General features: G+C 38.6%; 1 protein-coding gene across 1 annotated transcript; it reads left to right on the top strand.

The window, feature by feature from the left end:
- Positions 1-35,468: 35,468 nt before the first annotated feature.
- Positions 35,469-112,767, top strand: C3 (complement C3). The gene is made up of 41 exons (XM_039337256.1): positions 35,469-35,539; positions 44,818-45,010; positions 47,131-47,293; positions 49,523-49,593; positions 50,227-50,312; positions 51,011-51,093; positions 51,609-51,699; positions 53,425-53,527; positions 53,900-54,020; positions 55,079-55,194; positions 55,694-55,840; positions 57,271-57,480; positions 57,603-57,797; positions 58,014-58,098; positions 58,158-58,234; positions 58,334-58,463; positions 59,686-59,760; positions 60,971-61,171; positions 66,154-66,265; positions 68,134-68,219; positions 68,328-68,467; positions 69,994-70,206; positions 73,744-73,807; positions 74,139-74,225; positions 75,380-75,583; positions 76,215-76,290; positions 77,991-78,153; positions 79,399-79,494; positions 80,362-80,512; positions 82,231-82,394; positions 83,439-83,597; positions 88,409-88,559; positions 96,554-96,608; positions 97,392-97,479; positions 98,082-98,171; positions 100,122-100,227; positions 103,444-103,533; positions 106,175-106,258; positions 107,700-107,783; positions 111,054-111,189; positions 112,467-112,767. The coding sequence occupies exons 1-41, from the start codon at positions 35,469-35,471 to the stop codon at positions 112,606-112,608; spliced, it is 4,959 nt and encodes a 1,652-aa protein (XP_039193190.1). The 3' UTR covers positions 112,609-112,767.
- The last annotated feature ends 31,412 nt before the right edge of the window (positions 112,768-144,179 follow it).

The raw sequence follows: 144,179 nt of genomic DNA, 5'->3' as shown, positions 1-144,179 counted from the left end.
AGACCAAACACAATAAAATAGCAATATATGATGGTACAGGAAAACAGTAACTATTAAAAATATTGTCCATCTAATTGGAGTATTAACACATTTCCTAAAGAATACCAGTATTTATTTTAATTTATTTAATTCATTTATTTGAATAATTTAGTTTCTACAGATGCATAAAATATTAGACCCTCTACCTTGCACCAGGGTTAAGTCTAGGAAACCAATTTGGGATAACATACCACAGTTTTATGATCTAGATCAGTGATGGCGAATCTTTTAGAGACTGAGTGTGCAAACTGCAACCCAAAACCCACTTATGTATCATTGGGTGCCAGGTGGGTGTGGCCCATTGAGTGGGTGTGGCCCATTGAGTGGGTGTGGCTGCTGTGGTAATGGCAGACTGGGTGGGGCTAAAAAGTTCAATCAATCAATTCCAACTTTGCGAGATCTTTTTTTCCCACGAGAAGTTGAAATTGATTGATTGATTGAACCTTTTTTTTTTTTTTGCATACGGTGGCAGAGGCCTAAAGCGAAAAGGTTTTATAAAACCCAGCTGAAAGCCTAAGACTGGGGCGATGGTGCGTGTGCCCAGAGAGAGGGCTCTGTGTGCTACCTGTGGCACATGTGCCATAGGTTCGCCACCATGGACCTAGATGAAGACTGGTGATTACAATGGACAACTTGTAATAACTGTAACCAAACAGGTTACACAGATCCAACAAAACCACTTTCAGGAATGTAATAGCCCAGAAAAATATGGAACCACCTGAATGGAATCAGGAAGGGTCATGCCAGAACTAAGGCAAAACGTTTTAAGTGGGGACAGGCTGAGAGCCTGCGATGTAACACTAGTGCATCAGAACAAATGATAATACACATAATTCAAAAATGGCTCCTCGGGAAATTTCAAGATACTTGTGATGATCTTATCGCAACCACACCAGAAGAAGTTAGATGGTTAGCTTCCTTAGACATTGAGTTATAACATCTATACCATTATGACTCTATGGTGCCATATTATGGTGATTTTATTATGGTTATATCTTAATTCAATATTTTACCTTGTATATTGTATTGCTTGCATAATATACATACACACACATACACACACACACGCTTTATTTAAACTTGTATTTGTATATAGGTGATTGCAAGACTTCTGTAGATACCTTACACTAAATAAATAAATAAATTTAGTTCTCTAGACCTGTAAAGTGATAGAGTTTTAAGGCATGTTTGCAGGCATGTTTAAGTTACAGACAGTATGACAGTATCATCAGCATAATGAACACAGAGCAGAGACAGTAGGCAAGGGAGGGAGGAAAAGCATAAATAAAAACATTTTGCTACAGTGGAATGCATCACTTTTCCAAGAAGCCAGATTGCAGATCTTTGATTATAAGTGAGAGGATGCTCAAAGTAAGGAACTCTTTTGAATGCCAGACAATATAATTAGAAATTCTAACTTCCAATGGAGTACTCACTCGTTTTTGAGGTTCCATATGTGCCTGTCTACTTCATGGATTACTGCCTTGTGGCAAAGGGGCTTGTGTAACTCAATGAAGCTATGAGCTATGCCATGCAGGGCCACCCAAAATGGACATGTCATAGCAGAGAGTTCTGACAAAATCTGATCCACTGGAGAAGGAAATGGCAACCCACTCCAGTATCTTTGCCATGAAAACCCCATGGACAGTACCAAAAGGCAAAAAGATATGACACTGGAAGATGAGCCCCTCAGGTCAGAAGATGTCCAATATGCTACTAGAGAAGAGCAGAGGGCTAGTACTAGTAGCACCAGAAAGATTGAAGCGACTAGGTCAAAGCCACAGGAATGCTCAGCTGTGGATGCATCTGGTGGTGAAAGGAAAGTCCGATGCTGTAAAGATCTTTTCTCCATAAGAACCTGGAACGTAAGATCCATGAATCAAGGCAAACTGGACATGGTCAAACAAGAGATGACAAGACTGAACATCGACATCATAGGGATCAGCGAACTAAAATGGACAGGAATGGGTGAATTTAATTCAGAGGACCATCAGGTATACAACTGCGGGCAAGAATCCCTCAGAAGAAATGGAGTAACCTTCATAGTCAATAAAAGAGTAGGAAAAGCAATACTGGGATACAATCCCCAAAATGATAGAATGATCTCAGTGCGAATCCAAGGCAAACCATTCAATATCACAGTAGTCCAAGTCTATGCCCCAACCACTGGTGCTGAAGAGGATGAAACTGACCTTATAAAGCCCTACAGCACCTTATAGAATCAACACCAAAAAATGATGTCCTTATCATCATTGGGGATTGGAACGCTAAAGTAGGAAGCCAAAAGATAACTGGAATAACAGGGAAGTTTGGCCTTGGAGTACAAAATGAAGTAGGGCACAGGCTGATAGAATTTTGTCAAGAGAATGCAGCAATCATAGCAAACACTCTTTTCCATCAACCCAGGAGACAGCTCTACACATGGACATCACCAGACGGTCAACATAGAAATCAGATTGACCATGTGCTCTGCAACCAAAAATGGAGAAGCTCTATACCAGCGGTTCTCAACCTGTGGGTCGCGACCCCATTTGGGGTCGAACGACCATTTCACGGGGGTCGCCAAACAAGGCTGTCCACCATTTTTTCCCCTTTTCTTTAGCTGTGCTACTCCCTCTTATTCTATTGGCTTTTGAAAGCCAATAGAATAGACTCTATTCAAGAGACTCTATTCTATTGGCGTTCAAAAGCCAATAGATTCTAAATTAGACTCTGAATAGAGTCTAATTCTATTGGCTTTCAAAAGCTAGTGTAAGGACCCACCCCACTTTGCATCTTAAGAAGACAGAACTCTTGGAATAATTCTTCCAACAGGCATCCTTTATTAAGAGAAAATGGTGCAGGCGTTCTAGACAGGACTTGGGGTCCAAGCTCTCCCATTCAAGGTTTTAAGGGGTTCCCCAGTAGTCCCAATCACCCCCTTCTTCCAGCGACAGTCTCAGGCATTACACTCCCACCCCCTTTTCCTTACTCCCGGCTGGATGGAGACTTCAGAGAGAACTACATGAAAGGTAATAGCCCCATTCTTATGGTTAGTCCTTTTGGTGATATCCACATTCGGTCCCTTTGAAGTGTACTGAAGGAAGTGAGGGCCATAAAGCCCCTTTGTTCACCCCCTTCCCTTCATCATATGACAGAATCCAGGGAAGGTAGAAATGGGGTTTTCTACAGTTGATAACTAGAGATGAAATATAATTGGATTCTGACAGCTAGGCTCCAGCAGTATGTGGATTGAGAACTTCCAGAAGTACAGGCAGGATTTCAAAGAGGCATAGGAACTAGAGATCAATTTGCCAACATACGCTGGATCATGGAGAAAGCTAGGGAGTTCCAGAAAAACATCTGCTTCATTGACTATGCTAAAGCCTTTAATTGTATGGATCACAACAAATTGTGGCAAGTTCTTAAAGAGATGGGAGTACCAGACCATCTTATTTGTCTCTTGAGAAACCTATATGCGGGTCAAGAAGCAACAGTGAGAACTTGACACGGAACCACTGTTTGGTTCAAAATTGGGAAAGGAGTCCGGCAAGGCTGTATTCTGTCGCTCTGCCTATTTAAATGATATGCAGAGCACATCATGAGAAAGGTAGGCCTAGATGAATCAAAAGTTGGAATTAAGATTGCCGGGAGAAATATCAACAACGTAAGATGTGCAGATGATACCACTCTAATGGCAGAAAGTGAAGAGGAATTAAAGAGCCTCTTGATGCGGGTGAAGAAGGAGAGTGCAAAAGTTAGCTTGAAACTCAATATTAAAAAAACCAAGATCATGGCATCTGGCCCTCTCAATTCCTGGCAAATCGATGGGGAAGAAATGGAGGTAGTGACAGATTTTATCTTCCTGGGTTCCAAGATCACCACAGATGGGGACTGCAGCCAAGAAATTAAAAGACGCTAGCTCCTGGGGAGGAAAGCTATGGCAAATCTAGACAGCATACTAAAAAGCAGAGACATCACCCTGCCAACAAAAGTACGTATAGTCCAGGCCATGGTTTTCCCAGTTGCAATGTATGGCTGTGAAAGTTGGACCATAAGAAAGGCTGCGCGTAAAAGAATTGAGGCCTTTGAACTATGGTGCTGGAGAAGACTCCTGCGAGTCCCCTGGACTGCAAGGTGATTAAACCGGTCAGTCCTAGAGGAGATCAACCCTGACTGCTCTTTAGAAGGCCAGATCCTGAAGTTGAAACTCAAGTACTTTGGCCACCTAATGAGAAGGAAGGACTCACTGGAGAAGAGCCTAGTGCTGGGAAAGATTGAGGGCAATAGAAGAATGGGACGACAGAGAATGGGGTGGCTGGATGGAATAATTGAAGCAGTAGGCGTGAGCTTAAATGGACTCCAGAAGATAGTAGAGGACAGGAAGGCCTGGAGGAACCTTGTCCATGGGGTTGCGATGGATCGGACACGACTTCGCAACTAACAACAACAATATGTGCCTCTGGTGGTTCCAGAGCAAATAACCTTGCCCACTTGCTTACCCAGAGGCCTGGCAGAGTAAAGGACTAATGAATTGCTGGATATTCCCTTGTAACAGCTGGTTCTGTTCCTGCAAGAAAATCAGTGGAATGTGGAAAGGAAACAATGGCAGTAAAACAAATTCCCAGTTCTGGGATCATGGCAAACTGATGCTGAGCAGGTTCACAGAACCTGAGGAGTTATCATAGAAGATGTCACATATTTGGTCCCTGGATAATGTTTTTAACTTCTTTGACTAGGTGTAATATTCTTTTATCTATATTCTTTTGTTCTATCTCTTCCATCCTTTATTGTTCTATCTCTATATTCTTTTCTTCACCTCATAATTTCCTCCTCTCACCCCATGTTCTTGCAGAAAGGAAAAGGAGGGGTGTCATTGATGAGCTCCATTTAGTTTGGGCGCAATTCAGTTGTGATGTGCTTTATATGTGTTGCCCTCTCCTCCCCCTCTAGGATTCCTTTTTTAAAAATATAATTTTATTAAGGATTTTTATTACAATGGTAAAATCTATTAAAAACTAAAAAAGAATAAAAAGAAAGTGCGAAAGGTGAAAAGGAGAAGAAAATTAAGTAGAAAATATAAAAAAGAAAAGTAAGTATACAGTAAAGAAAGAGAAAAGAAATCTGTAAAGAAGTGAGTTCCAACCTTCATTGTAACAAGTGCAGGTAGTCCTTGACTTACGACCACAATGGAGGGCAAAATTCCCTTTGCTAAACAAGACATTTATTAAGTGAATTTTGCCATATTTTATGACCTTTTTTGCCACAGTTGTTAAGCAAATCACTGCAGTTGTTAAGTGAATCATGCAGTCGTTGGGTGAATCTGGCATACAAATGGTGATCACATGACCCCAGGATAGTGCAACTGTTATAAATACATAACAGTTGTCAAGTACCCAAACTCTGATCAAGTGATCATGGGGATGCTACAACAGTTGATAAGTGTGAAAATTGGATATAAGTCACTTTTTTAGTGCTCTTGTAACTTCAAACGGTCACTAAACAAATGGTCGTAAGTTGAAGATTACCTGTATAAAAATTCACTTTCTCATAATTTACAACCAATAATCTTCTCATCCAATACTCTATCTCTTATCTATAGGCAAATCCACTATCTTTTTAGTCCTAGTGTCAGCAGAAAGCCCAGTAAGGATTACCAAGAATAGTAACATATCTTAACCTTGATCAAATAAAACAACTTTATATTCCTCCTGTTTACTTCTTATTCCTCCCCATTACTTCTAACACATGCTTTCTGACTCCAAGGGACTACCATGCTCTTGTGCCTCTCCTGTTTACTTCAGGCACTCACTCCTGATCTGTTATTTAAACCAACAGGGGGAATGATGTCATCTTTGTTTTGGTTTCAATTATGAGATAAGGGCATTGCCAGGAATATAGTGTTCATAAGTCAGCTTTGGACCATATTCTTGAATCCCTAGACATGGGCTGTATTATAAAAAGTTGTTAGAATGCCTACAAATCAGTCTAATGGACAGATTGGGGTCAGTGAAAGAAGTTCCTTCCTCTGAAGGTTTTTCATTACTATCTAATCAAACAGGGAGGTAAGAACTTCCCAAGTAAATATGAGGATGATGCAAAGACTGCAAACAAGTTCCTGACCTGGGGAATTTCTGTCTCAGGAGAAAACACCTGCTTCGCCAGATTAACACTTTACCTTCCATGCAATGGCAGGTATTTTTCTAACACAGTGTATTTAGGAGCCCATCCTCCTTGCTTGGACAGTAAAATTTTGTGCAACGATTCTCTAACAGATCAGAGAAAAATTAAGAACAATTTAGTGTTACACATATACCCCATTTTTACAAGCTATTTTCCAGAGTGATTTTTACACATTATAATAAAACACCATGCCTAATATATATCAGTTTAAAGACACGGTATCTGAAAAGTAGCATAACATCCATTTGAGAGAGGACAAAACTCCTAAAGAATTGAAAATATTAAAAAAGAAGAGGAAAATGGCAGGATGTTTAGGCCCAGAAAACTTCCAAAAGGGACGATCCACATGTAGAATGCACCCAATTTGCTTCAGGTGTTGGGGTGCAGCCCATGATAGACAAGTGAAGGATGTGTTCCTTCTCTTTGCTGCCCTCCCTCTTTAGCACATCACCAGCTGGCAGGAAAGACACAGCCAGTTATGGCATTACACTGGGAAAGGGTACACCTGACTGCAAGGCTCTGTCCATCATTTCTAGGCTCCTTCCTGGATGCTGCCCATGCTGTCATTATTAGCTGAGCTGAATAAACTTGAAAACAAATTCTGTGGACCAGAATCAGAAGGAATTGACTCACAAGCAGAATTTTATTTAGGAATCGTCTTCCCTTTCTTTCTTTACTTTATTTAGGCCACAAATTCTGGGTTCTATTTGGGAAGCAAGTAGGAGTGGGGAAATGGTCCTGTCATTCCACTCCATTTTTACGACCCTGTAATCATCTCTTAATTTCAGGTAGAGTCGGGGCGGCTGAATGGAGCTGAGCGTTTACTGGCTGAATGCCCTTCCTGACACCTACATGGAGTTTCCAGTAGATATTTTTTTCTTTGCACCCTAGGAGAGAAACATTTGCTGTTACCTAGGATTGAACTCTCAACCTTCCAAGTGGGAGGCGAGTGTCTTAATCACTAGGCCACCACACTACTTGGTCCTGTCACTGTATCTGCCTTGTATTAAACTATGAGGTTCAAGCATTTATAATATCATAGCCAAGCAATTTGGGTCTATGAATAATAATGTTAAATTTAAATATATCAGCTGCCACCTTGGTTCCACCTCTCTTGTCCTGTAGAGAGCTTGTGGCAAGGCACTGCTGGCATGCAAGTAGACAGTTGTTGCCAGAAGTATGCCAAGAGAACCCCGGTGTTAAGCTCTACTGCTCTTGCATTGATCTGTAGACTAACTCTGGATGAGATAGCATGATTTACTTGGCAGAGATGTGCCTTTTGATCTTTCTTCTCTGTCTTTATGGACTGCTGCTTGAAGGAAAGAATGGCTTATGAAAGCCCCTTAGATATCATGGGAAAGGGAAAACTTCAGACCTGTCATAGTCCCAGCTGTCATTACTTGCTCCATTTGGGTTAACATTGGGTTAACATTGCATTTTCATGGTGGATCCATCAGTGGGTTGAATCACTGTGGGTTGGCAGCATAATTGTAATAGCTAATAAGTCGTCATTGTGCTTGCTGTTTAATGCAGACATCTGGTACTGAGCTAGTGCCTGCAAAACCATAATTTTTGCCTGCAAGGGAAAGAGGTCAATTCATGAAAAGTAAGGAAAAGTCTTTCCTGTATTGGAGTCATAATATAGTACATGTTACATATGCAAAGTACATCAGTGCATTTATACTTCTCAAGATCAGTATTTCTTCTTTAAAGTAACTAAAACATTTATGATGGAAGCAAAATTTGAACTATGGTTTCTGACTGACTGCTCAGTCTTACCCCAGAGCTTGTTATTTTCTCCAGCAGTTGAAAGTCATAATGCCAACATTAATCTTTTTTGCCATCTCTTTTCTCAGACATTGATATAAATAGTCCTGTGAACATTATGGAGAAGGTGTCCCACAGACCTGGAAATAATTCTCTACAAAATATATTCCTGATGGTGCAAGCTGGACTGGCAGCATTGCCTTTGATTTGACTCTGTTTATTTGGTATCTCCTTCCACTCAAAGTAATACAATATCTTCATCTCTTGGCAGTTAATGAAATAACTGCGTGAAATCTTTGTCAGTTCCTGTTCCTCCTTGTATAAAAACAATTTGAAGGATCCTGTTGAGAATCTATGTTATTGAAGAAAATTGGACAATAACAAGTAGTTGCTAAGAGCATCTTAATAAAGGGGGAAAACTCAAATAAGATTCTTCAGTCTAATAAAATGGTTATTTATTTCTATACAAAAATGGTTACTTATTTCTATTCTGACACAAACTTAAGTGATCTCTTTTAAATCCTGTCAGATAGTTAACTCAAAAGAAACGATCTTATAATAAACAAAATATATTTTAATGAGAAAGATTACTTGCGTTCACGTTGTGATTGTTGTTGCTGGAAATACATCTTTGTTCATCTTTTAGATCCTTCCTTTAGGTAAGAAAGTGTTATTGCTCTTCACACCATCTTTATGCTTATTATTGTGTGACCTTCCATGGCCCATGCTTCTTACAGACAAAGAGATTCCCATGTGGCTTGTGTCCAGGAAGTCTCCCAAAGACCTTTGGAACTCCTCCCACTGACCCATCCACATACCTAGCATTTAACCCAATAACTGCCAGACATTCCAACATAGAGCTGGTCCATAGAGCTATATGGGCCAGAACAATTTCTATACAAAAATCCATCAATCTTTATGGATAACACCTCTGCTGCCATTTCTGCTCCCTCCTTGCTTGAGCATAAGAGGAACATTTTGCAGCAGCCCCAAAGCAACACACGAAAGTTTTACAAGATGATCTGACTGGGTGGAGCCATAGACATTTTTGTAGAACCTCTGCTCTGTCAGTGAGCATGATGGGGCTGGCCGGATCGAATCTGTTCAACTGGAAGAGACACAGCAGATCATAAGATGTAGCTTCAAGGGAGTGGAGTTTGGAGCTGGATTCAGGTCAGTGGCTCCCTGTGCGGAAAAAACAAGAGAGTTGGAAGGAACAGTCATTGTGCACATCATTCTCTGACTGGTATGTTTTAGTACAGGATGTATTGTTTATAATGTTTGAAATAAAACCACAATGTATTTCCATATGTAATTCCAGATCATGCCAATAAAAATATTATAATTTATTAAAATACATGCTTATACCGGTAGCTGCAAGAATATATTTTGCATCACACTGGAAAAAAAGATAGAGTACCAACAAGATATACTACGTGAAGAATATGCAGTAATAATGGAACATTATTAATTTTTAATTAAAGCAAGAATGGCTTCCACGCATATTATAGATTATATAGCAAGGTAGAAACAAATATTTAAAGTATGGTTTTTAAAGCTTATGCCAACCGGTATTGTAAATCAGTAGGAGGATAAAGAAGGGGAAAGTCAGAATTAAATATTTATCTGTATTAGTTTTTAAGATTTTTTCCCCACCTTTTTCGTTTTTTTGTTTTGTTCTTTGTCTAACATTTATAAACAATAATATACAGGTAGTCCTTAATTTATGACCACAATTGAGCCCAACATTTATCTTGCTAAGTGAGAAATTTGTTGTGAGTTTGGCCCCATTTTACAACAGTTGTTAAGTGAATCAGTACAGTTGTTAAATTAGTAACACAGTTAAATTAGTGGCAAAGTGAATCTGGCTTCCCCATTGACTTTGCTTGTCAGAATGTCACAAAAGGTGATCATATGGCCCTGGGGACACTGTGACCATCATAAATATGAGTCAGTTGCCAAGCGTCTGAATTTTGATCACATGACCACGGGGATGCTGCAACGGTCATAAGTGTGAAAAATGGTCATAAGTCACTTTTTTCAGTGCTATTATAACTTCGAATGGTCATTAAGCGAACTGTTGTAAGTCAAGGGCTACCTGTAGTGGAGATTTTGGCATTGTTAGAAATGTATACTTTTTATAACATAAAACAATTTAATATACTCTGGTATATTTTACTAATGTTATAATTGTATAACCTTATAATTATGTTTATTCATAGATTTTTCTTCAAAAATACATCTTTGCTTTAAATAAAATAAAAGGATAATAATAAGACTAAAAAAAAAATAAAACAGAATTATTGATATAGCTTTTAAAAGGGGAAAATGAAATATTTTTCTCTATCAATATATATTATTATTCAATAAAGTTTTAACTGTTACAAAATATGGATAAATAGATGTAAGAGTACATATGCACATTTGCGAATGTACACTTCCGAGTTTCTTTAAAGGTTGCATTTTTAAAAAAAAGTTTTTGTGTTGCAAAAATAAAAGTTAAACTCTTTTAAAGTTTTCTCCAAAACTTTATATTATATTCCCAACACATCTAGTTTTAATTTATTTTTTTTAAATAATGACTGCTTCCTGAAGACCAAGAGCATGGACATTTGGGGTTTCATCTCAAATGCCGTTGCTTGTGCAGCAGTGGAATCTATTTTTGTTAGATCCATTTTGCCCTCTGATGCTTTTGGAAGGCTTCCATATCTCAGTAGCTGTCTCAGAAGTCACCCATGGAAAGACCAGTCAGTTTCTTGGTGTCCTTATTCCTCCTCAGCAAAGACAGCATCTAAGAGTAATGATAAGGGAGTAAGTCTTCTGCAAGCTCTCCAGTCTCCCAGCTAACTAGTCCTTTGTTTGATTTATTATCTTGTCCAAACTCTACAAGGGGACAAGTCCAAGAAGTCTGGGCAGCTCTATGGGCTGTTCAAAAGCGGCTCCAGTCAAGGGTGATCCTGTGACACTGACATGCTTGAGAGCTGAAATAATTTATTTCAGGATTAAATCAGTACACTGTACACGGGCTACTCTATTTGGGCTGCAAAACCCAGATGACCACTAGAGGTCAGCAGACTAACTCTTTACTCTCATTTACAGTACCTAGTAGTTTCTGCATTATGCAGCCCATTGGTGACACACTACTGGTTTCTCATTCAGAGAATCCTCCCTAAAGTAGGCTGCCGTAATTTTCTCCAGCATAGATTGGAACATCACTGGATTTCCCCCCTGTTGGATGAATCTGTCCAATCTGTCTCCAATCTTCCTTGTTTGGGGAAAGTGGTTGAGAAGGTGGTTGTGCAGTAGCTCCAGAGGTTTTTGGATGAAATGGATTATCTAGACTGCTACCAGTAAGGATTCAGGCCTGGATATGGGACAAAACTTCATTGGCTGCACTTTTTGATGATCTTTGGCAGGAGCGGGATGGGGATAGTGTACCACTCGGCAGTTTTCAATACCATCGACCATGGTATCCTTCTGGAGTGACTTTGGGGGTTGAGAGGGGGGGATTTGTGCTATCCTGTTTTACTTCCTTCCTCTGTGGCCATTCTCAGCTGGTGTTAATAGGAGGCGAGAGATCCAGCCCTTGCCCACTGCTTTGCAGGGTCCCCCAGGACTTGGGACTATCCCCACTGCTATTCAACATCTACATGAAGCCATTGGGTGAGATCATCCATCCACCATGGACTGAGATATCCTCAATATGCTGATGATATTCAGCTGCATATCTCAGCCCATGGTGAGTTAAGCAATGCTGTGACCTCCCTGTCACAGTGCCTGGAGACTGTTAGGGGCCTGGACGCTGTTAAGGAAAGGAAAAGTGTTATTTGCTTTTTTGGCTTACCATCAATCTTGAGGGTTGATTACTTGACTGAGTAATCTATGGCTATGATGTCATTTTCCAAAGACCACAACTTTTGAATTTAATTCATTAATAATCATACAATCATTATGACAGTAGAATCTAAGTCTTCTTAATAATCTACACAACCCACATTGTGAGTATGAGAAAAATATATTGTCAGTTTACAGGAAGGCATCACAATAGGTACTTAGGTCTCTAGGCACAAGTACTTCAGGTTCATTCATTAGTGCAGGTAAATTGTTAATATCTAGACAGAATAACCATTGCTCAAGTATGCTGTTGATAAGCATAGATTCTCATCGCTTCATTGAACCCAAAGCACTCTCTCAAATAAGTGCTTGTGGAAAGGGCCAGTTCCATTTTAAGGGCAATCAATTTCCTCCATAATATTTCTCTGTTTAGTGTGTTGAATTCTATAAAGACCGTAATTGTTTCCCTGGCTGACATATTTTGTAATTGGATGATTGAAGAAAAAATAACTAGTGAATCAGCTAATAGAATCACAGGGACAGAAAAGACCTTGAAGGGCTTCCAGTTCTAAACCTGCTTGAGCAGGAATCCTTATACCTCAAGACCTGGTTCTGCCAGTTGGTTTGGTGCCCCAAAGGGTTAATAATGGGTAATAATGATCTACCAATTTTGTCAACCCCCAGAACAGTATGAGATTTTTAATTACACTAGGATCCATGCAGCTCAGATATTCAGTGTTCTTTCTGGCATTCTGATGTTAGTCAGTTGGAGGAAACAAAACTTATGTTGTTTGCTGTTCTCAATGTTCTGTTCTTAACCAAAGATTATGCTGACTTCAAAACTGCTTTTGAAGAAGCACAGTGCAGAAATGGGGATGGCCTCAGTGTGCTATATTTACGAGAAAAGGGAGAGAAGGGGAAACAGAGATATAGCAGCAAAGCCAAGAAGTCGAAAGGTTAATGGCTCGACCTTCATATAAAATTATTTTGCAAGGAAGATATTCTGGCTCTGATGCAACCAATGACCTGTCAATTGATTCTACTTACTGGTACATGAATCTAGCAAATGATTCTAGACTCTGCATAGCAATTACTACAAAGGCTGTCAGGGATACTTGGGGTTCAAAATCTCAGTATCCGCCCTGAAGAGATACAAGAGCAGAAACCCAATTAACTGACTTAGAAGTTGTTAATGACCCTCTAACACCCATAATGCTTCTAGATAGAAGCATCCCAAGGCTGTGTATGGAAGTAGACTCACTCTTTATGGCATAGTGATCACAGTTATGTTCTGCTGCTTATGAATTCCCTGAGGAACCTATCTGGCTGTTGTTGGAAGCAGAATGCTGTCCTAAAATAAAAAGATCGGAAAGCCAAATGTGGCCCATGTATCAGAGGTTCTTTATTCGTCTTCTATTCTAACTTGTAGGAATGCTTTAGAGTTTCAAATAAAAGTGCTTAGGACTGAAACAAAACATTTACAGCTATGTGATATGTGTTAAAAAATGGGCTTCATCTGCAGTATTTTATCCACTTGTAATTCAGTTGCATAACGAGTCAACCTGGAAAGAAAAGACTATTCTCTATCCACTGAAAAAAGGTAATGGTGGGAAAAAAGGGCATTAATACAGTATCATTGCTACAAAGAAACTATAAACCAGGAAGACTCTAGGACTGTAGGTAGCCTTAAACCATAAAGTGCTGATCATTGCCACACATAGAAAAGAATAAATTACTCAGCAATTATTTTTGTTGGGTATTATTGTAGATTTTGATGTTAAAGAAATTAATTTGATGTTGAACCTTATAACAGCTGCAAGATTATTGGTGGGGCAATATTGGAAGAAAAACTCACTGCCTACTTTGAAAGAATGGCTACTTAAGGTGTCTAACTTAGCAGAAATGGCGAAAATCTCCGCCTACTTGAAGGGTCACTCATAAGAAAGATACATTATGGTTTGGAGAAGATGGATTGATTATATTCAAAAGAAATATGAAACTGAAAAGTATTATCTTGCTTTTGAGTAGATTTTAGATAATTATTAATAGTTTTAATTATATTATTACTTTTGTTTTAATTTGTTAATATTTGTTTTGAGAAGGAGTTAAAGTGTGTTATGGTTTTGATTGATAGTATAGTTGGTTTATGTTAGTTAGATTATGTTTGTTTATTTGTTACCCTGTAATCAGCTCTGGGAAGTGGGGGAGGGGGGAAGGGGGGAGGGGGGGAAGGGGGAGGGGGGGTTATATTGTAATAAATTTGAAAAACTTTTAATAAAAAAAGAATAAAGTTACTATTGTTTTATTAATGATTTTTATTCTGTTGTTATGTTCTTACACAATAAACCCTGACTTCTGCTGACTACAGAAACAAATCCCTGCAGTTTTCTTGGCAACATTTTCAAAAATGGTTTACCCTTAACATCTTCCTTGAACTGAGAAAGAACAACTGGCCCAAAGTCAGTCATTTAGCTTTCATGTCTAAGCAGGGGCAGAATTCATGGTCTCCCAGTTTCTAATCTATGTGTCTGACTATTATGCAACCATATCCCTTTTCTCACAGTATTGTATTATATCCGTTAATGCCACAGAGATGTGTTGGACTCCCATAATTCCCAGTCATCAATGGTGTCAACTCAGGGATTATATTCTCTGAAGTAATGGAAGATTGTCCTAGATGTTTTTCCTGCTTACCACCATCTCCCCATGAATCACAGGAGCATTTTCCTTGAAATATTTGCTGCTGCTTAATAAGCCATTTCACAGCCCCACAACAGAAATGAGTGGATTCACCATTGCAAAGATTTCTACCAAATATGCTGTCAGTTTCCAGGGACCAGGAGGAAAACAAAAGGGAACATAAGAAGAATCCCCTGGTACACCTGTCATATATTTTGTGTATACAGTACATTGTATCTTTTATGGCATTTACTATTTCATATGTAGAACTGTCACTGTCAGGTACAAGCAATCAGCATCACTTGTGAATAGCCTCAACTTTATTGTTTATCACTTGTGTTACAAGAATCTCACCAGATTGCTTGCCTTCCTTTCGGAATGACCGAAGGAATGGATCTTGGAGGTTATGCTTATGCTGTTTGTGGCTATGCAACAATTCCAACCTAGGCCCTTGCTTGGCCTCTTCTTCCAGCCTGGCTGGCGATTCCCCAGCAGTTGCTTCCTACCCCATTCCAAAGAAAAGATATGATCTTGAATATAGAATCCACTTCATCTTTGCAAATAGCAATCCTTGAAAAAAATGGGTCTGATAAAATTGAGGTTTATACTACAATGATGCATAAAATATGATCTGCAGGAATTTTAAAAAGGCATTATTTTTTGAGGAATTGATTTATTAGTGCCTATGAGAAATGATATATAAAGATGCCACCATATTTGGAAACAGTGAATTCATTAGCACCATTTACAGTTACAGTTATATCTTACAGCAGCTGTCCCCAAACTTTGCGGCTTGGTGGCCTGGCTGCAGGGTGGGGGTGGGGGGGAAGAGGGGAACTGAGCCATGCGAGTGGCGGGCTGGCACATGCACACAGATCGACTTGCACTAGTGGTGGGCCGGCATGTGTGCACAAGAGTGCCCACCGGCCCACCACTCATGACCCAATTCTGAATAGACCACGGCCCAGGAGTGAGCTGCAGTCCAGGGGCTGGAGAGCCCTGTCTTACAGTTCCATTTAGTCCTGTTACATTATATCTAATGAGTTCAAGTAGTATGAAGGATCCCCCTCTACCCTCCCTTCATTTTATTCATAAGTCATTTTAAGATGATTTAACCTGGCCTTCTATGTCCTGGCCCAACCTGTGAACTATTGTACCTCATTGACTTAATATGAAGTGCTTCACAGTAGTTTTCAAACCATCCAGAAAGGTTTCTAATTTTTTTTTGACTCACCAGGAGAATATTGTTCTTTAACAAATTTTTCCCATGCCTTTTCAATTTCCCCTTGCAAATCTATAGTATTTTATCAAGTACTTGATGGGTGATGTATGAATGCTGCATAGGAACCATCCTTTTTTCTGTAGGCCAGCTTCTGGATGTATCCTGAGAACAAAAAAAAAAAGAAAAAAAGATAGCAATGTAGAGTTATGGCTAACAAAGGTTTTTTTTTGCAGCATTCTTCCTCCCTTTATTTGAGATGTTTGGCCATAAATTATGAATATAATCTGGGCAGGGAAAACAATTTAGGACTTCTATTCTCCGTTTTTTCCCCTCCAGCACACAGGGACACTACTAGGGGAATGTGCATGCTATTTCCAGAAGTAGAGAAAATCAAATTAGGTAGTTGTCAAAGGAATTGTGACACTGCCTGGCAGGGATAGTAAAACCAATTACCGTACGTTAAATTGTTAAAACTGACTTGAAAATGGGTTTGTTGTCAAGTGGAGGATAGGAAATATAGTGTGTTCCCTGGAAATTGTGGACAAGATTGATTTCTCTTAAAAAAAATCCTCAAAGGTTTATTTGTTTAATTGATTTATATGGCTTCCCATCTTACATTTGAGACTCTGGGAGGTGGACAGGATTAATACTTTGTTAAAGTATGAGGAATAATGATATGAACCTAAAAACACAGAAAGAACATTGGAGCAAGATAATATGGCAGCAGCCGCTGCCTGCAGATACAATGTTGTTGGTTACCAAGAACATGTCATCTTTTCAACACCTCCTAATTCTCCTGCAAATAGGAGAATTGTGTCCAGTATGTGCAATGTGCTGTTTGTGATATCCTACTGATAAGCCAACTTATATTGCAACATCTCACATGCAAAAAAATCCTAAGTAAACCCTACCATAGCAACCCCTTGCATCTACTTTAAATAGTAAACCAGTTAAACTTTAGAATTAATATATTTCTTCCTAACAGAAAAGAATAAATATGTACACAGCTAAGGCCCTACAAATGACCTTTAGCTAAATACATAACTGCAATGGGCACTTTTATCATGGTAAGCTTCTAGAGAATCCAGTTAGATCAGAATACAGGCACAATTGATTTGGAAACTATAGTTCAACAACCCTCACTGGGGCCAGAATTTCCATTCCTAAGTGAAATGGTTGTTAGGCGAAACATCACATGACCACACTGCTCAGTGACAGTATTCTGATAGTCTTGATTTTGATGATTGGCATGGGTCTGTGCCATCAATAGATGAGGGCTCCACACTTCTCTTGCCCTGCTGTGCTTTCCTCCATTTCAACTCCCCACTACCTATATCTCCTCATCTGTGCTCTTTTGGCTGCCATTCATTCTCATCAGCAACAGCTGGCTGTATGGAAGAAAAGGAAGGAATTTAAGTTTACCCCAAATTGTGGGCAAAATCTTCTAGAATCTAAACTAAACTTGTAAACTAGGTTTCTAATGCAGAAAGCAGAATCACATTAAGATAGTGTTTCTCAACCTTACCAACTTTAAGATGTATGAACTTCAACTCCCAGAATTTCTCACCCAGCAAACTAGCTGGGAATTCTGAGAACCCATGCATCTTAAAATTGCTAAGGCTGAGAAACACTGCATTAAAACTTATTTTATTTTGCATGTGCTCAAGACAGATTATCCAGGTTTCTTCCACAGCTAGTTTTTCTTTGAGTCTTAACCCAGTGATGGGATTCAAATATGCCAGATATGTAAACTTGCGACATCACAAGACATTGTACAATGTATCGGGACTGTTTTGCCGGCAATGGGGTGGGTGCGGTTTCCGTGCGACGCATCCGGCCCATGGGCCAGCAGTTTATCAGCCCTGAAATATGTGAACAACTGGTTGTCTGTGTGGATGCCACTTCCGGAAGTCCATTCTGGTCCTGGGCAACAAAATTAGCTACCGGTTCTGCTGAACTGGTGTGAACTGGCTGAATCCCACCACTGTCTTAACCTCATTTTTGGATTGCTTAATAATTGCCTCTTTTCTTATACTTCCTCACTGAAATCCAGTCTTTTTCTTTAAGCCTTATCATTCATCTATTACATTTCCTTATTGTTGCACATTAATAAACTTTAAATACTAATTCAAGCATATATTTTGGTGTCAGTTTGTATCTTGAGGGATTCTGAAAACATGCTTCTAAAGGCTAAGGCTTCTCTAGAATGTTAGCCAAGATATTGGTGTCCCTATGTTTCTCAATTAGCAGAAAGGAAAAGCCATTTGCTCACAAAACCTTGCTTGAGGGGGAAAAAAGGGTTATGGAAGCCAATAAGTGCTGCATCATTCTTTGTTGTCCTAGTTGGGGTGGATCAATTCAATGCAGAGAAAAAGAAAATCCTCTATAGCAAGTGATTATTTAGCTACCCTTCTTTGTTGCTATTTGGGTTTTCCTCACCTTTCTTTATGCTGATCTATCTCACTTTCCCTTGGCGTTCTTCCTTTTTCCTTCATTCTCTTATCTCTGCTATTTAATTTTACCATGATTTCTATTTCATTGCCAAATGCTTCCTTCAGATATTCTCTTCTATAACACTAGGCTTGCCCAGTACATTCCCTGGTTACCTCTTGAACACAATAGATTGCTATTAAATATCTATGTTTCACTGATGTTTAAATATGAAAGTTTTCAGCTGCTTGAGCCTTTAGGTCAGAGGTTTTCAACCTATGGGTTGTGACCCCATTTGGGGTCGATCAACCATTTCACGGGGGTCGCCAAGCAAGGCTGTCCGCCATTTTTTCCCCTTTTCCAGCGGGTGCCTTACCACCCTTGGGCTGGGCCAGCTGGTCGCCCAGCCGGTAGTCGGCCTGCTCCGTCTCTGCCGCTTGCCAGCTACGCCTCGGCCGGTGCAGGGGGCGGCACCACGCATGCGCAGCGCTCCCAGGCAGGGAAAGTCCTCGACTTACGACTGGTTGGGTAGTCCTTGCCTTACGACCGGTTTAGTCCTTGACTTATGACCGGTTTAGTCCTCGACTTACGACCGGTTGGGGGTCGCGGCATTAAAAAGGTTGAGAACCACTGCTTTAGGTGCCCAAAAACTTTGGGACCAGGAAAGAAATACGATTAAATAGAGCAAAGCTCTTACCAGAGTGTTGCTGAGTGATTCTGTGATACTCTTCTTATTGCATCCCATGACTACTCCAAAGATGGCAAAAGCCCTGAATATTCTCACCAAATAAGTATCTGCATAGTTAAAAGTCACAACAGAGAATATGATTATTCAGAGAACATTGTAATGAAAAATTTGCCCTTGGACCAGAACAACCAAGAATTTCTCCAAGTGAATATTTTTGTACTGTATGTATGCAATGGCCCTGCTTTTCAGAAGTCGACTGGGATGTCAGTCATCATTATGTTCCATTTCTTAATATCCTAATAAGGAGATAATGTACAGTGCTTTTGAGTAGTAGCACTAATTGCCTATCTATCTGGAAATACAATTAGGGCTCTACAGTGCTTTGGATTTGATTCTCAAGAGAAGTTCCAGAGTGCAGAGGATTATAAATGAAGCATCTCTCCATAACTCTTCATAGCAGCTACAGGGAAAAGGCACTGCTACCTTCAAGAGGTTCAGCTGTGTACTGTATTTGAATCCCCAATCAATTCCAATATACTGCACAATCCTACTATTACGTTCAAATCCCTGTAATTTGCTAAATCATGTAGTTTTATTATTATTTATTATTATTTTATTATCAGATCCCTTAAATTCATCAGATGATGCTAGTTGATCTGCTATCTCTCAGACTGACATCCTTGCCACTCCCAGAAAATCATTATATTAACATATGTATTAACATACATACTATCGACCATATTATTCCTTTATGGGTAAGCAGTATTATGCAGAGTACAGAAAAGGCATAAGGCAGTGATGGCGAACCTTTTAGAGACCGAGTGCCCAAAAACTGGCCCCACCCCCACTCCACTCCCTGCCATGCCCCCAGCCCGTCCCCCCACCCCACCTGCCTGCAGGGCCATTCACCGCCTCCAGGGCCCGCCGTAGAACACCCAGGCAGCCCAGCAGCGCCATGGTGGCCACGCCCTCTGCCCGCGCCCCACAGCATCAACTGTGCGGGATGGGGCATGAGAGCAGAGTCTTGTCTATGCTGCCTGGCTGCCATGTCCTTGGTTGCGCTGCTCCGTATGGGCCATGCTCGGGGGTGACTCTCCTCCAGGGGGGCTGCTGGTGAGGAGGGGGTTGTGGGGGGAGGCGAGTCTGGGGCAACAGCACAAGTGCCCACAGAGAGGGCCCCGTGCCATCTCTGGCATGTGTGCCATAGGTTCGCCACCACTGGCATAAGGCATAATAAAGCAAAAGAATGAAAGAAATATGATGAGAAAAAAATCAAATGTAATTTACATTAACAACATTCATTACATTTCTTCATATCTCTATATCTGTTCCTCCAGGTGAGCTCTGCTTAATGTTGTTATATTATGTGATTGTGTGATTATGTTAATGTGGTTATGTTATGTTAGCAGCCTAAAATTAAGGAGGAAGTTTCTGACAATTAGAGCAATCGATCAATGGAACAACTTGCCTTCAGAAGTTGTGGGTGCTCCAACACTGAAAGTTTTTAAGAAGAGAATGGATAACCATCTGTCTGAAAAGGTATAGGTTTCCTGCCTGAGCAGGGGGTTGCACTAGTAGACCTCCAAGTCCCTTCCAACTCTTGTTATTCTTTATTCAGTATTCTATTCTGATGAGTTAGATAGGGTTTATAGCTTCAGGTATTTGTTAATTATTGCTGTGGTTTTAATCCTTGAATGCTGCCCAGAGTTACTTTTGGGCTGCCTTACAAATTGTTTAGATAAATGAATAAATCTTTGCCAAACATGTTTACTTCCTATTAATACACTGCTTCTTACATTGCCCTTTGTTCTTTAAACCGAACCACTGTCTTTTTCAGGATTATATGCACTTCATCCAACCATCTTTCTCTTAATTCTTTCACTTTTCTTCCATGCATTTGTTTGAAATTTAATTCTTGCTCATTCCCTCACCATGACTAAACTATCTCAAAATGCTTCTTTTGTACTGACCATTCAGTTTTATATTCAGTTGACATTCATTCAATTCTCGTTCATTCTTGACCCTATCTCTTCTTATTTGATCACAAATCCTTAAACACTCCATTTCCACTTCATTCAACTTACTTTTGTTTTTTCTGACATATCCATTTTTTCACTCTACATAATGAAGTGGAAGGAGCATGTCTTTATGTCATTTTTACTTCTGTCAATCAATGTTCATTCATCGCAAAAGACTACAACATCACTATTCCCTTACTACAGTACCAGCATTTGTAAATGTTAAAATTCAGCCACCTGTTTTTTCCATCATTGTCAGCTATTCAATTATGTCCAACCCTTGGCTACTCTATGAATCAGCACTCTTCATGCCCCTGTCAGATACATCAGATCTGCCATGGTCATCTCAGTGTCATCTTTTGTAATGTCCAGCCTGCAGGTGCTAGAACAATTCCTTCTCCTTTTTCCACTGGGCAGTTCCAGCGTGATTGACTTTTCAAGTGAGTCAGCTCTCATGACATAACCAAAGTATGTCAGCCTCTTGGCTTCAAGTGATATTTTTGGTGAGGTTTGGTCTAAGACTTCTTTGTTATTTTTGCAGTCCATGGGATGCATAACAGTCACCTCCAGCACCATAGTTCAAAGGCTTTTCCCCATCTTTAATAAATTTCCTACCATGGTTCACAAATTCATATATCTTATTCAGGTTTTTTGCAGAATAAACAATAATAGATCACTTCACGATCCCTATCAGATACAATACCTTGGTTTTTGATACATTAATTTTCATATCCATACTCCTAGTAACATTGTATAAGATTGGTATGTGATGAAAGTAAATCATGAATAAGGATTTACTTCCATCACATACCAGTCCTATGCACTGAATATCCAATTCCATATTTATACAACATTTTCCATAATTCAAACCTTTATATTTTATCATATACTTTCTCTAAATCAACACATGTATACTAAACTTTCTTAAATATTTTACACATACAGTAGGTAACTCTCTGGTTTAGACTAAGTCAGTCACAAAGAACAAGGAAGCAGCAGTACTAAGATAACACAGAAAGAATATTCAACATTAAAACAATGAATGAAGGCCTGAAATGAAGACTGATGGCTGGAATCATATGAATTTGCAACCAAGATACTGTAGTTTCTGTCATCCTTCCCTCTATTCAGAAGGAATGAAGAATTAAAAAGAGGCCTACTTGGCAGTAATGTCAATGATCAGTTTGTTGTCATCAACATAAAAAAAATGTTTTGAGAGGACTCCAGGGTTACCTTGAAGTTTGGCAACGCTATAAAGAGTTGAAAAAGAAACACAACTCAAAGCTGTAAAAACATTGTTGTTAAGCACAGTAGGATCTTCTGAATGGTCTGGATTCTCTGGAAAAACATAGTGCCTGAGAATAGCTGTTAGATAGCCATCTAGGTTCTTCGTAATAACTTCACCTATATAACCTTGCTCGTGGTCCTGGATATTTGCAAGAGTAATTATGAACACATTATCATTATAAAAGCTAAGATAACAGCTATGAAATTTGATTTATTTTCCTGTAATTGCAGGATTTCTCTTGTTTCTTCTTTAACCTAATTTATTTATTTATCAAATTTATCAAATAATTCTGGGTGGCTTTACAAATAAAATTATAAAAACAATAATCTTGTGAAGGAACAACACATTTCCACATTATTCACCCACTCCCCAATTAAGAGCAACCTATCCAAAACTTCCCAATCCAAGTCTTGAGGGGAAAAAATAATTTTTAAAAGATTTCTTAAAGGCAGTTAAGGTGGCAACCAGGAGATGTTTCAAAAGGTGGGTGTTTAACATAGAAGGGCCCATTCTTTTTCTGACATTTTATCTCCCAGAGAACCAGGATCAAAACATATAAGAGACTGCATAGGAACAATTTGATCCAAAATCCTTGTTATCTACCCATTCCAGGAGGAAAATAAGATCTCAGATATATGGCTCACCAGATCCATGGGGAAAAATGAAGTACCATCTGAACATCCTGCAGCTCTATTTGGCTGGAATGATCTAAAGCAGTGATGGCGAACCTTTTAGAGACCGAGTGTCCAAACTGCAACCCAAAACCCATTTATTTATTGCTGGGTGCCGGGTGGCATGGCCAACTGGGTGGCATGGCCATGGTGAGTGTGGCCACCTCGATGATCTTGTGGGGAGGGACACCTGTGGGGGCCGGGCAGGGTTGGAGGAGATCCAGGGGGTCTCTGGTGGGTGGGACGGTGGGTCAGAGGCTCGTTCTGTGGGGTGAAGTGAGGCGAGGCAGGGTGGGTATGCCAATTGCCACGGGGCAAGGATTTGAGGCATACAACAGCAAAAATCACATTAATTCTTCAAAAGCATGCCAAATGCAAATTTTTACTTTTCAATAAAAAGTTGCTTGTATCATTGAAAGCTCTGTTATTATGTTTTTGGGAGGTGGAGTGATTTGGGGATTTTTACTTTTTGCCTCGTTTTGCTTTTTTAAAGAGAACGCGCTCCAATGGCCCCCTGCATAGCCAAAAGCCTTGCACCATTGCCGTTCTCCTGCCGCGCTCCCTCAGCCCCTCTCTTTCCCTTCTTTTGAAACAAACAACCCCCCCCCAATCCTCCCATTCCTCCCTTCTGAATTAAAATGAGAGAAAGCCAAGTTTTTTCTTTTGTGGTCTTTACATATTTAAATTGCAGCTAGAAGGAAGTGGGGAAGAAAACTCTTCTGTTTTAACTTTTTTCCCTTGTCGCTTTTTGGAGTTTTCATCCTGCTTTCGTGAGAGGCCAGCATTTGGGAGGGGGTGCCCCCTTCTCCCCCCAAGTCATCAGCTGAGCAAGACACCTGCCTGCCCGTGCTCTTCCCCCTGTCTGAGGCTTTCATTGTTGTGAGCATTTCTGTTGAGGATTGGCGGTGGCGGGGGGGAGGGACTGTTTGGTTTTTATTCCCCTCCCACCTGCTGGGTGGTTTCAGCAGGTTTTGGTCTCTTCTGTCATGCTTTGGGGGAGGGATCTCCACTCCAGTTGCTAAACTTCCTTAAACCCTCTTCCTTCTCCTCCTCCTTACCAGAGTCTCGCTTTGTCTGCAACCAGCACCTGCCCCGGCTCCTGCCTCACCTTGCCTTGCCCCATGGCAATGGCACCCCTGCCCTGCTCCTTCCCTCACCTCGCCTCACTCTGCACGACGAGCCTCCTGCCCACTGCCCCACCCACCAGAGAACCCCTGGATCTCCCCCAACCCTGCCTGACCGCCACAGGTATCCCTCCCCAGGAGCAACATCAAGGTGGCCATGCCCACCCATGCTGCCATGGCTATCATAGCCATGCCCAATCAGTGGGCCATGCCACCCGGTGAAGCATAAGTGGGTTTTGGGTTGCAGTTTGGGCACTCAGTCTCTAAAAAGTTTCGCCATCACTGGTGTAGAGTCTTCTGCTTGAATGGGGGGTTGTACTAGATGACCTACAAGGTCCCTTCCAACTCTGTTATTCTATTCTCCCCTCTAATGTTATTGTTTAAATAATGTTGTTGTTAGTTGCGAAGTCATGTCTGACCCATTGCGACACCATGGACAATGTTCCTCCAGGTCTTCCTGTCCTCTACCATCTTCTAGAGTCCATTTAAGCTCACGCCTATTGCTTCAGTGACTCCATCCAGCCACCTCATTCTCTGTTGTCCCCTTCTTCTCTTGCCCTCCATCTTTCCCAGCATTAGGCTCTTCTCCAGTGAGTCCTTCCTTCTCATTAGGTGGCCAAAGTATTTGAGTTTCAACTTCAGGATCTGGCCTTCTAAAGAGCAGTCAGGGTTGATCTCCTCTAGGACTGACTGGTTTGAACGCCTTTCAGTCCAAGGGACTCGCAGGAGTCTTCTCCAGCACCATAGTTCAAAGGCCTCAATTCTTTTGCGCTCAGTCTTTCTTATGGTCCAACTTTCACAGCCATACATTGCAACTGGGAAAACCATGGCCTTGACTATACGTACTTTTATTGGCAGGGTGATGTCTCTGTTATTTAGTATGCTGCCATACCTTTCCTTCCCAGGAGCAAGCATCTTTTAATTTCTTGGCTGCAGTCCCCATCTGCAGTGATCTTGGAGCCTAAGAAAATAAAATCTGTCACTACCTCCATTTCTTTCCCATCTATTTGCCAGGAATTGAGAGGGCTGGATGCCATGATTTTGGTTTTCTTAATGTTGAGTTTCAAGCCAGCTTTTGCACTCTCCTTCTTCACCCGCATCAAGAGGCTCTTTAGTTCCTCTTCACTTTCTGCCATTAGAGTGGTATCATCTGCATATCTTAGGTTGTTGATATTTCTCCCAGCAATCTTAATTCTAACTTTTGATTCATCTAGCCCTGCCTTTCTCATCATGTGCTCTGCATATAAGTTAAATAGGCAGGGTGACAGAATACAGCCTTGCCGGATTCCTTTCCCAATTTTGAACCAATCAGTGGTTCCGTGTCCAGTTCTCACTGTTGCTTCTTGACCCGCATATAGGTTTCTCAAGAGACAAATAGGATGGTCTGGTACTCCTATCTCTTTAAGAACTTGCCACAATTTGTTGTGATCCATACAATCAAAGGCTTTAGCATAGTCAATGAAGCAGAAGTAGATGTTTTTCTGGAACTCCCTAGCTTTCTCCATGATCCAACATATATTGGCAATTTGATCTCTAGTTCCTCTGCCTTTTCGAAATCCTGCCTGTATTTCTGGTAGTTCTTGATCCACATACTGCTGGAGCCTAGCTTGTAGGATTTTAAGCATAACTTTACTAGCATGTGAAATGAGTGCAATGGTGCAATAGTTGGAACATTCTTTGGCATTGCCTTTCTTTGGAATTGGAATGTAAATTGACCTTTTCCAATCCTGTGGCCACTGTTGAGTTTTCAAATTTGCTGGCAAATTGAGTGTAGCACTTTTACTGTATCATCTTTTAAGATTTTGAATAGCTCAGCTGGAATACTGTCACCTCCACTAGCTTTGTTGTTGCTCAGATTTCCTAAGGCCCATTTCACTTCACATTCTAGGATGTCTGGTCAGTGACCACCCCATCGTGCTTATCAGGGGTGCTAAACTTGTTCTTGTATAGTTCTTCTGTGTAGTTTTGCCACCTCTTCTTAATTTCTTCTGCCTAAAGGCAAAAACCATGAATAATTTGTAAGCAAAATTCCTTTTTTTTTCCAGTTGAAAAATGATCAAAAACTAAGAAAAATTGGTGGGCTCCAGGTTTGACAACTCTGATTATTAACATATAGTATTACCTTTGGTTTTGTGAGTTCTGGGACAGATTTATCACTTGATCTGTCTTTAACACAGGGGAGAGATCTGGCCCAAACTCCTGCCTGATTGATTTACTGAGTGTGATCAATAACTGTATACAGTATACCCCATCTATGTGGAAAATTGTTAGTTAGAACAGTGGTGGCGAACCTATGGCACGCGTGCCAGAGGCGGCACTCGGGGCTCTCTCTGTGGGCACACGTGCTGTTGCCCCAGACTCGCCTCCCCCCAGAACCCCCTCACCAGCAGCCCCCCTGGAGGAGAGTCGCCCCTGAACATGGCTCACATGGAGCAGCGCAGCCAAGGACATGGCAGCCAGGCAGCATAGACAATACTCTGCTCTCATGCCCCATCCCGCCCAGTTGATGCTGCGGGGTGCGGGCAGAGGGCGTGGCCACCATAACGCTGCTGGGCTGCCTAGGCGATCTGCGGCAGGCCCTGGAGGCGGTGAGTGGCCCTGTGGGCAGGTGGGGTGGGGGACGGGGTGGGGGCGGGGCAGGGGGTGGACCAGGCGTGGGGCCAGTTTTTGGGCACTCGGTCTCTAAAAAGTTCGCCATCACTGAGTTAGAGCATGATAAAATTCAATCTGAGGAGGAAATGGGGTTTGCCCCCCATGTGGCATTTATAGATTAAATCAGTTTTAGGAACAGGCTATTTTGGAAATTAAAACTTCATGTTTCTACCTTAGGTGATGATGGTAATGTTGTACTATGTAAGCCTTCTCTAAATAATGCTTTGGTAATCAAGCTTTAAGTCTGTTCCTTTCAACACCGCAGTAATATATTCCTCCATATGTTTTCTAGTTTTAAATCCTGAAATAGATTTCAATCACAAAGCCTGAGTTTTTAGAATCACACACTCTGTTCATAATTCTGTATATCTACCTCAAACTTCCAATATGATTTCAGTTATTGCCCAATTTCTAAATCATAACATCAGAATAAATGCTTTTTCCTTTTTTATAGAGTATGTATTAAGAAGAAGGGTAAGATATAGATCAGATAAATTAATACATTTTTAAAAATTGCAACATGTATGTTTTCCAGAAATCTTGAATGCAGCTTTTACTTTTCTGCTGTATTTCCTTGGAATTGTGGGAATTGCAAAACATATTTATGGCTGGTGAAGATAGTTGTTTTCATGAAATCCTTGTTCAGTTTTTAACCTAGCACAAGACAATATAACACCGTTTAAAGTCTACAACACATTCTCTCAGTGGGTGTATCTTCATAGTGTTAGCAGGAAAAGATAAAGCTCAGGATGAGATGGACTACAAAATGCCAGAGAGTGGAAAAAAACCCAATTCTTTCAGCCCATGATTAATTGCTAAAAAAAACTTTAAAAAACCAATATCCATTAACTCTTCAGCCAAAATTCTGACCTACTATGTCATCTTAAACCTGAAATGAAAGTATATTTACAGTACAGGTTTTGATTATTGGAAATCCTAACAACTGAGCTGGACATTAGGGTCTGAAGTTAGGATAAACTTAATTAAAATGCAGTATATTGCCAGGGTAAAATGATAGAACATGAGATCTTGTTATGTGAGCTTTTTAGCCACAAGAGCTATGGGAATGGATTTTAAACACTAGAAATCTGAGCAGCAGCTTCCCAGTTTTTTTCAGGTCATCAATAGAGATTTCTCTAGAATTTCTGTAGATTTTCCTTTCTTATCATTTGATAAGTTCAGAGTTCGAAGTCTTCTTAGTTTTGAAGTCCTATAGCAACCTGAAACTTAATTGCATTTATAAAATATCACATATGGGAGTATATACTCTGGTAATCAGTAAAGATCAGTAAAATAATCTGGCTAGCTGTCAATTAATTTGCATACAAGGAAATGCTATCAATCTTCAAAGTTGATAAATTACTGCTTGTTTCTTTGAAAACAACTTTCAGTGAGCAACAGCTTTTCCTCTGAAGTTCAGAGCTACATGCTCCTTTTGAGTGTTTATTGTAAATTCTTAGAGGGAAGGCTGTTGTCATCAAAGCAAAGAGCAAAATGATCAAAGTTCTCTGCCTCTTAATAATGTCTATCAGCATGCCAGTAAAGTGATCCTCTGCTCTGTGTCCACATTGGGCTCACTCTTTCCCAATCTCAGTGAAGGTCAGAAGGGGAGGTAAATGCTCCCAAATCCTGGCTGGTTCCCGGAATGGAGAGGAAAGGTGCTGCTGCTGGTGATGCAGTCTGTTGCAAGCTGGGCAAACAAGGCCAAGCCTTAACTCTCTCTTCATACAGACTCCAGATGTGGTAGCCTTTTGGGGAGGTGGGAATGCCAATGAAAAAGTCTAAATGGGTGATATTCTCTAGGATCTGCTGATTGAGGACTTGGGAATGTTCAGATTTTTCAAAAGGAAAGCAAAACCTACAGAAATCCATGAATCTCATTGAATGAGCTTTCCTCATCTATCACTGACCCTCATCTCATTCCAACTCATTGTGGAAATAAATAGGAGAAAAAAATCTGTGTGTTGCCTTGTGTTCATTGGAGCAAGAAGTTTCATCTTTAATAAAATAAGTATGTTGCAGTGTCTTCAGAGCAGAAGTGGCACTGCAAAGGCCATTTTTCTGCCTTGCTCTGGTATGGTCCAGTCTTGGGGAAAACTCCACTAAACCCATAGAAACACTCCCCCTGTTTTCAGGAACAAGCACATGTCTGGGAAAGAAGCATGGACAATCCATTCTTGCCATTGGGAAGAGGCCCTCCTGGGAAAAAATGCTGCATCCTCCTGAAACACCCTATTACCAAAAGAGAAGCAGGGCTTCAGAGGCTGCCATCTCAGGTCTGCTAATAAATATGTGCCAATTATCTAACTGATAATTAGCTTATCAATCAGGTATAATTATAATTTGACATTCCCAACAGGAGACTCACATCCTGAGGTTGCAGTTTATCACTAGCTAAAGACAGAACATCGATGCTGGTATCAAAGTAAGCGGTGTTTGGATCAACAACTTAAGATATGCTGATGATACAGTTCTGCTTGCCAGTAAGAATGAAGACCTTCAGCTCCTCATCAACGGAGTCACAAAAATATCTGAAAAATATGGTTGAAGCTTAACACCTCAGAAACCAAGACCATGGTCGTCAGCAAACAACCCATTAATTTATCACCAATAAATTCAGAAGGAATACCACTAGAAAAAGTTGAAAGGGTCATGCACCTCGATTCTGAAAGCTGGGACATGACAAGACAAGGATAAAGAAAGCTTGAACAGCATTCTTCAAAATGAAAAAGGTCTTCTGCAGTCACGACATAAGCCTAAGACTGAAAATCAGGCTTGTCAGATGCTATATTTTTTCCATCCTGCTCTATGGAGTAGAGAGTTGGTCTCTGACAGAAGGCTACCTGAAGAGACTAGAAGCATTTGAAATGTGGATCTACAGGCAGCTATTACTTACAAGCTGGGTTGACAAGATCAGAAATGAGGAAGTGATAAGCCACCTGGGAAAGCCAAGGGAAATCATCAAACAAAAGTTAGAATATTTCGGACATGTGATGCGACACCCAGAAAAATACGGCATACTCCATTTAATCCTCCAGGGAAAGATTGAAGGCAAACGAGGTCCAGGCAGAAGAAGAACATCATGGCTTCAAAATCTAAGGGACTGGTTTGGACAAAACTCAGCAGCACTTTTTCGTGCGGCTGCTGATAAAAACAGGATCGCCAAAAACAGGATCGCCAACATCCGATAACGGATATGGTACAAGAAGAAGAAGAAAGAGAGAACTTCTTTCTGATTAGGGGATGAGATCTGTTGGCATAGGTATCTGCATGATGGGGAGCAAGAGTGTGTGTGTGTCACAAGCATCATGATATTAAGATGTAATATCATCAGGTACAATACAAAAAAAGGTATGGTTTGCTGTGTGACATCATAATGCATATTTAGGCTTTTTGCCATCATTGTGGTTAGCAGTTTTTTTCTTTTCTCTTTAAAAAATCTTGTAGTTCTTTTTATTTTATCATAAGATTTAAAAAGATAAACAAAAAGAAATTGGTAAATATTTAATATTGCATGTATGTACATACAATATACACACATACTATGTATGTGTGTGTGTGTGTGTGTATACTGTGCAAAAGTATTAGGCAGTTGTGCAAAAATGCTGTAAATTAAGAATGTTTTCAAAATATATATGTTAGTTTATTTTTATCAATTTACAAAATGGAAAGTGAGGGAACAGAAGAAAAATCTAAATCAAATCAATATTTGGTGTGATTACCCTTTGGCTTCAAACACTTGCACACTTGCACAAAGTTAGTTTTTTTAAAAAAAATAGAGTCAGGTGTATAATTAAGCAATTATATCAATTGTGCTAATGTGCTAATTATATCAAAGGTGCTAATGAGCATCAATTTCATATGTAGATTGAAACACAGTCATTAACTGAAACAGAAACAGCTGTGTAGGAGGCTTAAAATTGAGTGAGGAACAGCCAAACTCTGCTACTAAGGTGAGGTTGTGGAAGACAGTTTCATGTCACAGGTCCAGTGGTGGGATTCAGCCGGTTTGCACCACTTCGGTAGAACTGGTAGCTAGTTTTTTTGTTGCCCAGGCCCAGAATGGACTTCTGGAAGTAGCATCCACACAGAGAACCAGTTCACCTATTTGAATTCCATTACAGCACAGGTTATACATGATGGAAAAACTGAGCAGAGGAACAAGACAAAACGTAATTATATTGCACCAGTAAGGTCTCTCCCAGGCAAAGATTGACTGAGGTTTCAAGATGTGCTGTTCAAGCTTTGAAGAAGTGCAAAGAAACTGGCAATGGTTAGGACTATAGATGCAGTGATTGGCCAAGGAAAAGTAATGCAGCAGATAAAAGAACATACTTATTTCCCTTCAACATTGGAAGATGTCTAGCAGTGCCATCAACACAGAATTGGCAGAAACCAGTGGAATCCAGATACACAAATCTATTTCTGGTCAGAGAAGTCTGGCCAGAGAATTGCAGCCAAAAAGCCATACCTCCAATGTGGAAACAAGGCTAAGTGACTCTGCTATGAAAACACGGGAACTTGAGTGCAGAAAATGGCATCTGGTGTTTTGGACTGATGAGTCAAAATTTGAAAGATTTGGCTGTAGCAGGAGACAGCTTGTTTGCTGAAGGGTTAGAGACTCATACAATAATGTGTGTCTGCAGGCAACAGTGAAGCATGGTGGAAATTCCTTGCAAGTTTGGGGCTGCATTTCTGCAAATGAAGTTGGAGATTTGGTCAGGATCAATGATGTTCTCATCAGGGAGGTATGTGATTGGCTCCAAATTTATTCTGCAGCAGGACAACAGCCCCAAGCATATAGCAAATGTCACTAAGAACTATTTTCAGAATAAAGAAGAACAAGAAGTCCTGGAAGTGATGGTTTGGCCCCCACAGAACCCTGATCCCAACATCATCAAATCTGTTTGAGATTATAGGAGGAGACGGAAGGATTTGAGGCAGCCTACATTCACAGAAGATCTGTGGTCAGTTCTCCAAGATATTTGAAACAAAGTTTCCTTCAAAAAGGTGCGCAAGTGTACTTAGAAAAATTGATGCTGTTTTGAAGGCAAAGGGTGGTCACACAAAATATTGATTTGATTTGGATTTCTCTTCTGTTCATTTACGTTCCATTTTGTTAATTGATAAAAATAAACTATTAACAGTTCTATTTCTGAAAACATTCTTAATTTACAGCACTGTTGCACAACTGCCTAAAACTTTTGCACAATACTGTATATACATATACACACACATATATCTATAAATTTATTTCCTGGTGCCCTCAAGTCAATGTGAATTCCTGGCGACTGCTTAGATGCATTTCTAAGCAAGATTTTGGAAGAGGTTTGCCCTTACCCTCTTCCCATATTGAACAAAAGAAGGACTGGACCAAAGTCAACCATCTATCTTCATGTCTAAGTGGGAGTAGAACTGTTGGTCTCCCTGTTTTTAGCCTGGTGGTGCTTTAACCACCAAACCAAACTTGCTCTCTTATATAGACTCTTTGTGAGTCAAGGATTCAGTTTGGGGCTGTTGCTGAAGAAGCTTTTCTGTAAAGCAATAGAGTCTCCTTTTATTTTTGTTTTTGTTATGGGGGTAATGACGTTATTCAACACTGGGAAAGGGTGTAATTGGGTCAGATACTACTTTACTGTTGTAAAATATCATAAAATCTACGCCAGGATAAAGTTATTATTTTATTTTCTGATTAGAGGAGGCTATTGTACTTTAAAGCAGATACATTATACATTTCCAATCATTGTGGTTAGGAACAGTGACTTTTTTCTATACAGCAGAGGACATCCATTCCAAAGATTTATGAAGGATACAAAAGAACCAAGAAAAACTATCCCAATACACACTGAAAGGCTGCTATAATTTATTTACTCATTATATCTAGGTATTTTATCATTATTTTTTGATAAGACTAAATTTTGAGAAGGCACAGTTAATATTTTTATTAATGGCTATTGAACATCTCTAGATTAACCTTTTAACAAAAGAAGCATGTGCTTAAGGCACCAAGGGAAGGGGGGGGGAGAACACTGAGTCTTTTCCTCCAGCTATCATACCCTAAATTCTTTCATTGCCACACCCAATTTTAACTTTCAGCCATTCATTATTGTATCTTAAGTTTTGTAAATTAAGCAATGGAAAGGGCAATAGGCATGATTCTTGGATTGTCTTTAGGGCATTGGTTGGCCTTAATCTGGTCCTGCTACTCAATTAGTAAAATATTGGAAACATCAAGGAGAAATGTGTGTGTGTGTAAGTCACTGTCCTGGGCAAAACCGAGAGCAACCAGGAAAACATTATTAAGGTGGTATCCAGAGATGAGCTGCTGAGAGAATGCCTGAGGCAGCAGCAGCAGACATGGGAGGAAGATCAAGCAGAGGAAGTGCTGTGGCAAGACAGCACTCTGCATGGGATGGACCATCGGCAGATAGCTTAAGTGGCTGACATTGGGAAATCCTACCAGGGCTGGACTATAAGGCAGCACTGAGGCACTCATCATAGCAGCACAGGAACAGGCACTAAGCATCTCTAACTGGGTTCTGGCTGCCCAATCTCCAATCTGGTGTGCATCCCAAGAAGGAGCCTGGTTCTATAAAGATGGCATGCTGACTTTGAGCATCAAGTCTATGTTGGCGCTGCATTGAATATCAAGGTAGTTGAACCTGAGATAAACTCTGACTTGTATGAACAACAGATGCTACTGTTGAGAATCAATTTTACCCTTTAGCTACAAAGCTTCCTGCAACATGAAGGAAATATATTGTTCCATTTTAGAATGTAATTCACAGGAATTGTCCCTAGGAACTCATCCTCCCTTTATTTTCTTTCAATCTGGAGGGTAGTCTAGCATATGCTGAAAATTCTTCTATGACATTGTGAACACCAGTCGGCTTTAATATAGCTACTTTATTGCTGTCTTAACAAATTCAAGCAGTTTCTGATCAAATGATGACAGCAAGCTAATTAAGAACTGCCACAAACTCAGGAGGATGAAAGCAAACACTTCTGACTCAGCTGGGTGTTGCCTCTCTTTCTGACTATTCAAATCAGTTTGGGCCCCATTGCCTCTCATTTTCCACCTCCCCACCGGCCCCTGCAGTTACAAACACATGTAGAGGTCACAGAACACTTTCCACACCTAAACATACTTTTCAGTAAGCCAGAGTAAACAGGTAGGTATGGTGTGCTTGTCTTTGGAGAATGTCCAGACTCCACTGCCAAGAAAAACCTCTTACTGGAAACCACCTGATGAATTATATTTCCTGATTAACTCTTTATTGAGGGGCAGTTGTAAATGTAACTTATAAAATGCTTCTTATTTGTACCTTTCGCCTGGCAATAACTGCAGCCCATTTGACTTCCAATGTGCACTCTAATTAAATGAATAGTGAGACTGTGCTATGATTGCCACTACAAAATGCCTGCTTTTGTAACTTGGGCATAATGCTACTGAGAACTGTAGCATGTAAGACAAACTATGCTTAAGATGCAAAAGGCATCTTTAGACACTCTTTGGTAATTAGCCCTGTTTTCTCGGTGTAGGGGCAGGCAGGGATTTCCATGTGAGGGTTTACTTGGGAAAATTCAAGACCTCACTATGCTATTCAAAGAGGCTTTGGGTACTTACCCATTTCATTTATTGAATAGTTTCTATAATTTAAGTTTAAATTTCTAGTTTAATAATTTTATGTTCTACATCTTTGAGTTCCCAACCACCTACAATCATAGTCAGGCAGCATATAACTTGTTTTATTTTTATGTATTTATTAAACCAATTTATATAGCCTTCTATCTTAAAAACAAGCTACTCTGAGCAACCTATAACAATTTGCTATAATAATGCCCATATTGATAATGTACTGACCTTGTAAGATTCAACTGTATTCTCAAAAGATTTAATTAGAGGAGCAGTTATTTTTACATATAAATGCAGGCTTTGATTCATATGCTACACTTTACCTTTTGTTAAACAAATCTGGATTGATTAGATTCTAATAAAAGACTAAGCCATAATCCCTGGTGTACAAAATATAAAATCTTGCTTCACACCTCACTCAGTCAAAACCACATAGAATGTGCTTAGTTAAGATTAATTCCAATTTAGATTATGCCAGGCTTTTCCTGTCCTTTTGTTGACCAATCTTCAAGAATGGTAAGCTTTGTTTTTCTGAAAAATATTTTCATCCTAATCATGCGATTTTGTTTATAGTTATGCTTATGTTCCCATGAATTTGAAATAACATGCTTACAAATGCATTCTTATAAAGTTATACTGGTTTTAATTGTTCTTCTTACTTAAATTACATACATGCAAGAATAAGGAGGAGAGAAATTTGAAATGGGGCCCCACAGTAGCTTCAAGGGAAGTATTTGGGAAAAGAAAAATAGGAATAGCCAGAGCTACCCTATCTGGTTGTAGTCATCCAGGTAACTACAAGATAACTGCAAAGAGTCCCATATCACCGATCCTCAAAGCAGATTCCTCCAAATAAGTGGCATTTCCTGCTCAAAATATCTGAGGAAACAACACCTGTGATCTGTTTAGGGACAGATTTGGGCTACTTTAAAGCCCTTCCAAATGTTTGTGTGAGGAAGAGAGGCCAAGTGAGTTTGTGAATTCCAGATCTCAAGATAAAGGGATATTTGCAGGTGTAATAGCAGAATATCTAGAACAAATTGCACAAAAAATGCTATTTAGCAATCATGTTGAACCAAGAGAGAGAACACAAATAATCCACTGTGATGTTTAAGGAAGAGCCTCATTAATTTCCTCTGAAATTCCCTGCTTGCTCAAGCTCCTCCCCCCCAGCAATTGCAAAGGGGCTTGGCTTCAAGGCAGGCTCCCTGGATAAATACTGGAGCTCTCACCATCATTCTTGCCCCTCTGGACTACCATGGAGGGGATGGCTCTTTATCTGGTGGCTGCTCTATTGATTGGTTTTCCAGCGTCTTCCTTCGGGGCTCTGTAAGTATCATTGATATTTCAGCAGGGAGAATAAAGCAGTGCTGGCAAAGCCTTCTGGTCCCTTGCAGGGTAATGAATTTCCTTACAGATGGCCCCAAATACTTTGGAGCATTCTCAGAAACTCCACTATATCGCTTGACAGGAGTAAAAGTATTATAATCATCAATAATTGGAACTGACAGGCCCTGAAGTTCTAAGCTGAAGAATTTTCCTTGGAGTGAAGATTCTCTGGATAAATGTAAACTCTTCTTGTTCTATATTATGGTGGAGGCCATATAAACTATTATCTTTGCTAAGCGGAGTCAACAACTTCCAGAAAATACTAAAGTTGAATATCTAGAAAACAGTCATTTCACATTCTTTGTTTCTGATGTCTTCAGGTAACATTTTGCCATCATGGCCAAGTCTTCAGTTATATAGAACCTCCTTGTTTTGAGAAAACATTTATTTTGTTGTAATGCATGCTTATACTGGAGAACCAGATATGACTTTGCAGCAGGTACACATTATGTGTAACTAAATGATGTATGAGTGATAGCAGAAATGAGGCTGACTATATTTCTCTGGTCCCAGTATGGAGAATCAGCTACTGAAAAAGCAAAAGACAGAAGAAGGAGGAGGCAAAGAAGGTGATTTGTCAGTATACATATAACAACTCTTATTGCAGGAAAGAGGTAAGCAGTTAGTTCTGGTCCCACTTGGGAATGCAAACAAACTCTCTGCAGGTATAAATCCAAAGCAGGGCCATCCAAGAGTGATGCACAAATCTCAGCACTATGCTAGATGTGGATTTTGTTAGGGAATTGAAGTGGAATCCAAATCTATTTATTGCTTTCAAAGGGACAGAAACCTAAACACTATATGTACAAACAGAAGACAACATTTAAGTCCTTTCAGAGGGTAAAAGGAAGGACAGGATCTTGATTACTGGTTTGCCACTGCGGCCGCCATGGCCATCTTCCACGTCTGTCTTCCACATCCGACCCTGGAAAGGGTTGAAAGTCGCCCTGTAGGGGCAAGAAGCAAGGAGGGGACCCCCCGCTTGATTGCGGGAGGGCGATAGCCCTTCCGCTCGATCCGGGGCAGCCCTCCAAACCGGCAGATGAAAGACTGGCCATAGAAATATGGCCCGTCACTAGGCTGCAGACAGCCGAAGTCAAGCTTACCACCAGGCACCTATAAAGCAGCGCGGATGAGACTGGGTGAGATATGAACCTCTCTTCAATCCTATTTTTTCTACCTGTGTAAGCTGCCCAAAGTATTTTCCCCCCTGTGGAGAAAGGGAAGGGAAATTCTATCCCATCCTCTAAAAACACCAGCAACTGACTATCCAAGGGAGTTTAAAACGCTGAAAGAATAACCTGATTCTAATTGGATTTCTATCTTTCTAAAATTTGAGGAGTAAAAGATTTCTTATTCTTATTGAAGATTTGGGTTTTTACTTACAAAAAAGAAGTAAAATTGGAAAAAGGATTATAACAATTTTGGACTTAAAAAAATCTTAAATGGTATGGGCGACATTTTGTGGCTAAACCTGATATTACAACTAGTTATTGTCTAAAAAAGATTTGGCTTGAAGACTTTTGCAACTTTGAGAAGCCCAGCTGTGTTCTATATTCAGTGACAAAATTATTTTCATTCTCTGATTGTAAAGCTTTTAATTTAACACACCACTAAGAGAACATGGATGAAGATCAGGAACAGATTCTCTTTATGTTGAAAGCAATTTATGAAACTATTCTTACAGCTTCTGATGAAATAAGCTACAGAAAAGAACAAGATGTCAGCCTAGATATACGAACCCAAAATTGGGGTTTTGACTTATTAGTGAGGATTAAAGTAGAATATACTCAAATAGACAAGATGTATATTTTGAATACTAGATTTTGTTATGAACTGAGATAAAGAAAACTTTGGTCATTTAAAATGTGGAAGTATTAATATTAAAAGTTAAATTTGAATATTGATTTGTTTATAAAGATTGAATGTAAAAATAATTAAGATATATATAAGCTAAAAATCTATTGATAAATGTAATAAACATGTTTCTACTTAGCTGATATAATAAGAACTGTACTAGGTTAAATATGAGATAGTAGATATTAAGAGAAAAAGAGAGGAAGTATTTGATATTGAAACGAGAAATTTTGGTTACTAAATTTAAGACATTTGGAAATTAGTAGAAAATAAGAATGTTACATTGTATTATAAATTAGATGATATAAGATGGTGAGAAATAGAATATATTCAAATAGATAAGACGTGTATCCTGAATATTGGATTTTGTGATGAATTGTGATAAAGGGAACTTTGGCTACTTAAAACTTGGAAATTATAAATATTAAATGTTAAATTTAAATATTAATAGGAAACTAAAAATTGGGAAAAACTAATTAGGACATTGATTGTCTATAAAGACTGAATGTTAAAATAACCAGGGTATGTATAAACTAAAAATTATTGATAAATGTAAGAATGCTATTTTTATTTAATTGATATAATAAGAATTGTATTAGTTTAAGCATGTGACAGTAAACACTAAGAGGAAAAGAGAGGAAATATTTAATGTGGTAGTTTGAGACTTGTACTAAAGATACTTGTATGTCATTGAATTATCGATTAACTCAGTCGCCACATTGCTTTTTAAATACTTAAATGTAAAATTAGAAAATCAATAAAACATTAGGAATGACAGGATCTTTGTTGCAGGCATGTGTGTTCAAATGGTATTGTAAAGAGAGAGGCTTGTGATTTAAGACAGGTCCTCCTATCTTTCCCTCCAGAAGATGATCCTCTATGGCTAGTTCCTTGTTAGGGTTTCAATACGTAGAAACTCAGGAAGGATTTTGTTCACTTTGTTTAACAATAATGGGTGAGTTATTGTTCATACATTAGATGTATGAAATCCATGGTCTGGCTGCCTAAGACATTGTTTCAAAGGAACAGCTCTTACAAATTCATGAAAAGAATTCTAAATCCTAATTGTTCATGCTCAATTGCTGTTTTTTGGATTGATGTGAAGAACATAATATAATATATGTATGGTTACAACTGTCAGCCCATTATAATAACACAAGCAACAGCTGCGCAATAATGGGTAATGTGATCATTGCAACCATGCCTTTTTTCTAAAAAAAAAAAAAGGTGCCGGAACTCACACACGTCATACAACCCGCCTTGCCTCCCCTACAAGATTCCACCCAAAAAAGGTGCCAGAACTCCGTTCTGGGTGTTCTATGGGAAAAAAAGCCCTGATTGCAACAGAACAAAGCAGTGTTTGTAAAGGCATATGTGCGTTATCATAATTAACTTAATTATTGACAATAATAACCATGAAACCTTATCTAAGCTTCAGTTTTGGATCAAGAGGAGAAACATTTTTCTTAATCCAAGGAAACTTATATGGAGGTGTGCATTGTGATCATTCTTAGGCATTCATACTATATTCCTCTGCACTCTGTGGAATGCTGATCAGTGATGTTATTTGAAGTGTCTTGTACTTTTTTAGTACAGTGGGCCTGGGGGATCCTGCTGGCCAGGCACTTTATGGATAAACTTGCTCATATCTATTGAGTTGGATGCTAGATGGGCAAGGTCTCATGGCACAAGAGAAATGACATCCTGCAAGGTCATCTGGGACTTGTCCAGACCTGTGGCACTGCAGTAGACATGGTCCTCTGTGGAATGAGCTCAGTTATCTGTAAAGTAGATCTGGGCCCTCCAGGCTAAAGTAGATCTGGGCCCTACAGCTAGAGAGGAAAGGGGTAGCTGGACACAGAAGGATGGGTCGAAGAACACAGCACAACATTTTTGAGTGACACAGCAGCCATCACCAACACCCAACAACTATTTTTGGAAGTGGTTTTCAGAGGTCAGTTCTTGTTTGGGGAAGTCTCTGTTTCTCCATGCAAAAGGACCATGTTCTCATTCAGCCTCTGAAACCTCCAAAAATCACATGAGAAAGGGATAAGCTTTCACAGAGTTTTCAGGGGCTGCAGAAGCCACAGAACAGTTTTCTCCAAAGCCACTTCAAAAACAAAGGCCTCAGGCAACGTAGAGCCCCTTGTCAACAGAAACAGAAGGTCATCTGAAAGTAAGCGGCATGAGGTAGATCCTGGGGAATCACACACAGACATACAATTGCATTGTATATATATATATTTTAAAAAAATAATATATAAAGAATTGTGCCTCTTTCATTGGGGTATGCATGTGCGTGTGTGTGAGAGAGATGCAACAAGAGTCAAATTAGGTATTTCACAATTTTTTGACATGCTAATCCCAAAAGGTTCGCCATCATTGTCTAGCCAGGAAGCCCACTTTTCACCAGAAAGTTCCCCTTAACATGGCCTTCTCAGTAGCAGCTTCTTCACTTTAGAGCAGCTATTATTTTTTCTGTTGCCTTGCAAGTAGACCAAGTGCTTCTGTACCAGAGATAAATTCCTCGTGTATTTAATCAAAGTTGGCCAAATAAAATATTCAGTTCAATTCAGTTCAGGAGGAAAATGAAAAGAGTCCTCTTTTAGAGCTTTTGGAATGGGGGCCCTCATTAGATGGCAATAATTTTCATGGATTTGAAAGGATTGATAAAGAAATGGGCCCAGGAATAGATTCCTGTTTGCTAACCCAAAGAGGTTTAGAATTTCTTTATTGTATATTTTTATGTTATCCTTGAGAGTATTGTTCCATAGAGACCGCAAAATACCTTGTCAGCTCCTGAACCCTTTCCACTCCCCCTGTGGAATTCTTCATGTTTTATAAAGAAAGGCAAAACATGCACGTCTCTCTTTAAGTGCCCAAATCCAAGCTCTCTCTCATGAGAATTTAATTGAAAACTAAACACCCACAGAATATTTTCTTCTCTGAAGAAATTATCAAAAACATTTCCCCCATCAGAATTAAGGGGAATTGCAAACAATGCAGATAAAATGTTGTAACATATTATAAAGCAGTGGTGGCGAGCCTATGGCACGCGTGCCAGTGGCGGCACTCAGAGCCCTTTCTGTGGGCATGCGCACCATGCCCCGGAGATGGCAACCATCCCTCTTCAACCAGCCGCCCACTAACTCACCGAGGTCCCACGTGGCTGGTTTCCCCCCCCCGTCCCATCCCTCCTGACCTCACATGCTCTCCTTTTCCCGGGCAAGACCACTGCATCGCCTCCTCAGCTGTTGGCTGGTGGTCCAGCTCAAAGGTGGCTTCTCTGAACTGCTGGAGGCAGGCTGCAGAGTCCCAGAGTGTGCAGGTCGAGGAGCTGGCAGGCTGTGGCTGCCGACAGACACTGTCAGCCTCCATGCACTCGCTGGCCTCTATGTGTGCGGGCCAAAAGTGTCAGGCAGCAGCTGCTCTGGCCCCTGCCTCTCCTTGTCCTGCAATAATGGCACTCCCACCCTGCCTCGCCTTGCCTCGCCTCACTCCACAGGATGAGCCTCCTGCCCACCGCCCCATCTGCTAGAGACCCCTTGGATCTCCCCCAACCCTGCCTGGCCCCCACAGGTGTCCCCACGAGCAACATCGAGGTGATCACGCCCACCTTGGCCACACCCACCCAGTCTGCCAAGACCACTACAGCCATGCCCACCTGGCACCCGGTGATAAATAAGTGGGTTTTCGGTTGCAGTTTGGGCACTTGGTCTCTAAAAGGTTCACCATCACTGTTATAAACCTTCAATGTCTCCAGCATAAAGTTTGTGTACATAATTATGTACTTTTATTTCTATTTTTGTTTTTAATGTATCTTGAGCTCCACCTAGTTATAAAACCCTAGTAAGAACACACCTGGAATACTGCAACCAATTTTGGTCACCATACTACAAAAAGATGTTGAGACTTTGGAAAAAGTACAGAGAAGAGCAAGTAAGATGATCAAAAGCCTGGAGACTAAAACATATGAAGAATGGCTGCAGGACTTGGGTTTGGCTAGTCTAAAGAAAGAAAGAAACAGGGGTGACATGATAGCAGTATTCCAGTATTTGAAGGGCTGCTATAAAGAAGAGGGGGTCAAATTATTCTCCAAAGCACCAGAGGGCAGGACAAGAAACAATGGTTGGAAACTGATCAAAGAGAGAAGCAACCTGGAATTAAAGAGAAACTTCCTAACAGTGAGGACAATTAATCAGTGGAACAGCTCGCCTTCAGAAATCGTGGGCGCTCCATCACTCAAGGTTTTAAAGAAGAGACTGGACAGCCACTTGTCTGAGATGGTATAGGTTCTCCTGCTTGAGCAGGGGGGTGCACTAGAAGATCTCCAAGGTCCCTTCCAGATCTATTCTTCTAGTGGCCAAACACAAATCTTTATTGAAACCTGACTCTTTAAGGGACATATTCCTAGCATCCTTCATTCCGTTAGACCCTTATGCAGGTCTTAAATCGCCCTGGAGGGGTGACCACCGTCAAGGAGGCTTTTGCTCAGCTGCGGTGGAGTGGTGGCTCCCCCTACAGTCCGAGCTAACTCCGTAGGGCCAATGGAGAAGAAGATCGGTCAGTAAAATGGCCAATCACTTCGCTGTGCCAGCTGAAGTCAGAAAATCATCTAAGCATAAAGAACCACCCTGGTGAATCCAGGTGAGACCTTTCCTCCCTCTCTCCATCATGAATTATCTTTCCTTCTACTTTCTTTTCTTTTCTTTTCTTTTCTTTTTTCTTTTGCCTGTAAGAGCCCTGTTGGAATTATTTCCCTGGCTTGGAAAAGCAGCTTCTACTTGTTTGGGAAGAAAGGCGTTGAACAAAAGAATAAAACAAAATTTTAAAGACTACTTCTTTTTTATACATGTTTTGGGGTACCAAAATTTTTTTTTCTTAAGAGCTGTATTATCAGTTTATGCTGTTTTTTTTTCTTGCTGAGCGCTATTACTATCTTATATTGGAAGAGTATTTCTTCCTCCACGTTTTCCTTAAAAAATAGAAAGAAAGAAAAAGAATGACTCTTGAAAAAGATTTTTTAGCTTACTGAGGACATCTACTGGCCAAAAACTAATATTGTAATTGTTGACTATTTGGAGATGAGATGTTTGGTTTTCAAACTGTTTTTTTTTTTTTGAGAGAGAAAGATAACCTGATCCAGCTGAATAACTTTTAAAATGGAACTGCATTCACACTTAAATTGTAAACTTATTCTGGAAAAGATTTATGAGGCTAAAGTAGAAATATGTGCTACAATGAAAGAGTTTACTACAGAATTAAGAGCCAGAATCTCTCCTTTAAACTTCAAAATTGACTCTCAAACTACTTCTGATTATTCTATAAAACAGAATACACAAGAAGAGGACTTAACTGAGAATATAGAGAAATTGACTTTGCCTGATAAGCAGTTCACCTATGGTTTTGAGGACCAGGAAAAGCAAAGACTGAGATTTGAAATGTCAAAGCAACAAAATTTTATGGTTAAGAGAAACAGAGGGCCAGTGCAAAGGCCAAGATGGTTTACATGGATTCAAATGATACTGCAAGCAATAAAGAGAGACTTATCAGTTGGAAGGGAAGGTCTATTATGGAAACCTACCTGGCAGAAGAAGAAGCCCAGAATAAGACTGAAAAGAAATGAAATTTAAAATTTTATGTAATGAATTAAAGGCAATTTAGAATTATGGACTGATTTAAGGACTAAGATTACGAGCGAGATGTAAGAGAAACGGGCAATTAATGGAATATATATATTAAATTGATTAAGAATGTGGGTTTTTATATTTTTTTAGAATGATAGGTTTATTTGTAAGAAAATTATTATGTAATGTTGAGTTAATCTAATCAGATAATCTGTTTGTTTGATAACATGGATGTGATTAGCTATGAAAATTAACTGGATGAAATTTGAAGTCTGTCAAATGGATTGAAATGATTTAAGGTTGGACTTTATTTTGTCAGTTTAAAGAGATTGATTGATTGATGGATTAGATACATATAGGATAGATTAATATTTTATTTTAAATAAGGGATATTAGTGGAAGAAGAAATAAGTAAGATCTATGATAAAATTAAGGAATTAAAATATATTTGGAAGGGATACCCGAACTGATAATGTTTGTACTTAAAGTTATTTTGATTATGGTAGTGTAAATTTATAAAGCTTTAAAAACAGGTTTAGGTTGAATAAATTTAAGCTAGAGTTGGATTATTTTAAATAAAATACGTTACTTAAGGGAAAAAGAGAGGGAAAATTTGATGTATTGATTGAATTATATATATATGTTTTGTCTGCGGATGTTTGACCACCGTAACACCATGGTGTGTCTTGAGTACTTTGTTTTAAAAATAAAAAAACAATAAAACTTGTCTTAAAAAAGAAAAAAAAGAATTTTACCATCTTCCAGTTTTCTCCAATAGCTCTTTTACAATCAGTTGAATGACAGAGATTGAAGTTTTTCTACAGCTATTGTCTAACTCTAGATTGTAAAGGTCTTACAAATACATATTTCACCATGACTTTTATTAGTACTGGAACTATTTGTCTGTCTGGAGACTGAGATAGATTCATATTTGAAGACATGAATTAGCAGGACTTGTCTGCGAAAAATAATTCATTAGCCCTTTGTTTCTGAGGTTGATTCTAGTACATTTGTTCTGCAACATTGTAATACTGCATTGGAAGAATTCTAGTGTGTGGATTAGGGTGTGTGGGGGCAACATCTGAATGGTGAGGAGTCTCAGGAGGCTACTTGGTCTGCTGTGATGTCACTGAGAGGAGTTGGCCAAATTTCCACCTAATTGTAGGCAAGGTTTGGGAGTTAAATATAGGAATCCCTAATTCCTAAAAAACAGCTTGATCTCACTTTGTCAAAATCTAGCCATTTTGCAGCCAAATTTCAGCAATATAGTTTCAATATAGTGCTGGGGTCTGCAGATGGCGTTACTGGAGGACTGCATGCAGGCTGGGAACTGCCTAACCTTGGATGAAGGCACAATTTTTTTTCCCCTATTCAAATCTGAGATCAAACTGTTCTTTCATAGAAAGGGTTGTCCTTCTTTAAGCTGCAAGGGGACACTGCATTGTTCATCATAATGTGTTGATCACATTACAATACCACACAGTTTACTGTAATAGTCACTCCCATTTTATAACAAAAAAACAGCACCCCAAAGCTCTTTTAAGTGATATAAAGATACAATAGATTTACTCACTTTTCAACTGTATTTGGAACTTTCTAGGTCACAAAAGAGTAGTTCTTCTAATCATTTATTTCTTCACTTTTCTAAAAGAAGAGATTATGGAGATGCCTCATCAAATGACTTGCTTTTGTTAAGCAAACTAACTCAGGAGTTGTTCTTTTCCTCTTCTTCAGCTACACCTTCATCACCCCTGGTGTTCTGCGAACAGACACAGAAGAGAAAATTTTGGTGGAAGCCCATGGAGACAATGCTCCGAAACAGCTTGACATCTCTGTTCATGATTTTCCACGAAAGCAGAAAATCTTGTACCAAACCAGAGTAGATATGAATCCAGCAGGAGGCATGCTTGTCACTCCAACTATAACGGTGGGTGAGTGGTGATGGTTGCAGCAGAGCCTGTTGTATCCCTGCAAAAAATCAAGCTAAAATCCTGTTCAGCCTGGCTTGAGAGGAAGTGCCATTCACCTTAGAAGAAAAAAAAAATTACTATAGTGTCAGATATTGGGAGAAACTGGGCATATGACTATAGGGAGGAAAGAAAAACAGAGTTATGAGATACATATGTATTTATTTTATAGTTTTTATTGCCACAATTGCTGAAAGATTATGCACAGCATTTCATAGCAAACAAGTAAAATAGTATAAAATATTATAAATATTTAGATCAAAATCAGTATCAAAACCAAAAGTCAAGCACAGGAAGAAACCAAAAGAAAACCTGACAGATATATAGCAAAATTAAAGTGATTAATACAACAAAACTGCTAAACTAACTGTTAGAACAGATTTCCAGAGATTCTGAATCAGTCTAAATTTAGTGGTTAGTAAAAGTAGGATGTCAGTGGGCCAAAGAGCTGAATTTTCAGATCTAGAATATAGACATTTCAGGAAACTCTAAAGGTTTCTGGCAATCTTTGTTCTCCCTTACTCAGGGAGGAGAAATTGGGTTAATCTGTATGCTGATAGAATTATGTTCACTCTCAATATGAACAATGGTAAGGGGAAAAAAAGGAGAATGCTGAACGGTGTATCTCGATGACTGGTCTGTTGCCAATAATTCTGGATTTTCCAGAGGACTTCAGTGTTGAAATGTTATTTCCTGACCAAATCCCATTCAAGGCTTCACTAAGTTGGACTCTGCTAAATATTTGAGTCCAAAGAATATCAAACAGCTGGCATCTGGTGGGACAGAAAAACTGAGAAAGTTCTGCAAATTGGACCATAATCTCATTGAGAGAATTGTTAAATTTCTATATGTAACTATTTCCATGAGAAGGGACATTAAATATCCTAACCTTGCAGTGATGACATTACAAGTTTTTCTTGTTCTGTTCTTGTTTATTTCATTTCTATTTTATCTTGTTTTATTACATCTTGCTCAATTTTTCCTTTCCCCCCAGTAGTTTTAGTTTTATATGACTGATACACTGCTTTGCTGTAAAGGCCAGGACTAATTAATTTTATTCCCGAGCTCTGGGGTATCAATCTCTCAGCATGTCGGTAGCATGAGACCATTCATTTTTTTTTTCTGTTTGCCACAGCTCTTAATGCATTAAAAATAACAAACCACAAAATAAACAATGGTCTATGCATGTCAAAGTCTCTCTGTTTTGATTTTGTGGTGGATTTTGTTGTCTATGTGGTTTTGGTTGGTTATTGTGAGGAAATGCATAGTTAGTTGTTTTTATGTAAACTTCAGATATTATACAATTATTATCATAAAGAGATGTATTATTAGATCATACAATATATGTATTTACTGGAATAAGAGAGCATTCTACTTATGAACAGGTTATCTTTTGAGAACTCACAAGTCCAAACAAATGTGTGTATTCTGTGTACTGTCAATGAAACTTCTCCTGACTGTGTGTGTGTGTGTGTGTTTGGATAATCAATAATTGCCCAATGAAAAATGAGAAAGGGAAAAGACAACAGCTCTCATATGATTGTAGAGCTAAGATGTGCAGCCCAGATGGTAGTTTTGATATCTCGGATTCCTGATTCTTCAGAAAATGAGATGGCCGAACCAGGAAAGTTGATGTGGGGTGGGGGTTCCCTCACTCTCCCTCCCACTTGTTTTGAGCTTGGAATTGGGTGATGAGTTTTCTTAGTGCATAAATTAAGAGGGAAAATGCCAGAGCGAACAAGGTGGGTTTGTGGGTGTACTGCAGTGGACAAACATGGCTTATAACAGCAGAGTGGTAAGGTGAGATCTCAGGGATATGTTCTGCATTAGTTTCATTGACTGGGCTGCTTTAACTGGACATTACATGGTCTTTCCATTCCTTTCTTTGCTAGGAAAGAACAGAAACGTCCTTAGAAGACGCAAACAACAAGTATTTAAGATATAATACATCTATGTTTGGCATTCTGTGATCCTCTTTGTTTTCATTTTTGACTCAGTAGAAATTTTTGGATCAATGTCTCAGGTGGCGTTTAGTGATAATTAAGTTTGAAGTCTCTGCTCTACTCATCTTCTCATCCAGATTCCTGCAAAAGATCTGAATAAGGATTCCAGGCAAAACCAGTATGTGGTTGTGCAAGTAACTGCTCCTGGGGTGAGACTGGAAAAGGTGGTTCTCCTTTCTTACCAGAGTGGCTTTGTGTTCATCCAGACAGATAAAGGCATCTATACCCCAGGCTCTCCAGGTAAAAGCTTTTTCTGTCTTTATTGCTTCGCTCTCCTGGGATCCCACTGTGGTTATGTGATGAATAATACTATAAACAAAACCATTCCTGGGATTTGTCATTGATTTGAGGTATCTCCAGAGATTGGGGGAATGGAAGAATGTATCTCTTGTGAGTGTTGCCATTGGGGATATTGAGAAATCAAGCTTGGAATGTTCAGAAAAAAATAAAAAAAACACATAGAAGGTTCAATGGAATGCAGTCACAAATTAGGAAGGAGATGAAGAAGTCCAAGATGTCAGAATGGCTTTTCCTTTAGCTTTCCTTTGAAGAATTAAGTGGTGCTTTTGTCTCAGATACAGACGATTCAGGCTGAAGTAATCTAGAAACATTTATGCCTTAATAAACCCACTGGCCTTTAAAGTGCCTAAGGCTCGCTTTGCAAATCCCTCTCACAGCTAGACAAGAAGCAATGGGGTGGGGAGGGAGGGAATAGATTGGCATGCAGGGGGGAGGCATAATGGGGGGGGGAAGGAATGCAAAGAGCACCAACTCTGAGCCTGAGAACCAAGATCATCTGCTGAGAAAATCTGTTAAGCAGAGAGTCCATTATCCAAACAAACTGACCTGACCTGACTATACTGATTGGACGGAATAAAATGACAATGGGAGGGCCAGGGGGAAAGGGGGAACATTTATGCTGTTTGCACGCAAAAATGTTATAATTGGCTTTGCTACTTCCATATCCATGTTGGCTTAGGAAATTATACTTTTGGTAATAAAAATGTCCCAGGAGTCTTTATTTGCTGCATGAACCATGTGGGACGATTGATAACTACAAAATATCAGACAATTTATGACAATACTTTTTTTTTACAATGCAAGGATATCAATCAATCAATTTTTTTATTTTTTTTAAAATATGTTTTATTGATTTTTAACACAATCACCTTAATATTTGGTAAACAGTGTATAAGTTATCTTTTCCATGTCCAGTATTTCCTGTAGATTTTTTTCTACCTGAGTTAAGTCATTTTTCTTTCTATTGTTAGGTTTCATCTTTAAATTTCTTTCCTCTGGCTCATATTCAGTTGTCTGTTTTATCTGCTGCTCTCTATTTTTATTTTCTGAGACTTTTTGTGTTGTAAAGTTAAAGTGGAGGTATGTTCATTTATATTTTCAAAGTTATTTTTAATTTCCTCGTGGTTTGAGATCATTGTTGTTTGAATTAGTTGCAACATAGTGTACATCTCCTCTTGGAAAGTGTTTTTTCTTGGTACATTCTTTCTGCAGATCTCTGGTTTTCCATGATAACCAAAAATCAGGATTTTCCTTCCTCTGCAGACAGCTTTAGAGTCACAGTTAACTAGATATTTGTAATACAGAAAGGTCATTTTTTTCCCCTAAAGTTTATAATCCTCACTTTGTAGATAGCTCAAAATGTTTTCTTTTTTTTTGTCACAGCTGTTCTCTGTTATTAAGACATTGAAGGTCACCAGAAACAAATTTATCTTTTCCTGGGCGTTGCCAGTTCCTGTAATAGAGCAACTAGTGTTGTATATTTTTTATCCATCACTAGATGTCAGCACCAGTTCATTTTTCAGTAATAAACATTATTTTCTTTTTAATTTCATGATTTGAAAGAAAAGTCTTAGGAAATTCCACCAATTTCAAACTTATCCAGATTTAAGTCTTAAATTCATTTCATTTCAGTATATTTCTGTTCCCCCTAAAAGGTTTAATTCGCCACTTCCCTCTGTAAAAGGGTGGGGCAAAGATCCCCCTCCTTCTCACTTTCAGAGGCTTTTTGCTTCTTGGGGTTTTTTCCCCCAGGAAATCAATTATCAAGTAGAAGAGAGAAAATTACTGTTCTTACCCAGTTCCAAGCATGTTGTTTACAATCAGCTTAAAATAGTGCTTTTGGGCTTCGGCTGCTTGTAGCTTGGGCTAGGTTCTAAAGTTAAGCTAGCCTTTCTCCTGCTGGTTTCTAGAGGGTTTTTCCTGAACCAATCAGATCGACTGCCATCTCTCCTCAATTGGCAGGACTTCCTTCTGGGTTGCCTCTTTGGGGTGACTTCAGGCCCATTTAGGGTCCCCTAGCAGGCAGAAATTGGCTGTAGGGTGCAGAGGTTCGCGATCTCTCAGCTACTGCACTACTGTGCAAAACCGGAAGCCCAATCAATCAATTTTTTTTATTATGGTCACAGACCAGCATGAATTTTATCACAAATTAGTCTCTTTTTTTCTTAGTGCGCTATCGTGTCTTTTCTATGGATCACAACATGCACAGGATGGACAAAACTGTGATTGTCGAGTTTCAGGTGAGAATCATGTCTGCCATCCTCTGTGGGTAATATCGTTCCCTGAACAAGAAGTGGTTGTTGATTCTTCTTTCCCACGTAATCATGGCAGGTAGACCCAACCACTCTATGAAGCTTTGGTTGGCCAAATTTTATATATGCATTTTTTCTTAAATGTTTAATTTTAAGCTCTGTGCTAAAGATTAAGCTGTATCAAACATTTGAAAAGTTTCACCATGAAATTGGAAAATAATGCTGAGGTTGAACACATGTGTTTGTGTATGTGCATGTATATGGTGGAGACAGGAGCTAGCTGTTTACTTTCTGTTTGAAAGCAGAAAGCCTTTTTTCATCCATACCATATTTTTCTTGTGAAAAAGGGCTTAGATGGCAAATGTTCTGTTTTCAAAGCAAATTAGTCTGAATGACCCTTTCTGGGCTATCTCTTGATTTTACATCTAGATGAAAATTCAAATAATAGTCTTGCATCTTATATCCCAGTGCCCCACTTGCTGGGTTGCAATTCCTCTCTATATTATATCATGACATGCAAAATCTAGTATTCGCGCTGGAGTCTGATGATATAGAAGGCATAGGAAATAATATGGAAATGTATTTTTTCAAGACACCTGTATTTTATTTTGTCATTCCCAGACACCACAAGGCATTGTTGTCAGTTCTAATCCAGTCAACCCAGCTTCAAGCTTGATCCGGCCTTACAATTTACCAGAGCTTGTCAGGTAATTTAACATGGATGTTATCATAAGACCATCTGTTTTGTAACCAAGCTGAAACTCTGATGGGGAAAAAAAATCAGTTATTAAAGACCAGTTAAAGAAGAAGGCTGTATAGTATGTTCCCTTTTAGCTTGCTTACTAAGAAAAAAATCCAGGTTTGATATTTTGCATTTGTCCATCACATTTATATTTCCTCTTGTTTTATGGACAGCCTAGAAAATCACACATGGGGCTATAATGTTATTTATATGGGAATTCAGTGAAGTTGAGTGGACAAATAATAGATACAATCTCATCACCACCATTTAAACTCAGTGAATAAGAGGAAATTTGTTGCAGAAGTAAGAGTCACATTTCAGCTTCTATATATTTGAGTCTGAAGATTTCTGAATCAGGCATTTTCTTCCTCTTTTACACTTATTCTCCATAGTCCAAGTAAACCTATTAATATCAAGAATGGGCCTTGGATCCTTTGTATATATCATATTGCCTTGCCTTCAAAAGCTGTAAGAGCTCCAACACTGGAAGTTTTCAAGAAGATATTGGACAACCATTTGTCTGGAATGGTAGAGGGTCTTCTGCTTGAGCAAAGAGTTGGTTTAGAAGACTTTCAAAGTCCCTTCCAATTCTGTTATTCTGTATTCTCTATTGTCATAAATCGATTGTAAAGCCAAAAAATCTCTTCATTTTCTTTTCTATAGTTTTGGGACATGGAAGGCTGTGGCCAAATATGAAAATTCACCAGAGGAGAGTTATACTGCACTTTTTGATGTCAGAGAGTATGGTAAGAAGAATCATTTCTGTTCAACAAATCCATTTTCTGATCCCCTTCGATTTTATCTCCAAAAACCTTTTCCTGTCATTTGTAAAAGAGGAAATGGCTGCTGTGATCTTTCCTGGAAAGTTATGAGAGCCAATTTGGTCTAGTGGTTAAGGTAGCAGTCTAGAAATCGGGAAACTGTGAGTTCTACTATCGTCTTTGCCATGAAAGCCAGCTGGGTGACTTTGGTCACTCTCAGCCCAATCCACCTCACAGGGTTGTGATTGTGGGGAAAATAGAAGGAGGAAAGTGTGCCAGATATGTCCACGACCTTGAGTTATTTCTAAATATAATAAAGGTAGGATGCAAATAAATAAATAAATAAAATAGCAGAGGGAAGGAGTATTAGATATGTTCACTGCTTTGAGTTGTTTATAAAAATAATAAACGTGAGATATAAATAAAATAATAAATAAAATATATTGAATAAAATCTGTCAGTGCTAATTTCTACCCTTTAATCTGTTTCTTTTTCTGTAGTGTTGCCAGGCTTTGAAGTCCGTGTGCAACCATCAGAGAAGTTTCTTTACATCGATGGCAATACAGATTTCCATGTGTCTATTACTGCAAGGTGTGTGCATAGTTACAACTATGATTAGCTAAAGAAAGTTATTTTGGCACTAGGTAACATCTGCATGAAAGTGGATTTTCTTTGGGTTATAATATTCAGAAAAAATATGATTTGGTGACTAGTTCTGATCTCAGTACGTTTATTTGAAATTTGTTTAAGGAATACAATATTTATAATATTGAAAAATAGACCCTAGACTTTACTTAGGTTTATTAGTCTGATTGCTTATGATACTAAACCCAACTATCTCTTATAGCTTTAACGCTGCGTCTTTTTAGTGTCAAGAGTAAGGTGATAGCCCAGTCATAGCAGTGATCAAAGGGACAGTAATCAAACCCATTTTTCAGGGAAATTATAATCTGAAAAAAAAATGCTCCCAATCCCACTCTCCAATTGTTTAGGAAATTACTAAAATGTATCTTTCAGCAGACAGTTATTTTAATGATTGATTTTAATTATATTAAGGCTTTAATTGTGGTGTGTTTTTTATTCCGTACTTTTTATTTTTGCAAGCCATCTTGAGTGTTGGAATGAAGAGAAAGATGACATATACATTTAGAAATCAGGAAGTACAATAGGCACATGGGTGAAGAAACTGATCTTATCATCAGGGGACTGGAGGCTAAAACATATAAAGAACAGTTGCTGGAATTGGGTATGTCTAGTTTAATGAAGAGAAGGATGAGGGGGTGATGTAAGGACCTGCCTCAATCCTTCTTCCCAAGAAAGCAGAATTCCTGGAACAGCTTCATTCCAAAAGGATCTTTTATTAGGAGAAGTTGACAGCAGGAATAGAAGGCAGGATCTGAGAGTTTCCGGTGTGAATCAATAGGTTAAACGAGTAAACCCCATCCCAATAGTCCATCCAGTCAGTTCAAATGGCCCAATCCCCAGAGGTGAATCTGCGGTGGGAACAGGGTTGATAAGGCACTGGTCCCAAGGCTGTTAGGTCTTTGTGCCTCTTCATCGAGATAAGACAGATGGCCAGAGGCAAATTCCATTCTCACCCCAGGCAGGCATCAAGGGAAATAGATCAAAGAGCAAGCAGATAAAGGAAGGCAGAGAGGATACATTGTAGTGCCCATAGTTCTCCCCTCCCCCCAAGGTTATGGCAGAACCCACAAGAAGAAAGAAATCACCTCCCTCCTGACAACTGAGCTCTGACAGGTGACATGATAGCGGTGTTCCAATATCTCAGGGGTTGCCAGGACAAGAAGCAATGGATGGAAACTAATCAAAGAGAGAAGCAATCTAGAACTAAGGAGAAATTTCCTGGCAGTTAGAACAATTAATTAGTGAAACAACCTGCCTCAAGAAGTTGTGAATGCTCCAACACTAGAAGTTTTTAAGAAGAGTCTGGACAACCATTTGTCTGAAATGGTATAGGGTTTCCTGCCTAAGCAGGGGGTTGGGTTAGAAAACCTCCAAAGTCCCTTCCAATTCTTCTCTTCTCTTCTCTTCTCTTCTCTTCTCTTCTCTTCTCTTCTCTTCTCTTCTCTTCTCTTCTCTTCTCTTCTCTTCTCTTTCTATGCCCCCCCCTCAAATTCTGTTTTCTCCTGCTCACCTTTAGCATCAGAAATGACAAAGGCTTGGATCAGTAGAGCTGAGAGGAAATAAGTAGCTGTGAGAAATAGGTCAACTGATGTACCCCTCTTGTGTCAAAGAAGATCAGCAGGAAAAGCAAACATGTATAATTGGGCATTTACTTTCATTATGCAATTACAGGTACTTGTATGGAAAGAGAGTCGAAGGTGTGGCCTTTGTCCTCTTTGGAGTGAAAATAGATGGCAATAAAAAGAGTATTCCAGAGTCTCTCACAAGAATTCCGGTAAACTGTTAAAGTGGTCTATGTATATAGGAGTGTGCCTGTGGGCTTGTGTGTCAGATTTACTATGTAGAACAAACCATGAAATCAATTCTGGAAGAAGGCTAAAACTACTTTGGCTATAATAACAGAATCTTGCTAGTCTGGTTGTGCTATAATTCCGTCTCTTTCCAATAATTTGGTGAATAAGGCAGTGTCTGCTTGAATCTCTTCTGAATGTTATCAGGATGTTCTGGACTTAAAATATATTTTACCCCTTGCTGCTTTTGGCCACAGAGCTCACATGTCTCCACCAAGGTCGCCTTCCTTACTCTACATTGTGGCAGACCGCTTGGTTTCCTTCCTTATTTTTACTTGTTTTTCATTTAATTTCAGATTATCGATGGCGATGGGGAAGCAACACTAGAAAGACATACATTAAGTCGTCGATTTCAAAGACTCAATGACCTTGTTGGGCATAATCTGTATGTCTCTGTAACGGTGATAACAGACTCAGGTGAGCAGGGAGAAGAGAAGGGTAAATTGCTTCTTTGAACAGAGACATACCACACTTTCAAAGATTAGCAGATTGCAATTTTAAGTATCAGGGACCGCAAGTAACTAAAGAAAAGAAAACAAACCATCACCAGAATACATACATGGCATTTTAAATTCTCTGGGGAAAAATCATCTTTTGGGGGCATAAGTGGAAAGGTTATGGTGCTAATAATTCACATCAGTTTCCCCAAATTTCAGTAATACATTCCAAAAAGTGTTTTTGTCAATTTTCTTCAAGCATATCGGAGTGCATCCAGGTGTTGTTGTATAAATTTTATGAAGCATTTTAAGGGAAACAGTCAATGATGGGATTCAGCCAGTTCGCACCACTTTAGCAGAACCGGTAGCTAATTTTTTGTTGCCCAAGCCCAGAATGAACTTCCAGTAGCAGCATCCACACAGAGAACCGGTTGTTCACATATTTGAATCCCACCACTGGAAACGGTATTGTTTCCCAAAAATAAGACTTGGTCTCAAATTAATTTTTGCTCTAAAAGACCCATTAGGGCTTATTTTCCAGTTAGGGCTTATATTTGGGGAAATACAGAACTAAATGCGCCTGTCTGGCTGACGATCTTAACTGGGGCTTATTTTGGGGGTGGGGCTTATATTACGAGTGTCCTGAAAAATCATGCTATTATTTTCCAGTTGGGTGTTATTTTTGGGGAAACAAGATATGCCTAGTTGCAAAGCCACAAATAAAACAATATATTAACAAATCCCTCACATCTTCTGAAGTTTTAATATGCTAACTTTCTATGTATAAATGATCATTTGCCACATTATTTTCTTGAACTTCTTACATGGCAGGATAATACAACTTACAATCAGCACATAATATGATGCAAAAGGGACAGGAAGAGAGAAGATGTAGAGAGAGAACTTGCAAACTGAATGTACTGTTTTTTAAATTAGGTTTGAAATTAATAGTGCTTCAAAATCTTTGCAGGATTTTTCTCTTGCATTTCTCAGTTTGATTTCCTATTTCAAGTTGCATTCCTTCATTTTGTTTTGCAGGCAGTGATATGGTAGTGACTGAGCAAAGCGGCATTCATATTGTGACATCTCCCTATCAGATCTCCTTCACAAAAACCCCCAAATACTTCAAGCCAGGAATGCCATATGAACTGATGGTAATAGAAATTGTCAAAGAATCACATTAGCAATATATTCCTCCACCTTACTGGGCTTCTGAAGAGCTGTCCAGACTTGGTTGTTCAAGATGCATGTGGAGACTTAAGTTGTCACTGTAGAGCAGTGTTTCCCAAACTTGACAATTTTAAGGCATGAGGACTTCAACTCCCAGAATTCCACAGCCAGCAACACTGGGAGTTGAAGTCCTCATGCCTTAAAATTGTCAAGTTTGGGAAACACTGCTGTAGAGGATTGATTGATTGATTGGTATTGGTACACTGGATGATTTGCTGTAATTTATCTGCATAGAATTTACAGGAATTTAGTGACAAAAGGCTTTAGTAAATCAAGTTGTGAGCTGTCTGAAGTCGCTGTGAGTGAGTTGGGCAGCCATATAAATCTTTTCAATAAATAAATAATAAATAAACAAGCAAACAAATTGATTTAAATTTGGAGGAAGCTGTTCCATGCTGAATCACCCCTTCTGGATTGTTTTAGGTATATGTTACCAACCCCGATGGCTCACCAGCTGCGAATGTACCCGTGGTATCAGAGTCCATTCATTCTAAGGGAACCACTTTGAGCGATGGGACTGCTAAGCTCATCCTGAACACACCCCTGAACATTCAAAGCCTATCCATCACTGTAAGTCATTCTGACATTCTGTTAAGTTTTACTCAGTGCACTGAAGAAAGGAGATGTTGTAAGGAGGTGGATTCTCAGGAGGGAGAGGGTGCATTCCAGAGGAGTAAGAGGCAACTCAGTTCGGATGCTTTGTGTGAGAGAAAGAGGGTGAAGACAATGTCTCCCTAATAGTTCTCAGAGTATATTGTAGATACAGATTGTAGACTCACCATCACAGGCTGGTGTGCAAATTGTGCAGTACTCAATGAAGCCACATGAAGAGAGGGTTGTCAGTTGCCAGTTACAAAGAAAGCGAAGGAGATACAGTGTCAATAACATAAACTCACCCACTTTGCACATGCACAGTCAGACTCTGAGAGCAGAGACAGAACATACACTTGTAACCCAGAAGGCTTATAAATATATTTCATAAATTTTAAATATTAAAGTTTTTTCCAAGTGGAACTCCGTACAGCAGCACCTTGGATGCCAGCAGGACTCTGCTGTTACTCAAGAGGGAACCAGTGATGAAATGTCCATCTCTTTGCTATGATGCAAACTCTGTTTTTATGCACTTTTGCAGGAGAGCACACACAGGTATGAAAGGCAAAGCAAGAAAGTATACACTGTGAAACCTCTATGCACATTGTGTGATTGGAGAATTGTCTTGGCTAGGAATGGACACGAATACATTATATATGCCTGTTAGTGTAAGGGAGATCATTGTATCTAGGTTGATATCTGTATATTTGGGACTATTGCTGTTGAGTTGAGTGTAATATAATGACAACTTTCCTTCATCTTCTTTTCTTTTTACAAGGACCACTAGACAATGTAAAAGTCAGCTGATCATGGTATATTGTGTGATCTGGTGATATCTATAAAGAGAAAGAAAGGTGGGGGAATAAATGGCCTTAGGCAGCTCCTAATGCACTGGGTAAAGTTTGTTTTTTAAGGGTAATCTAATAGACAACAGATCCCGTGGATAAATACCACTGAAAATAAAGTGATTTCTTCCCTTTTCTCAGTATTTCTCAGTATTAAGCAATAGTGATATTCTTTCACAGGAACAATGGTTGTTGCAGGTCCTTGATTTGCTTTGGCATTAAATATCCCATTTGCTTTTTTGTAGCTCATCATCTTAGCTGACCCTTAGGCTGCAACTCACTTTGCAATTTTGTTTTATTTAATAGCTACGCCCTCTCTCCACATCCCATTACAATATAGCATTTGTTACACCCATAGTAACATGGAGCTCTTTCTCCCCCTAAAGATGCAGATCATATAACAGGAGCTCAGATTTTTTTTTAATGAAAGCAGGATGCTAGTCAGTTCCTTTCTAGCCATTATTGTATTATTTCAACAGCCTTCATTTGGATGTCATTAAGTTCCAGCCTTAAAAGGAGTTGTAGTTGCTTCCTGATTAGTTGCTTCATATTTATTCTGTTTAGGTTAAAACCAACCATAGAGACCTCCCAAGAGAACGGCAGGCAATGAAGTCCATGACAACCACAGCCTACCAAACCCAGGGAGGATCTGGAAACTATCTTCATATAGCCATTACATCTACAGAGATTAAGCCTGGAGATAACTTACCTGTCAGTTTCAATGTGAGGGGCAATGCAAATTCGCTGAACCAGATCCAATATTTCACATACCTTGTAAGTATTATAGACCTGGAGAAAATCCAGGAGTTGCATTTAATTCATATTGTAGCCTTGAAGGCAATGGCTTAACCTATCATTTCTAATCTTTCCATTAATCAGTATTTGTTCACCCTCAGATCTTGACCAAAGGGAAGATCTTCAAGGCCGGCAGGCAACCCAGAGGAGCTGGACAGAATCTGGTGACCATGACTCTGCCTATCACTCCAGACCTCATCCCTTCCTTCCGGTTTCTGGCTTACTACCAAGTGGGGAACAGTGAAATTGTGGCTGACTCTGTCTGGGTGGATGTGAAGGATACCTGCATGGGAACGGTAAGTCAGTCTTCCCAGTGGCTTTCTTAGCAATGATGCAAACCTCCTTATCAGAGCTGCATCAGAAGTGCATAAACTTATTTTAAAGCATTTTTATGGTATTTCCCCCCAAAACATTTTTTTCAGTTCGGATAGAGAAAGCCAAATATTTTTCCTTGAAGTGGCAGTCTTTCTGTCTGTTAGAGATCTGAACTATTCTTTGCTTTGTTTAAACAGTTGGTTGTGAAAGGAGCATCTTCCAGAGACAATCGAATACAAAAGCCAGGAGCTGCAATGAAAATCAAATTGGAAGGGGATCCAGGTGCTCGGGTCGGTCTTGTGGCTGTGGACAAAGCATCAAATATGTTCTCAATGATAAAGGTGCTCGGGTCGGTCTTGTGGCTGTGGACAAAGCAGTATATGTTCTCAATGATAAATACAAGATTAGCCAAACTAAGGTAAGGCCAGAAATTCCTTGAGTTACAAGAGTTTACCTTTCAAGAGTTTTCCAAGTTACAGTACTGAAGAGAATCATTTTTTTCTATAATGTGCACTAGATATGGGACACAATAGAAAAGAGTGACTTTGGCTGTACAGCTGGCAGTGGCCAGAATAATCTGGGTGTGTTTGAAGATGCTGGACTGGCCCTGGCAACCAGCACTAGTCTCAACACCAAACAGAGAACAGGTATTTTGGGGATGGATGCTAATATCTGGGAGATGGCAGAGATTTTCTAATCCATTTAGAAGCCAAGATAAGAGCATTTGTCCCATCAAATACTACTGGCATCATATGGGAATCAAAACACATAATCAAGTCTCACTGCAGATCCACTTGGTTGAGATGGGCAGTTTAGAAATTAACCAAACATACAAATAAGCAAGCAAGCAAGCAAAATGTACTGTTATCAGTGTGCCCTGGAGGAACTTTCTCCAGAAAATAGTAGGAGGAACTCCAGCAGACAAAAGGATTCACTCATATTTATACATTTCAGAAAGGAGGAGAAAATGATAAGAGTCATACATATGCAGAAGTAATAGATGATGTAAGCATAAATATTCATAATTAGCAAACCCCATATTACTTCTATATTCAAGAAAGAATTATTGTCTTAATAAAAGAAACAGATCAGTCTGGTTGCCATAGAAATCTTGGTCAGGCTTACTGAGAACCAGGCACTTCAAGGTTGCCTTTTTCATGTGTCAATTAGCACACATTCCTTTTATGTTTCTCTTTTGCTAAAATGTCCCACTCCTCTAAGGATTTTTTTCCCCCTCACACCTGAAAAATATGTTTCAGCATCTCAAGTGCAGAATATTGGCCTTTGGGTTCTTGAACTGCATGCAACGGTTCCAAAGTCTTCCACCAAGTGATTACTCAAATAATAGGACAAATTCCGTATTGCTGTTTCTAAGGGTGGTTCTAGAAGAGAGAGTTATAGTGCAGACATCCTACTTTATTCCTACAGTTTTAGGAGGGGTCCACTCTAATCCTCCCCTGGTATTTTCCTGCTTTTTCTTATCATTTGTGTTTCAAGGGGGAAAAAAAGAGTCCAGTAAAACAGGAAACAGCTGGAGATGCTCTTTGACTTCTTCCACCATGAACCCTTCAACTCAGGCCCAATGAAGCGTTGAGCTATGCCTTCCACCTTACTGCAGCCTCCCAGCAGTAAAGTGAGCTTTCCATGAGCTGCTTTGGATCTATTAGATATAGATCCAAATAACACATAATTAAGGCTTCAGATTGCATTTCCAGCTTGTTTTAAATGGGAGGAAGTCCCACAGATGGCAGCAGAACTCACTTACTGTAAACCCATTGTAAAGCTAATCGTCACCGGAATTAGCGCTGAGCATTATCTTCTTACTTTAAAGAATAATTGTTCCTGCCTCTTCTCCCCTGCCTGGTTCAGATGCAAAGTGCCCTCAGCCTGAAAATCGGAGGCGTCGCCGCTCTGTTGTGCTGCTTGACAGCAAGGCAAGCAAAGGTATGTGACAAATAATGAAGTTTCTGGTAACAGAATAAAACTGCCGTCCCTTTGCATTTATTGAATCAATCGGGAAATGGATAAAGAAATGGAAGAAGACTATTCCTCTTTCTCTTCTTTCTCAAGCAAAAGGCATCCTTTGTTTCAGGAGAAAACTAAAAATAAATGCCTCTAGTAAGCTTAAAACAGAGATCATGGATTAATAAATACAACTAAAAGAACCATGTTTAAAATAGAGAAAAAATGTATTGAAAATTCTGCATCCCCTGCTCTGGTGATGGAATTAATTATTTGCATGATATTAAAAATTGATAAAATAAACATTTGGCTATACTTAGAGAGATCAGTCAACCTCCTGTGAATTTAGGGGCCAGAATTTAGTGGCAGAAGACATTTTCTGCATGCTGGTGTTGAACTGCAAGCCTTCAGACAGCATTCAGTCCACAGAAGCCTTGGAGGGTAAGCACTGAAAACCTCCAAAAGTTATTACTTTTACCTATTATGCAAGGAAGGGAATTTTGTTGAAGACATATCTTTAAAATAATTGAAATGCAAACCAAGTGAAATGAGTTGTGTTTCACCTTGGTTACCTGGTAGTTTATAGAAGCATGTCCCTCCACCCCTACCCCCATTCCCTGCATGCCATTCAAAGGCCAAGGGGAGCCCTGAGCCTGGAAGACATTGCCCAGGGTCAGTGCAGAACAACCAGCACTGTAAGAAGCTGGCCATGCCTCTCAGCTAGAAATGAACTGGTGGCAGGACTGGGATTTCAGGATGCCTTAGTGGAAAGAAGAGGGAAAAATAAAGAAAAGGGTCTTTATGTGATGTAAACCCCATGTTTTCTTCAGGAGGTGATGATAGCTTACTCAAGCCTCCTGTTAGCATATGGCACCTAGATCACTCCATTTAGGAGTTAGAGATACACTGTAACATTTGATTGGTTTTCAAAAACAGAGCATGTTCTGGCAAAACTGCAGATGCAGTAATAAGCCATAAAGCAATCTTATAAACATGACAATCCCTATTAACTACATTAGTGAAAAATCAAAGGATGTTCAACTGTTTCTAGCAGCTGTCTGGGAGAAGATAAACAATTAACTCATTTGAATAGTTTATTTAGATACAGTATTCATTGTCTCTTGTTTCTCTTTATGCATATGACTATGAGAAATAGGATTGTGTAATGTTTCACAAATTTTGCATATTTTAGCGGCACAGTTTCCGGACCAAGCCCTGCGTAAATGCTGTGAAGATGGCATGCATGAGAACCCCATGGGGTACAGTTGTGAAAAGCGTGAAAAATACATCCAGGAGGGAGATGCTTGTAAGGCTGCCTTCCTTGAATGCTGCCGCTACATCAAAGGGATCCACGATGAAAACAGACGGGAGGACGAGTTGTTTCTGGCAAGAAGTAAGTAGCTGGTTCTGGGTTTATTGAAAGAAAGGAACATTCAATCCACAATACTTGGATGACATGGCACTAACAGCATCACCAAGGCTTGGAAACCCATTTGGAATACATTATTATTAGTATGTATTTAGATGTAATTGATGTTAATTTATAGCTCAGCTTTAGTACAAAATGCAGCCCTGTAAATGCAGAAGGATCATTAGAGGTTGGGTTGAGTGAGAACTCACTCGCAGGAATCACATCACATCCAGCCTCCCACTCTCTGGCTCTCTCAGTCCCCATCTAGGTAGGTCTAGGTAGTGCAGAGACATTCTCTCATTAAATCACTATTTTTAATTGAGTGGACTCAGGAATTTGCTGCTTCCTCTCATAGCAACCCACCATGTTTTTTAAAAACATTGCTGACCTTTTGGTTCAGCTAAAGCGCCAGCAATTTTGGGGAGGTCTCAGCGGTTGAAGAAAGCTGTCAGTGGAAAATGATTTGGAGGGCTTGTTGAGTGAAAGTGGTGGCTGTGCAGATCTTTCTTTGGTGGTAGTCTGCTTTGATTTTATTCTAGTTGGAACAGTGAACTTAATTTTCTTAATTTTATTTTATGTATACATATTAATCTAACAGAGAGTATAAAATAAGAATGGGAGAAATAGGTGGCTATGGAAACAATTATTAATTCCTATTATAAGGACTGACCTCTGCTAACCACCCAAGAAAGCAGAACTCTTGAAACAAGTATTGTCTCAAAAGGAAACTTTTATTAGGGGTTAGTGACACTAGGGAAGTCAAGGCGAGAGCTGGGGAAAATCCCACTCAAATGGTATAGTTAAACCAGCAATATTCCTCCTCCCACCAGAGGTGTAATGTCCATTTGAAATCCAGCCAATCCACAGGTGGCACGATGTGCAAGTAACTGGCACAGTTGGCGTATATCTCACGGTCTTCTCCAGTTTTATTTCTCTGTAACCATCTCCCTGATAAGGGAGACACTTTCCTTTCTCAAATGAATAGAGGCAGAAGAGGAAAAGTAGAAAGCGAAAGTTATCCCAAGTGAAAACAAATATCCCCCCTCCCTCAAGTAGAATGGCAGGCCCCAAAACAAAAGCACAAAAATATGCAAGGTAGACAATAAGTATTTGGGAACCTGACATACAACCCCCCTAGTAGAATGGGAAATCCACCTAAAAGACAAAAAGGGAAGGGGAACAAACAATACAGGCATATCAATTAGGTTTATCAGGATATTGAGAATGGAAGTGTCTTAGAAGTTCAGGGCTCTATTATGTTTCTTGTACAGCCACTCATTCTGGGCAAAAGGAAGATTCTTCCAAGCTACTAAGTATTGTGTCTCCCCATGGTGTATTCGAGAATCCAACATGTTCTTAATCTCAAAGTGCTGTTCACCCTCAACCATGATAGATGTGGATGCCTGAGGTGCAGGAGGTCTAAGGTTAGAAGTGACCTCCGGTTTGAGCAAACTGCAGTGGAAAACAGGGTGGATTTTCCGTAAGTTCTTTGGCAAGTCCAATTCAGCTGTCACAGGATTGATGATGCGTTTGATAGGGAAAGGTCCTACAAATTTAGGGCCTAACTTCTTAGAAGGTTGTAAAGACTGAAAATACTACATGGACAGATATACTTGCTCTCAAACTTTATATGGGTTTTGCTCCACCCTCCGTTTATCGGTTTGAGTCTTATAGGCTTCTCTGGTTTCATCCTGAGCTTTCCTGACTACTGGCCAGATATTTTGTAACTGTTTAATCCACTCTTGCAAGGTAGGGATTTCTGGCTCCTTTGTAAGGAGTTCATGCATGGCCACAAATGTTTGATCATTAGCTACTTAAAATGGAGTAAAACCTGTACTGGAGTGCATAGCATTATTATAAGCCACCTCAGTAAATGGTAACAGGTCAGACCGATTGTCCTGCTGATAATTAATGTAACAGCTCAGGTATTGTTCTAGAACTGAGTTCAGTCTCTCTGTCCCCCCATTCATTTGAGGATGATGTGAAGATGATAACCCTTGAGTAGAACCCATCAAGTCCAGAAAACCTTTCCAGAACTTAGAGGTGAATTGAACTCCACTGTCTGAAATTATATGTTGTGTGGCCCCATGAAAGTGATATACGCTTTGCACAAAGAATTTAGCTAAAGTTTTTGCAGTTGGGATCTTGGGGCATGGAATGAAATGAACTTGTCTAGAGAACAAATCCATTATGACCCAAATTACAGTGTTTCCAGCATTCTCAGGCAATTCCACAATAAAATCCAAGAGATCGCTCTCCAGGGTGCTGATGGACTGGCTACCGGTTGAAGCAGTCCTGGGGGTTTCCCTTGCCACCGTTTAGCTGCTGATCATGTGGGGCAGCTGGTGACTTAGGTTTCTATGTCCTTTTTCGATGCAGGCCATCAAAATTGCCTTTTAATGAGATGTAAGGTCTTTACAAATCCAAAATGTCCAACAGTTTTAGAGTCATGCCCTGCTTGCATTACTTTAAGCCTTAAAGGTGCCGGGACATAAAGTTTTTCTCCAATCTATGCTAATCCATCTTTTAACACACACAGGTTATTGTGGTTTCAAAACCACTTTTCGGACTCTAACACAGTTTTAAAATCCTGCAACAAAATCTTTCTGATAGGAGCCACAGGTTTTGACTGGGCTCTGGTGGTTACAGGGGCTGCTAATTGACGAGGATGTAAAAATGGTTTAGTCACCTCTGCTTTCTTACTGTTATATTGTGGTAACCTGGATAATGCGTCAGCTAAAAAATTCTTTCCTCCAGGGAGATAATGAGTAGTGAAATCAAAACAATGGAAATGTTGGGACCATCTTGCTTGTTTAGGGGAGAGCTCCCTGGGGGTTTTCATGGCTTCAAGATTCTTATAATCAGTCCATACCTGAAACAGTATTTTACTCCCCTCTAGGAAATGCCTCCAAGTGAGGAGAGCACCTTGTACCACATATGCCTCCTTCTCCCAAGCTGCCCGCTTCTGCCCAGTCTGATAATTTCTTAGAGGTGTAAGCACAAGGTTGTAATTGTCCTTCTTATTTTCTCTGCAATAAAACTGCTCCCACAGGCGCATCACTAGCATCCGCTTGAATTATAAATGGCTGTTCTGGGTCCGGATGTTTCAAAACCGGTTCCATATAAAAAGTCTCTTAAATTTCTCAAAGGCTGCTTGACACTGTCCTGTCCATTTTAACAGTTGACTGGGCTTTGGCTTATCCCCCCCCCCTCTGGTTTTTAACAAGTTTGTGATTGGGAGTGCAATCTGTGCAAAAGATGAGATGAATTATCTGTAAAAGTTCGCAAATCCTAGGAAACCTTGGAGCTGTTTCATGGTCTTTGGAGGAGCCCAGTCCAAGACTGCTCTTATTTTCTCTGGGTCCATCTCTATTCCCTCGTTAGATATATGATAGCCCATGTAATCAATACCATCTTTGTGGAACTCACACTTTGACAGTTTGGCATATAGCTTGGCAGAGTGGAGCCTTTTAAATACCACTCTGATCAATTTAATGTGCTCATCTTGGTTTCGGTGTAAATAAGGATATCATCCAGGTAAACCAAAATCCTTTTATACAGATGATCATGTAGGACCTCATTAATCAGTTGCATGAATACTGTAGGAGCCCCTTGTAGCCCAACTGGGAGAACTTTAAATTGGAAGCAACCTAGTGGGCAATTGAAAACAGTTTTCCATTCATCCCTTTTCTTTATCCATATATGGTAATAAGCTTCTCTCAAGTCTAGTTTGCGAAAAAAATTCCCTTTAGATAATTGCGCTAACATGCCTTTCATTAAAGATAATGGATACATGTTCTCCACGCACATAGCGTTCTATAATCCATGCAGAGACGAAGAGAGCCATCTTTCTTTTCTCTGAATAATACAGGGGTTGCTACCCAGGATCTAGCCGGCTCTATAAAACCCCGCTCCAGATTCTTTTTGATGAACTTTCCTAGTTCATCTAATTCCCTGGGAATCATAGAGTACATTTTTGGTTTTGGCAGTTTCGCCCCTGGGATGATCTCAATAGCACAGTCTGTGGATTGGTGAGGGGGGGGGGTTCGTCCATCCTTTGTTCGCTGAAGGCTTCAGCCAAATCTCTGTATTCCATTGGGAGGGCTTTCAAGTTTGACTCACTGAGGGAGGAGGCAAAATCGCAGTGTAATCCATATCTCCCACCATTTTTTTTAGGAGTAGGCAGGGCTCCCCCTAATGGGAATTTTAACTGTCCTTCCCTCCAGTCCTTGCTACTATATCTAGTACTGTATGTGATGGAAACAGTACCAGTTGCCTTACAGAGTGCCCCGTTCTGAATAGTCTGAGCTTTCAAGAAAAAAATGTTGCAGCATTGTGCCAATTTGTATATTCAGTACATCTATCAGAATAGCAAGAGAGGGAAAGTATACTTTGATTAACCAACTATTTTGCTACTTAGAAAATATCTAGCTATCTACCTCAAACAATGAAATAGAATTATCCTGTTCAGCCAATGTTCCCATGAAGAAGCATTTTTCCAAACAGGTCAGAAAATGCATAGGCTGAATTGATGCTAGTAAACCCACCTTGTAGAGTGTAAATTGATGAAATCGTTGTGTTAAACAGAGCAGTGGAAATGACTGGTCAATAAACTATGTAAGATAAACTGGATCCTCCATGAAGATGCTTTCATATGAGACTTAGAGTCTCAAATAATACTGACTCTATGCACCCCATTAATATTAATCTTAACATTAAAGTAAGATATTGCTAATATATTTTTTCTTACACCAGTTAGTTGTGTTTTCACTTCTTGAAGAGTAAAATATCATTCATAGATTGGCTGGATTTTGCATAATATTTTGGATTTGGCTTAATATTTTGGGTTTTGTAAAGACAATTTATAGTTTACTGCAATATATGAATCTAGTTAACTGTGGGTTATTTAATAAAGTATTGTTAAAGAAACAATATCTTATTCCATCATGCATCCTGTTTTCCAGGTGATTTTGAAGATGAATTCTTTGGAGAAGATAACATCATCTCGAGATCTGATTTTCCTGAGAGTTGGCTGTGGCTAACGGAGAACCTGAATGCAGTGCCCAACAATGAAGGGTACTGGAGTTTGGCTATTTATATTAGCCCACTTTTCAGTTGAAAGGAAAATCTAATGATTGCAAAAATTTATACAGGAATAGGGATGGTGTCTCTTCCAAGAGGAAAGTCATCAGATAAAGTCCTGAGTAAAACTTGGGGTTTATTTTTTACCTCCTTTAGAAGAGAAAAGCTTTTGCTCATTTCTATGGTGGCAACTTGTCAGTCTGTTCTTTATTAAGGTTAACAATAAGAATTCCATTTTGAAAAAGGTAGACATTAAAACTTACAACATAAAAAATGCAACACTAATTAAATAATCAATATGATTTATTACAGTGAGTTTTACAAAAAATAAAATAAAATGTTACCACATTGTCCATAAAATAAATCTGAGCTACCCAGAAATTTACTTAATAAGGGAATTTAAGACATGGACATGTGCTTTTATAAAATCAGCAATATATCAATACATAGATTGCATTTTCAACTATCTTTTTGCCACTAGGATAGACTCTTAAAAAATAAAGGATTTCCCAAACTTTCCTTCAGGAGTAGATTGTGCAAATGTGCAAATGTGCTAAGGTTTAGGCTCTTCTAAATTTAAAGATGAATATTTAGTTTTAATATCTTGCTACTTTAAAAAAGGAAAACTGGCTGCTTTAAAAAACCATCTTTAAGGGGGGTTGACAAATGTAATTGCCTTTCTACATCCATAATACATTATTGAAGGATTGATACACCCTGCTTAAACTCATATTGTCCTGTGAAAAGCCATGAATTCTGATACATTCATCTTAGCCAAGTTGATCCAGAGTTATCAGCCAGGATCAAAGGACCTAGGTCAGTGGTGGCGAACCTATGGCACGTGTGCCAGAGGCGGCACTCAGAGCCCTCTTTGTGGGCACACGTGCCATGCCCGGAGATGGTGAGGGACTGGCCCCTGGCACCCTGGCCACGCCCACCCAGTCTGCCATGACCTCTGCAGCCACACCCACCTGGCACTCGGTGATGAATAAGTGGGTTTTGGGTTGCAGTTTGGGCACTGGGTCTCTAAAAGGTTCGCCATCACTGACCTAGGTCCTCTTGAAAAAAACCAGTAGCTTCAACCAAATAGAGATATGCATTGGCATATGCTGTTTTCCACACCCCACAACACTTCACGATGAAGTGAAGCAGCAACAACGCATCTTCCCTTTGGAGTCTCCCATTTGGAAGACAGTAGAAGGACCAGGAAATGGTAGTTGTGGAGAAAGCTGCTTTTCAGCTCTTGCCACTTGGACTAGATTGTTTTGTTCTGCATCGTTTCCCATCCCATCTTTGGAAGCTATTAGTAGAATCTTGAAGATAACGCAGATAAAGAAAATGTGACAGTGAGTCACCTTAAAGTTGATTTCAAAGTTATGAATAAGTAGTTGGGGATTATTTATACAGCAGCAATCAAATTGTATTATCATATCTATTTTCAGTATTACTGTAGATTGCTTTCAAAATGAGTATTTTATTTTGAAACCCCCCTGTTGTAAACTTAGAATTTAATGGGAGAAGTAGCTGACGACAACTTCCATTTGGAACGCCTTTGTGTTTCCCACTGATTCTCAGCTCTTTTTGGAAGGAAGGATGCTGTATGATTGGTAGCTCTAGGATCTGTCTATCTGATATTAGCTTCCAAATGCACACCATAATAGCTCTGTACAGGAATGATGTAATACAGTAGTTCTCATCTTTTCTTCACCACGGCCCCCTTTAAATACCTTTTGTGGCCATGGACCATGGCCACAGACCCCCAAGACTAACTCAAGATTTAAATCATAACATTTCTTCAAGCCAGCGGTCCGCGGACCACAGGTTGAGAAGCACTGATATAACACATTTCATTTTGTCCCTAGGATTTCAAGCAAGACAGTGCCTTTTTATCTGAGGGATTCCATCACAACCTGGGAGGTGCTGGCTGTGAGCATTACACCCACAAAAGGTAAAGAATTATGAATGATAGAACTAAAATTTGTAGATATGAAAAGCACCTAAGAATTAAAATAAAATTATTGTTTGGGGGGGGCTTTGCCATTGGCCTTCCTTGCAGGGATCTGTGTGGCTGAACCTTATGAAATAACAGTCATGAAGGATTTCTTCATTGATCTTCGACTGCCGTATTCAGTAGTGAAAAATGAGCAGGTGGAGGTTCGAGCTATTCTGTACAACTACGTTGATGATGATATTGATGTAAGTTTTGGGACTGTGACAAGAGTGAGTAGTTTAGAAATTAGGAAATGTGCATGACTTGTGTTGCTATCAATTCTTTGACAGCCAGAGTGTATGTATTTCCAACTCTAAGCCACAGCATTTTCTGACCAATAAAAAAGTGCCAGCGATGGAGGCGATGGTTGTTTGCAAAAGCTGTTTGGATCAGAGTTGCTTAAACTTTTTGCTTTCAGGGCCCCTTCCCCCTTTTGAAAATTATGGAGGTCCCCCAAAGATCTTTTATTTATATGGGCTATATTTCTCAATTTTTACCATATTAAAAATAAAAATGGATGCATTTTAATACCGTGTTTCCCCAAAAATAAGACCTACTCTGAAAATAAGCCCAAGCCTTATTTTTTTGGGTGGGCCTAATATAAGTCCTACCCCAAAAATAAGCCTGGGGGGATGGGCGTGGCCAGCACAAGAAGCGGCGAGTGAGTGGGTGCTGACAGTGTCTGGCAGCAGCCACAACCTGCCGGCTCCTTGGCGCAGCACAGGTAAGTCCAAAGGTGGAGGCAGAGGTGGGGGGCAGATGCAGGCGATCCAGACGTGCTGCCAATCACTCCATTTCCAAGCACCCCATAGGCATCCAAACACTTTTTGCCCGGATGGAGAAGTAACAGAGACTGGAAGCTTTGTCTGCTTACAAATGGGGTGCTTTGAAATGGAGTTAATCACTCCTTTTCAAATTGCCCCATTTGCAAGTAGACGAAGCTTCCAGTCTCCATCAGTTTTCCATCCAGGTGAAAAATGTATCTGCCCTGGGAAGCTCTGTAAGCCGTTGCAGCCGCAGGCAAACAGATGGAGGGAGGGAGTGTCTGGCCGGCCGTAAAACAAGACATGCCCCCAAAATAAGACCTAATGGGTCTTTTGGTCCAAAATAAAATATAAGACCCAGTCTTATTTTTTGGGAAACACAGGTATTTATTTACTGAATCATGAAAAAACAACATTAAACCCATCACATATTAACCAATAGGATATTTTTCATGAAAAAAATTGCCTTTTAACAAATAAAAATAATAACGAGAAGAGTAACATTCTTTTAAATGTTTGCAAATACCTTTACTCCCTGGTAAATAATTTTGATATTGTGGGCCCTTGTGAGGGTTTTAGAGGACACCACCAGGGCTTCTCAGATCACAGTTTAAAAAACACTGGTTTAGATCATCATCTCTGCTCCATTTGTGTTTTCTATTGAGAAGTGCTCTTGTTAGGCTGAATATTTCGGTGGCCTTATTTCCATGAATACTCTGATGCATTAAATTTTTATACAGTCCTATTTTCTATCAGTCCATGAAGAAGTGAAGTGAAGAATAAATTGCATGATATGATGTATGTGTACCCCTCTTCTACATGTCTTTCCATGTATCACAATGACTTGCTGATGCAGAAATAGACTCAGTGGGGAATGTGTTTGTGTCATCTATGGGAGAGCTGGATTTTAAATGATTCTCATGGCCAAAGCTGCCTCGTGGCTCATCTGCTTTTCTCATCCCTACTAGGTGCGAGTGGAACTATTACACAACCCAGCCTTCTGCAGTGTTGCCACAGAAACACAACGATACCGAACGCAGGTCACAATTAAAGCCCTGTCCTCCTGGGCAGTACCGTTTGTCATAGTCCCATTACAGCAAGGATTGCATGATATTGAGGTCAGAGCAAGTGTCCGGGGACAGTTGGCATCTGATGGTGTGAAGAAGAAACTGAAAGTTGTAGTAAGTAACAAGTGGGATTACTTCATGGCTCTTGGGGAAAGAGAGGCTGTAGCCAGGGGTTACATTAATTTTATTAATAAATGCACCCTCTATCTTCCTCCATTTCAACAGAAAGGCATTTTGGTCTCAAAACTTTACACAAAATGGCATATCTACCACGGTGGCTAAAATGGTCTAATTTGGGACTGTTCTGATTGTCCTTTGAAAACTCCTAGAATCTTCCCATAGCAAAATTTGGTTGGTTTGAAAATGGGGAAATGGGGGCAGACCTCGCTGCTTGGGGAGTTCTTTCACGCAAAGCAAATATGTTCACTGTTGCAGCCAGGATTCTTTTGGTCGAGTATTCCCCCCCATCCCTCCCCCAACTGCAATAAAAACAAATCTCTGCCACATGAAACAATTACCCTTTACACCTCAGTGGTGTGATTTGGTGGGCGGGCAGGTAGATGGGTGTGAGACCCAGGGCTAAGAATAGCAATATTGCCACAAAAAAGAAAAAAAAAGTATGTGGGGTGACTAGCCAGATTAATTCCCTATGGTAAGGCACTGTGGTATTGCCAGAATAGGCATGCGTTTCCCTCCTATCCTTGGACTGGACTAGAATGGGATGACATCTTTGTCTTAGCCCTTAAAATACTTGCCCACCACAAATTCTAACAAATTTAATAATACTATTGAGTTCTGAAAAGAGAAATATCAAACCAGCCATTTCAAAAATATAGAAATAGAAGCCATTCAAACATATCTCTACACAATAACCCAAGCTGGATCTGTATTAGTCCTCAGCTAATAAGAACAAGGTTTACAAGAGTGTGCAGGCTGGGTGCTTTTCAAAATGAAGTTTGGGAGCAGAAGATGGAGAATAGTGGTTACAAACAGATGTAAAAATAATTGCCAACAACTAGGAAGAGAATGCAGTTGATCCCATTCAAAAATAATTCATGTTGAACACTGGGTATAATAAAAATGCAGTACAAGGCTAGCTGCCATTAGTATTGCAAGTAACAACCTGCTAGTTTCTGGTACAGGTAGTCCACTACTTTCAACAGTTCGTTTGGTGACTGAAGTTACAGCGATATTGAAGAAAGCGATTCATGGCCGTTTTTCATATTTACAACCATTGCAGTATCCCCATGGGCACATGATCAGAATTCAGATGCCTAGCACCTGAGTCATATTTATGAAGGTTGCAGTGTCCTTTGGGTCATGTGATCACCTTTTGTAACTTTCTGTCATGCCTCCGTCCAAGCCTGACTCTGAGGAAGACATGGAGTTCCCTGTTGAGGCCCAGGAGGGGGTGTCTGTGGCTTTGGAGGACTGTGGGGAGGAGCAGGCTGAGGCAGGCCAGGGCCCTTCAGGTTTGGAACAGGGAAGGCAGAGTTCAGGCGAGGAGCAAGGCCCCTCCCCACCTGATCCTAGAGCAAGGAGAGCAGAGAGGAGGAGGGAACAACGGAGGCAGGCTCACTTGCTTGGGAGGAGAGTGTCCGCCCCACTCCACAAGGCACACCTGGGGAGTAGGATTTAAGGAGACGCTGTGGGGTGGGGCATTTGCCAGGAACAAATGTGAAATCTTGGGATAGTGTGCTCTTGTAACTTGGACACTTTGTATTCTGGACCAGTTTGCTTCCTGCAGATCTTCCTTGCAGTCTGCAGTTTGCAGTTCGCAGTTCACAGGCAAGCTGGGAGTTAAAAGGATTATACGTTTGCTTGTTATCTGTCTTGCTTTAATAACAGTGTAAACTTCTCTGGCTGTTTTGTTTGAACTCGGGCCAGCACACGTGGGGCTTTTGGGTGAACTTTGGCAGTGATTAAAAAGACTATTGCTCTGGCCAACTGATTGCTTTGCTCGGTTTGGGGTCCTGGGTCATCACACTTTCTGACAAGCAAAGACAATGGAGAAGCCAGATTCACTTAAAAACTGTTTTACTAAATTAACAAGTACAGTGATTCACTTAGCAACTGTGGCAAGAAAGGCCGTAAAATGGGGCAAAACTCACTTAACAAATCTCTCACTTAGCAACTGAAATGTGATTGTAAGTCAAAGACTACCTGTACTTATAATCTGTTATTTGACCACGGGAAGGCATTCTTGTATTTCTTTATCCAAGGAAGTTTGGCAGATATTCTAAAACGCTTCTTTCCTAAACCCTTGGCTGTTTGGATCATTACAAACAGTTTCAGAAACTGGCAAATCATCAAAAGCATTTTTAGAAGGATATATATGAATATTGATAGGGTAACTGGGGATAATTGGAATGTTATCCAACATATCTGGAAGGTATCAAGTTGGGAAAGACTGAATAAGTAAAATGAATAGAAGTAGGGCTGCATATTTAGATTATAAAACCACATGTGAATACATTCTTTGTTATGACCAAAGTCCAGCAACCTAAAAGAAGTTAAAGCATTAAAATGTCCAATCAGTAAGCACTGATTTTTATTAGATAAATAAAGCAACAGCATGAATGTTTGACCCCAAGAATATTACATACCCAGGATGCAAACAGTATTTAAAGTTGCACAGTAGAATAGATCAATGAATAGGTGGGCATAGGATTGTATTTCATAATAATAGTAATAATAATAAAATACATTTTAAAGAAAAATAGGAGAAAATCAGAACCCCCATGAATTTCAGTGATTTTTGGAGAAAAATCCTTTTGGATGATGCTTCCTGTTATATAGATATTTCTAGGCACATGGATGTGGGGGGCAGGGCCTTTGGGACTCTTACCAGAGGGTTAAAAATATCTTAACCAGTACAAGAAACCCTGGGAATTAAAAGTTCTGTCTAACATAGCTTTCCCCAGTCTACTACTCCCTGGGTGTGCTGGGATAATAGATTCCAAAACAAATCCCAGAATTCACAATCATCACAGGCAAGGCTAACTTATCTGGAAGTCACCCAAGGTGGAGTAAGTCCAAATAGCACCAGAGCGAATCTAATTGGACGGGGAGTATTACTTTTCTGCAACAAAACTCACATCAGCCTTGCAACATTTTAAAGACTGGCAATGCTTTTATTGTCTAAACTTCATCAGATATATGGAATATCACTCTGTGAGAGGCAGGCTACACATACAACATACAGCAGCTGTTATTGGGCAGGAAGAAAGCATGGGAGTCAGTACAGTAAGAATAAGCAAGAACATCTTGAGTGACCAGAGTCATTCTTGTCCTCCCCCCCCCTTAATCTGAGATAAGGAAGCTCAGGTTTTCCAGAATATCCAGTTACAGAAGGGGGCAAGGATCCATTAAGACCCGATGGTGGACTGGTGGATAAATAGAAATTAATCCTCAATAGAGGGCTATGCTGATTTGCCTATTAAGAAGATATGAGGCTGACCTAAGTCTTTTTCTATTGTGCATCCAAGTACAATTCTATTACTGAATATTTTACTATATTTCTAAGAGATGCTACAGGAGAGTATTTGTATTTTGCAATTGCTGTTTTGAAGTATTTGTTGCTATCATACATATTTTTATTTGTAATTAGACTCTCATAAAGAATTGTTTTGGTATCTTTTTCTATAACAGCCTGAAGGGATGCGGAAAGATATTGTGACTGTTATTGAATTGGACCCAAGTACAAAAGGAGTTGGTGAGTAACTCTCATTCTTATTCATTAATTCCCATTATATCTTTTACTAAGTCCTGGGGATGTCACAGTCCTTTCACCCGCTTGCTTTATTGTTTCCAGAGAAAGGAGAGGAACTTTTTACCATGACAATTTCAAATAAAAATTATTTTACTTTGCAAAAGTTATGTGCTCACAGACAATTATATTCCTTCCTATTAAGTGGTTATTAAGGTAACTGTGTTGAATTCTATTTATAATTGATTATTAGAAACAATGCCAAAGAGGTACTTAATGTGGAATGTGGTATTTTTCTTTTCCTATAATTTTGCTCAGTTTCTTTTTCATTTTTCAGGTGGAACACAGGAACAATTGGTTAAAGCCAATGAATTAGATGGCAAGGTACCTGACACAGAAATTGAAACCAAAATTAGTGTTCAAGGTAAGAACTAGTTATTTGAAATCCAGGCTCCTACATCTGTTGAACAGAGAAAATGAAATATTCCCCAGCCCAATTCTTGCTGCAGTCCACTGGTGCTGGAGATAGACTCCTGGATAGGACAATAGTTCTCTGCCCTTCTGTTCATGCATAGATGAAGCATAGATGAATAAATGAAGCCTTCTTATTGGATTCACAGTACAATGGATCTATCCCACTTCTGACATTTAACCTTATTACTTTTGTACATCTGGGGAAATCAAAGTGAGTGTGCTCCAGGTCCTGATGTTTAAACAGTGTAATCTCATGAGACCTAGGAAGCATTCCTTCTTTGTTGCAGTGCCTGTTGTCTGGAATGCCACTCTCCCCCAGATGCATACATGTCCAATTCTAATAACATTCAAGAAGTCATTTAAAAATTGGTGGTTTTCCTTGTGAAGTCCCTTTAAAAGTTTGATTTTCTACTGGTATTGAGTTAGTGTCAGATCTGCCATCACACTGCTTCAATCCTACGTTGCTTTAATGGCAGCCTGCCATAAAGGGAAAGGTGAATGCAGGAAGCAGAAGTGCCAACCAGAGACACGAGTTGAACAATCCAAGGACTCTGGCATAGGAACAGAACACGAATGCCTATCAAAGTGGCATCAAACTTCAGAACTGTTACTAAAACAACTAATTTAAACTTTATTGGACATTAGTAAGATGACCAGGGGGGAAGGCCTAGGAGAGGGGAAAAGAAATGGCTTTACACAGGAATCCCCAGATCTGCACTGTAACCACTTGGCTTTTGTAAAAGTATACCTTTCACTGCAAATGGAATTGAGGGTCTTTCTGTCCTAAATGCCCAAGCTGGGACAGGCCTGACAATCTTTTGGTCAGCTATATCCTTTTCTATATGTGTTGTTTCTTCTTTTTAACTGCAAGCCATCCAGAATTGCTAAGGAGTCCGACAATGTTGAAACTGAATTAAATAAGTTAGTTAATAATGCTTCTAATTGGTCATGGAACCTAATTACCTTGGGCTCAATGCTCTAAAGGAAGGGTAGTGGAGTTGGAAGCAAGATTAGACTAATCATTTGCCATAAAGGTATTGAAGCTTAAAGCAAGATCACAAAGTACCCAGCTTCTAACATGCTTGGCAATTTTTTCACATTCAGGTGACCGTGTGGCTCAGATTGTTGAAAACTCAATTGATGGAAATAAACTCAGCCATCTCATTATCACTCCTTCTGGCTGTGGAGAGCAAAATATGATCACCATGACTCCATCGGTTATTGCCACCTACTACCTGGACACAACAGGGCAGTGGGAGACTCTTGGTGTGGATCGCAGGACTGAAGCTGTCCAACAGATCAAGAAGGGTAAGGCAAGCTGTCTTCAGACATGTTTTTCCTCAGGGGATGGAAATGTCAGACTCATACATCTCTAAAATGAACAAATATAAGACCCACAGAAGTCAAGAAACCAAGTATTCTTAAATGTATAGTGGGACTCTTTTTTTTTATTATTGTTTTTCTTTCACAAGGTAAGTTTCTGCTAGCTTAGCTAAGTATATCACTTCTTTAACCTGGAGGAGTGGAGATGGTCATAGTTATTGCTGAGAAATATTTACATATCGGCTCATGGAATTATCACAATATTCTATTAAAACGAAAGACATTTTCATCTCTTTTTGTGGTGTGTTTGGAAGTATTGTTCTGATATCAAATGCCTGTTTTTCAGGCATACAGAACAGTGGTATAAATTTTATTCTTCAGTTCCTTTTGTTGTTGTTGTTGTTGTTAAGGTTGCTTGCTTTCAGAATCTCAATAGCAGAGTGGGGTAGTTTTACACTGAGACCAGAACACAAATCAAAAGAATTGTGCAAAGGAAAAACAGCTCCAATGAGACTCACAGCAAAGAAAGAGGAATGCAAAACTGCTCTGGATGCAAATGTGCTTTTGTATGGCTGGAGCTAAATTTCACAGCTCTTTCTACTTTGTCCCTTTTCAGGTTATGCCCAGCAGTTGGTGTACAAGAAAGCCGACCATTCCTATGCAGCATTTGTAAATCGTGACTCTAGTTCTTGGTATGGACAAAACTGTAGCCATTACTTTGAGATCATGGAAGGGCTTTCCTCTAACCTCCCCTATAAATGTTCATATATTTTCATTTTCTAACTTCTGCTGGAGCATCTGACTCTCTATCTTTACATTTTGTTTTTTGCTTTCTTAATTGCTTTCTAGCTACCTACCATTCCCTTCTTTCTAGTAGCTCCTTCCCATGTGGTGCTTCAGTCAAAATACTTTCAGAGAAAATACTCTTTTCTGATAATGGCTTACCCATTGTGGGAAGTCAGTCCTCCCACCCAGAGAAAGAAATATTTTTGGAAATATTTAAAAGGCAGAATATATTTCCCTAAAGGATTTTAAAAGCAGAAACCAACCCTGCCCCCAAGTCTCTCTGTCCCAGACAGAAACCAAGTCCACAAAATGCAGATATGATAATTTTGTCAGAAAGATTGGAGTCAGGAAGCTGGGATTAGGAAAAAAGATCCTTAGAATCAACAATTCCTCACACCAAAAATCTAAGAATCATCAGCCCCTGCGAAGCAGGATTAACCTTTGGGATTAACCCACCACCATCAGGATACCAAAAAGGTACACTCAGACTCAGGTCAAAGTTCATGCCACAGGAACAACTCCAAACAAAAGGCTCAAGAAGGTATAAAAACCCACTCCCTACATGTGCTCTCTATCTCTTTTCTTCCAGAGCCATCTTCCTGTCTGGCTTTCCTCTTCAATAAACTGCAACCTTCTTTCTAAAGTAGTCTCCATGTTGTTTATTCCTGGCTTGGACTGAACCATGATGAAGACTTTTTCTTCAACACCATATAATATGTCTCCCTCTGGTCTTCTCATGTCTAGCGTTTAGTATCAATCAGTTCTATTTTTTTTTCATTAAAATAAGAATCAGAATGTTCTTTGCTTCAAGGTAGTGGAAGCACTTGAAACACTGATTCCATGGGATTGAGTTGTTGCTGCTGTTACTGTTACTAGATTCTTCCCTGCTTTGGTCAGTTCAAGGTGATGAACATACTTGATATTCCTGCCTTCTATTTTTCCCACAACAAGAACCCTGTGAGGTGAATTGGGCTGAGAGAGGGTGAGGGGCCCAAAGTCACCCAGCTGGCTTTCATGCCTAAGGGAGGCCTAGACTGCACAATCTCCGGCTCTCTAGGCCAGCTCCCTGAATAGATAGATATGCTATTTCAGTGGGGAGCTACCCTCTGAAAGAACTCAGTTCCACCAACTATTACTAACCCATGTGGAGCAAATGCTAAGAGTTCATTTTTGATAGTCACTGGAACTGAATTAAGGAATTCTCATTCTCTTAACTCTTATCCTGCATTTCTTCCAAAGCTCTTGTTCCTATGTACTGTTGTGATATAACATCATTGTAATTCCTCTTAAACTGACTCAATGCACTATTTCTCTTGATATGGCCTTGAGTCCTTAGTTAGTTGAACTTTTTTTTTTCTTCCAGGGTTGTAGGAGAGATGGGAACAATCAATTTTAATCTTTAAATGTTTGCCATCAACACATCCACAGCTTCTAATGTTGTTGTGCCATAATATAGTGATGTGGTGATTCTGGACAAGCCACTCTTCCCCTCTCCCTTCTAGCTAGCAGCAATCTAGTCATGTTTGGCTTACAAAATCAAGCAAGCAACTACTTGTATTAAGATCTTCATTGAAAATGGTTGGTTAATGCATTATCTTCTTCACAGGCTAACAGCATACGTTGTAAAAGTCTTTGCCATGGCTACCAAAGTTGTACCAGATATTAGCCATGAAATCATTTGTGGAGGTGTGAAGTGGCTCATTCTGAACAGGCAACAACCAGATGGAGTGTTTAAAGAAAATGCCCCTGTAATCCATGGAGAAATGCTGGTATGGTCTCCTCCTTCCCTCCCCTGCTTGATTTAAGTAAATGTAGAGATTTTCAAGTTCTTAACAAAAAATCCAAACTCGTGTATTAAAGAAAAGATTGTACTGTGCGTGGTGATTTATTGCTAGCTTCTTCTCTAATGATAGTGGATATATACCATTATTTTATTATTATTGTTCATTTCACACTCAGCCAGATATTCAGACTGGGTGGTGGTGGTATTATTATTATTATTATTATTGTTGTTGTTGATTTAATCTTCAGTTTTATTCACAGTCTGGGACTGGTAAAAACTTAACAGTTAAAGTCTTCACCAAGGACCGAAGAGCTATTAAGGTAGCGTCTGAGTATATAGGCAGTTCCGAGTAGGGTGATTTTTTGCAAAGTCAGGATATATGATTATTATTATTATTTCTCTATAATGAAATATTTTATAGCACTAGATAATAAGCAAAACCACAAAAATATGTAGCTTTTCAGAGAATATGTAACCAACTGTGAAATATGTATTAAAAAAATAAAAAAAACAGGACTGAAGGACAAAAAGGGTAGCCTTGGTAAGATTTGACTTAATGAGATCTCTGCGCTCTACCCGCCCACTTGCTTGCCCCCCCCCCGGCTTTTCCTCTGCCTGCCTGTGGCGAGTTCTCTCTGTGGTGGAGTTGTCCTGTGGCAACTTGGGGCAGCAAGTTGGCAAAGGGGAGTTGACAGTGGCAAGTTGGCTGTGGGGAGCTAGCTATGGCAATTTGTCCCATTTCGCTCTTTGCCTGCGCTCCACCCTCTTTCATATATATATATAATTTTATTTGTCTTTCTGAAGTAGCATCAAATGATCGGCTTCAGAGTATAAAGCCTTGAAATTGCTTAGGTCATGCCTGGCTTAAGGCAAATAATTGAAAGTTTCATTAAAAGGACTAATTTCTTGTTCTTCTGTAGACAAACTGGAAGAAAATTCCTTTCACAGAGTTTACTGCCCTTTGTTCTATCTCTCCTCTTTGTTAGGGTAGTTTATAGCTCCCACATGGCTACCCAAAGTTGAATGTTTCCTCAAACTCCAGCTCTTCAACAACACTCCAAGTTGAATGGTGAAACATGGGTGGCAGCCAAGAGATATAAAAAAACCTTAACTCTTTGTTGCTCCCCCATGTACCCCTTATGTATAATTACAGGGAAGTATTTATTAGCATTATTTATTAGCATTAACTTTGATCGTTTTTTTTTCTCCCCCCCCCACTGCTTTCTTCTAGGGAGGAACTAAAGGTGCTGAACCAGAAGTATCTTTAACAGCGTTCATTCTGATTGCATTATTGGAATCCAGATCAATTTGCAATGAACATATCAATGTATGTGATGCCGTAATGGGAAATGGTTTGAGGGGGCCAAAATATGAGCACATCTTTAGGGTTTTTTGATCATAGTATTTTCCCACCTTTTTGGCCCCCAAGTTCGGTATTAGAAGACTTCAGGATCTCAAAGTAGGCTAATTGGCATTGCTGTGGTTTATACTTTATTCATTTCAAATCAAATGAAACCAAGATAAATAATCAGTTCAATAAGTATACTATTAGAAAATTACACATATACTTTCAAGCCAGAAAGGTATTTAGATCAGTTAATGACCTTTACATATCAAAGAGCCTTTCACTGCTGCACTGTAATTTTTATCACCAGCATTCCTCAAAGGCAGATTTAGAAAGATCTATATATAGAAAGGGTTTCTCCAGGGGAATCACACAGTACTGCAGCTTTTACAGACATTCTTTAGTGGAACCCCCATTTAAGACATTCCTAATGAATTTATGTCCAACATCTCTTCCTGTGTAAAAACCTTAAAATAACATATATGATGGGTAAATTTGCATTATTAGCATGTAAAACATACAAGCAGGAAGAAGCCATCACATACTGTATTCACTTTTATTTATTATTTATTGAACACCAGAAATAGGTGACTTTTACAACATTTTAAAATTCACCACATACTCCTTACCTCCCCCCCCCCCATGGCAGCAGCAACGCAGTCAAATTAACCACTTGATCGGCTCCACCTCCATTTGTGGCCCACTGACAAAACCATATTTTTAGGGCCTTTCAGAAAAGAAACAGGGTGGGGACCAATCATATTTCAGGGAAATGAAGTTCCATAGAGATACCTAAAATTGTCCTCCAAACATTCCTAATGGATCTCTTCCCTCTGCCCTCATTTCTAGATTCTAGAGAGTAGCATCAACAAGGCCGCAGATTATTTACTCAAAAAGTACGAGAAACTGCAAAGGCCTTACACTACGGCCCTCACCGCCTATGCTTTGGCTGCTGCAGGCCTCCTGAATGATGACAGGGTACTCATGGCAGCATCAACAGGTACATAAATGGGTTTGTTTTAGATAGAAGAAACCAGGGGTGGATGGGTTTTGAAAGATTAGCTTGGAACACAAACACAATGGGTAGATTTTTAGAAATTGCAGTCACAAAATAAAATCAAGAGCCATATGCAAGTGGCATTTGTTTGCTTCTAGCTGCCTTGTCAAATTTGAATAATAGATGTAAAGCTCTTTTTCAGATAGGCTGCCTTTTGTGTATCCCAGCAGAAGGCTGAAGAAAATGCAAACAATTTTTTTATTTTTATGAGAAAATATATAGAACTGTTTCTACATGTTTCTACTCAGAGGCTATTTCAGCTTCAGAAAATGTGTACTGTTTAATTTCCAAATTCTCTACTCTGGGTGGGGGAGGGTGAAAGCTGTGTTAGTTTATGATGGCAAAATATCAAGGGGCTGATAGCACATTTTCCAACTAACAGCTTTGATTAAAAGGCACAAACTTTCATGAGCTACGTCTCAGATGCATGGAGTGGCTAAATGGATGGATGATTTAAAGAGCAGAAGGGAGAGGAAGACAGGATGATTATAAAGATGCAGATAATATTTGACACAAGTGCCTTGTTTGATTGTTTATAATACTTACATAGCCACCTATCAATGAAACAGAACTCTGGGCAATAAAAACCAGAACAACAGTAAAGCAAAAACTTGGCACTACAACCAACATTCTCTGGTGCGCTAAGAAGTACAATCCCATGGCTCCTCTTGCAGTGCTACTGCAGCGCCTGGTGGGGAAAGCCAAGCCTTTATGGCTTTCCGAAAGGCTAGAAGGGTGGGGGCCTGCCAAATGCCAGGAGATGCGTGTTCTGCAGGCTGGCACTACTATGGAAAAGATACACTTTCTAGGTCCTGCTAGATGGTACTATTTAAGGGAAGGGAGCTGGAGCAGGGCAACCCTATCCAATCTAGTGGATAGGGAGAGGCAGTCCTCCACATAACCTGGCCATGTGCCAAGTAGGTTTAAAGGTGATAACCTTTGAAAGAAAATGGACCCAATGCAACTCACACTACAACAGTGTGATATGGGCAAATCAAAGGGCACCTGTAACTGCAACACTGCTGAATTCTAGAGCAGTTGTAACTTCTGGTGACCTTCAAGGATAGAGCACATTGAGGTGGCCCAACTGGGAAGTGACCTAGGCAGGGGTGAGAATGAGCAAGGCTTCCAAATCCAGGAATGGGCACAATTGGTCCATAAGATGGATAAATGCAAAGGCCCCTCTAGTCACAGCTGCCACCTGCTATTCAAGCAGGAGCCACATATAGAGGAGGGCCTCAAATTGCACACAATCTCTGTCCAGGAAAGTACTACTCCACTGGGATTCAGAGATAACATTAATAGACAGAGATGGAGAAGGAGAGAGGAAGAGAGGGGGAGAGGGAGAGGGAAGGAGGGAGGGAGAGAGGGAGAGAGAGCAAGGTAACCTTGATGGAGATATATTGGGATTAGTAATCTTAACCTTTCTGTTGAGTTGATTCTTCTCCCTGGTAGAATTGACCATAACTGGATATCAATTCCATGTCATTGAGTAACCTCACCCAACAACTCACATATAGCATCTGTTTTCTTGAAGAATGGGAGACTTAATCAATTGTTAAGTTTCCAATCTTTTCATTCCAACCAAATATCACCTTTGAGGTAAATGACCAATATTGTTATCTGTTTGGCTAAATTCTGTTTCTGTGCTGTTTTTTTAGAAAGGAATCGTTGGGAAGAACATAATGCATACACCTACAACATTGAAGGCACTTCCTATGCCTTGTTGGCCCTGCTGAAAATGGAGAAGTTTGCTGAGGCCAATCCTGTAGTCAGATGGCTGACAGATCAGAAATATTACGGGGGAACATATGGACAAACCCAAGTGAGCCTTTGCTTTATTGTCAGATTATAATCTTTTGAGCTCTATTCTACTTTAGGCTGCTTAAAACAAAACAATAGTCTGCACTGTTGCATGTTTCATCTGAAAAAGAGAAGGCAAAGTTGAGACATGATAGCTGTCTTCTAATAGTTGAAATGCTATCACGGGAAAGAGGTTGTGGATTTATTCTCCATGGTGCCTAAGGATAAGACAAGAAAGGGCGAATGGAAGCTTTACAGAGAAAGACTCCCAAAAAAACAATAAGGAGGACTTTTCTGACTGTGAGTGCTATTAAGCAGTGGACATTTCTCAGCTGTTAGAACAAGGCATCAAGTAGCTGCTATAGGACTTGACTAACTCTGATAGACTGAAAAAAACTGCAGGTTTCACTTCAGTCATCTGTAAGCTTTCTTTGCACAAAATAACCATAGGAGAAATGTTTTGTGCTGAGAAAAGATCACTACAAAACATGGTGGATAGAGAATTGTTTATCTCTACTTGGTTAGCAGACAAGTGTATGAATCTTTTGATGTACAGAACAAAGAATAGCTTTTGAAAGAATTTTTTACCAGAAGATTATCTACGTTTATATCCTTCATCTATGCTGAGGGAAATCTCATTCATAGACTTCCTATTGCCCTAGATCAAGGGTGTCAAACTGCCGGCCTATGGGCTGCGTCACAAAACTGCGCCCACCCCATTACCGGCAATGGGGAAAAAGCTCCAATACGTCGCGAGTTTGACATGTCCTAGATCCTTTAGTTCTACAGATAAAAGGCTCTTTAAAGATGTATGTATGTGTACATAAATCAATCCTGTAAATTTACTTATTCAATTTGTAGCCCATCTTCTCATTTATGATCACATGATCTAACAGACAATAGTAAAAATTAGAAAGATAGTTTGGGTATTTCAACAAGCCCCATCACCATGTTCTTCCCAATGTGTTAAACATTTATTTCTCTGGTACAATATATCACTGGATTTTCAGTTCCTTTTTGAGATTCTCCAAGAAAACAATCTCATTTTTCCTTTCTCCCATTCCAGGCAACAGTTGTGGGGTTTCAGGGTCTTGCTGAATATGAGATTGCGATGCCTTCCCATAAGGACTTAAACTTAGATATTGTTATTAAGCTGCCAGAACGAGAAGTACCTATAAGCTACAGAATTGATGCTACCAATGCTCTCCGAGCCCAGACAACAGAGGTATAGTATTTCAGCAAATTTATTTATTACTCCTTTCATTGGAAATAATTATTTTGGAGTTTAAAGTTCAAATGCAGCTTTTTTCAAGGACTGGGAAAAACGATACAGAATTTAGTGAAACAACGAAAGAAACCTTAATCAGTTCTCCCTATTGGAATTGTGGTGGTTGGAGATTAGCCCACGTTCAAGCACCAGATTTGGGGAGACTGGCTTAAGGCTACTTGCTTGTCAACATACAGTGTAGTTTTAAATGACTTCCCTTTCCTCCCACAAAGCTGCAAAAGATTGTGCTCCATACAATATTCCAAAATTGTTTCTGTACTTTCAAGAACTATTTCATCTTTGGTAGGAAAGAGATTTTAATGGCTCTGGGGGACTTCTGGAGCACTTCGCAACATCTTCACTTAGTACATGAAGATAAAGTCCTTAAAACGATCTATCACTATTTACTATTTTTGATATTGCAGAAGCAAGTTAGAGCCAAAGTAGATGTATGATACTAATAAAGTTTAAATATACTGGATAGATAGATAGATAGATAGATAGATAGATAGATAGATAGATAGATAGATAGAAATAGTAGAAAGAAATATTTATGAAACAGCATTTGATGGAAAAGCACATGACTGAACATAAACTATGGCAGGGATTATTACCAATATACCAATAGCAATAGGGGCCTTGGATGAAATTCCACAACAACTGGAGCACCATTTAATCACCTGCGGCATTGATTAATCACTGTCAGTCAATTGCAAAAGGCAGTTTTACTCTGAGCAGCTTACATCCTGTGATGATACTTTTAACGCCACCAAAGAACAAAATCTGCCTATCCCTGGTCCTTGGGGATGACTCAGCAGATGGATAAAAATGCTACACCCAGTCTAATTATCTGATTGATTATGAGAACAACCACAATAATAATTACAAAGCGACCTGACATATTTATATGTCCAGTTATGCATTATTTTTCTTTGGATCAGCTGTGATTGTAAAGTCAAGAATTATTATGGTTTATCATACAATCATCCAGATATTAATGAACTGTAATTAACTGATGTGGGTATTAAATGAATCATGCCCAATTCTATGACCATCAAAGCAAATAACTGTGGTCAATAAGTGAATCATGTAGCTGTTAAGCAAATCCATCTCTCCCTATTGACTTTGCCTGTCTGAAGCCCCTTGGGAAGGTTGCAAAAGGAATTTACATGACCGTGTTTCGCTGAAAGTAAGGGCTATCCAGAAAATAAGCCCTAGCTAGATTTTTGGGGGTGGGCCTAATATAAGCCCTATCCCCAAAATAAACCCTAGTTTGGGGGCAAGGCACAAACCCAAAAATCAAGCTAGGGTGAGGGTGTGGAGTTGCCCCATGCACCCCGCACCCACTTACCTTGTAGCCAGGCCTCTTCTCGCCAGCCCATTTCTTCTGTGGCATCCCCAGGCCTGCATTTCTCGGTCACAGGCCTTTTTGGAAGGCCTCTGCAGCCAAGAACTGAGCTATGGATTGAATCCATAGCTTGGCACTCGGTTGCATAGGCCTTCAGAAAGACCTGACTGCAAAATGCAGCCCGGAATGCAGCTACAGAATGAAGCTGCTCCTTCAGCCGCAGAAGAAGTGGACCTGCTGAGCAGGGCTGTTGGTGCTGGAGGTGAGTAATACATCCCCTAAAAATAAGTCCTAGTGCTTCTTTTGGAGGCAAAAAAAAGACCCAGTCTTATTTTCAGGGAAACACAATAAGTCATTTTTTTCATCGCCATAACTTTGAACAGTTGTTAAATGAACAGTCATAATTCAGGGACATCTTGTATCTGAAACTAATGGTCAGGCCTTGGTGCTATAGGATACTTGATGGATTAAGCGTCAATGAGTAATATAGTCTAGCATATAGAAAAATGACATAAATAAAAGAAATAATAATTCAATTGCCCAACTACAGATAGTCTTCCACCTTCAGCCATTTTGTTATGGTGTTTGAAAGTTATTAAGGCCTCAGAAAAAGTGATTTATGACCCATCCTCAAAGGTGCAACCATTGCCCTACCCCACTGTGACAATGGTTGCAGTTTGGGTGCTTGACAACTGCTTGCATTTATATACAGGTGCAGCATCCTGCATCTTGCAATCACATGATCATGATTTGCAATCTTCCCAGCAGACTTCTTTTGATTTGAATTTTTTTAATTAATTGATCAGAATATAAAACTCAAAGAAAATGAAAATAATGGGAAACTAAGGGTGGAAAAGGGGGAAAGGAAAAAGTGTGTGGCAAAAGGGAAAAAAGAAAAAGAAAGTCGTTGACTTCTGACTCTCTTTAGCAAAGTAGAAGATGATAGCACTATAGCCTTAACTTTTTACCTTCACACAATAATATATACTAACCATTTCTATAACAACAAACATATATAATCAGCAAAACCAAAATCAAAGTTTCATTCTTTCCAACAGAAGCACAAAATCCAGAAGACATTTCCAAATGGAAACAAAATTGGATAAGTTCTTTTCTTTGAATTAAACAATCAATTTAACCATCTCCACTTTTTTTTTCTTTTTGCTGTGGGAAAGAATATATATTTCTGTTTGTGCCTATTAATCTTTATAAACTATCAAGATTATATTAACACTCTCTCAAGTTCTTTAACTTTAAAAGGGAAAGGACCCTTTTAAAAATATCTATTTAAAACATCTATAGAATTTTCTTTAAAATTTTCTTTGTAACCATTCTTTCAAATTTACTTTCAATAATATTTTACCAACTTTAGGAATAACTCAAATATTGTATATAAAAAAATATAAGAAAAAACATTTTCAAACCCGCTTTATAAACATAAAACTACATTGCTTTTTTTCAATTAGGTATATCAGACTTATAAAAATCCATTCTAATTAACTCATTAATATAAGTCATTCACCCAAGCTTATCCTCATGAACATTCCAGAGAAAAAAAATATTTTATTCTATCAAATCTGTCTTTCTCAAGAAATTCTCAACCTTGTTAATATCCATGAAGAAAAAGCCCCAAACTTGTCCTCTTGGAAGTTGTGAATTTGCTTGAAACTCTTGTTTTAGTTGCTCTGAGAGCGTTTTATTCAACTATCATTGTAATAAAAATTGGTGTCAGATTTCTATTCCAAATTGCTTTTAAGTCCTTTACGCTGTCAGATGCTTGTGAAATTGCATCAGTGGTTTGATAACTTTCTACACATAATTGCAACTCTAACTTTTTTTATATCATCTATATCATTTATATCGTTAGAATCTAGTGGGTCTATAAAATGAATAATTTTCTGTAGAGATTTTCAAAAACGTTCCTAAAAATAAGCTCAAATTTGGCCATCTTCATTGTTCCCTCTAGTGGTCAAGGTATATATTTTTATTCATTTTTTTTCCTGGCCAATCAGAATTCACAAAGATTGGGGACTATTAGCCACCCATGGCAAAGCAATCCAAGACTACAGATTATTTTAAAATAGTAAAATAAAACCACACTTTCTATCCTTATGTTTGTCCATCAAAATTTAAAAGAAATGCTATTCTACGCTTCTTTTTTTTAGCTTGCCTCCAGCAACTCTCTTCCTTTTCGTTTAACAATAAAGAAGTCTGAAAAATGTCATAGAACTTCAAAAAGGGGTAAAAGAGACTGAAGAGAGCTCTTTTAGCTAATACAGATAAAAATCTCATAAATTGGCTAAGAAATGAAAGGCACAACCTATTGTCCATTTGGGAAATAAATCCCAAAACAACTGCTTTTTCAACAAAGAAGTGATTGCAGGCCTAGATGTTCCCAAGTGCAGCTCCTGAGAGGTATTTGTAGATCTCTGCTGTATGGACGATCTTGTAGGGTGATTCTGGGACTCTCCCTAATCCAGGAGAGCCATATATAAACTAAAGGATTGCTGGTTCCTTCTGGTAGTAAGCAGAAAAAAGGGAAACTTCCCTGTGAACATGGCTGTCAGCTCCAGAGAGGCTTCTCTCTCTCAATTGTTGTTTTTTAATCCAGCAGGCTTCTGACAAGCAAAGTCAATTGGGGAAACCGGATTTGCTTAATGGCTGCAGTGATTTGTCTAACAACCATTCTAAAAAGGGTCATAATACTGGGTCCTGTCACATGATCACTCGCTTAATGAATGCATCCGTTTAGCATCAAAATTCTGGCTCAATTGTGGTTGTACATCGAGAACGTCTTGAATTACCTTCTCTATAGTGATGCCTCTTACGATCTTTCCCCTTCATTAGGGAATTATTGATTTAAGAAGTATACACAGTTCTCTCAGTTACAGATGGATCCGCTCTGTTTTTTCTTCCAGCTATGGCCTCTAAGAGATAACTTCTAAATAATTATTTTATTGGAAGCTTTACCCTCCATTGTACCTTAAAATAGATTTCAACTGGTTTAAAGTTTACTATACAATTATAATGTAATCTTCAGATGGTACTGTTTATAAAGTTGAGGATATCTTCCTATTGCAGCAAATTAAATGCATTTATTCTACTACATTATATTACTATGAATATATACATACATAGAAATTGTAAAGATTGGTGCACAATAATTTGGTTAGTTTTACATTCATGGTGTCTTCATAAAGTAGAAGGAAAGGAGTTTTCTTTATGATTTGATTTTGCTAACATACTGTTGTTTCTTCATCCAAATATTTGATTGGGTCTTTCTTATATTTTGAATCTATTCCCCCTCTAGCTCATATCAGATTACAGCAAATACAATAAAATATTAGTACTAGTAACAAGTAAAATCAAAGTAGCCAAGGAACTGCAGTTGAAAGTCATGCTAACCCTGGTTACTTTTCAGACCAAACTCAATGAAGACTTTACTGTGTCAGCATCAGGTGATGGAAAAGCAACAATGACCATTTTGACAGTCTATAATGCACAATTACAGGAGGATGCAAATGTTTGCAACCAATTCCATCTTGAGGTTTCTGTTGAAAGGATCGATTCAAGTAAGTTTGGCTTCCTAGAAATAGTAGATTGTAATGAATTTTTGGGGGGAGGGAGTTAAAGTTTTTTCACCATATCAGGATCTCAATGTAGAACAAATTTTCTCTGCTATTTATTCATAAAAAAGTCTCTAATTTGATAGAAAATAACATTATTAACTTTATACTTAGTTGAGATCCAGTTCTTGCAGTCAACAAAATAATTTATTTCCTTTTGCCCTGAACAAGAGGGTGTTGAGAACACTGAAGGACAGGTTTTGGTGTTGAAATATGTGGATTGGACAGGAATTGAAGTGGCAGGCAACAAGTATACTATCTTCTGTTGTATTTCTTCAGAGGCAAAGGGAACAATCTTATTGGCAGATGTCTAGCAAAAAATACAAATTCTACCTTTTGAGGGAGAGTACAATAGATTCATATTACCAATCATAAATCCTAACAAACTCCAAACTAACAGCAACTGCAGTCTACAAGAGGCTTGCAAAACCAATTAGGATTTGGACAAATGGTGAAAAAGCCACATGCCAGAAGGCCTCTTGTTGTCCACTAAGTCTCCACTGTTCTCCTATCACTTAACTAGTTGCACCAATTCTTAAGATTTGGGGTGAAAGATGCTAAGAGAAAAATAATGGCATTCTTAATTTTAGAAACTCCAGAAAGAAAGAATCTAACTCCAAAGATTTTTGGTTGCTTTCAATTCATGTTGATGGGTTTGCAACAGGATTCGATTTTTTACTAGTTTTATATCTGTGCACCATACTGAGGCACTATTACATGTTTATCTCATTTTTCCTTTGCAGAACCCAAATTTATTTATCACATTTATTTGTTTCTTATCTCGCAGTTCAAGGAGACTCTCAGTGGGTTAATATTTTTACTGCCTGCTATGGTATTCTTGCAATACCTTAATATAAGAGTTCAGTACAACACTTGTTTTGCAGCTGTTTTTCATAGTACTCTTCTTCTTGAATACTGTCCTATTTGTATGCAGGTTGCTGGTTTACATGGGCAGAGTGCTTGCCTAGAGTTTGTCAATTCTTCAGGCTGAAATTAGTGACCCATTCAGCCAATGTGTTCTATTGAGCTGCCCTGTTCTCAGCCCTCTCTTCCACAAAGACTCTGCAAGAGAAGGGCAGTGGGCCATAAAGAAGATGCTTTGGTGTATCCCTTCATAATAGTTATAATGTCCCTGCCAAACGTAAGAGGGATACTAAGATGGCAGGTTTAACTGTTTGTGATGATAACGACTCAACTAGGCAGGGGATTGTGGTCCATGAAGTAGAAGTTCTCTTGGATAAGGAATGGTCTGCATTAGATGTTGCGCCCTTCTGGTTGGTGACTCAACTGTAAGAAGTGTCTATTTAGGACATAATGTACAGATTTTGAAACAGGTGAGGTTTCTGCCTGATTCTAATATCAGCAGAAAAAAGAGATACTCTGTTATTCTGATTCTGATTCAGAAAAGACAGAGTAGAAAAGAGAGAAAGTGGAGTTGCTGTTTATGTGAAAGAGAACATAATTGAACAGAATAATAGAGTATTCTGTTATTTATATTATATTATGATATATTACTATATAATATATTTACATTATATTGTAATTATATATATATATATATATAATTACAATATAATGTAAATATATATTATATATATATATATATATTCTGAGGTTTTCGCGGGTGTTTATATGTAGGTCTTTGGTTATTCGGGTTTTCTCCCGCGTCAAATTGGAAGTGTCTTGGCGACGTTTCGACGAAGTCTCATTCGTCATCTTCAGGCTGGTGTTCTCGGCTTCATGCTTTGCTTTTCCATTGCTCCTGGAAGCACAAAGCCGAGAACACCAGCCTGAAGATGATGAATGAGACTTCGTCAAAACGTCGCCAAGACACTTCCAATTTGACGCGGGAGAAAACCCGAATAACCAAAGACCTACCACACACACACACACACACACACACACACACACACACATATATATATGTAGGTCTTTGGTTGTTCGGGTTTTCTCCCGCGTAAAATTGGAAGTGTCTTGGCGACGTTTCGACGAAGTCCCATTCGTCATCTTCAGGCTGGTGTTTTCAGCTTCATGCTTCGAGCAGCAATGTGTGGTCTTAGCTGTTTCGTCCTTTTAACTGCCAGTGGGGGTATGAACTGATTGGGTGGGAGCTTGGCTGTGTTCTGATTGGGTGGAGGTGTGTTCTGATTGGTTAGGGGCGTGGCTGTGCTCTGATTGGCTGGGGGGTTGGCTGTGCTCTGATTGGCTGGGGGAGTGTTTGTTTGGTTGTGCTCAGGTTAGTCTGAGTTGCAGAGGGGTTTAAGATTTTGGGCTGCCTTGCTATTTTTTGGCTTCGCGTTTGTGGTCGTGCCTCATTTTCATGGAGGGTGTCAGTTTGCTTCATGTATGGATTGGAGGGCTTTAAAGTGGCTAATGATGCAGCTCTGGTCTGGCTTCTGGTTTGTGGTCGTGCCTCATCATCGGTGTGGCTTTGGGTTTGCTTTTTGCGTGGATGTGTGGTGGTGACATCCTGTGTGGTTTTTGTGAGTGTGGGTCTGGTATCATTTTTTGTGTTAGGGAGTCGTTTGTCAATAAGGGCGGGTTTCCAAATGGCTGGTAGGCGGGAGGTATCATCTCGCTTGTTCATGCTGTGTGGGCGTTTTTCTATCTCGATGGCTTCTCTGATTATTCTGTTATTAAAATGTTCACTTTTGGCAATGGTTCTGGTATTTTTAAAGTCAATTTCATGTCCTGTGGCTTTAAGGTGTTGGACCAGGGAAGATGTTGGTTCCTCTTTTTTGACTGAGTTCTTATGTTCTTCAATGCGTGCACTTATTCTTCTGTTGGTTTGTCCGATGTATGTGGTGGGACAAGTGGTGCATGGGATTTCGTATACTCCTTGATTTTCTAATTCAATTTTATCTTTGGGGTTTCTAAGGATGGTGGATATTTTTCTGTTTGTGCAGAATGCTGTTTTGATGTTGTGTTTATGGAGGATCTTACTGATTCTGTCTGTGGTGCCTTTTATGTATGGGAGGAGGGCTTTGCCGTTTTCTTGTTCTTTGTCTTGGATTTTAGTGGGGGTTTCTTTTTGGATTAGGTTTGTAATCTTATTTCTTTGGAATCCATTGGATGTTAGTACATTGGTGAGAGTGTGTAGTTCGGGTTTTAGGTGTTGTTCGTCAGCTAAGCGTTTTGTTCTGGAGATGAGTGTCTTGGCTACAGAGTTGATCTGTGCTGGGTGGTGGTGTGAGAGAGCGTGCAGATAGCGGTTTGTGTGTGTTTTCTTCTGGTAGATGGTGTGTCCTAGGGAGCCATTGGATTTCTTGTAGACTAAGACATCCAGGAAGGGAAGTTGGTTGTTAGCTTCTGTTTCCATGGTGAACTGTATTTTGGGGTGTAGGCTGTTGAGGTGTGTGAGGAAGTTGTCCAGTTTTTCTTTCCCATGTGGCCAGATTATGAAGGTGTCGTCTACGTATCTGAGCCAGAGTTTGGGTTTGTGATCCGATTTTTCTAGAGCTTGGGTTTCAAAGTGTTCCATGTAGAGGTTGGCAATGACAGGTGAGAGGGGTGATCCCATGGGTGCTCCTTCTGTTTGTTTGTATTTTTGTCCATTATAGATGAAGTATGTGTTGGATAGGCAGTGGTTGGTCAGATCTAAGATGTGTTTGGGGGGGTTATATTTGTTTTGGATAGCTGTCAAGGCTTCTTTGATAGGCACTTGGGTGAAGAGGGATATGACATCAAAGCTCACGAGTAGGTCGCTGGGCTGTAAGTTTTGTTTCTTTATGATCTCTATAAAGTGGAATGAGTTTTTTACGTGTGAAAATATATATATACATATATATATGTTTTCTGAGGTTTTCGCGGGTATTTGTATGTAGGTCTTTGGTTGTTCGGGTTTTCTCCCACGTAAAATTGGAAGTGTCTTGGCACGTTTCGACGAAGTCTCATTCGTCATCTTCAGGCTGGTGCTTTCAGCTTTTGTGCTTTGAGCAGCAATGTGTGGTCTTAGCTGTTTCTTCCTTTTAACTGCCAGTGGGGGTATGAACTGATTGGGTGGGAGCTTGGCTGTGTTCTGATTGGGTGGAGGTGTGTTCTGAATGGTTAGGGGCTTGGTTGTGCTCTGATTGGCTGGGGGAGTGTTCTGTTTGGTTGTGCTCAGGTTAGTCTGAGTTGCAGAGGGGTTTAAGATTTTGGGCTGCCTTGCTATTTTTTGGCTTCTCATTCGTGGTCGTGTCTCCTCTTCATGGAGGGTGTCAGTTTGCTTCATGTATGGATTGGAGGGGTTTAAAGTGGCTAATGATGCAGCTGTGGTCTGGCTTCTGGTTTGTGGTCGTGCCTCGTCATCGGTGTGGCTTTGGGTTTGTTTTTTGCGTGGATGTGTGGTGGTGACCTCCTGTGTGGTTTTTGTGAGTGTGGGTCTGGTATCATTTTTTGTGTTAGGGAGTCGTTTGTCAATAAGGGCGGGTTTCCAAATGGCTGGTAGGCGGGAGGTATCATCTCGCTTGTTCATGCTGTGTGGGCGTTTTTCTATCTCGATGGCTTCTCTGATTATTCTGTTATTAAAATGTTCACTTTTGGCAATGGTTCTGGTATTTTTAAAGTCAATTTCATGTCCTGTGGCTTTAAGGTGTTGGACCAGGGAAGATGTTGGTTCCTCTTTTTTGACTGAGTTCTTATGTTCTTCAATGCGTGCACTTATTCTTCTGTTGGTTTGTCCGATGTATGTGGTGGGACAAGTGGTGCATGGGATTTCGTATACTCCTTGATTTTCTAATTCAATTTTATCTTTGGGGTTTCTAAGGATGGTGGATATTTTTCTGTTTGTGCAGAATGCTGTTTTGATGTTGTGTTTATGGAGGATCTTACTGATTCTGTCTGTGGTGCCTTTTATGTATGGGAGGAGGGCTTTGCCGTTTTCTTGTTCTTTGTCTTGGATTTTAGTGGGGGTTTCTTTTTGGATTAGGTTTGTAATCTTATTTCTATGGAATCCATTGGATGTTAGTACATTGGTGAGAGTTTGCTTCCTCAAGATGGAAGGTCCAAGTAGGGGCAAAAAACACAGCATAATTCTGAGAACCCAACTTTCAGTCCGAGTTCATTCCTGCATTGAAAAGAAATGACGAGGCACGACCACAAACCAGAAGCCAGACCACAGCTGCATCATTAGCCACTTTAAACCCCTCCAATCCATACATGAAGCAAACTGACACCCTCCATGAAGAGGAGACACGACCACGAACGAGAAGCCAAAAAATAGCAAGGCAGCCCAAAATCTTAAACCCCTCTGCAACTCAGACTAACCTGAGCACAACCAAACAGAACACTCCCCCAGCCAATCAGAGCACAGCCAAGCCCCTAACCATTCAGAACACACCTCCACCCAATCAGAACACAGCCAAGCTCCCACCCAATCAGTTCATACCCCCACTGGCAGTTAAAAGGAAGAAACAGCTAAGACCACACATTGCTGCTCAAAGCACGAAGCTGAAAACACCAGCCTGAAGATGACGAATGGGACTTCGTCGAAACGTTGCCAAGACACTTCCAATTTTACGCGGGAGAAAACCCGAACAACCAAAGACCTACACACACACACACACACACACACACACACACACACACACACACACACATATATATATATATATATATATATATATATATATATATATATATATAACATGAATATATCCATCCATTGTTCCTTCTGGTGCTTTGGAAAATAAACTGACCTCCTCTTCTTTGTGGCAGCCCCTCAAATATTGGAATACTGCTGTCATGTTGTTACACAAGTGTGCTCTCAGGTTCAGTTTATGGTCATTCACTCACATACTCACAGGTCTAGAAATTGCCACACTGGAACCCAAATCAACTGAACACTGAGGCACAAACACACAGAGACCCAGGGGATTTAAAATAACAGCAGTTTTACGGATATGTTTTTCCTCTTACACACACTCTCTCTCTCATCTACACTTACCCAGCATCCACTACTAAGCTAGGCACTAGCCAGCGGGATGGAAGCCGCCAAGTCTGAGATCCAAAAATGACTCAAAAAGGTGGGCAGGCTTCAGGACCTCTTTTTATCCCCCAGAGTTGGTGGGGAAGAGCTTCTCATGCAGGGCCAACTTCTTTGTTGGTGAGACTTGGGGAGGGGCTTGTCATGTGCTCTGGCCCAACTTTTGTCCTTTTTTCCCTTAATGACTTGATTCCTTTCCCTGAGGGAACTTTTCCTGGCTTTGCCTACCCAGCTTACATGCCTTCGCCCCTTTTAGGTATTGTGGCTTTGGCCTAGTCTCACACATTCTTCTTCTTGGCATCGAGTTAAAGAGGAGATGCCCAAAATGGGGGTCACTCATCATCCACTCAGAGCATTACAGGTTTACAGCATTACAGACTTTTTAATTATATCACAAACATTTGGATGAAGGTAGTGCTGTGGACATAGCCTATCTGGATTTTATCAAAGCATTTGATACAGTTGCACATAATGAGCTCATAAAAAGTTGTATAGACTAGAGCTTAACCACTGGTTGGTTCAATGGATAGGAAGTTGGCTCAGGGACAGATCCCAGTGTGTGATTGTTAATGGGGCACAAATGGTACACCACAAGACTCAATCCTAGGTCCTGTTCTGTTCAGTGTGTTTGAAAGTGATATAACAAGGATTGCTAGATAAGATTAGCCTTTTTTCTGATGACACAAAAGTGTGTAATAGAGTTGATATTCCTGGGGGTATTTATAATATGGAAAACAGTTGGCATTGCTGGAAAATTGGTCAAAAATATGGAGACCGCAGTTCAATGTTTCTAAATGTAAAATCATGTACTTGGAGAAAAAGAGTACTTTGACAAGATACAGTATTGGTGGTTCAGTGTTAGATAGAACAACAGAAGAAAAGGATTTAGGTGTGCTCATTGCAGATGGCTTCAAAATGAGTAAACAGTGTGGTCAGGCAGAAGTGAAGTCAAACAAAATTCTGAGTTGCATCATTAGAGAGAAAAAGGAGATCCTAATCTTGCTATATAGGGCTTTGGTCAAACCCCATTTAGAATACTGTGTCCAATTTTGAAGACCTTACTTAAAAAAGATATTGACAAGATTTGAGCAAGAGATGGGTAAGAAAAATGGTGCAAGGCCTGAGGGACAAAACATAACAGGAGAGATTGGAGGAACTGAATATGTACAGTCTGAAGAACAGAAGGGGGGACACGATCAAAATCTTTAAGTATATTAAGTATGTGAATAAGTTTCTAGAATGCAGTGTTTTCAATATTAAGCAACAATTGGGAATACGGGGCATAGCCTTAAATTGTCAGGAGGGAAATTCAAAAGTAATGTTAGAAAGCATTACTTCATAGAAAGAGTAGTGGAAGCTTGGAACCAACTTCCAGCAGAGGTAGTAAGCCAATCATCAGTAACTGATGTTAAACATACTTGAGATAAACACATATCCATCATCCAACAAAAAATAGAACAATTAAAAAATAATAAACAAACAAAAAACCCAGACTCAATGGACCACTAAGTCTTTTTCTGCCATCACTTTTTTATATTTCTGTTTCTAAGATAAACAATAATAAATGCACACACAAACACTACACAAATATACACGTACAACAGCATATACTGTAGATGTAAGGAAAAAACATAAATCTGGTTCTTGCAAAATGATGGATGAGAGGCATTTTATACCCAGCTTGAAAATTCCTAGCTCACACACTTCAGAACCTATATAACTAGTTCTTCAATTATTGAAATTGGGTCTGGATTTGAATTTATTATTCTTTGTTTAAATGTTCTCTATTCACTTCTTTCAAGACTTCTTTCAAAAACCAACCAATTATAGAAATAGAGAGTAAAAATGATTAGATTAATCATTTGTTTTCCAAGGAGATGTTACAGCCAGTTGAACAATAAAACTTTTCACTTTAAAAAAGCTGCTAAGAATTTGTACACAGTCTGATTTCCCCCCTTTCTTTTGCAATTTTTAGACTTAAAACAGGCAAAAGGAGCCAAGGAAACCCTCAAGCTCAAAATCTGCACTAGGTAAGAATTTTAAATGTTTAGAAAAACTTTGGATTGTAACTGAATATTTAGGGTAATAACCTGAAGAAGCAGTTGTGTTGCTTTTCAAGAAAATAGTTATACTTCTCCCAATTTTATACTCTATGTCTGTTTGTATGTTGATCCGTTTTCTTTGCACCTTCTTAATTTGTAACATTTTGTTGTTGGTGGATGAAATAAAGAGCAGGATTTAAGTCACCGCAGTTCCTTCAGATTGATTTAGGGATGTAGAAATTGCAATATGCTACAACAGGAGGGCCACTACATGAGCGGGAAACCTCCAGGGCACTCTATAAATGTAGGCTAGATTCAGAAGTTGGGAAAAAAAAATAACCCAGGAGAGAAGGCAATGGCCAAGATATTCCATGTTGATGGGCAAATTTTACAAAGTTGTTTATGAATCCATCAGATGTTGAGTGGGATTCAAGAGAATTATAGCATGAGATAATGGTAGGTCTTCAGCTTGGTTTTTCCATTTAAAGGACAAAAATACATTCCATTTTATATCTCATTGCTTCTGATTCAGTTTTCACCCAGATTCATAAACCTTGCAAAAACTTCCATGAAAATTGTTATGGGCATTAGGAATGGATACATTATGATGGCTCATATTCCATCCTATAGGGTCTGCCAATAGCTGGATTTCTCCCCTTCAAGGTGAATCATTTTGAAAAACACAGAACTGCCCTCCTAACAATGAACAGGAAACTACTTGTGAACTAGGAAATCCATCTTTGCTCATTTTTCCTCCATTCTTGATTTTAGATATCTGGGAGAAGTTGATTCTACAATGACAATAATTGATGTTTCTATGCTGACTGGTTTCCTCCCTGATGCTGAAGACCTTACGAGGGTAGGCAAGCTTTGCATGGGGCTTGAAATGGCTGTTTTTACTGTTCACTGAAGATGCGGAATTATAGAATGTATTATAGCTAGTCATTTGCCAATATGATTAAAGCTGGAGAGAGAATGAATGAATCCTCACTTATCAGTAAATAAATCAATAAGAGGCTGAATTTAATTTCAATGATACATAAAAGGCATTACTTTTTTTAAAAAAATCAGAAAGTCTTGTACTGAAGACTTGATTCTGCAAAACTTTGTGAATCTAGTCAAAGTTATTTTAACTATTTTAACTTTCTTGAAAATTTCTCAGATGTTGACTATAAGCAGTGATTTCTATAGTGATTTCTGAGATTTCTATATCTCAGAATCTGTCAGAATAATTTGATTTGTACAAGGATGTGTGGAATTTTGTTGACAATTTACTAATATTAAAACTCTTCTTGGCTGTCTCAAAGTCTCTCAGGTGTACATCCTGGGAACCTTGAAAATACTTTCAGGTTTTGCTCTAAATGTAACCCAGAGCCAGTACAAATGGCTGCAGTCATCTGCAATTCCATGTATTTGAATCATGTGCAACTCCTAAAGTCAATGTCATCTTTCCTTGTTTAGCTTTCTAAAGGAGTCGACAGATACATCTCCAAGTTTGAAATTGATAATAATATGGCTCAGAAAGGAGCTGTTATCATTTACTTAGACAAGGTAAATATTTATGGAATTAATTTCTTTGAGTAGTGGCATGGTTTGTTACTTCGTTTGCTAGACAAACCCTGGAGTATGCTATCCTGAAAAAGATAGGGTGTATATTCAGCAAAATAAATCTACATAATCCATCGTTAACTGCAACAGATCCTATGTCTAGTAAGAAAGAGATATAATAATCTCTTGCTTTATGGGATACATCATATTTAAAGACTGCATCTCTGCTATATTTATCCATAATTGGATAAACATAATAATGCCTCCTGTTGTTTTCCATGATTGCACTGATGTCTGTGCCACCAGCCCTTGAGCTAGTAAACGTACGCTAGTCTAAATTATGCTACCAATCTATATTCTGCCATAAGAATGAGGATGGTGAATGGCATTGTCCTTGGTAGATTCCTTCAGCTTTGTTTTCCCTTCCACCAAGCATCATCTGTCATTGGGAGAACAATCTCAATCACTCCCCCTAATGCGGGGCAGGGTGGGGCAGGCTTAAAGAGATGCTTGGAATAACATATCTTGCCCTCTGTCAGGTGGCCTGGCTTACAAATGGCAGACAGATACAAGAGGGAAGCATGGGATAAGACAGTCAACCCAATCCGTTTTGAAATCTCAAGCCCGCCCTGATATATGTCATTTCATCTATTTGTGGACACAGCTCTAACACTTTTCTGAAAGAGATAAATATGATTAATGAATAGCCTGGCTCACAGTTAAAGATATGGAAGGGGGTGTAGGTTGAAATAGGAAGGAGTAATTGATAATGAGAGTGACATCCCTGATCTAATTCTGCAAGGGGATGTTGGTGCCCAAACAATGATGGTATCCAAGCTAACATCCAAAGCATCGAGTTCTGACCTTGAGGCCTGCAGCACCTGAAGTAACCAGAGAACGGCCAAGGAGAAAAAGTATGCTAGAACTAGAGTTGTGGAATTATTATTTTTGATTCTATGAAATTCTATCAATCATCCCGATAAAAACATCAGAGATAAAAGCATAATCAGAAATTCTGAGCCTTTCTCCACTTGCACTTAACCTCAGTACAAGCAAGCCTTGGTCAGTCATTATTTTCTGCTATACCTGTATCTTGTTCCTGCATTTGTTCACAGTTTCTGATTAAGACAGACTGAAGGACCTTTCCTTGAACCCATGCCGAAACAGTATTTTCCCCTTCATGCAATCACCGCTCAAGGGGATCTTCAACTCATATAAAATTAGTTAGCCTTTAGCACCTGTTCCTTAGGAGGAGGTCCAGTGATGGTAGTGATTTAATAGAGAGGCTATTGAAAGAAAAATCTTCATCAGGGTCCAGTCCAAGCTGGGAATAAGCAAAGTAGAGACTGCTTTAGAAAGCAGATTGTAGTTTATTGAAAAGCAGAACCAGACAGAAATGTGGGAAAGCTGTCCACCTGTTGCTGGGAGTGGTGGGTTTTTATACCTTCTTGGGTTTTTGTGTTTGGAGTTGTTCCTGTGGCATGAACTTTGACCTGAGGTTCAGTATGCCCTTTTAATATTCTAATGGTGGTGGGTTAATCCTATTATATTCTAAAGGTCATGTCCTGCTTCTCTGTGGCTGTGGCTGATGGCTTATTTCCTATATTGGATTTTTTGGGATGAGGGATTCTAATTCTATCACTCTGCTATTGTTAGCTGTCAGTTTTGCTGCAGGGGATTTCAAAATATCCTGTCTTGAATGGGTTTCTGCAGGCAGTAATTGCTCATGAATGGGGCCCCAGTCCTTCTGAATGGGGTTATTAAATCTGCATTTCTACAGACCTGACCTCTGTCTAGTTTCTGCTTGTTGACCATTTCTGGTTGGCAGATCTGGCATCCATAAGCTGCCTCACTGCACCTCCAATTATACAGATGGAACCTATGTAAAAAAAATCCTTATTGCCTCCATATGCAAACTACCACTCACAAAATTATCTTCTCTCTCCATCCCAGGTCTCCCACTCTGAGGATGAATGCCTGCAATTTAGGATTCAGAAACATTTTGAAGTTGGCTTCATTCAACCAGGATCAGTCAAGGTGTACAGCTACTACAATCTAGGTAATGGCAGATGTATTGAACACCCCTTCCTCCTCCTATTTTCCCCACAACAACCCTGTGACGTGAATCAGGTTGAGAGAAAATAACTTGCCCAAGGTCATCCAGCTGGCTTTCATGGCTGAACTCACAGTCTCCTTCTTTCTAGCCTGGTGCCTTTAACCATCAGACCAAGCTGGCTCTTTCCAAGGAATTCAACATACTGGAGCTTGGCAAAATTAGGCAAAAATAACCAACAATAATTGATACTTCATAAAACATTCTTGACTTTCCAAAAGTCTTTTTATACCCATTTTATAAAGGCTGAAGTGAAGAATGAATCATTTGAGAATGTTGAACGGTATTGACACAGAACTCTGGCTGATGTTTTGGCAGCCTTCCAGTCTGAGCTTCTTTTGATATTTCTGTCCCATAGTTTTTGCCAGTCTTCCAAATCTATAGAATATCCAAAAAATTTTGCCCATGCTATCGTTGTTTCTTTTATTTGTTCTTCTTCCATCTTTAAATTTAGCAGAAATCTAAATCAAGTTTTAATTGATTTAATCAAGTTTTCATCTGTTTTTAACAATATTTGATCAAATTCTGTCTGTTCTTTATAAAATCCCGTTATCTTTACATCTTTTTCATATCTCGTTTGAATTTGTAAATATGGCCACCATGGTAAATCAATACCTTGTTGTTGTAAATCTTGTCTGTCTTTCAATTTTCCTTCATTGTCCAAGATATCTTTATAAATCACGACTTTGTCATAGTTAATTAGATTTGGGTAAGCAAAAACTTCCATTGTTGAAAGCCATTCAGGTAGCTTGATATAAATTTTCTCTTTTATTCTTTCCAATTCTAAAAGAAGAACATTCCTTATGAAATGGTTTTGGAAATATCTGTGTGTTTTATTCTTCCTGTACCATAGGAAGGCATGCCAACCAATTTGTAGGTCATACTCCTCTAGATACAATAGTCTTTTGTTTCTCAGCATTATTCATTCTTTAAGCCATGGTAAATAGCTACTTAATAATATAGTCTCCAGTCCGGGAGTCCAAATCCTCCACTATCTTAGCTTCTTGTAGCATTTTCACTTTAATTCGTACTTTTTTCCCTTGCCAAATAAATGTCAATATTGTTGCATTTAGGTCATCAAAAAAGCCCTTTCCCAGTTTTACAGGAATCGTGTGGAATAAGAAGACTATTTTTGGTAAAATATTCATTTTCACTGTAGCTATTCTTCTTAGCAATGACAGTTGAAGATTTTTCCACTTTTCCAAGTATAGTTTTATTTGTTTTAACAATCCTTCGTAGTTGTCTTCTTTTAATGTTGCACATTTTATTGCCGGTAGATTCCTAAGTGTTTAACTTTTTTAACTATTTGTAGATTTGTCTTTTTTGTAAATTGACTTTTCAATTTTGTAAATTGACTTTATCTGTTAAATTCTTTGTTAATACTTTAGTCTTTTCTTTATTTTCAAACCTGCCACTTCTCCAAACTTTTCTATTCTCTCCAACAATTTAGTAGTTGTTTCAATGCAGCTCTTTAACCACAAAAATAGCGGTATTTTCTCTAAACCTGTAAAACCTATATATATATATATATATATATATATATATAATAGGCAAAATTGCAAAAAGCTATTTGTTTGGAAAAACATAACCCCAAATGCATACACATTTATAAAATATTAAAAGAATATAAAATAACTGTTTAAAAAAATCTCTAATCCAACTAATCAGAGCTGACATATTAGCAAAATTGAAAAACCAAAATCGACAGACACATATGCCCAGTTCTAATTCGGTTTTATGGGCAGCACAGATCAATGGATTGTGCTTTAATTTTAGGAAAGGAAATTTCCTGAAGACATTCTGCTGTGCAAAGCAGTTGCACTGATTTTGCATATAAGTGCAACCCTAAGATGGCCTGCTGTGTCATAGGGATACCTGACTTACCTGGGAGGTCAATTCGTCCCCACACTCTTGCTAGTTAGCTTCAGTGAAAATACAACATTATTGGCCTGTAATCTCATTTAAAGGCCTCTGTCATTCTCACTTACCAATGGGCATGGGACGCTGCAACTGTTCAAAGGCACAACGGTGCTAAAAATAACTTTGTGACCAATCTTTGCATTTACAACCATTGTAGAATCCCTCAGTCATGTGACTGTCACTTTGAAACTAATATACATATTTGCCAGCAACAATACTGTACAGTTTGGAAAGTGGAAGTAAAATTGTAAGTCACAATCATGTAATTTTTCACTTAATAACTGCATCCCTTTGCTTAACAACCAAAGGGTAAATAAAGCCAACTGCAGTCACAGGATTTTCTGCTTAGCGGCCAAGTTGCTTGTCCCAATTGTGATTACTAAGTGAAAACAATAACAATACTATATTTTAGTATGGGTATGGCTAATACCAGAGCCAGGGGTATTATATGTAACGCTGCACAGAAGCTCCCTAAAACTGGAAGCTTTAATACTAGAAGGCGTTGGTTTCATAATAGACTGTAAGAACCACGACTATAGGTAATCTTCCGGCAAAAACCCCTCCCATTTGATAAACTGGATTCAGACTTACAACCACATGGTTTGCTTAATAACCATGTGATTCACTTAACAACTGCAGTGATTCACTTAACAGCCATAATTAAAATGATTATAAAATCGAGTTTAGTCATGTGAAGACTCAACATTTGACAGCAATGATTTACGACCAGAATTCAGGGCTCAATTATGGTTATAAGCTGAGGACTACCTATAGTCTATTTTATACTGTCAAAAAGTGGCACTTACAAGAAGGCATCAAAGTGGGACTAGAATGACAAAAGTAAACATTGTACTGTCACATCACAAGCCCCACCTTCTTTGTGTGTTAATTGTGGCATCGCATGCCCAAAACGTGCAGTGCAATACCATGTGACAAAAGAAGCAGAATTGTACAGATGTCCATGTTCCAACTTCCTAACTCCGTTAGATAATGGGATAATCTCTCTTACCTTTCTTATTGCATTGTAGGGCTCTGTGCTTCTTGGGTAAATGCTTAACAAAACTCAATCATCCAGCCAACACTCTTGATAGGTTTCCATTGCACTATCAGGATAAACGTGCCCCAAATTTGAAATCTCCTTGAGAAAATGTGCTACTCTTCATTCTTCTAAGTAATTATATCTATAATTGCCATAGATTTCTTGATGTGATGTATGAACATAACTTTTAATTCTTCCTTTAGATGAACAATGCACCAGGTTCTACCATCCAGATAAAGGAACAGGCCTTCTCAATAAGATATGTCACAGTAATGTTTGCCGATGTGCAGAAGGTAAGTTGGGATAAATAAGGTAAAGTTTGTGTCTGAGCAATAAAATGGAAGATTTGGGGAAGAGACAGTATGGAATCTCTGGCATGTAAACTTAATTAACTTATTTATAAAATGTATTAGCCGCCCATCTTACCATATGGTAACTCTGGGTGGCTTACAGTCATAAAAATATATCTATACATATACAATTAAAACATAAATAATTAAAATCAAACATTAAAACCTAAGGACACATGGGGAGGATGGGGGCAGAGTGTGGGGGGGAGGTGGGATCTGTTATTACTCGATCAATCCCCTCCACAGTGCTGTTCCCCCACTGGGGCTCCAGGCCGACTGGCAGAGCCAGGTCTTTAGGCCCTTGCAAAAGGATAGGAGGGTTGGGGCCAACCTCACATTGGGGGGCAAAATGTTCCAGAGGGTAGGAGCAACAGCAGAGAAGACCCTCCTCCTTCCAGCCGCAATAATTGGGCTGACCGGACTGGCAGCATGCCTTCTCTGTGGCACAAATGAGACGGGCCAATCCCGGTGGGGTGAGATGACCCAAAAGGGTCAATGGTATCAAAAACTGCTGAGAGGTCAAGGAGAGCAAAGATGGTTGTACTACTACCCCCATCTCACTCTTGCCAGAGATCATCGACAAGTGTGACCAGTGCTATTTCCATCTCATAACCGGGCCTGAATCCTGACTGAAAGGGGTCCAGATAATCTGTTTCATCCAGGAACCTCTGTAGCTGCTGGGCCACCACCTTTTCCACAACCTTCCCTAAGAATGGGAGGTTGGAAATTCGGCGAAAATTGTCCAGGCAGGTGGGATCCAGTGATGTTTTTTTAAGGAGGGGATGAACCAGGGCTTCCTTAAAAGCATCCAGAAATCTTCCCTCCTCCAGTGATATATTAATCACTGCCTGGACCTACCTGCCTGACACCATCTTGGAGGCCTTCATCATCCAGGAGGGACAAGGATCTAACTGACAGTTGGTGGTGCTGACAGCATTAGGGCCAATAGGATCAAACCATTCCTAGATAATAGTTCAAGACCACTCCCTGGGCATCTCACATAGACCATCTCCATGCATGGGATCCAACTGGGAATGGATCTGAGCAACTTTATCCAGCAAGTGTTGAACAAACTCTTCTGCCTGGCCCTGAAAAAGATTGCCTGAGCCCTCCCCTCCCCCAACCTCCAGTTTGAACCTAATTCAAACTGAATCAATGATCACTTTTCTCAGTCTGAATCTATTCAGAAACTTTGGACTCTGTGCTTTCTAAAATAATATGAGGAGAGAGTTGCTGGATCTTAGTCGCTGCAGTATTTTATAAAATGATCACTAAGGAGTTTACATGTAATTGAAGATCCATTGTTTCTACGCATTTCTATGTTTATTTATGAGCTGCTTTTAAAATCTAACAGTATGACCAAATCAAATAATACCAAGGAAATAGATAAAAACAAAATGTATCCATACAATATGAATATTTAACACTTGTTATTCTTCTGTGGGACATGCCCGTCTCATGACCATGGCCAATTTCCTTCCATTCGCCTGTTTCTCACATTCCCCTGAGAGTTAGTCAGCAGTTGGACAAGCAACTGCAGAAAGAATAACCAGGGAATAGCAAGTTGCCAGAACATTGTGTTTAGATCCAGATTTAAGTCCTGCTCATCTACAAAGCATATCTATTGCTTTCAGACTATTTCTTCTATCATTGTTGTGAAAATAATATAGAAAACTATAAAATGATTTGATATTCCTATAGATTAAAAGAATTTGCAATCTGGAACTAATCTGCAATCAACCACCAAATGAATGGTGAAACTGTTAATGAATGGTGAAACTGTTAATGTCACTGTATAGTGATTGATTATTTTACAGATGATTTATTACCTATAGACCTCTTCTCAAAATACAATTTACATGACATCCTTTTTGAAAATCATTGTTTTATTCATACTTGAAAAAGGAGATATAAAAGATTGCTAGAACAGAGTTCATTGCAATTACTGAATTATTATTTTAAATATTATATCAGAGCTGTTAGAATTGTTTATGAAAGACCCAGTATTTTATTTGTTCCTTAAATACACAACAAACCTTACCTGATTTTCTCTGCAGAAAAAATAAGATAATGTAAGCATTCGAAATACCACATTATTGAGTAACTATGTAGATTAGAGCAGAGTTCCCCAACATTTTTGGCTTTGTGGATTGGTGGGAGGGGTGGAAGAGGGGATGGTGCCGTTTAAATAGCTGGCAAGCGCATGCAGTTCCATTTGAAGAACATTGTGCATGAGCGCTTGCCATCCAGCAAATGGAACACACAGGCTCGCCTGCTGCTTGCGCAAGTAAGGATGTACCTGTGCATGCACTCACCAGCTGTTTCTGCAGTCCAGTTGCAAACCCCTCATGGCCATTAATGGGCCACGGCCCATAGGTTGGGGACTCCTGGATTGGAGGTAGTAGTAGCTTGTCCCATTTAAATCAGCATTACTGATTTCTGATTATCAAATATATATATCTAAAAATGAGACATTACCTTCTTCTGTGCTGGTAACGTCTTTCCCTAGCAAAGTCTTTTAAGTGAGAACATGTACCCTCAACAATCAATCCAACATGTGGTCTTCTCTTTTCTCCTCTTGAAGAAACCTGTTCCTTGCTCAACCAGCAGAAAAAGATTGATCTTCAGTTACGAATTCAAAAAGCCTGCGAGCCAAATGTGGATTACGGTATTTATATTGTAGAATCTTATTAATAAGGTGGTGGTGTTTTTCTTTGATAATGGTCTACTTCTAATTATCAAGGTCATAATTTGGAGCAGCCATTTTGAATTTATTCATAATCAGATGGATTTTTTTTTTAACCCTCAGAATACACATCCTCATCCTGGAGTGATATTTTTCTAGTTTACATGGTGCTGCTTGTTGGTGTGTTGTTGACCTCCGGTGTTGGATAATAGTTCATGGCTCCTGGAAATGGATCTGAATCAAGGAGTAAGCAGAGCCAAAGGACTGAGATTCAGAGAACATTTCCATGCTCCTCACTTCCACTGTTTTCAATCTCAATCCTTCAAAAAGCAGCATGAAGCCAAACTGCAATCATCTGCATGGCCCCATCCCCAAAACCCAGGGGCTAAACACTACAGTACTGTGAGGTGGAGTGAGGTGAAAGTTTTCACAAGTGGGGGAAAGGACTGCTTGGAAGCTTACTGTTAGCCCTTGGAGGTAGTCCAGACAAGAAGAGCAGCCGGGTGCATCAGAAGAATCTTTAGCATAAGGTTACATTAAGTGGATTCTTGAAGACTGGAAGTATTTCTCCCATCCTCTCTTTCTAGTCTCCGGAAAACTAGGGAGGGTCCCCTCTGACACACTTCCTGTGCTTTTCCCACCCCCACAGACTGAGCTGCCTCTCATCAGCCCGTTGCCTAGGTAGGCTGCAGGTCCTCCTCTTGTCTCCCAAGGTCATTCCAACAAGCCTGTAATGGTATCTGGGAATGACCTTGGGAGATGACTGGATAGGGGGCAGCTTAGCCTACAAAAGGAATTCAGGTGTGGCAAACGTCTCCCAAAAGATCCTCCCTAGTTTCTTGGGCTGTAAACGGGACAGGGAAGTAATGTACTTCCAGTCTTGCAAGATTCTGTTAATGCAAGCTTACAATAAAGTAGTTTTAGTCCATCTGGCCTTGCTTCCTGTCTGGACTACCTCACATGACTGATAACACTATCACATTCATAGAACCATGGCGCCTCAAGAGAAAATACACAATTTGCTTCCATGTACCCCACGATGGAGCTAGTACTCAGTGGCCCTACCTGAGGGATTCTGGACTGCCATAAAGATCCAGCCTGGAAGTGTCCATAGTCTAGGTGGAAACGTTAACAGTACCTGTCCCAAAGCTGTTTTTCTGAAAAGCAGCTGGACTTTCTTGGTAAGAAAGAAAATCCAGTTGCCTTTTGGAATAGCATGTTTGGGGTAACAATGACTGGATGATTGAGAATGACTACTAAGCACTAAAGATTTGTAACTATAAAAAAATAATAAAACATTTTTTTTAAAAAAGAGAATGTCTAGAGACAACTAGCAGCACCTGTGCTTCACTGATTATACCACTCACGATGAAAAATAATCAGCTGTCTTAACAAGTATTGTTTCTGTCTTTGTTCTTAAAAGTCTACAAAGCCAAGTTGCTTCGCATAGAAGAAAAAGATGCTAGTGATATCTATGTCATGGATGTTTTAGAAGTTATTAAAGGAGGTAAGAATTTTCCCCCTAAAGCAAAGCAAATATTAGATAAAGGAAACATTTTCTTTAAATCTGAAAGTTCATTTGAACCCCATTTGAAAGTTCAGATTAGTCTATTTAATTTGGTTTAATTTATTTAATTTAAGTGTCACCCATTCTTAATTGACTATTGACAATGTACAATAAATTCAAACAAAATAATAAATGCAGTGTAGTAAAATTACTAATGGAATAGGAAAAAAGAATAAAGAGCAAGAACAGATGCTGAATCCAACTGATATCATCCATATCCCCAAATGTATCTGACAGGAACCCAATCACCCTAACCCAAGGGCTTGAAGCCAGCTCTTGAAGCTTTCTAGAAGGCCAACAGGGTGGGAGTTACCGAGATATCGGGAGAATTTCACCTACCTACCTTTATGGTCAGAATGTCAGTGTTTCCTAGAATTTTCCTTGCGTAAGGTAAAAGAAGGCAGCCATTAAAAACCCAGTGTCTCAAGTGTCAGTACAAAATATTTTATTGCACAGAAACTCACAGTTCTATGGAACAGTAAAGTCAGATAGAAGTTCTCTCAAAATGTGCATGATTGAATATTTCCCAGAATTTTTTGTAACACTTTAAGATTCATCATCCTCACAAATGTGTTTCAGTAATTCCTTCAAACTTCCCTTATTCTTACCTTTATGAATTACCAAAAAGAATATAGGATAGCATGCAACTTAACAAATCAATATTTCTTAAAACAAAGTTTCCAATTTAATGCTTCTGGTTACAGTAAGGATGCACAAATAGATGTAGGTCTGGTGTGTTTTTTTGCTTGTAAGAGGAGCTGTCTTTAAATTGATCTCTTTACACTTTTTTTCTCTGTTTCAAAGAGAGGAAACATTTTATTCCTCATTATCATTGTTATTCAAACTCATGATAGGGTTTTTCTAAACAGAATGTTTCGATTTTAAATAAGGATTCAGGATTTTATCTGTGAGGATGAGAACTAGGGATGAGTTACATCTGAAAAAGAGGGAGGAGCCATTTTTATCATTCTACCAGTTTTCTGTATCCTGATCAATCTGTTCCAGTGAGTCAGAACAGAATGGACAGAATGGACCAGTTCTGTGGAGACCAGTTTTTCCGTGGACTGTATGGGAGCATGGTTTCATGATTCCACATGTGTGTGGATTGGGCTTTGCTTGCTTGCGCGGACCGGTTCCTGGCAGACCGTGGACAGGTGCTGGTCCATGGACTGGAGGTTGGAGACCCCTGAGTTAGAAGATCAAGTGTGGGAAGGATCTGTTCTAGTGGGGGTTGCCAATGGATTTGTTTCACTCTGCAAAAATGTGGGGTAGACAGAATCACCACCAGATGGATCCGTAGCTGGCTGACCAGCCATACTCAGCGTGCGGTCCTCAATGGAACTGCATCTACATGGAGGGAAGTGTGTAGTGGGGTGCCCCAGGGCTCTGTTCTGGGCCCAGTGCTCTTCAACATTTTCATCAACAATTTGGACAAGGGGATAGATGGGGAACTCATCAAATTTACAGACGGCACCAAGCTGGCAGGAATAGCCAACACTCCAGAAAACAGGCTTAAGATACAGGAGGATCTTAAGAACACTGGCCGCTATCTAACAAAATGAAATTCAATGGTGAAAAAAGTAAGCTTCTACATTTAGGCAAGAAAAATCAAATGTACAGGTATAGTATAGGGGGTACCTTGCTCAATAGTAGTAACTGTGAGAGGGACCTCAGAGTCCTAGTGAACAATCACCTAAATATGAGCCAGCAGTGTGCTGCAGCTGCCAAAAAGGCCAACACAGTGCTGGGCTGCATTAACAGAGGGATAGAATCAAGATCATGTAGAATGTTAATACCACTTTACAATGCCTTGGTAAGGCCACACTTGGAATACTACATCCAGTTTTGGTCGCTGCAATGTAAAAAAGATTTGAGACTCTAGAAAAAGTATAGAGAAGAGCAACAAAGATGATTAGGGGACTGGAGGCTAAAGCATATAAGGAACGGTTGCTGGAATTGGGTATGTCTAGTTTAATGAAGAGAAGGACGAGGGGGGACATGATAGCAGTGTTCCAATATCTCATGGGCTGCCACAAAGAAGAGGGAGTCAAGCTATTTTCCAAGGCGCCTGAAGGCAGGACAAGAAGCAATGGGTGGAAACTAAGCAAGGAGAGAAGCAACCTAGAACTAAGGAGAAACTTCCTGACAGTTAGAACAATTAACCAGTGGAACAACCTGCCTCCAGAAGCTGTGAATGCTCCAACACTGGAAGTTTTTAAGAAGAGACTGGACAGCCATTTGTCCGAAATGGTATAGGGGTTTCTGCCTGAGCAGGGGGCTGGATTAGATGACCTCCAAGGTCCCTACCAACTTTACTATTATTATTATTATTATTACAAATGTATTTCAGTAATTCCTTCAAACTTCCCTTATTCGTACCTTTATGAATTATCAAAAGGAATATGGGATAGCATACAACTTAACAAATCAATGTTTCTTAAAATTTCCCTTTTAGTGCTTCTGGTTACAGTAAGGATGCACAAATAGATGTAGGTCTGGTGCATTCTTTTGCTTGTAAGAGGAGCATGCCTTTAAATTGATCTCTTCACTCTTTTTTTCTGTGTTTTAAAGAGAGAAAATGTCTTATTCCTCATCATTATCACTGTTATTCAAACTCACAACAGGGCTTTTCTAAACAGAATGTTTCTGTTTTAAATAAGGATTCAGGATTTTATCTGTGAGGATGAGGAACTAGGGATGAGTTACACCAGAAAAAGAGAGAGGAGCCATTTTTATCATTCTATCAGTTTTTTATATCCTGATCAATCTGCTCCAGTGAGTCAGAAGATCCTCCAACAAGTGTGGAAAGGATCTGTTGTAGTGGGGTTGCCAATGGCCTCACTTCACTCTGCAAAAATGGCCTCCCTTTCACATCTGTTGACAGGAATCTTCTCTGGATGATCCACAGACAGATGAGGTTAGCCTGAAAAGTGCTCCAGTATTGAGATAGGGAACTGGTTTTTCAGTGTCAGATGCTGTGGTATCTGTGTGGCATATAATTGGCTTTTCTGAGGAAAAAGATAGAGCTGAGAAGATGGTTTGTTTCCCCCAGGGTGATAAATATGGTTCAGTAGCAGTTGAAGAAAGAACCAATGCACTCACTAAATACAGCTGTTCCCTCTTCCCTGGTTACATAACATTATTTGCCAATGTACAGCAAGAACATTTCCCTATTGAAATATGTATTCAGATTTTATCTAACTTTTGCAGGCACTGACCGAAATCCACAAGCAAAGCCCCGCCAGTATGTCAGTCAAAGGAAATGCCAGGAGGCTCTGAATCTGAAGGTGAACAATGATTATCTGATCTGGGGTCTCAGCAGTGACCTGTGGCACAAGAAAGATGAGTATGTATTTCACTAATATTTTTAATTTTCTAAAATTTTGTAGACTTTGCTGTTCTGCTATCAAATCTACAGATATATCTACAGTACCATAGAAAAAGCAACCAAATCTGAATCTGTTAATATCAAAATAGCCATTCTTCCTCAGATTTATTGGATGCCACAGAAGATTTCTGTAGGTTACATATGACCTTGTGGGGAAGACTCTGGAAGACTTAACTGGGATTTTTAGATTGCTTCATGAATGGTTAGCAGCATCTCCCCAGCAAAGTCTCTCTGGGAATATCTGAAGCTTTTGCCCGGATGCTCCAAGCCACACAGTCGGTATCCTTTGTTGTATACTGAGGAGCTGTGCTTGCCTGGAGGTGTCTTTTCTACCACAACCTCAAATTTCCCAGAGCCTCCAGATCTAGCCTGCAAGGATCTGCATATGTGAGATCTTTCACTTAGCAAAGAATGAAAGTTGTCTGTATCTCTTTGCTACTGTCTAGTGGTTGCCCAGATTTTTGCAGCCCAGACCTACTCGTCCCATCCATCCTGTTCACTTTGTTCTGAATTATTTCCACCATTGTTTTTTTTAGTACAGACAGTTCAATAGGGGAAGGGTTGCACCTAGTTGTTCCTCTCTATACACTCAAACATGTAAATGAAAAAGAGTGGGTAGATTATCACTGTATGTTTAGGAATGTGCACCTGTTGTTTTAGATGTTTTTGGGAACATTAAGGTTGATACTCATTTACCTGAAGAAGATCAAAGTACTGCTTGGGTGGTTTAACCTTCCAAAGCAACATAAGGATTTTCTCATTTCTATCTAATACTTCTTAAAGTCTTCCTGAATTTAGGGTTGTCTTAGATGCCACAAGTCTGATGCATCTCTTATTCTCCTTGCCTGGTTGACTTTGAGAAGTTCTAGCTATGAGCCATTGGAGGGATTATTCATTCCATTTGGGTTCTACAAACATACTTTAAAATTTTTGTTGATAGTATATATCTGTAGCATTCAGATACAATTTTCTACAACTGAAATGTGTAAAGTCTTTTATGGCAGGAGCCATTCGAATTTCACAGAATTCAGTTCTTTCTGGATTTGGATTTTAAGGAAAAAGAAAAGTTTCTTCTCTCACCCTAAAATCAAAATCTAAATTAAAATGTCATACTCATAGGATGAAATAATTAGAACCTATACTTGGATTCAGTTCAAACCTAGAACATTGCTCCAACAATTGAACTAATTTCCTTGCAGGGTTAAGTTTTAAGCTAGCCTGTTTCCTCTTTCCAGAATTTCCTACCTGATTACAAGGAACACCTGGATCGAGAGGTGGCCAAATGAAGATGAATGTCAGGATGAAGAATTCCAGAATTTGTGCAATGATTTTACTCAGTTGTCCAACACACTGACTATTTTTGGCTGCCCTAATTAAGGTACAGAAGAATCAATGATAGGAAGAAAATTCTCAGAAGACACATTTTTGAATCAATACATATGTTACTTTTTCTCTTGATTTTTTAGTTTTTTATCATTTTGCTTTGCTATTTTCCTTCAAAATTGTTTATACATAAAATAAATAATTGATTTCTTACTTTGGTATCCTGTTGATTGTTAATAAGCAATGATATTTCCAGATTATTCTTTTTTGTTCTTCTGATCCTTTTAAGAGTCAAAGTTCTTGAAGAAGATTATAAAGTATTGTTTTAGTGATGAATGAGTTAGTGGGTGAATATTAACTGGGGAAGAGAATTAGGTGGCACAGTTCAACACGGTACAGGATAGAAATTTACTTCCTAGTAACTAGAATAGATAGATCATTGTATTTTATTGAATTTTCACCAAAGGCAATACTCAAAGTGCTTTTTCATTTCCTGAAAATTGCAAAGGCATGCCCATATATATTTCTCCCATGCATATAGCTTTCCATCCAATACAAATTGCATCACAAGTTGATATCTGGGTCACAAAAGAAATGCTGAATATTGATTGCAGCTATCCCCTCTTTTGTTGTTAATTGCGAAGTTGTGTCCGACCCATTGCAACCCCATGGACAACGTTCCTCCAGGTCTTCCTGTCCTCTACCATCTTCTGGAGTCCATTTAAGTTTACACCTACTGCTTCAGTGACTCCATCCAGCCACCTCATTCTGTCATCTCATTCTTCTATTGCCATCAATCATTCCCAGCATTAGACTTTTCTCCAGTGAGTCCTTCCTTCTCATTAGGTGGCCAAAGTATTTGAATTTCAACTTCAGGATTTGGCCTTCTAAAGAGTAGTCGGGGTTAATCTCTTCTAGGACTGACCAGTTTGAATGCCTTGCAGTCCAAGGGACTCGCAGGAGTCTTCTCCAGCACCATAGTTCAAAGGCCTCAATTCTTTGTCGCTCAGCCTTTCTTATGGTCCAACTTTCACATCCATACATTGCAACTGGGAAAACCATGGCTTTGATTATACGCTGTTTTGTTGGCAGGGTGATGTCTCTGCTTTTTAGTATGCTGTCTAGATTTGCCATAGCTTTCCTCCCCAGGAGCAAGCGTCTTTTAATTTCTTGGCTTCAGTCCCCATCTGAGGTGATTGTGGAGCCCAGGAAAATAAAATCTGTCACTACCTCCATTTCTTCCCCGTCTATTTGCCAGGATCCCCTCTTTAGAGGTTATATATAATGAATAAAAAAATGAGAAATACTGATTTTAGAGCCAAAACTAAGTATTAATCAAGGAGGATCAGAGTATTGACTGTCTACAGGTTCCTTCCTCCAAGAAGCTTTTTTTAAAAGTTGTATTAAGATTGTCAAGGAATTGCACAGCAGTTGTCCAGATGAAGTTGGAGACACTATCACAAACTTGTAATCTTTTATTTATATAAATATATTTAACATTCAAACTTATAGCAGTCTTTGTCATCATTCAGAAAGAAAAACGCAAGATAGTCAGGAACACAGGAATATCACGAAGAAAGTTAAACAGTATGCAGAACATGCAGAAGAAAAAAGAGGGGGAAAAGGGAAACTCCCCTTTTATACTTATGGCAACCAATCATAGCGTAGATTGCATCATGCATGAGTCAGCACTCTCTAACTAATCAATTATAACTGTATTCTGGCCTATTGTACACTTTATTGTTCCATCTACTAAATTCAATATCCTAACAAAGTTAAAATAAACAACAAACTAGGACATTCCACTATCAACAACTATTCTGTCCTCTAATATTATTGTTTAAATAATGGGGTGGGCGTGGTTTTGGCCTGATGTATCCGGCCTGCAGGCCAGCAGTTTGACAGCCCTGATCTAGAGTATATACTTCTTCAGGAACTCTTCAAATCTTCAGGAACCCATCCATCCAGACCAAAGTGGGTCTTCACCCAAAAGGCAATTAAAGGACAATGTGGGGATAGTTCTGAATGTCTTAGAGTACCTACAGCAACACAACAAAGCAAACTGGATTATTATTATTTTTGAGATGCAGAAAAAGCTTTTGATTACATGTATGATAAGCTGGGCAAAAAAAAATCCAGTATAACATACCAATCAATCAATAGGAAAATATGTGGATAAAGGGACTGAAATTTACCTTATGCTTTAACTTCAAAGAGATTTTCTACAAAATAATGTATGGATGGTATTTATCCCCAGATAAATTGGCTAAAATGTATAAAGGATCCCCAAATAATAGTAGTAAAGTTGGAAGGGACCTTGGAGGTCATCTAGTCCAACCCCCTGCTCGGGCAGGAAACCCTACACCATTTCGGACAAATGGCTGTCCAGTCTCTTCTTAAAAACTTCCAGTGTTGGAGCATTTAACCTTTTATCACCTTTGATGGACTTGTAAATTAGTTAAACAATATTGGAGGGAAATAGGTAATTCAAAAGTTTTTGAAAATTAATGTACAATTTAGACCAGAATTTTTTTTTATTAGGCTTTGTGGATAAAACAGTGAAAAATCAAATGGTGTTTTACATGATAATAGCAGCATAAGGTTTATATGCTCAACATTAGAAAGATCCTATGATATCCACAACACAGGAATGGTTAACAGGGACTTCTGATTCCTCCCTGTAGTGATGTGGCTGAGGGATTGCGGGGCTCCGCACGCCACGACTGATTTCGCCCTGCCAGGGGACCCTAAATGGGTCAAAAGTCACCCTGGAGAGGCGACAAAGAAGGAGGGGTGCCTCAATGATTGAGGAACAACAGTGGTTGATCCGCTCGATCTGGGGGAAGCCCTCCAACCTGACAGAAGAAAGGTTAGCTGCACATCAGTGTCTAGCCCAAGCTACTAGCAGGCGAAGTCCAAAAGCACGGACCAGAACAATGGTGAACAGTGTGCTTGAATCTGGGTGAGAATATCAATCTTCTCTCTTCTATTCTGTAACTGATTCCCTGGAAAAGATCCCCAAAGCAAGAAATCCTCCGAAAGTGTGGGAAGGGACTAAATCACCACCCCTCCATAGAAGCGGCAAATTAATTTTCAAGGGGGAAAAATATACTGAAATGAAATTAATAATACTATAGTTTGGATAAATCTGAAAATTAAGAAGACCATTAAGATTTTACACTTAAAGAGCTCCGATGAAATTATAAAAAAATAATAACAATTTTTTTACTTGAAAAAGTTGGAAAATAAATAACTACTGTCATCTAGTGGAGAATCAGAGCATAGAACAACAGTAACTCTGACTCAGAAATTGGCAAGACGCCCAGAAACAAAGAATAATCTATTCCCTTGAACTTTAATAACCTTCAGCTAAATAGAAAACAGCTGGGAACAAAGAAAGAAAGCATACTGGGCCATTTTCAAACTTAAAAAATGCCTGCAGAAAAAGAAAACTTTAACTGTTGTCTATGCTCACGAATTTTTGCAGAAAAAGAAAAACTTTGATTCTTGGATAATCTTCTAGGGGGGAATTTACTAGAAGGCTTCAAGGTTGCTAAACATTCTGGTTTGCAACCCTGACTGGTTAATAATTGACCCCTGAATAGAAGAATTATTATAAAATACTATTTTCACTGATGCCTTGACAATTGAAAACACATTGGATTACAAAAACCATATATAAAGATAAGAACTATATAAGATTTGGTTGTTTGGATTTTGAGATTGGCTGGTTTGATAAGGCTAATTACAGAGACTATGGTACTGGTGAAAGACTGTTTGGAGGGGGGAGACAAAATGGATATTGCATATTTATTTGAAAGGGACAGGAAACCACATCTAATATACGCTTCTGAAGGTTCTAGCCTGGAACATCAGAGATCTGCAAGAGTAATACTTCAAGACAAGACAAGTACTTTTCAGGAGGACAATAGTATCAAACCACCATGAGATCAAAAACAACTTTGATGACATAAATGAGCACATCTTCAATCTAAACTTACAATTAAACAACTCTCAGAAAACGATGATAAAGAATCAACAAAAAATCAGATAACAGAACATAAAGTAGAAGAAACTTAAATAGGGAAGCTATAAATGAAGAGAACTATAACTTAACACAAACAGAAAAAATCTACAAGATTTTACCATGACAATGAAAATGGAAAAGATATTTTATCCTCCAGGACTTCAAAACAAATTCAAGGATAAGAAAGAAGATTTAACAAAATGGATTATAGAACTGCCAGGAAAATCATCAGAGTCTGGGAGACAAAAAGCGTATATCCTACTCAACTTGTCCCTCTCACTCCCAAAAATACAGAAACTTCCTGGCCAGTGGAATATACTAACTTGGAAAGCTATCTGGCAAAAGAAGAAGGCTAGAATTAGACTTAAGAGATTTTATTCGACTTACCTGACGGAGTACTACATGATTAAACATTTGTTTGCATATGGTTAAAAGAACAGATAATTTTGGATATAAAGGGACCTTATAGTAAGAGGGATAAGAGATATAAGTAGTATCATATATTTTTTACAATATATGAAATGTTAAAATACTGGGATGATGTATGTGAATAGAAAGTTTGGATATTTAAAGGTAATTAATTTTGAGAGAATTATGACTGAGAAGAATGATTTGAATACCGAGAGGAAATTAAGCTTAAATAAGAATTTTGAAAACAGGACATATAGTGACTTAACAAGATGACTTTTACAAATATAGTTGAAATATAAGCCATCCAGAAAAGATGTTATATGTGGATGTTATAGGATATATAAGTAGTATAATATTTTTATAATATATTGGGATGATGTATGTAAATGAAAAGTTTGGATATTTAGGTAATCAATTGTGAGAAAACTATGACTGATAAGAATGATTTGAATACTGAGGGGAAATTAAGTTTTAATAAGAATTTTGAAAACAGGACACATAGTGACCTAATACAATTGAAACATAAGTTAATAAGAAAAGATGTTTTATATGGATGTCATTGTTATTTGTACAAACACAAAAAAGTTTATATCCAATCTTGTATGTATTGAAAATATTGTTATATTTATCTAATGTTGACAAAGGAGAATACCATTGGAAGAAGGGAAGATCAAGGAAACATATTATTAATTAATATATTGATTATGGAATTATAGAAATTAATTATGATTATTTTTTTCAAATATATGAACCCAGACAACATGCTGTTTACTAAGCACTAAGGATTGTTATTGCAAAAAATCAATAAAATATATATTTTTAAAAAAGGAATGGTTAACAGAACTGGCAACAACGGCCAAGTTAATGGCTCTTATAAGAGAAAGATCACTTTAGATGAAAGAAATTCATCTATAATTGAAGCCTTTTCTGAACTTTATGCAAGAGATGGGGGGGGGGATAAAATTTTGTCATATGGATTTGATGAGTGTTAAAATTTTAAAGAAGGGGGAAAGAATTTTTTTCTTTTGGGGGGAAATGGGACAAGGAGAGAAGCAACCTAGAACTAAGGAGAAACTTCCTGACAGTGAGAACAATTAATCAGTGGAACAACCTGCCTTCAGAAGTGAAAATGCTCCAACACTGGAAGTTTTTAAGAAGAGACTAGACAGCCATTCCTGAGCAGGGGGTTGGACTAGATGACCTCCAAGGTCCCTTCCAACTTTACTACTACTACTACTACTACTACTACTACTACTACTACTACTACTACTATTATTATTTCATTATAGTCTTAAACTAAGGGTTGAAAGTAAACATTCTTCATATCCCTGGAAAAAGAAGTCGGAAGTCATTATTTATAGATATTTGTGTTTTCCTTACTTTTTCTTTATACTTTTTCACACTTCTATCCCTATTCTTTTTTATTTATCATTTCTGTTGAATATTAGTTGTTTTTTTATGTGTACACTTTATAAAATGTAATACAATTATTTTAAAAAACTTTATGTGTTTGGCTTAAATATTACATGATAATGGTGATGATGATGATGACGATGACAATGATGATGTATACAGAGGGAAGGTTGTAACTTACAATAACAGAAAAAAAGGTTCAGATGCTGTACCAGTTCTGGGAAGGCTTTTTGTTTTGTCTTTTCCCAAAAGTAAATTTTAAATCTAATCTATATTTACTTCATAGAACAATAATTCAGACCAAATAATGTGTTAAACTGATGTAGAAATTATCTATGCATTCCAGCCAAGCTGGATGTGCTTCATTTGCTTACTATGTCTTCCTTCAGCTAAAATAGCAATGGATGAAGCAAAGCATGAACTCCTACACATAAGCCTGATGATGCAATTAAGAAACCATCTGTTTTATTTTATTTGCAGTAACCTTAGGCAAAACCCAGTTTATACATTTAGAGCACCATTCCCCAAAATTGAGATCTGTGTTTTTAAAATGATTGTCCAATATTTCTCAAGAAATCTTATTTAAAATCTTCCTTCACATGTAATCTTTTCAGTGCTTCAATATATATTTTGCAGGTTATGGCAGACAAACCTCATTGCCTTCTTTCATAAAGTGATTAAATTAGTGGATCAAGAAAATGTTGTGGATATACTTTAAGAATGCATTCAATGTGTTCCGCACTCAACATGTAGTCCTCAATGAAATTATGTCTACCTGGAGGGAAGCATGCAGTAGGGTACCTCAAGGTTGTGTCTTGGGCCCAGAACTCTTCAATATCTTTCTAAATGATCTAGATGAGAGGATTGAAGGGGCACTCATCAGATTTGCAGAAGAGACCAAGCAGTGGGGAATTGTTAACATTTGGGAAGATACACTCAAGATTCAGAAGGATCTTGATGGACTTGAACATTGAGCTCTATCCAATAAGATGCAGTTCAGTGGTGAGAAAAATAAGGTCCTGCACTCATACAGGAAAAACCAAATGCACAGGTACAGAAAAGGCAGTATCTGGCTTAGCAATAGTACCTCTGAGAGGGATCTAGGTGTCCTGATGGACTGCCTTTTATGTATGAGCCAGCAGTGTGGTGCATCTGCCAAAGAGCCAATGCAGTCCTAGGTTCCATCAACAGAGGGATAGCATCAAGATCCAGGAGACAGATAATACTGCTCTATCCTGCCCTAGTAAGGCCACACTCGGAATAGTGTGTCCCATTCTGGTCACCATAATACAAAAAGGATGCTGAAGCTCTATTAAGAGTGCAGAGAAGAATGGCAAAGATTATAAAAGGTCTGGAGGCTAAATTATATGATGAATAGCTAAGAGAACTAGGCATGTCTAGCCTAATGAAGATAAGGCTTAGAAGTGACATGATAGCCATCTTTCAATACTTGAAGACCAGTCACAGGGAAGAGAGGATGTATTTATTTTCCATAGCACCTAAAGTCAGGATGAGAAGAGATGGGTGGAAGTTCATTAGAGGGAGATTCAACTTCTAATTAAAGAAAAATGTACTGATAGTGGTGGCATTATCAATGGCTTGCTTATAGGAGTTGTGGTGCTCCATTGCTGGAGCTTTTCAAGAAGAAATTGGACAATCTTTTGTTGGGATGATATAAGGATTCCTGTCTTGGGCAAGGGGCTGGACTAGAAGATCTCCAAGGTCTCTTCCAGCCCTATGATTCCAAGTCACTAAGCCATTCTATACAGATTATACTGTATCACCCTTCTAAAATAATACTTCACTATTCAAACTTTAAATCTGTTCTTAACACCACCGTAATATGTTCATCCCGGTGTTTTCTACTTTTAAAGGAATAGATTTAGATCACAAAGCCTGGGTTTTTAGAATCACATACTCTGTTCATAAGTCTGTATATCTACCTCAAATTTCAATTTAATTTCAACATGTATTCAATTATTGCCCAGTTTCTAAATCATAACATCAGAATAAATGCTTTCCCCCCTTCTTACAGAGTGCATGTTAAGTGGGAAAGGGGGCAAAATATAGAGCCATAGAGATACACAGTGCGTTCAGAAAGTATTCAGGTCCCCTTCACTTTTGTCAGTTTTGATTCTACAGCTGTTGAAATTATTTTTTTTTCTCATTAACCTATAAGTACTCCATAATGACAAAATGAAAACAGAGGTTTAGAATTTCTCTAAATTTATTAAAAAAGGAAAAAACAAATGTCACATTGGCATAATTATTCACATCCTTTGCAACAACACTTGAAATTTAGCTCTGGTGCCTCCCATTTCTCTTGATCATTGCTGATATGTTTCTATACCTTGATTGGAGTCCGCCTGTGGTAATTGATTGGACATGATTTGGAAAGACACACTCCTCTCTATAGAAGGCCTCACATCTGACAATGTACCAATCTTGGTTTCATCAGACCAGAGAATCTTGTTCGTCACAGTCTGAGAATCCTTCAGGTGCCTTTTTGCAAACCCCAAGTGGGCTTTCATGTCTTTTGCACTGAGGAGAGGCTTTCTTCTAGCCACTGTGACATGAATCCCAGATCAGTGGAGGGCTGCAGTGATGGTTGTCCTTCTGGAATTCTATCCCATCTCCATACAGGATCTCTGGAACTCAGTCTGAGTTCTTGGTCATCTCTCCTCCCCCAATTGCTCAGTTTGACTAGGCAACCAGCTCTTGGAAGAGTCCTGGTTGTGAAAAACATCTTCCATTTGAGAATTATGGAGGCCATTGTGCTCTTAGAAATTTACAGTGCAGCAGAAATTTTATTTAGCCTTCCCCAGATCTGTGCCTTGCAATAATCCTGTCTCTGAGCTCATGGCTTTTGCTCAACTACAGTATACATTGTCAGGTGTGAGGCTTTCTATAGAGAGGTATGTGCCTTTCCAAATCATGTCCAATCAATTTAATTTACCACAGGTGGACTCTAATCAAGATATAGAAACATCAGTAATGATCCAGAGAAATGGGAGGTACCAGAGCTAAATTTCAAGTGTTGTTGCAAAGGATGTGAATATTTATGCCAATGTGATATTTCAATTTTTTCTTTTTTTAATAAATTTACAGAAATCTCTAAACTCCTGTTTTCACTTTATCGTTATGTGGTACTGAGTGTAGATTAATGAAAAAAATGATTTTCAATAACTGTAGAATTAAGCTGAAACACAACAAAATTGGCAAAAGTGAAGGGGGTCTGAATACTTTCAAAATGTAGATGCTCTAAATCAATACATACATTTTTAAAAATTGCAACATGTATATTTTCCAGAAAGCTTGAGTGCAGCTTTCTCCAACAACTGGAATTGTGTGAATTGCTGTGCATCTGGTGGGAAAAACTGCTTTCATAAAATCCTTGTTTAGTTTTCGAGCTTCCGGTGGTCAGCGACGATGATGGCGGCTACTCTGTAGCCATCCTCCTGGGACGGCGTCAGATCTGCGGAGCACAGCGCACACCAGCTGGCCCGCGGCTCGAAATCCCCTTCCCGGGTGAAGGGACGGGGTAGAGATTACACGAATAGAGGTAGAATCTCTTAACCTCCCCTGGATTTCTTTTTTGGGGAGGTAGAAAGAGTGTTCCCTCGGAGTTCATGCTTTCTCCGCCTCCCAGCTGTCTTTGTTTCTTTGGAAACAAAGCGAAACGCCGCTACCATCTCCGCGCTTAAAGTTTTCTGGTGAGTGACTTTTAAAGCGGACAGAACTGTTTAAAGGATTTTACTTAGAGTGTAGAGTTTTATTTCTTTTTATTTTTTTTTTAGTTTATGCTGATTCTCTTTTTGTTTTTTGTTTTTTGGGTGGAGAATGAGAGTGAAAGTAAGATGGCGTTTTGAAAGTGCTTTTTTTTCCCCCCTTCTGGAAAGAAAGAACGGACTTAAAACAGTCTCTTTTTCTTTCAAGTTTTTTTTTCTCTCTTTTAAAGTGTTTTGGAGGTTTTGAAGTTTTTTTTCTTGCACTCTCCCTGGTCTTTTTTCTTAATCTTAAGGATTTTAGTATTTTTCTTTTTTTTTAAGAAGAAAGAAAGAGAGAATAAGATTTTTAAAAATGGCTTCAAAGAGACAACCAGCTTCTATAGTTTCTAAGGTGGTTTCCTCTCCTGCAATTGCAACTGTACAACAACAACTTAAAGCTACACCACCAGTGCTGCAACCTAAGGTTACACCTCCACCTTCTCCCTTGCCAGGCTTATCTGCACAAGACATTAAAGATATAATGGGAAACGCTGTATCCCAAATCAGGGAGGAAATGAAGCAACTTTTGGAACAGAGCAAGTCTGAAAGCAAAGAGGAAATGAAGGACCTTCTTAAACAGAATAAATCTGAAACTAAAGAGGAAATGAAGGAGCTTTTAGTGGAGAATAATATTATTTTGAGGCAAGACATAGTTGCAGCTTTATCAGGATTGGCTTCTGTGGTTGTGAAATTGGATTCCAGAGTTGAAGAGGTTGCAGAAAAAGTAGATTTCCTTGAGGATAAATTCCAAGATATGGAAAAAAAGATGGAAACTTCACAAGAGGATATTCTTATGTCTCACTATAGGCAAATGGAATATGCTTTGAGAATCAGGGGTCTCAAAGAAGATATGAACCAAGATCTGATGGAGATGGTGATTAATGATCTAGCTGTTGTTTTGAATAGGGATAAAGATGAATTACGTAGAGAAGTGGAAAAAATTTACAGAGTTAATTCCTGGATTGCAAAACAAAAGAACCTGCCAAGAGATGTGGTGATCTACTTTGCAAAGAGATCTCTGCGTAACGAAATCATACAAGCTTTTTACAACAAGAGATTCCAGATTGCTGCCCAAGATGTTATTATTTTAAAGGAAATCCCATCTAAAATTTTAAGAAATAGAAAAGATTTTGCTTTTCTAGCTAATGAGCTTAAAACAAGATTGATGCCATTCAGATGGGAGATCCTGATGGGTATTGTTTTGAGCCATGCGGGGACACACTACAGACTTAATACAGTTGCCAAAGCTAAAGAATTTTATAACACGGTCCTGGGAGCAGGCTCATCTTCATCTATGACTCAGAAAGCTCTGGGCGGTAAGGAGGTGGAACAGCAGTCTGAAGGATTAGGTTTGATGGTTGCTGGAAAATCACAGGTGGAATGGCTGCGCCAAACAGAGGTCAAAGAGGTCAAAGAGCAAAGAATGACTCGTGCTGCATATAGACGTAAGGAAAAGGAACAACAGAAGAAAGAAGTTAAAGAATCTTCTCATGAAAGTGTCTCAATGCCGGTGGGAGGAGCAAGACCCAAGAGTTCTGCAACACATTCCTCAATGGTAGAGCTTCAGGCAGTCTTCTCCAGGCTTTTGGTTAAGGGAGATGGCAAAGTTCCTGACCTGGAATGTTAACGGCCTTAATTCTCCCCAGAAAAGAAAGAATTTTTTTTACTATTTAAAGCAACATAATAATGACATTATTTGTTTGCAGGAAACTCATATTCAACTTAAAGATCAAAAGTATTTACTCAACGCTCATCTGGGATCTCACTTTGTATCTCCTGCCCCTGGGAAAAAAGGGGGTGTGGTTATTTATGTCAAGCAAAATCTACCAGTTCGTCTGGTAGAATCAGATCTTCAAGGAAGATATGTTATGATTGAATTGGGTTTATATGGTAAGAAAATACTTATAGTGGGTTTGTATGCACCAAACCAACAACAGGAACAATTTTACAGACTGTTACATCAGAAAATAATTTCGTTGGACTATAGATCTGTGATATTAATGGGAGATTGGAATGGTGTTTTAGATACACAAAGGGACAAAAAAGGCTCTTCCACTTTTTTTAAACAGGCCAAATTACCCAAAGCTTTTTTTGATCAGAAAGAGGACTGGGAGCTGAGGGATTACTGGCATGAACGTAAACAAGAGGAGAGAGACTTCACTTTTTTCTCAGATAGACATCAATCTTTTTCAAGAATTGACTTTTTCTTGATCACAACTAATTTATATAACAGGGTAAAGAATGTTAAAATCTTTCCTAGGTCATTGACGGATCATTGTCCAGTTTGGATGGAATTGGTTCATGAAAAAGAGGAGAGGAGATCCTGGAGGGTGAATGAGAACTTATTTAGACAAGAAAGGAATGTTCAAGAATTAAAGGAGTGTTTAAAGGATTATTTTGCTTTAAATATGCACAAGAGAACATCAATATCAATGGTATGGGACGCAGGTAAAGCTTTTATGCGTGGGATTCTGATAAAAATGAATAATGTCCATAGACAAAAGCAGATCCAGAAACATAAGGAATTGGAAGATGAGATTAAATTAAAAGAAAAGTCTCTGATTCTAAATCCTACAGATGAAAAGATTAAAGAATCTATAAAGTTGTTAAAAACACAATTTAACATGCTGATGGCTGATCAAACTGCAACTAACTTATTGTTTATGAAACAAAATACATTCTGTAATGCTAATAAACCAGGGAGATGGTTGGCCTATCAATTAAGAAAGAAACAGAAACAGAGAACTATAGATAAAATAAATTACAATGGCAAATTAGTGTATCAGAAGGAGTTGATTAAGAAATCTTTTTTAGATTATTACCAAAAATTATATAAGAGTACTAATGTACAATTTTTAGATATAAATAATTATTTAAGCGAGGCTAATTTTCCTAAATTAACAGAAGATCAGAAACAAGAAATTAATGATTTAATTACCAATGAGGAAATTGTGACAGTTATTAAACAATTAAAATTAGGCAAAGCGCCGGATACGGATGGTTTGACATCCATTTATTATAAAACTTTAGTAGAAGAGATGACCCAACCTTTATGTGAGCTTTTTAATAACATATTACAGGGTTCAGAGATTCCTCCGTCATGGTGCAGTGCTTTTATATCTTTGATTCCAAAAGAGGATCAAGATCTTACTTTACCAAAGAATTATAGGCCTATATCTTTCTTAAATGTAGATTATAAGATTTTTACAAAAATTTTAGCGAATAGGCTCATGAGGGTTTTGTATCAGCTTATATATAAGGATCAATTGGGTTTTATAACTGGTAGGTATATGAAAAATAATGTTAGACAAGTTGTTAATTTACTAGAATATTTAGATAAAAATAACCAAATCTCTGCTGGGCTGATATTTTTAGATGCTGAAAAAGCTTTTGACCAATTGAACTGGCAGTTTATGTTAAGAGTAATTGAGGAGATGAACTTTGGAGAAAAAATATTACAAGCTTTTGGTTCTATATATCAAAAACAAACGGCACAAATTATTGTCAATGGGAGTTTGTCAGAGGTTTTTGCAATAGAAAAAGGTACAAGACAGGGATGTCCATTGTCACCATTACTGTTTGTTTTAACATTGGAAATTTTGCTGATTAAAATTCGAGAGTCGCAGGAAATAAAGGGAATAGAAGTAAACAAAAAAGAATATAAGTTAAGAGCTTTTGCAGATGACTTGGTGGTTACTTTGTCTCAACCTACCTATTCTGTAGTAAAGTTACTACAATTGATTTATCAATATGGACGGGTTTCGGGCTTTAAAATTAATAATAATAAGACTAAAATGACTTCTGGTGGTTAAAGGACGATTATGGCGGCTACCTTGTAGCCGTCCTCCTGAGACGGTGTCAGATCTGCGGAGCACAGCGTACATCAGCTGGCCCACGGTTCGAAATCCCCTTCCCGAGCGAAGGGAAGGGGTAGAGACTGCATGAATAGAGGTAGAACCTCTTAACCTTCCCAGGATTTTCTTTTTAGGGGGGTAGAAAGAGTGCTCCCTCGGAGTTCGTGCCTTCTCCGCCTCTCAGCTGTCTTTGTTTCCTCGGAAGCAAAGTGAAACGCCGCTACCATCTCCGCACTTAAAGCTTTCTGATGAGTGATTTTTAAAGCGGACAGAACTGTTTGAAGGATTTTACTTAGAGTTAGAGATTTATTTTTCTTAATTTTTTTTTAGCTCATGCTGATTCTTTTTTTTTTTTTTTTGATTTTTTTTTTCTTCGGGCGGAAAGTGAGAGTGAAAGTAAAATGGCGCTTTGAAAGTGTTTTTTTTTTCTATCTCCGGAAAGAAAAGACGGACTGAATGAAATGTATGCTTAGCATTGCTTTTTCTCTCTCTCTCTCTCTTTTAAGTTTCTTTTTCTTTTTTCTTTTAAAGTGCTTTGGAAGTTCTTATTTTTATTGCACTTTTCCTGGTTTTTTTTTATTTGTAAAGATTTAAGCATTTTCTTTTTTTTTAAGAAGAAAGAAAGAGAGACTAACTTTAAAAAATGGCTTCAAAGAGACAACCAGCTTCTATAGTTTCTAAGGTGATTTCTTCTCCTGTTATTGCAACTGTTCAACAACAACTTAAAGTAACACTACCGGTGCAGCAACCTAAGGCTACATCTCCACCTTCTCCTCCCCTATCAGGCTTGTCTGCACAAGATATTAAAGATATAATGGGAAATGCTGTGTCTCAATTTAGGGAGGAAGTGAAGCAACTTCTGGAACAGAGCAAGTCTGAAAGTAAGGAGGAAATGAAGAAAGAAATGAAGGAGCTTTTTGTACAGAATAATACTATTTTGAGGGAAGATATAGTCTCAGCTTTATCTGGATTGGCTTCTGTGGTCGTGAAGCTGGACTCCAGAGTGGAAGAAGTCACAGAAAAAGTAGATTTTCTTGAGTGTAAATTCCAAGATATGGAAAAAAAGGTGGAAACTTCACAAGATGACATTCTTATGTTTCAGTATAGACAGATGGAATATGCCTTGAGAATTAGGGGTCTTAAAGAAGATATGAATCAAGATTTGATGGAGATGGTGATCAATGATTTAGCTGTTGTTTTGAATATAGATAAAGATGAATTACGTGGAGAAGTGGAAAAAATTTACAGAGTTAACTCTTGGATTGCGAAACAGAAGAATTTGCCAAGAGATGTAGTGATTTACTTTGCTAAGAAGTCTCTGTGTAATCAGATTTTACAAGCTTTTTATAACAAGAGATTCCAGATTGCTGCCCAAGATATCATTATCTTAAAGGAAATCCCATCCAAAATTTTAAGAAGCAGAAAAGATTTTGCTTTTTTAGCAAATGAACTCAAAACAAGATTGATGCCATTTAGATGGGAGATTCCGATGGGTATTGTTTTGAGCCATGCGGGGACACGTTATAGACTTAACACGGTTGCTAAAGCTAAAGAATTTTACAATACGGTCTTGGGAGCAGGCTCATCTTCATCCATGACTCAGAGAGCCTTGAGTGACAAAGAGGTGGAACAGCAGTCTGAAGGACTAGGTTTGATGGCTGCTGGGCAGGTGGAATGGATGCGTCAAGCAGAGGTTAAAGAACAGAGAATGACTCGTGCAGCCCATAAACGTAAGGAAAAGGAACAACAGAAGAAAGAAGCTAAAGAATCTTCTCATCAGATTGTTTTGATGCCGGTGGGAGGAGCAAGACCCAAAAGCTCTGCAACACATTCTTCAGTGGCAGACCTTGAGGGAATCTTCTCCAGGCTCCTGGTTGAGGGAGATGGCAAAGTTCCTGACCTGGAATGTTAATGGTCTTAATTTTCCCCAGAAGAGAAAGAAAATCTTTCACTATTTAAAGCAACATAATAATGACATTATTTGTTTGCAGGAAACTCATATTTTACTTAAAGACCAAAAATATTTAGCTAATGCTCGCTTGGGATCTCATTTTGTATCTCCTGCCCCTGGGAAAAAAGGGAGTGTGGTAATTTATGTTAAGCAAAACCTACCAGCTTGCCTGGTAGAATCAGATCCTCAAGGAAGATATGTTATGATTGAACTTGGCTTATATGGTAAGAAAATACTTATAGTGGGATTGTACGCACCAAACCAGCAACAGGAACAATTTTACAGGTTGTTACATCAGAAAATAACTCTGTTGGATTATAGGTCCGTGATATTAATGGGAGACTGGAATGGTGTTTTAGATACACAAAAGGACAAAAAAGGTTTTTCTACCTTCTTCAAACAGGCTAAACTACCTAAAGCTTTTTTTGATTTGAAAGAAGATTGGGAATTGAGAGACTATTGGCATGAACGTAATCAAGAGGAAAGAGATTTTACCTTCTTCTCAGATAGACACCAATCTTTCTCAAGGATTGATTTCTTCCTGATTACAACAGATTTATATAACAGGGTGAAGAATGTAAAAATTTTTCCTAGGTCATTGACAGATCATAGTCCAGTTTGGATGGAACTGGTTGCTGAGAAAGAGGAGAGGAGATCCTGGAGGTTGAATGAGAATTTATTTAAACAAGAAAAAAATGTTCAAAAATTAAAGGAATGCTTAAAGGATTATTTTGTTTTAAATATGTATAAGGGAACATCAATGTCAATGGTATGGGATGCAAGTAAAGCCTTTATGCGTGGGATTTTGATAAAAATGAATAATTTTCATAGACAAAAGCAGACTCAGAAACGTAAAGAATTGGAAGATGAGATTAAATTAAAAGAGAAGCTTTTAATCTCAAATCCTTTAGATGAAAAGGTGAAAGGAGCTATAAAATTGTTAAAAACACAATTTAATATGTTGATGGCTGACCAAGCTGCAACTAATTTAATGTTTATGAAACAAAATACATTTTGTAATGCTAATAAACCAGGGAGATGGCTGGCTTATCAGTTAAGAAAGAAACAGAGACAGAGAATTATAGATAAAATAAATTATAATGGTAAATTGGTTTATCAGAAAGAACTAATTAAGAAATCTTTTTTAGATTATTATCAAAAATTATATAAGAGTACCAATGTACAAACTATAGATATAAATAATTATTTAAGTAAAGCTAATCTTCCTAAATTAACAGAAGATCAGAAAAAAGAGATTAATGGTTTAATTACCAATGAGGAAATTGTGACAGCTATTAAGCAATTAAAATTAGGCAAAGCGCCGGGTACGGATGGTTTGACATCTATTTATTATAAAACTTTAGTAGAAGAGATGACTCAACCTTTATGTGAGCTTTTTAATAATATATTACAGGGTTTAGAGATTCCTCCGTCATGGCGCAATGCTTTTATATCTTTGATTCCAAAAGAGGATCAAGATCTCACTTTGCCCAAGAATTATAGGCCTATATCTCTCTTAAATGTGGATTATAAAATTTTTGCAAAAATTATAGCTAATAGGTTTATGGGGGTCTTGCAGCAGCTTATACATAAGGACCAATCGGGTTTTATAACTGGAAGGTATATGAAAAATAATATTAGACAAATTATTAACTTATTAGAATATTTAGACAAAAACAACCAAGTCTCTGCAGGGCTGATATTTTTGGATGCTGAAAAAGCCTTTGACCAATTGAATTGGCAGTTTATGTTATGTTTAATCAAGGAGATGAATTTTGGACAAAATATATTACAAGCTTTATCTAACATATATCAAAAACAGACTGCTCAACTTATTGTTAATGGGGGTTTGTCAGAGGTTTTCACAATAGAAAAAGGTACAAGACAGGGATGTCCATTATCTCCGTTATTATTTGTTTTAACATTGAAAATTTTGTTGATTAAAATTTGGGAGTCTCAAGAAATAAAAGGAATAGAGATTAATAAAAAAGAATATAAGTTAAGAGCTTTTGCAGATGACTTGGTTGTTACTTTGTCTCACCCTACTTATTCGGTAGTAAAATTATTACAATTGATTCATCAATATGGGTGTGTTTCGGGTTTTAAAATTAATAATAATAAGACTAAAATATTACCCAAAAATATGACTAATTGCGATAAACAGACCTTGGTTAACTTAACAGACTTTGAAGTTGTTGATAAGGTAAAATATTTGGGGGTCATATTATCTGCTTCTAATGTAAAATTGTATAAAAACAATTATGAAAAGTTGTGGATTGGGGTACAGAAGGACTTAAAGAATTGGGATAACTTACAGTTATCTCTTATGGGTAGAATTGCAGTTATCAAAATGAATGTTCTACCAAAATTTCTTTTTTTGTTTCAAATGTTACCTATCTTAAAGAATGAACTTAATTTAAATGAATGGCAGAAAGGTATTAACAAATTTATTTGGGCAGGAAAAAACCAAGGGTAAAACTTAAAATTATGCAAGATTTTCGTGAGAGAGGTGGACTCAAGGTACCAAATTTGAAACTATATTATGACACTGTGGTCCTAAAATTGATTAGTGATTGGATGAATTTAACAAATGTAGAAATACTCCATTTGGAGGGTTGGGATTTACTTTTTGGATGGCATGCCTATTTAATTTTTAATAAAAAAGTGGATCGGGTTTTTAAATCTCATATTATAAGGATTTCTTTGCTTAGGGTGTGGAGGAAATATTATAAAAGTGATTTTAAAATACCATTATGGGCTATACCTTGGCATGCGATAGAGGGGATAAAGAGAGGAGTTAAGATGGATACGGTTTCCTATATACAACTACTTAGATGGGATGGTCAAAATTGGCAGTTAAAATCTTTGGAAGATTTAGTACATGATAACATTACTTACTCATGGTTTCAATATAGACAAATAGTGGATAGATGGAAGACGGATCGTAATATGGGTTGGCTTAGAGAAGATGAAAATCTTTTTAAACAAGTAAGGGATCAAAGACCAACTCATATTAAGAGGGTTTATGGGGTTTTAGTGGAAATGGATTCAGAATCTGAATTAATCAAAGATTGTATGATTAAATGGGCACAAAATATTGGTGAACCAATCCCATTGGATACTTGGGAACTTATCTGGGTGAGGAATGTTAAATTTACACAAGCGCAGAACTTAAGAAAGAATTTTTATAAAATGTTTTATAGATGGCACCTCGACCCACAAAAAATGTCTATTATGTACCCTGATCTACAGCCTAAATGTTGGAGATGTGGTTGTTTGGATGCTACTTATTATCATATTTGGTGGTCGTGTAAAAATATAAAAGCTTTTTGGATTAAGATATGGTGGAATATTCAAAGAATCTTTAGAAGGAGGGTAAAATTTACCCCGCAATTATTTTTATTAGGTATTGTTACTGATTGTGATGCTAAGGAAGTTATATTGATGTTAAATTTGATTACAGCCGCAAGGCTGTTAGTAGGACAATATTGGAAGAAGGAATCTTTGCCTACTTTACAAGAGTGGTTTTATAAAGTTTCTTACTTGGCGGAAATGGCAAAGATTTCGGCTTTCTTAAAGGAGCAATCTCAAGAGAAATTTTTTGTTGTATGGGAAAAATGGATAAATTTTATACAATATAATTTGGATATGGAAAATATCATTTAGCTTTTTCATAACTTGTATAGATTGTTTTTTTTTCTTTCTTTTCCTGTCTTTTGTTTTCTCCCTTCTTTTTTTCTTTTATTTTTTTTATCTTTCTTTCTTTTTCTTTTTCTTTCTCTCTCTCTTTCCTCTCTTTTTTCTTTCTTTTTAAAGTATTTTTCTTTTTAATGCTTATGTTACATATATTTTATTATTAATTATTTTAAAAATTTGTTTAGGTTTTTTAAAATTTTAAATAAGCCTATATTCAGTTCTGGGAAGTTCGGGGAGGGGGGAGGGAGGGGTGGGTTTGGGAGGGATTGGGTGAGGGTTGATTTGTTTTTGGTTGTTTATTTGTAAAACTTTTAAAAATTTTTCAATTAAAAAAAAAAAGACTAAAATATTACCTAAAAATATGACTAATTTGGACAAGCAGATTTTGGTTAATTTGACTGACTTTGAGGTTGTTGATAAGATAAAATATTTGGGGGTTACTTTGTCTGTTTCTAATGCAAAATTGTATAAATATAATTATGAAAGGCTGTGGGTCAGGGTACAGAAAGATTTGAAGAATTGGGAGAAGTTACAGTTATCTCTTATGGGAAGAATTGCAGTGATTAAAATGAATGTTTTACCAAAATTTCTTTTTTTGTTTCAAATGTTACCCATTTTAAAGAATGAGGTTAATTTAAATGAATGGCAGAAAGGTATTAATAAATTCATTTGGGCAGGGAAGAAACCAAGGGTAAAGCTCAAAATTTTGCAGGATTTCCGTGAAAGAGGTGGACTCAAGGTACCGAATTTAAAATTATATTATGATGCTGTGGTTTTAACATTAATTAGTGATTGAGTAAACTTAACAAATGTAGAAATACTCCACTTGGAGGGTTGGGACTTACTTTTTGGATGGCATGCCTATCTAATTTTTAATAAAAAAGTGGATCGGGTTTTTAAATCTCATATTATAAGGACTCCTCTACTTCGGGTTTGGAGGAAATATTATAAAAGTGATTTTAAAATACCACTATGGGCTATACCTGGGCATGCAATAGAGGGGATAAGGAGAGGAGTTAAAATGGATAGGGTTTCTTATACAAAATTACTTAAATGGGATGGTCAAAATTGGCAGTTAAAACCTTCGGAAGATTTAGTATATGAAAATATTACCTATTCATGGTTTCAATATAGACAGATAGTGGATAGATGGAAGATGGATAGTAGTACAGGCTTGCTTAGAGAAGATGAGAATCTCTTTAAACAAGTAAGAGATCAAAGGCGAACTCATATTAAGAGAATTTATGGGGTTCTAGTGGAACTGGATTCAGAATCAGAATTAATTAAAGATTGTATGATTAAATGGGCACAAAATTTTGGTGAACCAGTTCTATTGGACACCTGGGAAATTATCTGGGTGAGAAATGTTAAATTTACGCAAGCCCAGAACTTAAGGGAGAACTTTTATAAAATGTTTTATAGATGGCATCTTGATCCACAAAAAATGTCTCGTATGTATCCTGACTTACAGCCTAAATGTTGGAGATGCGGATGTTTGAATGCTACTTATTATCATTTCTGGTGGTCGTGTAAAAATATAAAAGCTTTTTGGATTAAGATATGGTGGAATATTCAAAGAATTTTTAGAAGGAGGGTAAAATTTACCCCACAATTATTTTTGTTAGGTATTGTTACCGATTGTGATACTCAAGAGACTATATTGATGCTAAATTTGATTACAGCCGCAAGGCTGTTAGTAGGGCAATATTGGAAGAAGGAATCTTTGCCTACTTTGCAAGAGTGGTTTTTTAAAGTTTCTTATCTGGCGGAAATGGCAAAGATTTCGGCTTTCTTAAAGGATCAATCACAAGAGAAATTTTTTGCCGTATGGGAAAAATGGATAAATTTTATACAATACAAATTGGCTATAAAGAAATACCATCTAGCTTTTTCATAATTTGTATTTAAATTTGTATTTTATAGATTGTATTCTTTCTTTCTTTTCTTTTCTTTTATATCTTTTTTTCTTTCTTTTTTTCTTTTTTTAAAGTATTTTTTTCTTAATGCTTATGTTTTTATTGTTATATATATTTTATTGTTAATTATCTTATAAGTTGATTATTTTTTTTTAGAATTTTTAAAATTTTAATTAAGCCTATATTCAGCTCTGGGAAGCTTGGGGGGAGGGAGGGGGGCGGTTTGGGAGGGTTTGGGTGAGAGTTGTTTTGTTTTTTGTTGTCGTCTTTTTTTGTTTTTTGTAAAACTTTCAAAAAATTTTCAATTAAAAAAAATCCTTGTTTAGTTTTTAATCTAGCACAAAACAATGCACTGTTGCCTAAAATCCAAAGCACATTCTCTGTGTGGGTGTATCATCATAATGTTAGCAGGAAAAAATAAAGCACAGAATCACATATATTACAAAATGCCAGAGAGTGGAAAAAATCAACTCTTTTAGCTCATGATTGATTGATTGGTTGGTTGGTTGGTTGGTTGGTTGACTGATTATAGTAAATCAAAAAAACCTGGTCAACCAATATCCCTTAACTTTTCAGCCAAAATTCTGAACTATTATGTCATTTTAAATCTGAAATAAAATATATTTAGAGTATAGGTTTTGGTTATTGGAAATTTAAACAGTTGAGCTGGGCAGTTAGAGTTTGAATGTCAGAGTAAACTTAATTAAAATGCAGTACATTGCCAGGGTAAAATGAAAGAATGTGGACTCTTGTTACACATGTTTTTTAGCCATAAGGATTTTATTTTTCAGACTGAACATTAGAAATCTGAGCAGCAGCTTCTCAGTTCTTTTCAGGCCACCCAAAGAGACTTCTTTAGATTTTCTGCAGGTGTTTCCTTCTTACCATTTGATAAGTTCATTGTTTGAAGTTTTCTTAGCTTTGGAGTCCCATAGCAACGTGAAACTTTATTTTATTGTTATCAGACCACCTATGCAAATAACTACTCTGGCAATCAGTAAAGGTCAATAAAATAAACTGGCTGGCTATCAATTAATTTGCATACAAGTTATAGAAGTAAGTGAATGGTCTTCAAAATTTAATATTAAAAGAAAAGTGTAAAATTGAATCTGCTGTATAGTGGAAACTTACTGGGTGGAGAAACAAGCCTGTCAAAGAAATGGTAGCATGAAGAGAGGATGTAAGATAGACATGTAGGCAAAAATTAGCCGAGTCTTCACAGTGGGAAAAGGAAGAATACAAGTTGTAAAAACAGCTACAACAGGAAAATTAGCTGAATGGGATAACAGGAAAGTCAAAGCTAAAACTGAAAAATAAGAAAGAAGAACATTGTTGTAAGGAGCCATAAAACAGGGACCCAGAACTCAGAACAAGCAATTGAATATGTCTAATATCTTATATTATTAATGTACATGTGAAGTATGATTTAGTATGTTTAAGGTAGCAGGAAATATGTAGCAAGCAGTAGGAAAGAGTGTAACCTCATAGTACCTCAGCCAATGAGGAACGAGGAGGGATGTGGTGGCCAGGGACAGGTTTGTATAAAGAAAGAAATATTTTGGGTTGGAACTTTGAAGAGAACCAAGCTTTGATAGCTTCTCTCCCCATTTATTGCAATAAATGAAACAAAAGGCCTGTACTGTGTCTTGGCTGGTTATTGGTCAGGTGAGCTTGCCTTTGGTCACAAAGGAAAGTAGCCAGGAGCACATAACACAAGGAAATGCCATCAATCTTGAAAGCTGATAAATTACTGCTTGTTTCTTTGAAAACAGCTTTCACTGGGCAACAGTTTTTCCTCTGAAGTTCAGAGCCACATGCTCCTTTTGTGTGTTTATTGTAAATTCTTAGGGGGAAGGTTATTGCCCACTGTCATATCTCCAAAGCAAAGAGCAAAATCTCAAAGGTGATTTTCCAAAAGGCAAATGGACTTTCTTGGCTTTTTCTTTGAAAATGTTTTGTTTCTCATTCAAGGAGTTTCTTCAGTTTTAACAGTTAGAACTGAAGAAGCATCTTGGATGAGAAGCAAAATATTTTCAAAGAAAAACCAGGAAAGTCCAGTTGCCTTTTGGAAAAGCACCTTTGGAACAATCATGACCTGAATGATTGAGAATCTCCATAGACAAAGAGCAAAATGATCAAAATTCTGTGCTTCTTAATAATGTTTATTAACATGCCAATAAAGTGATTCTCTGCTCTATGTCTGCTTTTAGGTTACTTCCTATCTCAGCGAAGCTCAGAAAGGGGAGGGATTTAATTCAAAATCCCAGCTGACTCTCAAAATGGAGAGGAAAGATGCTGCTGCTGGTAGTGCAGTCTGTTGCAAGCTGGGTGAAGAAGGTCATTTTGAGACTCTAGAAAGACCAGAGAGAAGAGCAACAAAGATGATTAGGGGCTGGAGTCTAAAACATATGCTGAACAGTTATGGGAACTGGTATGTCTAGTATAATGAAGGGAAGGACTAGGTTAATATGACAGCAATATTCCAATATTTCACAGGCTGTCATATAAAAGGGGGTTGACTAAGGTATCTGAGGGGAGGACATGAAGTAGCAGATGGAAACTTATCAAGGAAAAATCCAACCTAGAACCAAGGAGAAATTTCCTGAGAGTGAGAATAATTAATCATTGAAATGACTTGCCTCCAGAAGTTGTGGGTGCTCCATCAGTGGAAATTTTTAAGAAAAGATTGGATAGCAATCTCTCCAGAATGGTATAGAGCAGAGCTTTTCAACAGGTGGTATGTGTATCACCTGCCGCCACATGGCAGGTGGTACATGACCATCCTAGAGAAGTGTAGTGGGGGAGGGGAATGAGCCAAAGCAACCCAAGCCTGAGAGGGAGGCAGCTGCAGCTGCTGGACTGTCTGAGCTTGGCAGAAGCCCCAGGAGCCGGCAGGGCTCCAGCTGATTGGTTCCAGATAATTGGTGCTTCTGGAAGCAATGAGGAGCTGGAGGTGAACTGAGGAAAAAGGGTGGGGGAGGAGAGGAAAGGCTATAAAAGAAGGTAATTTGGGTGGGAACAGGGGGGGAAGAAACAGGGAAAGAGAAGAAGAGCTCAGCAGGCAGGGAGAAAATGGACAGGGAAGAAGCAGCAACTGTTGCTGGAAGAAAAGGTCCCCTGGTTCATTTTCTCCAGCCAGGAGAATGTAATCAGTGCTGATGAAATGAAAAGCCGGCAGACGAGCATGTCAGAAAGGAGGTGGATTTATTTAGTTCTGGATCAGCTGGCAACTTGATTGGGTTACCATAAGGATTTTTGTACAGTTTTTACAGTGTTTTGTAATTCAGAAGCTTGGTTTGTGTGCTTTGGTTATTGGAATATTTTAGTCTGTATTTTAGGCTAGCAATGAGTCCAAAGTGTTGACTTCCATAGGTTTAATCCCTTTAAACAAATGTAATTAGTTTTACCCCCTTATCTTGAGTCTGTCTATGTCTTTTAGAAAGTTTTCTTTGAAGGTAAACAGGCTTAATTTAAGGCTAAAGCTTTTCGCAATTGCCGGAGCCTTTCAATCTCTAGTTGCAACATTGTGACACATGACACATCTGAGGCAGCTTAAAGAAAAAAAACCTGGAGTTTATGTGTTTATTTTGTGAGCCTTTCTTGCTTTGCACTTGATTCCTGTATCTTTAAGAGTACAAGGAAGGGATTGGTGTGTGTGTATGTGTGCATTCTTACTATATTGTGGAAAGAGCTCAGAAAGGAGAGAGGAAGAATGGCCGACCAGCTAGCTCAGGGGTCTACAAACTTAGCAACTTTAAGACCTGTGGACTTCAACTCCCAGAATTCCTCAACCAGCCATGATGGCTTAGAAATTCTGGGAATTGAAGTCCACAAGTCTTAAAAGTACCAAGTTTGAAGACCCCTGAGCTAGCTGGTAGTGATGCATATTAATAAACATGGATAAATTCATCATACACATGTCAGTGCAAAGGAAAAGTGATTCAGCAAAGGAACAGCCGCCAAAGAAATTAAAACTGGTACTTTTTTCCTTTTTTTCTACAGTTTGTAATATTTTATTAGATTATAGAATAAAATACAAAAATACAAAAGCAAATAGTAGGACACAGTGGGAAAGAAAAAGGGGGGAAATGAGGGGAAGAAGGGAAAAAGAACAGACTTCCTCTGTTGTAGTAGAAGGAAGCATTAACATTGAACCTCAATTTTTTACTTTTCTATAATATTATAAACTCACCATTTCTATAACAACCCAAATCTGCCCCCCTTTTTTTAGTCTTCAAGTTTTTGACACCTTGCTAAGCACTAGTGGTACTCAAATATTGTCATGTCCTAAAAGTGGTACAATCTGTGAAAAGATTGAAAAGCCCTGGTATAGAGTCTCCTGCCTGAGCTGGGGATTAGACTACAAGACCTCAAATGTTGCTTTCAACTCTATTATTATGTATTTTGTAAACTATACTTCTGAGAAGGCATAGTTAAGGTTTTTATTAATGGCTATTGAGCAGCCCAAGATTAACTATTTAGTAAAAGAAGTACATGCTTAGGGCATCAAGGGAAGGCCACAGAGTCTTTTCCTCCAGATATCATGTCCTTAATACCTTTACTGCCACACTCAACTGTCAATTAGCAAAATATTGGAAACATCACGGAGAAATTGTGTGTGTGTGTGTGTGTGTGTGTGTGTGTGTGTGTGTGTGTGTGTGAAAGTCACTGTCCTGGGCAAAACTGAGAGCAACTAGGAAAATATCATTAAGGTGGCACCCCAAGATGAACTGCTGAGAGAATGCCTGAGGCAGCAGCAGACATGGGAGGAAGATCAAGCAGAGGAAGTGCTGTGGCAAGACAGGACTCCTGACCATTGACAAATAGCTGAGGTAGCTGACATTTAAAAATCTTACCAGTGTCTGGAAAGGGCTGGACTATAAGGCAGCACTGAGGCACTCATCATAGCAGCACAGGAACAGGCACTAAGCATCTCTAACTGGGTTCTGGCTGCCCAATCTCCAATCTGGTGTGCATCCCAAGAAGGAGCCTGGTTCTATAAAGATGGCATGCTGACTTTGAGCATCAAGTCTACATTGGCGCTACATTTAATATCGAAGTGGTCGTAGCTGAGATAAACTCTGGCTCATATGAACAACAGATGCTACTGTGAGAATCAATTTTACCCTTTAGCTACAAAGCTTCCTGTAACATGAAGGAAATATATTGTTCCATTTTAGAATGTAATTCACAGGAATTGTCCCTAGGAACTCATCCTCCCTTTATTTTCTTTCAATCTGGAGGGTAGTCTAGCATATGCTGAAAATTCTCCTATGATATTGTGAACACCAGTCGGCTTTAATATAGCTACTTTATTGCTGTCTTAACAAATTCAAGCAGTTTCTGATCAAATGATGACAGCAAGCTAATTAAGAACTGCCACAAACTCAGGAGGATGAAAGCTGGGTGCTGCCTCTCTTTCTGACTATTCAAATCAGTTTGGGCTCCATTGCCTCTCATTTTCCACCTCCCCACCGGCCCCTGCAGTTACAAACACATGTAGAGGTCACAGAACACTTTCCACGCCTAAACATACTTTTCAGTAAGCCAGGTAGGTATGGTGTGCTTGTCTTTGGAGAATGTCCAGACTCCACTGCCAAGAAAAACCTCTTACTAGAAACCACCTGATGAATTATATTTCCTGATTAACTCTTTATTGAGGGGCAGTTGTAAATGTAACTTATAAAATGCTTCTTATTTGTACCTTTCACCTGGCAATAACTGCAGCCCATTTGACTTCTAATGTGCACGCTAATTAAATGAATAGTGAGACTGTGCTACGATTGCCACTACAAAATGCCTGCTTTTGTAACTTGGGCATAATGCTACTGAGAACTGTAGCATGTAAGACAAAATATGCTTAAGATGCAAAAGGCATCTTTAGACACTCTTTGGTAATTAGCCCTGTTTTCTCGGTGTGGGGGCAGGCAGGGATTTCCATGTGAGGGTTTATTTGGGAAAATTCAAGACCTCACTATGCTATTCAAAGAGGCTTTGGGTACTTACCCATTTCATTTATTGAATAGTTTCTATAATTTAAGTTTAAATTTCTAGTTTAATAATTTTATGTTCTACATCCCAGAATCACTGGCAATATATAACAATATATATAACTTGTTTTATTTTTATTTATGAAACCAATTTATATAGCCTTCCATCTCATAAACAAGCTACTCTGAGTGATGTACAACAACTTACAATACTGTAGAAGTTCATAAATCAATAGTCAATACTCGTGGTTGTCTCTGATAAACCTTCTGTAGCATTTTCTATTCAGAATAACAGAGTTAGAAGGAACCTTGAAGGTGTCTAATCCAATCCCCTGCTCATGGACCCTATACCATTTCAAATAAGTGGCTATCCAGTCCCTGAAAGCCTCCAGTGATGGAGTACCCAAATTTCTGAAGGAAAACCATTTCGCTGGTTAATTAATAGGAATTTTCTCCTTAGTTCTAGGTTGCTTCTCTTCTTGATTAGTTTCTGTACATTGTCTCTTGTCTTGCTTTCTGGTGCTTTGGAAAATAGGTTGACCCTTATGGCAGCCCTTGAAATATTGGAACACTGCTATCATCTCTCCCCTAATCCTTCTCTTCAGTAGACTAGACATACCCAATTCTTGCAACTGTTCTTCATATGTTTTAACTTCCCACCCTCTAATCATCTTAGTTGCTCTTCTCTGCACTCTTTCCAAAGTCTCAACATCTTTTTTACATTGTGGTGACCAAAACTGGATGCAGTATTCCAAGTGTGGCCTTACTAAGGCTTTGTAAAGCAGTATTACTAATACTTCACATGATTTTTATTCTATCCCTCTATTAATACAACCTAGGATTGCACTGAGTTTTTTTGCCTGTGGCTGCACACTGTTGGCTCATATTTAAGTGACTGTCCAGTTGGACTCCAAAATCTTTTTCACAATTACTGGTATTAAGCTAACTTTCACACAATCTGTACCCGTGTAGTTGATTTTTCTTGTCTAAGTTTAAAACCTTACTTTTATTTACACTGAGTTTCATTTTGTTAGATAGGGCCCAATGTTCAAATCTGTTGAGATCCTTTTGGATCTTGAGCATATCTTCTGGGATCTTGGCTATTTAATGAGTTTCCTTTCTATTCTCTCATCTAGATAGTTTATAAAGATATTGGGTTGAAAATGGAACATTGTGGTACGCCACTGCTTATTTTCCTCCATGTGGATTTAGTTCCACTAATGATTACACATTGAGTACAGTTTATCAGCCAGTTGTAAACCCAATTTTGTTCTATGCTGAGGGTTTTTTTTGGTTTTCTTGTTTTTTCCCCAGTGGTATTGAGCTAGACTGGGCTTTTATAATAATATTTTTCAAAGTTTCCCAAGCTTTTTGAGTTGATTTCCCCTTTAAGATTTTCCTCCATGGGATCCTTCCCAAACTCCCTTTGACTTTGTTAAAATCATCTCTTTTAAAGTCTAAGACATTGTTTTGATTATGTTCTGTTGCTTGTATCTGCTTTATATTGAATTCAAATATGAAATGGTCACTCCCCCCAAAGTTCCTGTAACTTGCTTCACACTTCACTCAGTCAAAACCACATAAACCATATTACAATTGAACACAATGTGTGAAGCGATTGAACATGATGCATGTGAATGTGCATATCAGAACCTGAAAGCTCTCCTTATTTAATACTAACAAATTTAGGAAGAACTAATTGGAAGTAGAGAAGCAACCTGCAAAGATGTTTAATCCACCTGTTATTTCTCCACTTCAAACATACTTCATTTCTTTCCGTGGAATTCCAAGTGGGTGCTTACTAACAATGCCTGGATATATAGAGGGCACTTGAGAGGCATGTGGATCGAATATGGTTCCTTTAGTCACATCCCCAAAGGGATGTTGCTGTAAAAAAATTAAAATGACTTCTGCCTTTTCTGCATGGAAGACACAGTGAGCTTTGCGCAGTGAAAGAGATATGATTTTATTTACATTTGTATCAAACTTTCATTATAGAGATTTTGTATTTTATCCATTAAAAATTTTTTTTTAATTTTTTTTTTCATGAAAATCTGTCTTTTTTTTTTTTTTTTTTTTTGCTGATGTTGTCCCCAATTCGGGTCTGAGCCTGGTGCTGAGGAGATGAAGAACACCAGACACGAGGTGCAGATTTTGTTATCTTTTATTGAAGCGCTCCAAGAAAAGGGATCCTGGCCAAATGCCAAGGAACCTCAAACCACAGAATTAGTAAAGTTTTATATATTTTCTCTGAAGTAGAAGATGGGATAAGGTGGGATATATAAGAAATATCACCTAGTAAACATTTCAATAATAATCTAACAGTTGTTCTATTGGTCTCTAGCATTCCCTATTCCTAAACCTTGGTTAATGAATGCTTCAGGAGTTATCTAATACAAATACTATTTGTTCCAGGCCATCTCTATTCCTAGCTTCTAGCTGAGCTTGCAAGATGACTAAGTCTTTTGTTACTTTTATCAGCTTTTTGACCACACAGAATTGTTACAAGCTTTCCACGTGCACATTCCCTGTAAATAAGCATTCTTTGTTCTTGCCAGACAAACTCTCCAATTACAGGCTTCCTTTCAAGTGTATGCCATAATCTTGCTTTGTTTTGACAGGCAGCCCATCACTGGGAAAGCTCATTGTTTTTTTATGCTAATCTGTTAGGTGCTTTTCCTGTCTGAAAGGAGCTGTTTAAGTTCCACCTGTAAAAGTTTAATTTTGGACTATACCAAAATATAATCAAAATGCAAGCAATATATCAAGATAACACTTATTGGGAAATTTGGGGAAACAGAATACTTTTTAACCTACAAGTCCAACTTGAAAATTTGGATAAAAAGCTTGATAAACTTTTAAATCAATTCAAAGATGTTAACCAGATGCAAGTAAACGGCAGTACAACAAGATTTACAATTTGACAGTTTGGAATGTAATTTGCTGTTGTCAGACCTAAAAGATGAACTGGGCTTGGAAAATGCAATTTGGTTGGAGGTCTCTGAGAAAGGTTTGAATTTGGAAGAAAGTCGATAGAATTGACCAGTGATGAACTTGACTTTTTCAAGAAGATTGAGGGATATTGGGGAATGGGTTTATTATACCCAGTTGGAAAACAAGTGTTAAAAGATATTCTGTTATAACTTATGGAAGACTTTTTGTGCAATAAATGCTGTGGAGATATACACAACAGAGACTTATGACTTTCGGGAATAAAATCCAATTGTTATGAAAGATCCTGATTAATATCTTAAGAAAAAGCTTAATTATTAAGAATCAGTTGAGGATATTTGATCCTGGATCAATCAGAGACAATGATTGTGGTAACTTATGGTAGTCCAGAAGCCATTGTGGACTTTCTACGTGTGAAATACAAAAAAATGGCCTGTTAACAGAGAGTTTTGAAGTTTAATTTAGCCATTGGTTTTACCTCTTAATTATGTTTCCATATAGTAGATAGATGTAGGCTAAATGGGTTGGATAAACAGTGTTTTAGACATTTATAAATTGTGTGCCTGCTTTACAGGGGGCGGAGGAATTATTTTTGCAATATATTTATCAGTATTCAACTGAGGGGGGACAATTTATATATATGTCTGTTTTGGTTTTTTTCATTTTATGCACTCTTTTTTGTGTAGTCTTGTTGAGTTGTGTTTTCCGGGGGAGGTGTTGCATTTTTTTTTCTTTTTGGGAGTTTTATTTTAATGTTTTGAATAAAAATAAAAAATGATAAAAATGCCATTTGGAGGTTTACTATATAAATTTTCATGAAAGGTCTAATTCTGTCTTAAAAAATTTCTTTTTCCCAAGTTTTGAGATATATGCTTTTGAGATATATATGGGTCAGGAGGGACCTAATGGATAGATCAATTTCTATAGGACATATTTGGGAGAAATTAAAAATAGTATCTACCCAGGGTCTTATTGAATACCCAAATGTAATTATTTCTCAAGTGTAGATTATAAAATGTCCCATTAATGAATTGCTTACAAGTAAGATATTAATTTTGTAAACCAAACAATAAAATAACCATTTAAATTTGCTTATATATCATTTTAAAAGAAAAAAGTACCTTCAAAATGCCATTACAATTGTAACTTTGGCATTATGGAATATCAGATGCAAGTTTTTTAACCCCTGGAATGTGCTTAATTAAGATTAATTTCAGCCAGGCCTTTCCTGTCCTTTTATTATCTCTGACCAATCTTCATGAATAGCAAATGTGTTCTTCTGAAAAATATTTTCATCCTAATCATGCTGATTTTGTTCATAATTATGCATATGTTCCCATTAATTTGAAATAAAGTGCTCACAAACGCAGTATTATAAAGTTATACTGATTTTAATTGCTCTTCTTATCTAAGTCTGAATGCTGTAAATATTGTATATACATGCAGGGATAGGGAGGAGAGAAATTTGAAATGGGACCTCACAGTAGCTTCAAGGGAAATACTTAGAAAATGAAAAATAGGAATATCCAGAGCTACTGTACTGTATCTGGTGGTAAACATCAAAGTAATTATAGGATGAGTATAAAGAGACCCAGAAATTTCTAACTCTCCTAAACTGCCCTTCCTTCCATTGACAGCAATTCATTAG

Source organism: Crotalus tigris, unplaced genomic scaffold (genome assembly GCF_016545835.1).
Source record: "Crotalus tigris isolate CLP2741 ecotype Arizona unplaced genomic scaffold, ASM1654583v1 scf7180000017673.840971, whole genome shotgun sequence".
Classification (NCBI taxonomy): Eukaryota; Metazoa; Chordata; class Lepidosauria; order Squamata; family Viperidae; genus Crotalus; species Crotalus tigris.
This window is presented reverse-complemented; position numbering and strand designations above follow the sequence as displayed.

Coding starts and splice junctions, on each gene's coding strand:
- C3 (XM_039337256.1), top strand. CDS start 35,469: ATGGAGGGGATGGCTCTTTATCTGGTGGCTGCTCTATTGATTGGTTTT. Junction 54,021..55,078: donor AACGGTGATAACAGACTCAG/GTGAGCAGGGAG, acceptor TTTGTTTTGCAG/GCAGTGATATGGTAGTGACT. Junction 103,534..106,174: donor TGTTTGCCGATGTGCAGAAG/GTAAGTTGGGAT, acceptor CTCCTCTTGAAG/AAACCTGTTCCTTGCTCAAC.